Source organism: Scyliorhinus torazame, chromosome 12 (assembly GCF_047496885.1).
Source record: "Scyliorhinus torazame isolate Kashiwa2021f chromosome 12, sScyTor2.1, whole genome shotgun sequence".
Classification (NCBI taxonomy): domain Eukaryota; kingdom Metazoa; phylum Chordata; class Chondrichthyes; order Carcharhiniformes; family Scyliorhinidae; genus Scyliorhinus; species Scyliorhinus torazame.
Window position 1 is genome coordinate 60,286,129 of NC_092718.1, and position 144,179 is coordinate 60,430,307.

Sequence of the window (144,179 nt, forward strand, 5' to 3'; positions counted from 1 at the left end):
TGGCAGCGCCAGATGTCGGGGGCGCGTCGGATGGCCAGTCCGTTCGCATCCCCCACCCATGTAGAGGCCTGGGGGCCATCGGGCACCCCGAGGGAGGAGGAGGTGGTGTGGTCCGTCCCGGCTCCCTCTGTAGGGGAGGTCCCGGTACACCGCGACACCTCGGACTCCCCCCCTTCCGTCCCAGGTGCATCGGGTGGGCAACGGGCAGGACAGGCTGGCAGCTCGCCATCCCAGTCGCCCGGGCCGCAGCCTGGCCCATCTAGGCCAGGACGCCCCAGGAAACGGCCGCCAAAGGGATCCAGTGTCAGAGGGCAGGAATCACAGGAGTCCACCTCCAGTTCTGCTGTACCGTCTGGGGAACCACGTAGACGTAGTCAAAGGGCCCGTAAGGCCAAACAATTAGACACTGAGTAAGTTGGCACGGGTGCAGGGCACAGATGAGTTTTAGGCGCTAGGGCACGTGCATGAACTCCTTTGGTTATTAAAGTCATTGTTACACCTACCGAAGCTGCCTTTGTGCTCTGTCCAAAGTGTGCGGGGGTGTCATGTACGTTGAGCGCAAGTGTGTGTGTGAGGGGTGGTCTTACCTCAGCCCCAGGTGAGTCTGCCCCCTTCCCCCTGGGCCGCCATCAACATCCCCCGGGCAGAGGACGGGACCGTGCGCTGCAGTGTCACAGCCGCATGCAGGGATGGTCCGGGTGGATGGTGGTACTGTGGCCATGGGTCAGACATAGTCCAACGATGTAGAGCCAGGAGCTCATCGGAGGCGGGTTGTCATCATTCTCCATGGCCTGCGATAGACACGCGTCCACCCGCAACTGGGTGAGCCCGGCCCGTTGTGCCGCCGGTGGATCGGCAATTGGGAGTGGGGGGGTGGTGTGCATGCGGGTGGGGTGTGTGGGGTTGGGGAGGGGGGTGAGGGTGCTGGGTGGGTGGATGGGTGGGGGGTGTGGGTGGTCGGCTGTTGTCATGGTGTGCGGTCTGTGGCCATACTACCCGATTCCCACGCCCATCTAGTCAGTGAAGCGGGCGTCTATCAGTCTGTCCCGTGCCCGCTGGGCCAGCCGGTAACGGTGGTCAGCCACCCGTCTGTGTCTACCCCGTCTGCCCTGACCATTGCCCCCATCCCCCTCATCTGGGAGGACTGGGCCTCTTCCTGCTGCTCCTCCACTCCGCCCTCCTCTGCCTGCGGCACATCGCCCCTCTGCTGGGCTATGTTGTGCAGGACGCAGCACACCACAATGATGCGGCCGACCCTATCTGACCGATACTGGAGGGCGCCCCCAGAGAGGTCCAGGCACCTGAAACGCATCTTCAGCACGCCAAAGCACCTCTCGATCACTCCCCTTGTCGCTACATGGGCATCATTGTAGCGGTTCTCCGCCTCATTGCGTGGCCTCCGTATAGGCGTCATCAGCCACAATCGCAATGGGTATCCCCTGTCGCCCAGCAACCAGCCCCTCAGCCGGGGATGGCGTCCCTCGTACATGCCGGGGATGGATGACCGCGACAACACGAATGAGTCGTGTACACTGCCTGGGTGACGGGCGCAGACGTGCAGGATCATCATGCGGTGGTCGCAGACCACCTGTACGTTCATCGAATAGGTCCCCTTCCTATTAGTGAACACGGCCCTGTTATCTGCAGGTGGCCGCACGGCGACGTGCATCCCATCGATCGCGCCCTGGACCATGGGGAACCCGGCAACGGCAGAGAAGCCCACGGCCCGGGCATCTTGGCTGGCCCGGTCCACGGGGAAGCGGATGTAGCGGTGCGCCATGGCATAAAGGGCATCTGTCACTGCCCAGATGCACCGATGCACCGATGTCTGCGATATGCCGGACAGGTCCCCACTCGGTGCCTGGAATGACCCCGTTGCATAAAAGTTCAGGGCCACCGTAACCTTGACGGACACGGGGAGAGGGTGTCCCCCGCCAGTGCCACGCGGTGACAGGTGTGCCAGCAGGTGGCAGATGTGTGCCACGGTTTCCCGGCTCATCCGGAGTCTCCTCCTGCATTCCCGGTCCGTGAGGTCCTGGTATGACTGCCGGGGCCGGTACACACGGGGCGCCCTCGGGTGCCTCCGTTGCCGTGGGGCCGCGACGTCCTCCTCCCCCTCCTCGTCCTGTCGGTCAGGTGTCCCTGCAGCCTGGGCGGCTGCCGCCTGCCCCTCTGCGGCAGCCTGCGCCGCCTCTCTGGCACGCTCCTCCTCCTCCTCCTCCTCATCCAGGGCAACATAGACATGAGCGGCTGCCACCACGGCGGCCAACATCGCTGGATGGTCTGAAAACATGACGGCCTGGTGGGGGGGAGGGGAACGACGACATGTCATCATTGCCCATATCCCCTCCTCCCCCCAGCCAGGTGGCATGGACCGCATGGGTCCAACTGTTGGAGGCTGGCACCTGGCCAGGTGGACCAACTCATTTGCCCTCCCATCACCCACCCCGGCACGGACCCCCCCCCCCCCCAACCTCCACCCCGGCACGGACCCCCTCCCCAACCCCCAACCTCCACCCCAGCACGGACCCCCCCCCCAACCCCCAACCTCCACCCCGGCACGGACCCCCTCCCCAACCCCCAACCTCCACCCCAGCAGGGACCCCCCCCCAAACTCCACCCCAGCACGGACCCCCCCCCAACCTCCACCCCGGCACGGATCCCCTCCACAACCCCCAACCTCCACCCCGGCACGGACCCCCTCCCCAACCTCCACCCCGGCACGGACCCCCTCCACAACCCCCAACCTCCACCCCGGCACGGACCCCCTCCCCAACCTCCACCCCGGCACGGACCCCCTCCCCAACCTCCACCCCGGCACGGACCCCCTCCCCAACCTCCACCCCGGCACGGACCCCCTCCCCAACCTCCACCCCGGCACGGACCCCCTCCCCAACCCCCAACCTCCACCCCAGCACGGACCCCCCCCCAACCCCCAACCTCCACCCCGGCACGGACCCCCTCCCCAACCCCCAACCTCCACCCCAGCACGGACCCCCCCTCCAACCTCCACCCCGGCACGGATCCCCTCCACAACCCCCAACCTCCACCCCGGCACGGACCCCCTCCCCAACCCCCAACCTCCACCCCAGCAGGGACCTCCCCCCAAACTCCACCCCAGCACGGACCCCCCCCCCAACCTCCACCCCGGCACGGATCCCCTCCACAACCCCCAACCTCCACCCCGGCACGGACCCCCTCCCCAACCTCCACCCCGGCACGGACCCCCTCCACAACCCCCAACCTCCACCCCGGCACGGACCCCCTCCCCAACCTCCACCCCGGCACGGACCCCCTCCCCAACCTCCACCCCGGCACGGACCCCCTCCCCAACCTCCACCCCGGCACGGACCCCCTCCCCAACCTCCATCCCGGCACGGACCCCCTCCCCAACCCCCAACCTCCACCCCAGCACGGACCCCCCCCCCAACCCCCAACCTCCACCCCGGCACGGACCCCCTCCCCAACCCCCAACCTCCACCCCAGCACGGACCCCCCCCCAACCTCCACCCCGGCACGGATCCCCTCCACAACCCCCAACCTCCACCCCGGCACGGACCCCCTCCCCAACCTCCACCCCGGCACGGATCCCCTCCCCAACCCCCAACCTCCACCCCGGCACGGACCCCCTCCCCAACCTCCACCCCGGCACGGGCCCCCTCCCCAACCTCCACCCCGGCACGGACCCCCTCCCCAACCCCCAACCTCCACCTCAGCACGGACCCCCCCCCCAACCTCCACCCCGGCACGGACCCCCTCCACAACCCCCAACCTCCACCCCGGCACGGACCCCCTCCCGGCACTCCCCCGGAGCCCAGCCTACTCTAACCACCCCCCCCCCCCCCCCCCGCCGCACACACACACAAGCCGAGACACACCTCTCCTCAGGCAATCAGTCTGCGGCCACGCCATTTCCTGCCCAGAGCCAACCCCCCAGGCCGTCACTCACCTCCTCGCTGGTCGGCGTGAGCCTGGAGCACCGGGTCACGCCGATGAAAAGGAGGTTTGATTCACGTCGACGTGAACGGTCATCACGTCGACGGGACTTTGGCCCATCCGGAAGGGAGAATATCGGCAGGCCGAAAATCGGCTGCCTTGCGCAGACCCGTGACATTCTCCGCGGCAGCGGCGCCATTAACGCCCCGCCGACTTTTCTTCCTTCGGAGACTTCGGCGGGGGCGGGGGCGGGATTCACGGCGGCCAACGGCCATTCTCCGACCCGGCGGGGGGTCGGAGAATGACGCCCAAGGTTACAATGTCAGGTTCATCAGGAGCAGCCCTAATATTGTGACAGGCGTTACCTGAAACATTGACCTGACACTTGATCTCTTTTGACCTCCAGTATCCTTACCCCTGTGTAATTCATATTGCGGTCTTGTGGTCCAGTGACTGGTGTCCCTCTGGGTTCAAGTCCCACTGCAGGTCAAGGAAAATGTGGCCAAACAGATTGATTTTCAACCTGCAAATCCTTCCAAAACACACCGGCGGTGAGAGTGGGAGAGATTCTTGGTCAGCCATGCGGTGGAACAAAAGTTGGAGCCTCCACCATCACTATCCATTGCTCCAAGTTACAACATGCTTGGAAAAGTGCATGTCACAAACTATCGCACGGGACCACCATATTCAGTTTAACGACTATATTTCAGGTTGATTCTTTATCGAGTTTCAAGGTCAGTACATTGTGACTCCAACACATCTGACTAAATTATTTTCTGCTCTTCTAAGTGTAGTTGGTTATCAGATTTCGAAGCTAGAAAATATCTCTTGCTGATCTATATGGGCAAAGAGTTAATGCATTTTCATGTGACATTCCCAAGTTGACTGTGTTATCACAGGAATTAATCTAGTTTAACATCCCTACACTAACAGGAGACCGTCATTTGGTTCCATCAAGTGTTCTCTGCTGATATCTGCAACATTAATTTATAACCTGGATTAAAGAGTCAGAATCATTTCACAGCTCGTTACATCAATGTACTAGTGAACGGGGCTGGTGGAAGAGTATTAAGTGACCTTGGTGAACCTTCAGCCTTGCGCTCACCCGCCCCCCGCACATCCCCCTCCCGAACCTGCCTGCTTCAAATTAAACTTGCGAAGGTGAATATTATGGGCCAGAATGAATACAAAAATAGCGTTTATAATTGCAGATTTATTTCACATGAACAAGAATATTACGAAATTGATTATACATCCTCATTGTCCTTTCCACGGGATAGAGACGAGAGGAAATGCATTTATAGTGACATGATGTAATACTATGTGTTCTTGCAATTGCTATTAGATGATTTTACGCACAACTTGCACAATCAATAATCATTACAATGGAGTGGGTTAAATTAAGTTACATTATTCTATATTATTCACTGTTTCGTCGTTTTGGAATAGCCATGGAGATGTATAAATTTGTTAAACTGTCGCCTATACAGAATGAGGAATGTCATAATATGAGATTTTGGGAATGACTGCAATGTAAGTGCATGCAAATTTTTATGTATGCCAGTGCATGTGGACGTATATCAGGAGATTCAGACCTTTCATTCCCACTGTTGAAGCCTACTTGATTATTTATGGGAATTATTGAATAGTTCATTCCATTTCTTTCCCTTCCCACCCCAAATGTTGTGCTCTGGGTGACCGTCCAGTTTGCATAGTGGTCACACCAGCCCTGCCGGTGAAGCAAATGTACCCGGCATCTGTACCAATCACTACTTCATAGATTCATCAATTTGTTATTGTATCTAAGCCAGGAACAATACCCCATCTGGAATGCGCAGAAGTCAACAATTAGCCGATAACAATTCTCTGCAATGCTATAGACTTAATTTAGAGAGCCGTGGGCTTACAAGTTAATAGCCTCATTCCCTGTTTGAAAAAGAAGTGTTAGCTGTGACTGACTGAAAATTGAATGCAACCTTATTCGCCCCGGCATCAAGAGGTCACTTCAATTACAACACTCAGAAATAAATGTTGGCAAAGTTGTGGGGAAAGTGGTCCCACTGGCAGTTGTCAAACTGAGCTGATCATTAAAGGGATTTTAATATGTGTGGATTTTCGTCAGGTGCTGTACTAGATGCTAACCATGATGTGGAGATGCCGGCGTTGGACTGGGGTGAGCACAGTACGAAGTCTTATTGTAAGACTTCGTACTGTACTAGATGCTGAAAGGGGTAAATTGATCTATGCCACCGGTCTCTCTGGTTTGTTGGTTAATGGCTATATCCAAGTAAAGGTAAACCTGTGGCAGCTTTCTTTTTCTATAGGCTTATCTTTAATTCGGTCATTGCTGTATTTTATAATGGGGCTGGGGAATTGAAATTAAATCTCATGTCTTTAAATTACTCAATGTTTTATTTGTGGGTGAAACATTTCAACTGATCGATCATTTGAACGAAACAATAAAAATAACACAACAGATCTGATATTCTGTTAATGAAATGGAATGATCAGATCACTGAAGTTGACTGTCTTTTCCCACTAAGCCCTCATCCAGTGACAGATTCTATTTTACTCCTTGTACGGTTTAAAGAATTGGCTGCTCTTGTCCAATTTTAATCTGACTTCCAATCACTTCTACATTGTTCAAATAAGGTCTTGTGGTGCAGTGGGGTAGTGCCCCGAATTCTGAGTTGGAAGCTCTGGGCTCAAGTCCTACTTTAAGACTTGACGGCCCTGGAAGATGCATTCAAAACATGGCCGAATAAATTGTGTGTGAGCCTCCAGATTTGCCCAATCAGTCTAATGGGAGGTGACAAGAGCTGGAGAGTTTCCTGGTCAGCGATGCTGCAGAAAGAAAAGGTAGTATGGTAAAAGTCAATTGCTGGAATCTGAAACCAAAACAGAAAATACTGGACAATCTCGGCAGATCTGGCAGCATCTGTGGAGAGAGAAGGGAGCTAACTTTTTCAATCAGGATGACTCTTTGTCAAAACTAGAGAGGACTGGAAATAGGATGAGATTTATACTTTTGGGGAGGGGAGGGGTAGGGGAGGGGAAGGGAGGAGGAGTGGGGAAGTTTTGAACAGTGGGGCTGGATAAAGGGCCAGCAATAGGTGGAGAATAGGGAGAAATTGACAAAGATGTTAAAATCCCTGCAGTGCAGAATCCTTACAGTGCAGAAGGTGGCCATTCGGCCCAGCAAGTTTGCACCGCCCCTTCGAAAGAGCACCCTACCTAAGCCCCATCAGTTCTACTCAAATGCTTTCAAAGAAATAGTGAAGAAAAAAAGACATATAAAGAGAACCCGCTGGAATAACATGATTTAATTTATTAAGTTTATTTTTGATGTTTTTATTTTAGTTACAGTGGCCCTCCAGGGGTTGTGATCCCTGCCATTGCTGTTTAATTTCCTGAAGATTGTTTTCTTTTTTTTTTAAAGAGTACAATGAAGAGAAGGGGAAACAGAAAAGCGTGTTGTCAGACCCGAAAACGTTTCATTTTTCCAGTGTTTTGCACAGCGATGTCCTATATTGTGTGTGGGGGGTGTGGGAAGGAGGTTGAATGTGGGTTTCTGGCTTTAAGAGGCTGTCGCTGAGGTTTTTCCTCCCCTTTGCTGTTCCACCCTGGGGAGGGGAGTGAGGTGGGTGGGGGGTGAGGAACTTCTTGAAGCAGCGGGTGGGGTGGGTGGGATTACTGAGTGAGAGCGGCGCCCCCTGGACAGATGCTGAGAGCGTTCCCTGACTGGAGCTGGGGTAGTTAGTGTACACACACACCACACACACACCGCATCAATGACCGAGGCAGCCGCCAACAACAGCAAACGTTCAAAAACCTCGCAACGGAGGAAGAAGATCCGCAAGAACTCCATCAACCGCAGGATCTACTCGGCAGTTTACGAAGAGCATGAGAACAGGTGAGATTGAGCCGGGGAGAGTGTGCCTGGTGCGGGTTGAGGGCAGAGAATGTGGATTAATTCGAGTTTGAGTATCTAATTCCAATTTCAAGTGTTCAGGGCGCTTCTGAATGTTTATTTTAAAGATTGTTTCATTCCCAAAACGCTGTCAATTTGATGGACAGCTCACTCCAGTGGATATATTTTCACATGTAAGTGATTACATATAAATGTAAATAATTATTTAAATGTGTCGATGTGTATTTAACATCTGAGATTTCTGATGGGGAGTGATGTTCATTTGCTTTTTGCAAATTACGCCGAAGGGGTTTGAGAGACAAAACCCTCTGGGCTGAAAGTTAAAGTGGGATTCAATTCCTGGGACACAAACAGAAAATACTGGACAATCTCAGCAAGGTCTGACAGCATCTGTGGAGAGAGGAGGGAGCTAACGTATCCAGTCTGGATGACTCTTTGTCAAAGCTTTGAGACCGGCTGCGATTGTCCGGCACTTGCTGTTTTCTGTTTCCGATTCCAGCACCCGCAGTAATTTGCTTTCATTTTGCTGCCAGTTGTTGCCCTCGCCGTGCGGTTTGTCCAGTTTTGATGTTGTGTGCATTCGGGACTGAGTGCTTCTTGTCTGACACCCTCACAGTGATTCGGAGGATGGGCAGGAAGGCGAGAAGACCGGCTACCAAGACCCAGAGGAAATCTTTCAGAACATCCAGATTCAGAAGGAAATGATCTCCAGTATCCGCTGCAGGCCCTGGCCAATGTCCCAAAAGCTAAAGGTGCTCAGGTAAATGCCACAGCAAATGGTAAAAGGGGTACGAGAGGACTCTTGTTACTGTCCCCCTGCAAAGATCCTCAGAGCCATGCCACCCATAGCGGTGACTATCACTGCAGGGTTAGCTGGACCTCTTGTGTTTGAGCACCTATTTGGTTACAATTCAAGTCCTTTTTTTAGTTGTTAATTTCTGGTTAGTTTCACCTGTTCTGAAGATGCTCATTGCGAGTGCCTTCTATGCAGACACGCAGAATCTCTATAGTGCAGAAAGAGGCCATTCGGCCACCAAGTCTGCACTGACCCTCCCAAAGAGCACTCCACCTAGGTCCACTCCCCATCCAACCCGCCCCATCCTCGTAATCTAACCTGCACATCCCTGTTCACTTTAAGGGGCAATTTTTTAGCATGGCCAATCCACCTAACCTGCACACCTTTGGACTGTGGGAGGAAACCGGAGCACCCGAAAGAAACCCACGCACACACGGGGAGGACGTGCAGACTCCACGCAGACAGTCACCCGAGGTCAGAATTGAACCCGGGTCCCTGGTGCTGTGAGTCAGTAATGATAACCACTGTGCCACCCTGCCGCCTCACAAGGTGAGTGCGAGATATTTCTTGCATTTTACATTTCCCCTCACTCAGATACTGGTTAAGATTTTCCACTTTATTTTCAGTGTAATGTTTCTCCTAATCTGGATTAACCTCCCAACTCTGACTGCTGGCATCCAGACCGACTGAGATCCTGGTGATTTTAATCAATGCAGCAGCATAACTGTATACAGGGGGCAAAAAGATAAAGGGGTAAATAAACAAGAAGGAGGCCATTTGGCCCATCAAGTCTGCACCAAGCCTCAGAAAGAACACCCTAACTAGGCCCACTCCTGCACCCTATTCCCATAACCCCACCTACCCTGCACATATTTGCATTGTGGGAGGAAACCGAAGTACCCGGAGGAAACCCACAGAGACACAGGGAGGGAGAAAGTGCAAACTTCACACAGGCAGTCACCTAAGGCTGGAACTGAACCTGGGTCCCTGGCGCGGCGAGGCAACAGTGCTAACCACTGTGCCACCATGCCGTCTTGTTAAGTAATATCCCGAAACATAAATTTAGGAGTTTTACTGGTTTCAGATAACTTCCCAGTTACAGTATCAGTTCAGCTCCATCTGGAATCCTGCAGATCACACATCCAGATGTATACCTTTCCAATTTGATGTTTTCCTGTTGTTTGATTCTTTGTCTAAAATTGATATCGACGTATTTCTGCAATTGTGTGCCTGTCCCATGAGATTACATGACTGATGGTGGGAGGGTGGATGTGGGTATCTAGCTGCGATATTCAGTCGTCGGGAGTATACGGGGCAGTCTTGTGGGGCAGTTAGTCTCCTCTTGTCCTTCTACATGTTATGTTTTTCATTCCCTCTGTCACTTTTCTGCTGTAGATAGCACAGTGATGCTATTTGCCAACCAGTACATGTATCCAACCGTAGATCCATAGAAATCATTGCATCCAACTAGGTAAAATTAAATAAACTGTCATTAGTCAGTAAAGCAACAGGTTTCTTAATCAGTATGCTAAGATAGCAAGGATGCGTTCAGATCCCAATTTTGCCAAGAAAGAGAAAGAAGGGCATATGTTTACATAGTGCATATTAGACTTTAAATATCCCAAAACAAATTAGAGCCAATTAAGTACTTCTGAAGCATGATCATTCTTGTAATATGTGATGCATGTAGGAATTTCAGATATATTGTATTACAGGTAATTGGTGCAGTAAGGATTAACAGCCTGGGTTAGTGTCTGTATGAAGGCTACAGTAGTATTTTAAAAATCCTGGATTACAAGACAGCTAGGCTTTTTGGAAGCCAGAGGTGCAATTAAAGCATCGGAAAAGTTTGGGCTAATGGATTTTTGTTTATATTAGGAGGATTCCCTGCAGATAGTTAATTAGAAACATTGTGTTCAGTTTAGCAAGATGATGTAGTTAATGTGAGGAGCTGGAGTTGAAACAGTCGGGTGTTGCGGTTCAGTTTTAGTTTGCGATTGGAAGACAAGCTGAAAAGTTTCTGAAGAAATACAGCCAGAGATTCTGCATAGTTCTGACAGGACTCAGGTCTATCTTTTCAAATCGTCTCAAAAAACATCTCTGTACAGCAAGTATTCCTGAGTGCTAACTGTATTTAGAAGTGGTTTGGGAACTGAGATGGTTTTGTTGTTTGAGTGGAAATAAAGATAGCAGTTAAGAGTAATTCTGTACTGTATTGATCAGCATTGTTTAAAGGGTAAATGTAAACTATTTTCTAGAGTGATGTTAAAGATTTTTTGTTTGTTTGTTTTTTTATAAATTTAGAGTACCCAATTCATTTTTTCCAATTAAGAGGCAATTTAGCGTGGCCAATCCACCTACCCTGCACATGTTTGGGCTGTGGGGGCGAACCCCACGCAAACACGGGGAGAATGTGCAAACTCCACTCAGACAGTGACCCAGAGCCGGGGTTGAACCCAGGTCCTCGGCACCGCAAGGCAGCAGTGCTAACCACTGCGCCACCATGCTGCTCATCTGTTAAAGATATTTTCATACTGTGTTTGTAATAAAGTTTGTTTTAATATACCATGTCCTTATTTCGCATGAAATCCTTCCTGGAGCGAAGTATCCTTTCCTCAGTCTTACAAAATTAAAATAAAATATTGGAGTTTCTGTCCAGTATCTTAGCCACTGTTGGGGGTCTGGTCAGGGATCATAATAAATGTAAGAAACACAGCAGCCAATTAGTGCACCACAAGTACCCACGAACAGCAATTTGTGATGATGTGATAACGACCAAATAATCTGTTGTAGAGAAGTTGGCCGTGGATACAAATCGGTCAGGATGCTGGAAAGAAATCTCTGCTGTTCTATAAAACAGTGCCATGGCATCTTTTAAGTCCATTTAGAAAAGCACTTGGGGCCTTGGCTTAACCCCTCATCTGAAACAGTGAAGCTCTAACAGTGCAACACTCCCTCAACCCTGAACTGGAAGTATCAGCATGGATTTTGTGCTCAACTGTTTGGAGAGGGCCTTGAAGCCAAGGCATATAAACGGGATAATATTCGATGTTTGTCTGCACACATTTGAGTAAAGTTCCTGAGAAATAAAGAAAGATGACCCTCAGTTGTTCAGCCAGAAGGAAGAAGTGAGAAGACGGGTGTTGTTGAAAATAGGCAAGTAAGTTGCAACTTAAGTCTGAATATAAACAATGTTGGCAAAGCGCGATGAGCTTCCCGATTCATGAAATGAGAATAAAATACGAATAAAATATGACAAACGGTACTAACTTCAGAGGAGGGTGTCTCTATGCAAATGGCCCCCAAATATCAAAAGGTTTGCTTGACCTCCCACCTGAAAAAGGAAATTGAGTTTCAGAAAATGCCTGAAGCTGGCAAATGGAACATAATTAGGGAAAAGGTGAAGTTGTTCATTTTGGAAGGGAGAACAGAGTATTATTTAAATGGTGAAAAATTGCAGAAAGTTGCAACACAAAGGGACTTGTGGGTACCTGTGCACGAAACACAGAAAACAGGCACAGAGGTCAGCAGGTAATCGGGAAGGCTAATGGAATGTTGGCCCTTATTTCAAGGGGGTTGGAGTAAAAGAGTAGGAAAATCTTACTGCAACTGTACAAGGTACTGGTGAGACCACATCTGGAGCACTGTGAGCAGTTTTCATCTCCTTTCAGGAACGATATTATTTCATTGGAGGCGGTTCAGAGAAGGTTCACTAGGATGATCCCCAGTGTGGAGGGATTGTCTTATGAGCAATGGTTGGGTTGGGACTCCGCTCATTGGAATTTAGAAGAATGAGAGGTGATCTCATTGAAACATATCGGATTCTTAAAGTACTTGACAGAGTAAATGCTGAGAGGCTGTTTCCCCTCATGGGAGAGTCTAGGACCAGAGGGAATAGTCTCAGAATAAAGGGGTGACTATTGAAGATTGAGATAAGGAGGAATTTCTTCTCTCAAGGTGTTGTGACTCTTTGGAACGTGTTGCCACAGAGAGCTGTGGAGGCAGAGTCCGTGGGTATATTTAAGGCTGAGATGGATAGATTTTTGATCAGTAAGGGAATCAAGGGTTATGGGGAAAGAGTAGCAAAGTGGACTTGAGGAATGTCGGATCAGCTATGATTCAATTGAATGGTGGAGCAGGCTTGAGGGGCCAAACGGCCTACGCCTGTTTCCTATGGTCTTACTGAAGTAAATATTCCGTCCAGATGGCTTCAAGACGCTCAGGTGTGTGTTGGCATAAGCACGGGAGCGCCAGCATGTGCTGGCGTCATCCCAGCACATGCGCGGGGGGGTTCGTCTCTGCACCGGCCATGGCGGAGGTTCACAGCAGCCGGTGCGGAGGGAAAGAGTGCCCCCACGGTACAGGCCCGCCCGCGGATCAGTGGGCCCCAATCGCGGGCCAGGCCACCGTGGGGGCATGCCCCGGGACCAGATCCCCCCCGCGCGCCCCCCCCCCTCCCCCCGAGGACCCCGGAGGCCGCCCGCAGAGCCAGGTCCCGCCAGTAAGTACCTGGTCTAATTTACGCCAGAGGGACAGGCCTAAAACGGACGGCCGCTCGGCCCATCACGGGCCGGAGAATTGCCACGGGGGGGGGCCGCTGCCAGTAGCCGCCAACCGGCACGGCGGGATTCCCACCCCCACCAAAACCCCGGAGCCGGAGAATTCGGCAGCCGGCGGGGACAGGATTCACGCCGACCCCCGGCGACTATCCGGCCCGGCGGGGGGGTTCGGAGAATCCCGCCCCACAGTTCTTGGCTCTCTTGTCTATAAAGATCTGCCTAATTGCGTCTTGAATAAATTCAATGCCCCAGCCTCCATTGCTCTGTGGGAAGAGAATTTCACAGACTGTCGGCCCTCTGAGAGAAAGAAAAATCACCTCAACCCCATCTTGAAAGGAAGACCTCTTTATCTTAAACTGGGCCCCCTGGTTCTAGACTCCCCCAAAAGTGGAAACGTCTTCTCAGCCTCGACCCTGCCAAATCCCCTCAGAATCTTATATATTTCAATAAGAGCCCCTCTCATTCTTTTGAACACTGATGGGTCCAACGTTTCTTTCTAGATAGGCCTTTCATCCCAGGAATGAGTTGAGAGAACATTCTCTGGACTGTTTCTAATGCAATTATATCCTTTTTCAAACAGCTGTGCGCAGTACATAACAACTGGGAGCAGGAGTAGGCAATTCAGCCTCTCAAGCCTGCTCTGCCATTCATACGATCATGGCTGATCTCCTCTCGGCCTCAACCCCACTTTCCTGTCTGTCCTCCATAGCCATTCAACCCACTACTAATTAAAAGTCTGTCTATCGCCTCCTTAAATTTACTCAATGTCCCGGCATTCACTGCACTCTGGGGTCGTGAATTCCACAGAATCACCACCCTTTGAGAGAAGTAATTTCTCCTCATCTCAGTTTTCAACCTGCTATTCCTTATCCTAAACTATGACCTCTCATCACAGATTGCCCCACGAGAGGAAGCATCTGCTCCATAACTACTTTGTCAATATCTTTTTATCATCTTGTATACCTCAATTTTAGATCCCCCCCCTCATTCTTCTGAACTCAAGAGAGTATAGACCTAAGCTGCTCAATTTCTCTTCATAAAATAAACACCTCATCTCTGGTACTCCAGATGTGGCCTCACCAAGACCCTGTATAGCTGCAGTAAAACTTCCCTCCTTTTGTATTCCATTCCTCTTGCCATACACCAATATTTCATTTGCCTTCCTGATCGCTTACTGTAGCTGCATACTAACCTTTTTTTCCAGGACACCCAGATCCCTCTGGACCACAGACCTCTCCGACCTCCCTTCATTTAAAAATATACTACTTTTCTATCCTTCCTGCCAATGTGGCCAAGTTCACATTTTCCCACATGATACTCCATATGCCAATTTCTTGCCCACTCACTCATCCTATCCAAATCCCTTTGCAGACTCTACCTCTTCTTGGCAACTTACTTTCCTACCGATCTTAGTGTGATCAGCAAATTTAGCTACCTTACATTAGGTCCATTCACCCAAATCATTGATGTTGATTGTAAAAAATTGAGGACCCACTAGTGATCCCTCTGGCACTCCACTCCGTGGGCAGCACAGTAGCACAAGTGAATAGCACTGTGGCTTCACAGCGCCAGGGTCCCAGGTTCGATTCCATGCTGGGTCACTGTCTGTGAGGAGTCTGCACGTTCTCTCCGTGACTGCATGGATTTCCTCCAGGTGCTCCGGTTTCCTCCCACAGTCCAAAGATGTGCGGGTTAGGTGGATTGGCCATGATAAATTGCCCTTAGTGACCAAAAAGGTTAGGAGGGGTTATTGGGTTACGGGTTACGGGGATAGGGTGGAAGTGAGGGCTTAAGTGGGTCGGTGCAGACTCGATGGGCCGAATGGCCTCCTTCTGCACTGTATGTTCTATGTTTCTAACCCACTAGTTACAGCTTGCCAATCTGGAAATAAAAAACATTTATTCCTACTCTCTGCCTCTTGTTAGCTAACCAATTATTTATCCATGCTAATAAGTTAGCCCCTACAATATTTAATCATATTTTGTGTAGTAAACTTTGATATGGCACCAAATGCCTTTTGGAAATCCAAATACACCACATCTTCAGGTTCCCCTTGATCCACCTTGCTTGTTATTCCTCAAGAAACTCTAATAAATATGTTAATCATGATTTCCCTTTGGCAAAACCATATTAACGCTGCTTGATCGCATTTTGATTTTCTAAGTGCCTTGCTATAACCTCCTTAATGAATGATTCTAGCAAAGTCCCTTTGACACATGTTAGCCTGTAGTTTCTGATTTCTGTCTCCTTCCTTTCTTGAATTAAGGTTTTACATTTGAGATTTTCCAATTCACTGGCACCATTCCAATATCTAAAGAATTTTGGAAGATTACCTCCAATGCACCTACGATCTGTGCAGCCACTTCTACTAAGTCTCCAGGATGCAAGCCATCTGTTCCCAGGGACTTGCCAGGTTTTAGATAGAACAGTTTTCTCAAGACTTTTTCCCTAGTAGTTTTCCCACCCTTCAGCTCACCTCTTGATTTAAGTATATTTGGGAAGTTTTAAGTCTTCTTCCACGAAGAATGATAGAAAATACCTGTTCAATTGCCTCTGCTATTTCCTCGTTTTCCATTATCAATTCCCCTGACTCACTCTCTAGAGGATCAACAGTAGATTTAGTTGCTCTGTTCCTATATAAGTACATTCAAAAACCTTTGCTATGTTTTCATATTTTTAGCTAGTTTTCTTTCATATGTTATGGGCCAGGGTTTAGAGAACCCCAAAGTGTATCATGGAGTTCACCTGACCCACAACTTTTACTAGATTGTGGTATGGGGAGCACACGGCCCACTCTACAGGTGTGGTACAGCAGAAATGGAAAAGTATTTTTAAAATCAAAACAATGTTTATTCTATGAACTCAAGTTAACCTTTTTACAACATGCAGTGAACATCTTAGCAACCATCAATTCAAATACAACCCCCAAAGAATACAACACTAAGTAATTCTTACTTTCCTTTTAACATCCATAAGACTTAAAAGCACCTTTTAACAGAAAGACATCAGGCTTAACTTCACTACTGAGAACAGTTACCACGTTGAAATCAGCAAATGGACACTCATAAGCTTGCATAGATTCACACATATCCTGCTGTGATTGCAGCTTCTCCAAAACCAAAATGAAACCAAACCCACCCTGCAGCAAAAAACCTAAAGCAAAAGTAAAAAGCTGACAGACAGCCCTGCTCCACCCACTCTCTGACATCACTGCAGTAATAAACACCCATTTCTTAAAGGTACTCTCACTACAGATTTTTATACACACACCCATTTATAAGCACCCATTTCTTAAAGCTACTCTCACATGACACATACACTACTTTCTCCCTCTTTTATTTCGGTTATTCTTTCCTGATTCTTAAAATCTGACCAATCTTCTAACCTGCCATTAATCTTTGCAGATTTGTACAGTGTATTTGATACAGTCCTTAAATTCCTTATACAACCACGGATGATGCTGTATGATTGTTCTCAGAGAGTCTTTGTTTCCTGCTGGGATAAACCTTTCCTGGGAGTTATTAAACATTTCCTTAAAAGTCTGTCACTCCATCTTCACTGTCTTACGTTGTAACCTAATTTCCCAGTTAATGTTAGCTAGCTCGGCTTTCATGCGCTTATAATTGCCTTCATTCCACATTGATATCAGGATTGGTGTGGGCGGGGAAGGCCCCACGAGTAAAGAAGGCGCTGTTGGAGAGGGGTGAGGGGGTGGCAGGCTGGCCTTGCCATATTTAATGAATTACTACTGGGCGGCAAATATAGCCATGGTAAGGAAGTAGGTAGTGGGGGAGGGGTAGGTATGGGAGTATAAGGAGGCTGCCTCGTGTAGGGGTACTAGTTTCGAGGCACTGTTGACGGTGCCTCTGCCATTCTCACCGGCCAGGTACTCCACAAGTCTGGTAATGGTGGTGGCCCTGAGGGTGTGGGGACAGTGGCGACAGCTCTTGAGGCTTGAGGGAATCACAGGTTTCCTTCGGGCGGACTAGATTGGGGGGGGGGGCGGTTTCAGAGTTGGCAGCAGGCGGGGATCGAGCAGTTTGGGGATTTATTTATCGGGGCAGCTCCCTGAGCTTAGAGAGACTGGTAGAGGAGTATGAGTGGCCCAGCGGAAACTTACAGGTGCGGAATTATGTGAGAAAATAGGTGCCGCCCTTTCCTGATCTGCTGCTGCTGGGGTTGCAGGATAAGATGCTGTCGAAAACAAATGTTGGTGAGGGCAAGGTGTCAGAGATATATAACGATGGATCGGGAGGGCGCCTTGATAGGAGTAGTTAAGCGAAAGTGGAAGGAGGAGCTGGGGGGAGAGCTGGAGGCTGAGTTATGGGAGGCGGCTCTGAGGAGGGTGAATGAGTCCTCTTCATGCGCCAGGCTGAGTCTCATTCAATTTAAGGTAGTCCACAGGCCGCATATGACGATGGATAGAATTAGTAGGTTCTTGGAGGGGATGGAGGATAGGTGTGAGCAGTGTGCAGGGGGGCCCGCGAATCATGTTCACATGTTTTGGGCCTGCCTGAAGCTGGAGGGGGTTCACTGATGTGATGTCGGAGGTACTGAGGGTGAAGGTGGTTCTGAATCTGGAATTGGCAGTGTTTGGAGTGTCGGAAGACCCGGGAGTCCAGGGGGCGAGAGAGGCCGCTGTTCTGGCTTTGCCTCTCTGGTAGCCCGGAGACAGATCCTGTTGGGGTGGGAGGGACTCGGAGCCGCCAAAACCACGGGTGTGGGTGAGCGACCTCGCGGACTTCCTGAGGCTGGAGAAAATTAAGTTCACCTTGAGAAGGTCGGTGGAAGGGTTTATCCGTTGATGGAAACCGTTTAATGATTTCTTCCAGGACCGCTAAGTCAGCAGGAAGGGCGAGGTGGGAGAACGGGGGGGGAGGGAGGTGGGGGGTGGGGGTGAGGGGTGGGGGGTTGGTGAGTTTTGTGGGGATAATAAGAAAAGGTGGAGGCAGAGAGGGTGGGGAGGCATGGTAGGGAGGGTGAGTCGCGGATGTTGGTTACTTGTTTGGTTATGATGTGATCTCATGTTCATTATCTTTTTGATCTTGGTTATGGATGTGTTTGATGTTTATTTATAAATGCCTTGATAAAGATACAATTATTAAAAATAATTGTCTTCATTGAAGGAGCTGGAAGCGAAATATGGGCTGGGGCAGGGGGAAATATTTAGATACATGCAGGTTCGAGATTTTGCCAGGAAGGAGATACAGAGCTTCCCAGTAGAGCCGGCTTCCACATTGCTGGAGGAGGTGCTGATGACAGGGGGACTGGAGAAAGGGGTAGTATGGGCGGTTTACGGGGCAATTTTGGAAGAGGAGAAGGCACCGCTGGAAGGGATCAAGACAAAGTGGGAGGAAGAGTTGAGAGAGGGTCTGGAGGAGGGGTTCTGATGTGAGGTGCTCCGGAGGTTGAGGCTGATACAGCTGAAGGTGGTATACAGAGCACACCTCACAAGGGCGAGGATGAGCCGGCTCTTTGAGGGGGTAGAAGATGTGAGTGAACGTTGCGGGGTGGGGGTGGGGGGGGTGCAAACCACGTTCATATGTTTTGGTCCTGTCCAAAGCTGGAGGATTACTGTAAGGGGGAATCTCTGAAGTGGTGCACGTGAAATGGACCCGGGCCCTCGGGTGATCACATTTGGGGGTCGGACCAGCCGGGGTTGGAAACAGGTGCAGAGGCGGATGTTGTAGCCTTCACCTCGTTGATCGCCCAAAGGCGGATGGAGGTTAACCTCGCCATCCTGTTGGGATGGAGGTCAACCTCTCCACCCTGTGCCCTGGCGTGATGGGGGGGACCTGCTGGAATTCTTGACTCTTGAAAAGGTCAAATTTGAACTGAGGGGGAGGATGGAGGGGTTCTACAATTCATGGGCATTATTTATTATGCACTTTCGAAGATTGGATTACATTGAACATGGTGGGGGGGGGGCTGGGATAATTGGGTGGAAGGGGACTGTACGTGATAATGGTGACTATGGGTGATTCCTGATTCCTTTTTATTATTTGTTTGTTAACATGTGGGCTAATGTTTGGGGGTTTGGTGGCCGTTACTGATTATTGTTTATTGTTGGGTGTAAATTTGGGAGAAAATGTGAAAAAGGAGAATAAAAATATATATTTTTTAAATAATTGCCTTCGTTCAGATTTAAAGCACTGGTGCTTGACCTACACTCTCCCCTTCAAACTGAAGGTTAAATTCTATTATGTTCTGATCACTGTCACCTAAAGGTTCCTTTACCCTGAGGTTATTGATTAACCCTGTCTCATTGCTCATTACCAGTTCTAGGATAGTCTAAACGTTTTCTATGTCTTCCATAGTGGAGACAGGCACAAAATACCCGTTCAATGCTCTGTTGGCTATCGGATTTACTTGTCTAAGAAATTGTCTCACACACACTCTATGAACTCATTTGATTTATCCAATCTACATGTAAATTAAGGTCACCCATGACTATTGCGGTACCTTTCCTACAAATCACATTTTTTTTCTCCCTGTATGCTCTGTCCTGCAGTGTAACTACTGCCTTGGGGCTTATAAACTATTTCTACAAGTGACCTCTTACCTTTCCTATTTCTTATCTCCATCCAAACCGACTCTGCACCTTGCTCTTTCAAGCCAAGGTCATCTCTCACTACTGGACAAATTGCATCCTTAATTAACAGAGCTACTCCACCACATTTCCTTGCTTCTTACCATTTTAATATGTCAAATACCCTTCAATATTCAGGTCCCAGCCTTAGTCACCTTGCAACCATGTCTCTCTAATGGTGATCAGGTCATACATATTTATTTCTATCTGATCTAGCAATTCATTTTGTTGCGAATGTTGCATACATTCATATACAGAGCTTTTAACTTTAATTTTTTATCAATTTTTGTAATCTCTGGTCTTATCTGCTGGTGTCTTCTTAATTTGTACCCTCTGTCCCTTCCTGCCACACTCTGGTTATCGTTACCCAAATTGTTGCCCTGCTCTAATAGCTCATTGTTACCCTTTAATTACTACATTTCCTCTCACACGATCCCTTTCCCCCATTATTTCGTTTAAGTTTAACACACCCTCTACCACCCTAGTTCTATGCCTCACCAGAACACTGGTCCCAGCACAGTTCAGATGAAGAATGTCCCAGTGGTACTACTCCTACTTTCCCCAGTACGGGTGTCAGTCTCGATGAATTGAAACTCATTTCTCCCACACCAATCTTTGAGCCATGCAGTCATCTCTCTAATCTCATTTACCCTATGCCAATTTGCTTGTGGCTCAAGCAATAATCCAGAGAATAGTACCTTTGAGGTTCTGCTTTTTAATTTAACCCCTTAGCTCCTCATAATCCCGAAGCAGAAATTCCACTTGAATGGCTTCCTGTAGCATGGTGCCATGGTCAATTCACTCATCCACCTTGTCAACCCCACTCTCATCCATGTAAGCTGCAAGAACCTCAAACCTGTTGGACAATTGCAAGGAAAGAGGCTGCTCCATCGCTACCTTCTCAATCCCCTCACCTGTCTGATCTGCACTCACACTCTCTGGTCTGGGCCACTGACCAAATCAGAACACCCTATCCTGTGATGGGGGATCTCCATAACCTGAGTCAGAGTTCCTCAGGATGCAGACACTTACTGCAGACGTATTAGCCTTGGATTATACTGGTGTTCAGGAGGTTCCACATCCTGTAGGTGTAACACATCACCTGCCCTGCCACCTTTATTATGTGTTAATTTATTTCTTATTTTTAATTAATTTGTAATTAATAAACTTTCCTACTCCCGATAAGCTTACCACTATTTGTAAACCTTACTACTGCTGATACATTTTTTCAATTACTAATAAACTACTAGTTTGAAAGATAAACAAGCAAAGCCAATGGATATTCATCAATCACCTACCCTTCCCTTTGATATTGCACTTTAATTCTTCTTTTACCTCAACTGGAGTATTGTGTACAGTTCTGGGTTCTACACTATTGGGAGAATGTGAACGCATTGGAGAGAGTGCAGAAGAGGTTTACAAGAATGGTTCCAGGGATAGGGGTAGATTGGGACTATACTCCTTGGAGAGATGGAGACTGAGAGGATATTTGATAGAAATGTTCAAAATCATGAGCGGGCCAGGCAGAGTAGATAGGGAGAAACTGATCCCGCTCTTAAAAGTATCGAGAATGAGAAGGTGCAGGTTTAAAGTGATTTGCAAAAGAAGCAACTGTGATGTGAGAAAAAACTTTTTCATACAGCAAGTGGCTGGGGTCTGGAATGCGCTGCCTGGAAGGTTCAATCGAGACATTCAAGTGGGAGTTATATTACACTTTGTTGTAAAATTTTGTTATTCTTTGCCTTGTTCGAGCAGGTAACCAACAATCCTGGGATCAGGGGGTTGGATAGGGTGGACAGTGAGAGCCTTCTCCCGCGGATGGATATGGCTGGCACGAGGGGACAGAACTTTAAACTGAGGGGTAATAGATATAGGTCAGAGGTATGTTCTTTACGCAAAGAGTAGTGAGGCCGTGGAATGCCCTACCTGCTACAGTAGTGAACTCGCCAACATTGAGGGCATTTAAAAGTTTATTGGATAAACATATGGATGATAATGGCATAGTGTAGGTTAGATGGCTTTTGTTTCGGTGCAACATCGTGGGCCGAAGGGCCTGTACTGTGCTGTATTGTTCTATGTTCTATGTTCTATGTTGTGATCCAGAATGGTCAGATGAGTTGATGATAAAGAAACCACCAATCTTTAGATTGAAGTAAAACTAATTTATTGAATAACGATTAAATTAAATAGAGTTCACACACACTCCAGAGCTATAACTACTAATAAAGGAAGATTGAATCTGTTAAACAGTAATCTATAATCTAGTATTAACTAATGATGTCCTCGTGCTACTTCTCTCTAATCTAAACTACTCCTTGAGCTGTGATCAATACTTCTCTGCTAACACTTACTAAACAACTACCCAAGATTCCCTGAGGTCTGATATTTATACTGGGAACTGGTGGTGTCCTCTAGTGTTTGAATTATACTGAGATGTAATAATTAACCCTGCACTGGCATACCTATATACATATCATTACAGGATTTAGAAGATTACTCGAATAGAAACATGAAACAATGTGCAGGGGTACGGGGAAAAGGCAGGGGAATGTCACTAAGTCATGTTACTCATTTGGCGTGCCAGTGCAGCCGCAATGGGCTGATTGGCCTCCTTCTGCAATGTAACAGTTCTGTGACTCTGAGAATATGTCTTCTGATTGGAAACATGCCAGATCTTGGAGGGAGGACCCACTTCCGCTCTCTCTCTCTCTTCCACACTCTGCACTTTCTGTGTGTGTGTGTCTCTCTCTCTCTCTCTCTCTCTGTTTTATACCTCTCATTCTCTCTCTGCTCTTTAAGCCCCGCTGCTCTCATCAACTTCTGGAGGGAAATCTCTCTTGCTCCCCGACTCGCGCTTTCTCGCTGACTCAGAAGGAAGTCTGCTGAAGGTACTGTTTCCTGAATTGAGCTTCATTGGAACAAAGCAGGAAGCCAAAGGCAGAGATTAGGCTTGGAATGAGAGGAAGGACTTAAAATCATGAACCACCACACATTCAGAGTTACCCTTGGGCATAAAAAGGAACTGTTCAACAAAGCTTGGTCACCTTGGCTCCTCACCCAATCTTTAGTTTCCCTAAACAGAGGCACGTGCATATTGGAATACATAAGGCAGGTCATCAAGTGCTGATGCTATTTTTCCAGTTGCAGGAGAGCTGGCTTCCTTGTTAGTCTTTTCAGTGTTAAAACTGCTCCAGTGGGAATGTTTACAGAGTTTTCAACTTGGTTTTATACCTGTTCACTGAGGTCCCACGATACTAGAAAACAGCCAAGCTGAAGTCACTGCCATATCAGTGTTAGGGTTCATTGTCGTAGAATGATCATTTAAAAACCCTGCATAGCAAATAAGGTGTAACTACCTCACCAGTTAAGTACTATTAACTAAGGAACAACTCAAAGGGATGAAATGTTAACTAGCAGCATATATGAGGGTCTGATTAAATTCATATTAATTGGGAACCCCTCTGATATTTTTTAGCGCTTCCACTTTACAAAGTACATTCGAATTTTAAAAGAAGCACATTAACAAGTTAAGTGCCTCTTTGTGAATATTTGTACAGAATGAATCGGCTATTTATGGTCAAAGTTATTTATTGCTAACAGGAGTCACATTTAAAAATTCCAATTTGTAGCCATCTGCTTGGGATTTTCTGCTCAGCCGATTATATTGCGTCTCAGTAAGGGAGCATCAGCACAGTGCTTAGCACTGCTGCCTCACGGCGCCGAGGACCCGGATTCGATCCCGGCCCCGGGTCACTGTCCGTGTGGAGTTTGAACATTCTCCCCGTGTCTGCCTGGGTCTCACCCCCACAATCCAAAAAGATGTGCAGGGTAGGTGAAGTGTCCACGCTAAATTGCCCCTTAATTGGAAAAACAAAGAATTGGGTGTTCTAAATTTATAAAAAGAAATACTGGCCTGTCACAATGAGACATAAATAAGAGATTAGAAACTGCACCCCTCCCTCTCAGAAAATCCTTCCAAATGAGATTTAGGATGTTGAATAGTTGAAATTGTTATGTTTCTTTGTTATGTAGCCGCAAAAAGAAAAGGTATGGAGGTGCCCACACACTATTAGAGGTTTAATAATGGTGAACTGCCTAAAGCCCGCACAAACACTCACCTGACGTCACTGCACTTCACATGACGTTGAACCAGCAGGAATGTATTCCCAGATAGAAAACACCCTTCCCTCTTTACTTCATTAGTGCAATGAAAATAATTAACATTTATACAACAGATCCACTTATGTATTATTCCTAGACATACATATACAATTCACGAAGACCGTCTCGGTGATGAACGTCCATTCTTTTTTAATAGAATTCAGCGTTCTGGAGCTTGGCTACTTGAGACCTCAGAAGTGTCCTCATTCCTTTCTGCAGATGGTACTTCTTGAGTAGTTATTTCAGTGTCTCACTATTGGCATTGAAAGGTTCTCAGAAACAAAATCTGAATTTGGGCAACATTCTCCGTTTGGGAGACTAAGGGCATGGATTCTCCAATTTTGAGGCTATGTCCACAGAATGTGTCCAGTCTTACAATGAAAAAGTCAGCGGCGCACGCGCACCAATGCTCCACCCGGTGGGGGGGGGGGGGGGGGGGGTGCTAGCAGTCGCACCACGTAAAATCCCCAGCGTTCCCAACAGAAATAGTCGGAGACTTGCCGAGTCCGTGGCCGCGCATGCGCAGGGCGACGACCTGCAGCGATCACGTCGTACAACATGGCTCCGGCTGCGCACGGACCCAGCCTGCCAGAGAGTGCCCCCCACCAGTCCATTCAGGCCCCGCCGAAGCCCTCCTCGGCCATCGGAACAGCTCCCCCCCCACGACTGAGGCTGCGCTGGACACAGTCCACAGCTGCCATGCGAGGTTGATGAAAACTCGGACCACAAGTGATCCACACTGCCGGGAAGTTAATCCAATGGGGGCGGAACATCGAGGGAGGGCCTCCAAGTGATGTCCTGAGGCCGTCCCTACGGCATTCAGCGTAGTCATCGATGATGCCATTTTGAAGGGGGCGGAGCATCCAAAAATAGGCCCCCACCCCCCAATTTCAACGTCAAAAGAGATTCTCCCCCCGATCGCTGAATGCGATTTCAGCGTCGGCAAGTGGTGAATCCCGGCCCAAGTTTCCCACTGGACCTGAATTGCACGTGATTTGTGTTCCCACCGAGTCATTTAGTATCCCTTGCCATGCAAATTTATGCATGGCAAGGAATACGAGAAATTCCCTCGGGACTCCCGTTATCAGCCGCCATTTTAGGCAGGAATCTCGATAGTGAAGTCCTGAGGGCGGCCACCCTCACCACATGTAAATCAGCCCCCACCCCCTGCATGGCAAAGCAGCCCCCGATCCCAGATATACTGGGTGCCCCCGTTCCCCCAAGTACGGAGGTGACCTGACCCGCTTCCTCCAGGGACCCCTAAATAGGGATAACTCCTTCCCACAGGCATCCCCTAACGAGAGGGATCCCTAACTAGAGGGACCCCCCAGAGAGCTCCTAAGTAGGGAGACACCCCCACGGGACCCCATAAATAGGGATCCCCTAACTAAAGGAACTACCCACAGTGACCTCCTAACGAGAAGGAACCCCCCCGCAGGGCCCTTCTAAATAGGGAGACCCCCCCACAGGGAAACCCTAACTAAAGGAACCAACACACAGGGGCCCGTTAACTAGAATGACACCCACATGATCCGCTAAATAGGGACACCCCCCTACAGGGACCCCTTAACTAGAAGGACTCCCCACAGGGAGCCCCTAACTATAGGGACCCCCCACTGGGACCCTCTAACTAGAGGGACATCCAAAGACCCCCCCCCCCCCCAAGAAAAGAAAACCCTACCTGGAAGCTAGAGAGCAGTCCACACAGTGTCAGAGAAAAAAATGACAGTCGTAACACTTATGCTGGAAGCACCGCGTGTCCATTCCTGGAAAGAGAACAGCTGTGACCGGTATTTCAACCCCTCAGATCCATTAGCTGCAAGCCATTCATTAATTTCTGGTCGTGCGCTAAGGTTGACAGCTTCCACAAAACAACTGTTAGCTTTGCTTCATTCATCTCTTCACTCTCAGTGCTGTAACCACAATGTTTACAAATATCAACCACATCAAAGAGTTAAGTGGTGTCAATATCCAGCTCAGCCCTTCAGAATCACTCAAATGTGAAGAGGCGTGACTGAAATATACTTAACCCTCTTTGATCATCCATCTGCATGGTCTATGATTTTTTTTTTTTGCACTGTGTGCTGAATTTGGTGCATTTGAGTGCTGTAGTAAGAGTTTGGTGACCGAGGGAGTTAGATGAGGAGAGAGTAAGGTGCTCCTTTCATTTTGTTTCCAACATTTCCGCACAGAGTGAGAAGAGAGCCAGGAGTTTACAGAAAGTGTAGCTGACTAGGAGCAGAGTCGGAGGGCGGAGATCTAGTTAGTCCACAGGGCAGCTATATTCTGTCAGGTAAGAGGGGATGGAGGCTAGGCCAGTTGCATGCTCCTCCTGTAGAATGTGGGTGGGGAGGGATACCACCGGTGTCCCCGCTGACTATACCTGCGGGAAGTGCACCCAACTTCAGCTCCTCAAAGACCATGTTAGGGAACTGGAGCTGAAGCTGGATGAACTTCGGATCATCTGGAGGCGGAGGGGGTGATTGAGAAGAGTTACAGGGAGGTACCCACACCCAAGGTACAGGACAAGAATAGCTGGGTTACAGTCAAGGGGGAAAAAAACAAACAGGCAGACAGTGCAGGGATCCCTCGTGGCCGTTCCCCTTCAAAACAAGTATACCGTTTTGGATGCTGTTGGGGGGGATGACCGACCGGGGGGAAGGCCCTAGCGGCCAGGTCTCTGGCACTGAGTCTGGCTCTGGGGCTCAGAAGAGAAGGGGGGAGAATAAAAAAGCAATAGTTGTAGGAGATTCAATGGTTAGGGGAATAGATAGGTGATTCTGTGGTCGCGAGCGAGACTCCCGGAAGGTATGTTGCCTCCCGGGTGCCAGGGCCAGGGATGTCTCGGATAATTGCTTCAGGATCCTTAAGGGGGAGGGTGAGCAGCCAGAAGTCGTGGTGCACATTGGTACCAACGACATAGGTAGGAAAAGAGGTGTGGAGGTAATAAACAAGTTTAGGGAGTTAGGCTGGAAGTTAAAAGCCAGGACAGACAGAGTTGTCATCTCTGGTTTGTTGCCGGTGCCACGTGATAGCGAGGCTAGGAATAGGGAGAGAGTGCAGCTGAACACGTGGCTGCAGGAATGGTGTAGGAGGGAGGGCTTCAGGTATTTGGATAATTGGAGCGCATTCTGGGGAAGGTGGGACCTGTACAAGCAGGACGGGTTGCATCTGAACCAGAGGGGCACCAATATCCTGGGAGGGAGGTTTTCTAGTACTCTTCGGGAGGGTTTAAACTAATTTGGCTGGGGAATGGGAACCGGATTTGTAGTCCAGCAACTAAGGTAGCCGATATTCAGGACGCCAAAGCATGTAATGAGGCAGTGGGGAAGGGAACACTGACAAAGGAGAGTACCTGCAGGCACGGACGTTTGGTTGAAGTGTGTATACTTCAACGCAAGAAGCATCAGGAATAAGGTGGGTGAACTTAAGGCATGGATCGGTACTTGGGACTACGATGTGGTGGCCATCATGGAAACTTGGATAGAAGAGGGGCAGAAATGGTTGTTGGAGGTCCCTGGTTATAGATGTTTCAATAAGATTAGGGAGGGTGGTAAAAGAGGTGGGGGGGTGGCATTGTAAATTAGAGATAGTATAACAGCTGCAGAAAGGCAGTTCGAGGAGTATCATCCTACTGAGGTAGTATGGGTTGAAGTCAGAAATAAGAAAGGAGCAGTCACCTTGTTAGGAGTTTTCTATAGGCCCCCCAATAGTAGCAGAGATGTGGAGGAACAGATTGGGAAACAGATTTTGGAAAGGTGCAGAAGTCACAGGGTAGTAGTCATGGGTGACTTTAACTTCCCAAATATTGAGTGGAAACTCTTTAGATCAAATAGTTTGGATGGGGCGGTGTTTGTGCAGTGTGTCCAGGAAGCTTTTCTAACACAGTATGTAGATTGTCTGACCAGAGGAGAGGCAATATTGGATTTAGTACTTGGTAATGAACCAGGGCAAGTGATAGATTTGTTAGTGGGGGAGCATTTTGTGATAGTGACCACAATTCTGTGACTTTCACTTTAGTAATGGAGATGGATAAGTGCGTGAAACAGGGCAAGGTTTACAATTGGGGGAAGGGTAAATAGGATGTTGTCAGACAAGAATTGAAGTGCATAAGTTGGGAACATAGGCTGTCAGGGAAGGACACAAGTGAAATGTGGAACTTGTTCAAGGAACAGGTACTACGTGTCCTTGATATGTATGTCTCTGTCAGGCAGGGAAGAGATGGTCGAGTGAGGGAACCACGGTTGAGAGAGGTTGAATGTCTTGTTAAGAGGAAAAAGGAGACTTATGTAAGGCTGAGGAAACAAGGTTCAGACAGGGCATTGGAGGGATACAAGATAGCCAGGAGGGAACTGAAGAAAGGGATTAGGAGAGCCAAGAGAGGGCATGAACAATCTTTGGCGGGTAGGATCAAGGAAAACCCCAAGACCTTTTACACATATGTGAGAAATATGAGAATGACTTGAGCGAGGGTAGGTCCGATCAAGGACAGTAGCGGGAGATTGTGTATTGAGTCTGAAGAGATAGGAGAGGTCTTGAATGAGTACTTTTCTTCTGTATTTACAAATGAGAGTGGCGATATTGTTGGAGAAGACAGTGTGAAACAGATTGGTAAGCTCGAGGAAATACTTGTTAGGAAGGAAGATGTGTTGGGCATTTTGAAAAACTTGAGGATAGACAAGTCCCTCGGGCCTGACGGGATATATCCAAGGATTCTATGGGAAGCAAGAGATGAAATTGCAGAGCCGTTGGCAATGATCTTTTTGTCCTCACTGTCAACAGGGGTGGTACCAGGGGATTGGAGAGTGGCGAATGTTGTGCCCCTGTTCAAAAAAGGGACTAGGGATAACCCTGGGAATTACAGGGCAGTTAGTCTTACTTCGGTGGTAGGCAAAGTAATGGAAAGGATACTGAAGGATAGGATTTCTGAGCATCTGGAAAGACACTGCTTGATTAGGGATAGTCAGCACGGATTTGTGAGGGGTAGGTCTTGCCTTACAAGTCTTATTGAATTCTTTGAGGAGGTGACCAAACATGAGGATGAAGGTAAAGCAGTGGATGTAGTGTACATGGATTTTAGTAAGGCATTTGATAAGGTTCCCCATGGTAGGCTTCCGCAGAAAGTAAGGAGGCATGGGATAGTGGGAAATTTGGCCAGTTGGATAACAAACTGGCTAACCGATAGAAGTCAGAGAGCGGTGGTGGATGGCAAATATTCAGCCTGGATCCCAATTGCCAGTGGCGTACCGCAGGGATCAGTTCTGGGTCCTCTGCTGTTTGTGATTTTCATTAATGACTTGGATGAGGGAGTTGAAGGATGGGTCAGTAAATTTGCAGACGATTCGAAGATTGGTGGAGTTGTGGATAGTAAGGAGGGCTGTTATCGGCTGCAAAGAGACATAGATAGGATGCAGAGCTGGGCTGAGAAGTGGCAGATGGAGGTTAACCCTGAAATGTGTGAGGTTGTCCATTTTGGAAGGACAAATATGAATGCGGAATACAGGGTTAACGGTAGAGTTCTTGGCAATGTGGAGGAGCAGAGAGATCTTGGGATCTATGTTCATACATCTTTGAAAGTTGCCACTCAAGTGAATAGAGCTGTGAAGAAGGCCTATGGTGTGCTCGCGTTCATTAACAGAGGGATTGAATTTAAGAGCCATGAGGTGATGATGCAGCTGTACAAAACTTTGGTAAGGCCACATTTGGAGTACTGTGTACAGTTCTGGTCGCCTCATTTTAGGAAGGATGTGGAAGCTTTGGAAAAGGTGCAAAGGAGATTTACCAGGATGTTGCCTGGAATGGAGAGTAGGTCTTACGAGGAAAGGTTGAGGGTGCTAGGCCTTTTCTCATTAGAACGGAGAAGGATGAAGGGCGACTTGATAGAGGTTTATAAGATGATCAGGGGAATAGATAGAGTAGACAGTCAGCGACTTTTTCCCCGGGTGGAACAAACCATTACAAGGGGACATAAATTTAAGGTGAAAGGTGGAAGATATAGGAGGGATATCAGAGGTAGGTTCTTTACCCAGAGAGTAGTGGGGGCATGGAATGCACTGCCTGTGGAAGTAGTTGAGTCAGAAACATTAGGGACCTTCAAGCAGCTATTGGATAGGTACATGGATTACGGTAAAATGATATAGTGTAGATTTATTTGTTCTTAACGGCAGCACAGTAGCATTGTGGATAGCGCAATTGCTTCACAACTCCAGGGTCCCAGGTTCGATTCCGGCTTGGATCACTGTCTGTGCGGAGTCTGCACATCCTCCCCGTGTCTGTGTGGGTTTCCTCCGGGTGCTCCGGTTTCCTCCCACAGTCCAAAGATGTGCAGGTTAGATGGATTGGCCATGATAAATTGCCCTTAGTGTCCAAAATTGTCCTTGGTGTTGGGTGGAGGTGTTGAGTTTGGGTGGGGTGCTCTTTCCAAGAGCCGGTGCAGACTCAAATGGCCAAATGGCCTCCTTCTGCACTGTAAATTCAATGATAATCTAAGATTAATCTAGGACAAAGGTTCGGCACAACATCGTGGGCCGAAGGGCCTGTTCTGTGCTGTATTTTCTATGTTCTATGTTCTATGATATTGGAATTATCTATGCTTGGATCATAACTGGTACCCATTTCTGATTGATGGTGTAGCAAGCACTCTCTCTCCGTCGTTGAATATCCTCTTTTTAGAGTTTTGCTCCCTCTGAGCAATTTGTGCTTATTGTTGTCATTTGACAATCTCTGAAGTATCAGGTGGAGTTAACGAATCAAACTGTGTGGTTTTTGAACAACAGCATTGCCGGTGAACTTTGTGTGATAGCATGTACAGTGTTCCAGTAAGATATTAGAAATATGTTTACTCTTCTTGCCAATGTCCCCAGGTGCTTCGATGCTTTGCTAGAATGATTGAATGATTGCACAAAACGTTCGGCCAATCCATTCATTGCAGGATGATATGGAGTTGACTTGATATGATTTATACCGTTCCCCTTCAAATAGCCCTCAAACCCTTCGAAGTAAACTGAATACTATTATCACTGACAATCTGCTATGGTGTTTCAAATCTTGCGAATATTTTGTCTAGTTTCTCAATGGTCTACTCAGTTGTCATTGACTTCATTATTACGGCTTCTGACCATTTAGAGTGTGCGTCCACAATCACTGAGAACATGTGACCCTCCAGTGGACCAACATAATCGATGTGTATTCTCTGCCAGGGCTTTATTAGCCATTCACATAAATGTAATGGTGGAGTGCTCCTTTGTTTTGCACAGGGTTGACATTGCCCAACTTTCTCTTCAATTTGAGCATATAATCCTGACGGCCAAAAATAACTGTGTGCCAGTTCCTTCATTTTCACCACACTAGGATGTTCCTGTAATTAGTCAAGGACTTTAATATTTAAGCACGGAGGAATAATCACACGGATTTCCCCTGAATTAAACTCCACCTGTACTGTCAACTCAAGTCTTTGTGTGATGAAGGGTTTGAGATCTGGATTTATCCTACCAACGTCTGACAGCGTCCCTTTTTGGACCAAGTCCGTCACCATCCCCGTCACTGGATAAGTTCTTGTGTATCTTTGAATTTGAGATGAAGTAACAGGTACATTATCCACGAGCGAGACATTCAAGATGTTGACAAAATGTTCTTCAGGGTCATTCTTGGCTTGTAACGGCAAGCGTGGCGAAGCATCAGGATTTGCATGCTGCTCCGCTTTGCGATATTGGATATCGTTAGTGAGTGCCAACAATATCAATGACCATCTTTGCAATATACTAGCTCCCAAAGAAGGAATATCTTTGTACAGCCCAAAGATTGTCAGCAAGAGTCGATGATCCGTCAAAAGTGTGAAATGATGCCCATAAAGGTAATGGTGGAACATTCTTACACTAGAAATGATGCTCAGGGTCTCTTTTTCTGGATGAGCGTAATTTGTTTCTGCACTAATAAGAGTGCATGAAGCAAATGCTATTGGTTGTTCCTCTACTGAAGGTATAATGTGCAGGCAACTGCACCAACCCCATAGAGTGAGGCATCACCAGCTCGTCGCAACTTCATTCTTTGATTATAACGAACCAACAGCTCTGAGTTCAGTGAAGCTTCTTTCACTTCATTGTCTGCATTTCACATTCTTCTGATCTGTGCCATGTCTGTTTGATACATAGCAACGTGTGGAAAGGCTTCAATTGTGTTGCTAAATCCAGCACAAATTTACCATAATTATTGATCGATCCTAAAACCGACCTTAATTGTGTCACATTTTGAGGATGTGGTGCTTCTAAGATTGTTGACGTTTTCTTTGGCTCTGTGCGTAATCCATCTTTGTCAATAATATGAACAAGGTAATTTATGGATGACTTTAAAAAGTCGCCCTTTACCTTTTTATTTCCCAGATTGTGGCTCTGTAGTGGCTTCAGGGCAGCTTCCAAATTCTCCAAGTGTTCTTGTTCACTTTAATTGGTGATGAGTATGTCATCTAAATAACATTGCACTCCATTCAATCCACTTAGAATTTGATCTATGGATCCCTGAAAAAGAGCAGATGCAGATGTCATTCCAAAAGGAAGTTTACTGTAACAAAGCTGACCTTTGTGCATTACGATGGTGATTCGTGGCTGTGATTCAGCAGACACATTCATCTGCAGATGTGCCTGTGAAAGATCACTTTTACTGAACTTCTGCTCTCCAGAAAGTCCAGCAAACAAGTCTTCAATCAGTGGCAGTGGATAATGATCTTTGCATAATACTTTGTTAATAGTTGTTTTTAAATCTCCACAAATTCTCCCTGAACCATCATGTTTTAATACAGGAACTATTGCTGTTGCCCATTCACTTGTAGCAACAGATTAAATGACTCCTATTCGTACTAGCTTTTCTAGTTCTTCAACTTTTGACCTGATGGCTACGGCTCTAGCTTTGAGACATTTGGGTGTGCTTTATTTTTAGGTGTACCTCAATTCCAGTCATAGAGCCTGGTGAATCTTCAAACACCTCGTACCCCATCTGAAGTTGTTACAAGTTGCTCTTTGAATCCACTAGTTGATTTATTGTTTCCCAGTTAAGCCTAATCTTAGTCAACTCTGTCAAATAGATCAGGAACATTTCCACAGACAACATGAGGAGGCAACTTTGCCGTCTGTCCATTTAATAATCTCTATTGTCACAAGTTGGCTTACATTAACACTATAATGAAGTTACAGTGAAATCCCCTAGTCACCACCCTACAGTGCCAGTTCGGATACACTGAGGGAGAATTCAGAGTGTCCAATTCACCTAACAGCATGTTTTTTGGGACTTGTGGGAGGAGTACCCGAGGAAACGCATGCAGACACTGGGAGAACATGCAGACACCGCACAGACAGTGACCCAAGCTGGGAATCGAACCTGGGACCCTGGAGCTGTGAAGCAACAGTACTACCCACTTTTCTTCTACTTTCACCATAATGCATCCTTTTAACGCTGTGACCTCTTCACCTTCGGGTCACATTTGACGGTTTTAAAGACAGATGCTTCAACTTTTGATGATAAATTGTCTCCGGTATTAATGATACAGCTGCACCCACATCCACTTCCATTTTAATTTCATGGCCTTCGAGCTTTGGATATGCCTAAAAATGTTGTTGATCAGCCCACATTGACAAAACACCTAACTTCAGCTTCTGCAGTACCTCGGTCATGTTGTCTTTTGAGTGATCTTAAGATTCATCCACTAATTGATAGACATGACTGGTCTGTTTAGCTGTGTTTTGTTCTTGCAGTGTTGGTGTAGGAGAAGTTTTCTGGGCCCATCGTGCCTTGGCATTGTGGCCCTTCTTGCCATAGTTCTTGCATGTATTTGTTTTACTCCAGCGTTACCCCACTGAGTGTCCAACCATCAGTAACATGGTTGCACCCTTTCAGTCTTATTCTTTGTGGTATTCGTTTTGTGGATAATTTCTACAGCCCTTATATGTGAAGCTTCTCTTGGTGAATGGTGTAGCAACTTCCACACCAGATTTTAGAGTTAAATCACATACAGTGAATAGCTTCACTGTGGAGTTCCCAAACCAGCCTATCACAAAATGTATCATCAAGTGTTGCACCAAATGCACAATATTTTGCTAACTTTCTTACAGTCACTATGAACTGTAAAATGTTTTCACCTTCTTCCTGACTGCAACAGTGGAAACAAAACCTTTTCTGTAATCATAATGGTCTCGGAGAGAATTGCCCTTCCAACATCTTCATTAATTTAATGTTGGACATATTCCTGATTTTTCTGGGTGAACTAAATTTTGTAGCAGCATAAAAACTTTATACCCTACTGAGCTGAGGAATGTTGCGACCTTTAGGTCCTCCGGTGTCTGATTTGCTCTGATAAATAATTGGAATCTTTCCCCGTATGAGTCCTCACAATCTTCATCAAATGCATTCCAGGCACCCGTTTTGCCCATCCTTTCAGATCCCAACTATTAGGGCTTACACATCAACCAACTTTGCAAACAAGTAGAATTTTTTTCTGTTTTGCCTGGTCGTAGTCTGACTCTGGATTCTTGTAAAACATGACAAGAGTGTTATTAAGAGATGTTGTTCATACAATCCAAGGTGGTGAACTGCCTAAAGCCCGTGCAAACACTCTGCTGACAGCACTATACATCACGTGATGCTTTATCGGCCAGAATGTATTCCCAGATACATAACAGGAATATTAAAAATTATGGAAAGTGAGGAGAATAACATTAGACAAGTTGGCTCACACAGAGGGAAACACTGAGCTAACCTGATAGCCTAAATGGTCTGCCTGTATGTCATAATATTGTCTAATAAGGCAGCAGAGTTTTCATTAAAGTGAGTGGGTCAATAACAAGAGGTCATGGATTTTAACATAATTGGAAAAAGAAAATGGAAGAGAAATGATGGATATTTCCTCACATAAGACTGTTAAGATCTGGAATGCAGTTTCTGAAAGTGTGGTGATGATTTAATTGTAGCCTTAAAAATGGATTTGGATAAATACATTGAAGGAGAGTGGAGGGATAAAAATAAAAGATACCGATTGGTCAGGGTCATCACTCCAAGGTTGAAATATCTTCTTTCCTCACAGTTTTACAAATTGAAAATTGTTTGGGGTTTCTCGTTTGTTATCCTAACAAAAGTTGGAGTCTGGTCTGGCACCTTAACAATTAAAAAACCCCAGAAGCCTAACTCCCAACATTAAATTCTTCACTCATCTTATTACGATTGCCCTTCAAACAACCCTGAGTTATTAGCCTCACTTTAGCCTTATAAGCACTTTCTCGATACAAATCTACCTACATGACAAAGCAAGTTACCCCTTATCTGACACTGATGATTCGTAATGTTGATTAACATCAACAGAGAGATCCTGTAAAATGTGGACCATTTTCGATAAATTGGGAGCCTGCTCTCAACAAAGGAGACATAAACAATGAAAGTTATCGTCACGTCCAAAAGTTATCGTCACGTCCAATGTGCGGGCCCAGCCTTAGGCCAACTGAGGAAGAGTATTTGAGGACTAGGATCTGATACTCAAGGACAAAGCCAAGGTTTCCCAGGCAGCAGTGATCCCTATGCTCCTACGTGGTTCTGGGATTTGGCCAATCTGAAGCAGGTACATAAAAGGTCTGGAGAAGTATCACCAGCAGCACTTCACAAGATCCTCCAAAAAACAGTAGCAAGAAAGACAGTCAAACCGCAGCATCCTCTCCTAAGACAACAGGCCAATGGACAACTTTGTCATTCTTTGCCACCAAGAATATGATAAACACTGTTATGCTCAAATATCCATCTGGAAGATTAGCATGTGAAGCATAACTAAAAATGAATAATTTCATATCTTCTGGAACACCCAGGTTTGGAAACCTAAGTATGCATTTCTCTGAATCTACTTTCTTTAATTTTTTATTTGCTCCCAGAACCTCCTCAACTTGTCGCATATTTCATTATAGCACTCAGTTCCAATTCTCCATAACAAGTATCAAGTCGAATAGAAGTGTGCACAACCAGTTCAACTGTACAATCAAATTTCTCAATTGCTTTGTTTCTTCCTTGGATGCAGGATCCTCTTTGTGAAGACCTGGCCCGATTTACTGGAATGTGATTGACCGTTTCTATCTAAGGCAGTTAATAATAATAGTAATAATAGTAATTGCTTATTGTCACAAGTAGGCTTCAATAAAGTTACTGTGAAAAGTCCCTAGTTGCCACTCCCTGGCGCCTCTTCGGGTAGGTCAGTACGGGAATTGAACCTGCGTTCTGGCCTTGTTCTGCATTACAGGCCAACTGTTTAGCCCACTGTGCTAAACCAGCCCTTGTAGGTTAGTCCTGCTTAAAGTGTAACTCTATATAGTTAAAGGCCCCAGAAGCTTGACTTCCAATTTGAAACTCTTGTTTAGTGACTTTAACGTGTTATCGCCGCTGAACCTGAAGTTAGTAGAACTCTCATATTCATTAACCTTGCTTTGGTCTTAACTATTCAGAGAATCTATTTCAATCAATCCACTCCACACACTGTGGACATGTACTGTGATAAATGTATAAATTCTTACATATTATATTTTATAGTCTGTGGCAGAATGTTATTAAAAACCCTAGTTTAAAATATGTAGAGCCAGTGTGTCTGCTAAAGCTGCAATTAAAGAGTTGTAAAAGGTGAGATCATGATTCATTCTAACCACTTACTAGGTTACAGATAAGGGTCTAATGAGATAATATTATAGTTGCTGGAGATTCCCTGGAGAGTAGATAATTTATTAAGGGCTGTATTTGGTCCTAGCTAAGCAGGTCATATGACATCTTAGTGGGGCACAGATGATGTAATTAATGTGAGGAGCTAGGTCTGTCTGTAGTTTTTCAATTTCCCATAGGATTTGACTCTGACAAGACGGAAGGATTTTTAAGTTGTCAGGAGGTTTGCCAAATGCTGTTAGGTTGAGCATAAGTGTACTGAATCTGATCTCTCTCCACAAGTATCGATGCAGCTAAGCAAGTAAGCCTGTTTAGTTAACTTTCTTCATAATTGGCGTTTGAACTGTATTGGGTTGCTTAATTTGAGTTGGTAGCAGGTATGGATAGTAAGGTTAAGTTTTCCCTTGTGTTTAAGAACTGTTTAACTGATAATTGTAAAGCTATTCCCTTGATGTTAGTGTAGTTAATTTTGTGTTAAAATTAAAGTTTGTTTCAACATAAAAGATACCTATTTGTCAGAGTCATCACTCCTGGGGTGAAGTGTCCTTTCCCTCATAGATTGGAAAATAAGAAAAACAAATTTGGGGTTTTCATCCAGTATGTTAACAAATGTTGGGGTCTGTTCTGATATCCTTTTAAAAAAAAAAAATTTAGAGTACCCAATTCATTATTTCCAAATAAGGGGCAATTTCCCCTACCAGGCACATCTTTGGGTTGTGGGGGTGAAACCCACGCAAACACGGGGAGAATGTACAAACTCCACATGGACAGTGACCCAGAGCCGGGATCGAACCTGGGGCCTCAGCGCCGTGAGGCAGCAGTGCTAACTACTGGGCCACCGTGTTGCCCTCTGGTCCGATATCCTAATAGTACACACTGTCTAACACAATGAAATTGAATGAGTCCACAGCCAGAACATCTATTACAGGACTAAACCTTCTAGTGGCCACTGCCAATTCCTTCTGACAGATTGATGTTGCTATCTGAACCATCCATGTCATGTGTCATTTCAAAAACCATTATTCCGTTTCGGACAATTCATCACATAATGATATTTTGAGTCACGTCTGAAACACCTATGACCATTTCTCGGATATTCCTGGAATTCATTCTCCTACCATAGTTATCCAATTCCTGTCATCTGTTAGAGTTAGCAAAAGGATCTCTATCCTCATTTCTTTTGTTCGTGTTTACTTTCATATTGATGCTTTTGCCCCATATATCAGTGGTCTCGAAATGCTGCCAGCATCAAATCTTTCATCTTCTGTGTTACCACTGGAGGTCCCATGGGTGCCATTAAAGTGGATGGGAATTAATATTTCCCTCAATGTTTTGTCAATCTACAGACATCTGTTCCAAAAGCGCATCTCTTTCTGAGAATCTAACTCCAGTCAAGACCAGGAGCCTGTCGACAGCACACTATAGCACAATCCAATAATTTTAATGCAAGGACTGCATCAGAGATTTCAAAATAAAATCTATTTTGCAATCGTGTATAGAACCTGTTAAATCCCATGATATGTTCTTCTACGGAATAACCATCTATCCTTCTAAATTTTGTCATGTGAGAGTGCCTTTAAGACATGGATGTTTAAGCAATGTACCTTTAAGAAAACAATGATGTCATAGAATGGGTGGAGCTCAGCTCAGTTCAGCCATTTTGCAGTTTGGTTTTGCAGTTTGAAAAGTCCCTGGCTGGTTTTGCTGAGAGCAGCTAAAAAGTGCCTGGCTGGTTTTGCTGAGAGCAGTTTAAAAGTAGAAAGCCAGTTTGAGACAGCAGCTTGAGAAGTTCTGGTTTGCTTTGATCTGCTTGAAGGGAGAAAGCCAGGTTTGAGAAAGCAGCTTGGGTGTGTCTGTGTGTTTCCAGAGTGTTTGCAGGAAGAAAGCAAGGTGCTGGAGCTGAAGTCAACCAAGCTAATATATATCTCTGCCATTCTACAGGAAATATATATATCCTTTAACCTGATGTGATACTGTTTAAAGGTGTTAAGTCTCTTGGAAGTTTGAAGGAACATTTTAAGGAGTTATTTATTGTTGCAATATTTTCTGAGTTATCTTTGAAGTAAGGGGTGTTAAGAGATCCAATGTTTATTTAAGATGTTAAGTTGAGTTCATGGAATAAACAGTGTTTTATGTTTGAAAAACCCACGTGTCCATAATTGTAATCCCACACCGAGGGAAAAAGCCATGTGCTAGGAAAAGCAACAAATCCATTAAAGGGAGAGGTTGGTTGAACTCCATGATACATTTTGGGGTTCTGAAAACACCTCGCCCATAACAATTTATTAAAGTCTGACCTTGCCTAATACACATTTAACAGACCATCTTTTCTTGTAAAGTTTGTCCATAAATTTTATGAATTTATCCAAACCTGCCTTGAGCTCCTGATCCTGTTTCCCGTGGGAAGTGCATAGCCTTGTTTTTTTCTCAATTTCCAATCTCCACTTTAATCCCCCCACTCTCTGCTGCCAATGCTAACAGAAACCATGACATAGACCTTTTCGTTACTGAGAGAGTTTATTGAATCTGTTCGGTCTTGAAGCTCTCCTCACACTGCCAGTGTCCCAACTGTCCCGGATTTACACTCTTTTGAGTGGAAACAATAAACAGGCGGACAAATCAACAAGTCAAGTTGAAGCGATAGCCCTGAAAGGGGCACTGTAACAAAAGAGAAAAAGCTGAAAGGAAACTTATTAAATCAAATGAAAACCGGTCTGCTATTTACATGTGCTCAAAGTACTTAATTAAACAGTGCCCTTCACATGTGCTTCCTAACAACATGATTAATATTCTGGAGCACAATCCACAGAATCTAGCAATTAACTGAGTCAAATGCCAGCTCTCTGAAATTGCCACCAATGACGAGGAGATTTAACACTGGATCAGCTATACCAGATCAGCCTTCTACAAACAATGAAAAAGAGTCTTTCACGACAAAATCCTCCAAAAGTCAACAGAAGTCCTAGTGTAGAGAGCAGTTGTCATTACCACACACCTGTACTGCAGTGAGACCTGGACTTTCTTTAAATGGCCCATAAGAGTATTAGAGAAATTCTATCAGCAATGTCTCTATCCCATCTTCCACAAACATTCAAACCTTCCACCACTGACAAACAGTGGCAGCCATGTGTACCATCTACAAGATGCACTGCAGTAACTCACCAAAGGTTCCTTAGACAGCACCTACCAAACCCACGACCACTACCATCTAGAAGGACAAGAGCAGCAGATACCTGGGAACTCCACCATCTGGAAGTTCCCCTCCAAGTCACTCACCATCCTGACTTGGAAATATATCGCCGCTCCTTTACTGTCGCAGGGGCAACATCCTGGAACTCCCATCCAAGTGCACTCAGGTACGGCTTCTGAACAATCTACTCTGATGGAATAGGCACTGTGTCCAGATGGCCAAAAAGCCATCTCCCCCTGTTTCCTCAACTCTCAAGTGGCCAGTGGAGACGATGCAGGCAGGCAGCCCGGGGGGGGGGGGGGGGGGGGGGGGGGGTGGAGATGCGGTGCCCATGACCCTGGCCAGTCACTCCCCCAGTAGGTGAACCCGGAGGCGATCAGAGCGTCCCATGCGCATTGGACCTGACGCACACGTTATGCGGTCTCCCGTGCCTGCCCCGGGTCCTGTGTCCTGCCCATCTTTGCCCTCCCTCCCGCGTACCTCATTGGATGAGGACTGACGTTTATCCTCCTCCTCCAGCACGTCGCCCCCCCTGCTGCGTGGAGACGCTGCAGGCCACCACGGTGCGGGCGACCCTCTCAGCGCTATACTGGAAGACCCCTCCAAAGCCCACCGGCCTGTCCCCTGTCACCCCTCACCCCAGCCAGCCCGGCCAGTGTCAGGATCGGCAGCCATGTTCACACCTCTGCATGTTCTACCTCCTCTATCTCCCTCATCAGCACTGCTCCTCTTTCATAATTTTTAAAAGCAGAATTGAACTTCGCCACCGGGAATTCTCCCCGGTGGAGAGTCACGAAGGTCCCGGAGAATACCAGGCCAGGCCTGCTAATGATATGCAAATGGCATTTAGTGTATGTGCAGAGTGGAATGCATTGGTGCCACTGTCGAGGCACCAGAGAATTGCGATTTGGCATGAACCTGGCCTCCGCCACCATTTCACCATCAAAAACGATTCTCCGCCCAATTGCCTTTTCTGATTTTGGGGCCAGCCGACAGAGAATTCCGCCCAGTATCTCTTGCAGGCTGCAAATCATTAACTCTCTGGGGACTTCCCTGGGCAAACCACACTTACCCCAAGCTTTTAACCCTTAAATTGCCCGCTACATTTATAATCCAATTTCCTAAAGTCTTCCAATCGTCACGCAGTCCATGTACCTCGCTTCTCACCCATCATCCCGAATATTCAGTGACTATTTAAATATGCCAGTAGCTTTCCCTACGCACCCCACAGCTGTCACATCCCCTCATTCACTAAACACCTCTGGAATATAAGTCACCCAAGTACCCACTCTGGGTAACTGAATATGATAACTCGATCCCGTATGTCGAGAGCACTCACATTCTCACTACATAACCCATGATCTACCCCAGTCTGTACGTCAGGACCTTCATCAAGGAATGCATGAACACTTGAGGTACAATGTGCTCCGTTTACTTCCAAGATGTTTCAATTGGAATTAATTCATCCTGAGAATGAACCTTAACAGTATGTTTGCCATGTTTGGTAATCTTTTACAATGGCTTGGTGGCACAGTGGTTAGCACTGCTGCCTCACAGCACCAGGGACCCGGGTTAAATTATGGCTTTAGGTGACTGTCGGTGTGGAGCTTGCACTTTCTCCCCGTGTCTGCGTGGGTTTCATCCGGGTGCTCCGGTTTCAACCCACAGTCCAAAAATGTGCAGGTTAGGTGGATTGACCATGCTAAATTGCCCCTTGGTGTCCAAAAGGTTAGGTGGGGTTACGGGGATAGAGCGGAGGTGTGGGCCTAGGTAGGGTGCTCTTTCGGAGTGTCAGTGCAGACTCGATGGGCCGAATGACACTGTAGAGATTCTGTGAACCACTTACCAAGACCAAGGAGTCGGTTCAGGTGAAGAACGGTTTGAAAATCTAAAGAGAAAAATTGTGAGAATAGAAAGTTGCAGCGATTTGGTGATGACAGAGTGAGCGGGTAAGGACAGAGAGTTGGATGGTAATAGTGCTTGAGCAAATAAGGTCCATATAAATACCAATTGTAAAAAAATATAATAAAAGGCTTGTGTTCTAAATGTGCAAAGGACTTACAATAAGATACAAAAACACAAGAATTAGGAGCAGGGGTAGGCCACATGGCCTGCCAAGCCTGCTCCAACATTCAAGAGCATCATGGCTGATCTTGATGGGCTTCAATTCAATTTTCCCGTTAGTCCCCATTTCCCGCAAGAGCTGGATTAACAAACCATGGCTCAGTGGCACAAAACTTGAATATTGCTGAACAGGGGGACAAGTTGCTGAATCTTCAAGCGTTGCACTCATCAGGACAAACACAAGAGTACCAAATTTCCAAATGATCACAACCATTTGTACAACAGGAGAAAAGGGTGTTGATTGGTCAGCAAGTCGACATTGATTGCTAAGCCGCTGGCAGGAAGAAAGGAGCAGGAAGTGGGGAGAGTGAATTATGAAGATATTTTAACCAATCGGTCCCACATACAGTTGATGTACATGCACATCTAGTAATGCACAGTTGAAAGCATCTGTGACAAACAAAGTCATCTAAATCTCCGTGTATAATTTGTTTGGATTCACGAATATCTTCATTCTCTTTGTCATGTCTAATTTCAAAGTCCCTGCTGCTTCACTGTGGGCAGTTCATCACATGATAATACTTTTGAGTTATACCTGAAACACCCGTGAACAGTTCCTTTCACATGTTACAAGGCTATACCTCCATATTTTGAAAATATGGGCCGGGATTCTCCAAAACAGCGGCTAAGTGTTGGCACCAGCAATAACACCGGAGCATTTCACGCCGGCTTCAACGGGCCCCTTGGCCCAGCGATTCACTTACCTCAAGGGGGCTTGCAGGGCCCTGGAGTGCTCCATGCAGCTCCGGCTGCCGATACGGGGCCCTGCACTTCGGCTGTGAGTCCGCGCAACATGACGGACCCACACAGCGGGCCGACCCCCACAAAATAGGCCCCCCCCAGATCGCGTGCGCCCGCCGATCGGTGGCCCCCGATCGGAACCCTGGCCGTCCCGGAGGACCCCGCCCGGTGACGGATCCCCCCGACCCCACCAGGGCGGCCGCAGCAGCTGCCACTTCCAAGTGCCCGCCGGGTGGAACCATGTTAGAACCACGCCGGCGGGAACCCAGCCAGCTGCCGGCGGAGAATCGCCGGGGTGGTCTCTTTCAATGGCCCCCGACCGGCGCTGCGTCGACCACGGTCGCGCGACTGGCAGCGATTCTCCGGTCCGCGGAGAAACGCGGGAAGGCATCGGGCTCGATCGCAGTTCTGACGCCCCATTCTCTGCCCCCGCGCCAATGCCCAATTTTGTTGTGGAGGCTCGGAGAGTCCCGGCCATGGTATTTCAGCTTTCAACTGGCGAGAAATTGTGCAACTCGAACTGAGTCAAGATAAAGGGGCTGGTTTAGCACAGTGGGCTAAACAGATGGCTTGTAATGCAGAACATTGCCAGCAACGCGGGTTCAATTCCCGTACTGCCCTCTCCGAACAAGAGCCGGAATGTGGCGACTAGGGGCTTTTCACAGTAACTTCATTGAAGCCTACTTATGACAATAAGCGGTTATTATTATTATTAACTGCTTTTATGTGCAAGGCCATAAAAGGGCTTTTATGAGGTGAGAAACAAACAAATCATCCTCAGTGGAATGTGAAGAGAGAGACATTTTCTTTCATCCATTTACCAAAACTCATAGTTATCTAAAGAAGAGACATTAAAAATACAAAGTACTGGATAGTAAAAAAATGGCCACTATAGACAGGCACACCCAACACCTCATGGAATTACACAATGGGTGAAGTAGTTCAAGGAAAGGCTGCCAACCTCGAGAGAAAGATTTGAGGTGACTCAGGCAGTTCAGGAAACATGCTGAAGGTGTCACAAGTAGACTTACATTAACACTACAATGACATTACAGTGAAAAGACCCTAGTCACCACATTCAGGTGCCTGTTCGGGTACACAGAGGGAGAATTCAGAACTCTCAGCTGGCACGGGAATTGAACCCACGCTACTGGCCTTGTTCTGCATCACAAGCCAGCTGTCTAGCCCACTGAGCTAAACCAGCCCAAGGCAGCAGGCATCCAACATGGCCTTCCTCGCCACAACCTGGACATCAGTTCAAAACAGGATCCAGTCCTCATGAGATATCTTGGTACAATCCAGCAGTTTAAATTCTAATACTGATCCAGGGAACCCCAAATTAAATTATTCATCAGTCTTTTGTATGATGGGCCCTAACCTCCGAGCTTTGGGCCCTAGCCTCCCAGCCTTGGGGCAGTGTATCTTGGGTCTGTCAGGCGTGATGAATTGTTCCAGCATTTTCTGTTTTTATCAATGCCAAGATCATACCTTGGGCGGGATTCTCCCAGCCGCGTGTTTCTCAGCAGCGAGAGGCTGTGTGCCATTCGGTGGCTTCAGGATTCTCTGTTCCCACTGCTGTCAATGGGAATTCCCATTGAAGCCACCCCACGCCACCAGGAAACCCATGGATGGGGGTGCGCTGCCGGCAGGACCAGGGAATCCCGCTGCCAGCGAACTTCCAGAGAATTAAGGCCTTGTATCTTTTTTGGTTGGGACACACCTGTGACCGCATATCCCATTCATTCGGGCAGCACGGTAGCATAGTGGTTAGCACAATTGCTTCACTGCTCCAGGGTCTCAGGTTCGATGACCGGCTTGGGTCACTGTCTGTGCGGAGTCTGCATGTTCTCCCCGTGGCTGCGTGGGTTTCCTCCGGGTGCTCCGGTTTCCTCCCACAGTCCAAAGATGTGCAGGTTAGGTGGATTGCCCATGCTAAATTGCCCTTAGTGTCCAAAATTGCCCTTAGTGTTGGGTGGGGTTACTGGGTTATGGGGATAGGGTGGAGGTGTGGGCTTGGGTTGGGTGCTCTTTCCAAGAGCCGGTGCAGACTCGATGGGCTGAATGGCCTCCTTCTGCACTGTAAATTCTATGATTCTTCCACTGGACACATGTTGCAGAGTCGACGGCCATTCTTGCTCATTGCACTGACACTTGTTTTCTACCATTTTTCACAATGACGACCAAAGTTTTGTTTTTCACCTTGTCTGCGTTTTTTAAATTTTCCAACCTTCATCTTTGGGTCGCTGCCATGTTCTATTCCAGAAATGTGGCTCATGAAGGATATAACTGGAGCCCAACTTTGCACACCGTCATATCTATTCACAGAGTTACAGAAACAAGCATACATCTCCTAATGACAATAACCAGTTTTAGCATCTAAAGGGGCTCGATTGGATGTCCTTTAAATAGGGTAGATGGGAAGAACATTTTCCCCTCAGTAGAGGGTTTATAAACCAGGGGGCATAGATTTCAGATAAGGAGCAGGAGATTTGACGAAAAACATTTTCACCCAGAGGGTGGTGGGAATCTGGAACTCACTGTTTGGAAGGGTAGTAGAGGTGGATATCCTCACAACATTTAAGAAGCATTTAGTGTACAAGGCTACGGACCAAGTACTGGAAAATGGGATTGGAATAGATAGGTGCTTGATGACTGGCACAGACATATGGGCCAAAGGGCCTCTTTCTGTGCTGTAAAACTATGACTGGATGAATGTGAAATGATGTTGGAATATTAAACCGTGTGAAATGATGCTGACTGCCTGTTACCTTTGTTACAGACAAGCCAAAGAGATTGTGTTGAAGTATGAAGGCAGATTAACTAGGACAAGAGGCTATCAAGCTGCAGGGGCAGAAGTAAGTTTGTTTCAGCATTTGGAAACCCAGAGCTTAATGGGAAGGAATGTCCTGAGACCAACCTTTAAAACATGCCCATAGGAGTTTCTGCTTCTTGCGGTAATTAAGTTCCTCCCATCCTTTGAATATTTATAACAAGGCTTAATTAAGATGTTCAGAATGGTGAAATAAAGCCATCTCTTGTCAGAAATGTAAATTATCTTTATTGTCACTAACCTTAATTAAATAATTCTTTATTTTGAAGGTGAAGTGTGGAATCCTTTGTTCGAATTCTGTCATAATAAATATTTAGCTTCAGCTCCTTGCTAATATTCCGTGTGATTGGATGGACTTTGTGATCGCGCTGATTTGTTCAAATCCTCTCCGCTTTGAGCTCATTTGTCGTACAGTTTGCTTGAAAATTTGTTGCTGCATTGTAATGTACTGCCAATCTCTCTCAAATTTTAGATGTGGAAAAAATTTGGGAGGCTGGTGTACAATATCACCGTGCTTTTTATCCCCTGGGAAATGAGGATAAAGAAAATAGAGAGTAAGTGATTTGAGCAAAAGTTTAAAAATGTGGATTTTGTTAGATTGTTGCTTGATTTGTTCCCTCCTGTGTCAATGCCAGGCACCACACTGTAGCCCTCTCTTAATGTGACACTGACTGAAAAATGAGACTAAAGCCCAACTACAATGATGAACCCAATCTTCATAGCTTCATTCAAACCTCGTGTTTACATTGAAAAATGAGACTAAAGCCCAACTACAATGATGAACCCAATCTTCATAGCTTCATTCAAACCTCATGTTTACATAGAGAAAGGACAGGATAATGTATGAATCATATTTTATGTTTCATGAACTCACTCTAACTTGTGTGAGCACTGCTGGCAAAGAGAAGTGGGCTTCATGTGGACTCCAACATCTGTAATGGGGACCCAAGTGGTGCAGCAAATTACACTTCCCCAACCAGATTGAAGAAATGAAAGCCTTTGCCATCTGAACGATCTGAAGTATAATGAGTCTGCACAACTTAATCTCTTGTGAGCATAGTTTACATTATCTTGCTAAGAGCAGTCACCAGATGGCACAAGGATTGAAATGTCATGATACATTGGTGTAACTTGAGTATGGTTGTGTTGGGGGTTGAGGCACATTGTTGGTGCAGAATGGAGGAAGATTTTCCCTGTAGTTGTCTGATCTAGGAAGCTTGCTGCTGGCTCTGGGTAATTGAAGTGAGAAGCATTCCATTCCCCGCACCTCCCTCTTGCTTTGAGGATGACAGAAGAGTTAACAGACATCAGACTTTGAGATAGTCCAGAGCTTCTTATTAATTTGGAATTGAGGTCGCAAGTCAACCATGATCTTATTGAATGGTAAAGTTGGCTCAAAGGACCAATCTCATATTTTTTTATTGTTGCTGTCTCTGAAATTTGGTATTCGTACATCTGTCCTGATGAGTGCAAGATGAAAAGAATTTGACAGCATGTATCTTTTTTCTGTAATATTTCTTATCTTGTTACTGAGATATTGCACCACTGGGATTGTGCTACTGTTGTCTGTACGAGTGAAATATTTTGTCATTGTTAGGTCATTTTGGCTCTGGAGTCGCTTCATATTTTATCTTTTTGAGATGGATGTTTGGCATCAACATAGTGCTGACTGTAATGACTGGAGCGTTTGTCATATTGCCAGAGGTAGGTGGTGTTTTGTGCTTGAGGTAAATTTGTCCAAAATCTTCTGCTCATATGTACCACATTCAGCTCATCTTACCCTCAGTAATTCCTCGCCCTACCACTTTGCACGAGCTCGCTCCGATTGTACATATTGAACAGGTTTTCACTTTTGTTCAGAGTCTAATACCAATAGCAGCAGATCAGCCACCTGCTTCCATCCTGCGCCATTTCCTTCCTATCAAATTTAGATTTCCACTCTGGCGAGAGTGAAATTTAATTTGAATTGAACTTAAAAGCCTTCTTCTTTTCTGCAATGCCTCCTGTGGCCAGGGGTTGCCAACTCTGGCGCGACATAGTCCTGGAGATTTCCTCACATGACCTTGCACCTCCCCGCCCCAAAACTCCTGGCATTGGTCACCCGCCTGGTCCATCTTCAGAGTGTTGCCCTTCTATGATTCTATGATGAATACAACAAAATGAGATAGATTGTTTAATTCAAATAACTTTTTCATGTAACATTTTACCATGTTGCATTGTCTGTTATCAACGTGCAAAGATGAACATATTCAATTCCCTTTTCAATCAGTTTGATGTGAGCTGACATCAGTTCAGTAAAGTCAGTAATGGGATTGCATCTGTTTTGTGTTTTTTTACAAGCTTTTAGCAGGCGCTCCATTTGGAAGTGTTCCCAGCAAAACTATTCCTGCAGGATACGTCTCATCCGCACAAGATCTGGACACCATCTGGTCACTCGGGGCAAGCCTGTCAACATCCTTGATTACTTTACCAATATTACACCCCAGTGAATTGCTTAAATGTTTAATTAAGCCAGTGTCTTGTCCTGACTTTCATTCTGTCTGCCATGCAGGGCTACCTCCAATATTCTGTCATGTTTTACGGTTACTATGGCAATGAGAGGAAGATTGGGAGGGCAGGCTATCGTTTGCCACTGGCCTACTTTATGGTTGGAATGGCAGTGTTTGCCTACAGCTTCATCATCCTCCTGAGAAAGTAATTATCCCAAACCGCACTTCCACTTAGAATACTAACATGGATTTCCTGTTATTTGGAGCATCATCTGCTGATTTTGCAATATTTTCCTGACTTTCCGATTGCGATATTAATGGGGGTGTTGGGAGAGGCTGTGTTGGGGGGGGGGGGGGGAGGAAAGTCTGTCAGTTAATCACTGGGGTCATTTGGAGGCCTTTCCGAGCTTAACAGCAGAGCCTCACTTTAAAAAAAACACTCCTGCCCAAGGACTGGACAATGACTAGTCGCCTGATTGGCAGGTGGGACATAAAGTAATTGGCCATAAATTCAGCTGGGGACCTCAGCAGTCGATCCAGGATGAATGAAGGCACCAGGTAATCACCGGTCAGTGGGTGGAGGTGGTGGCAGTGTGGGAGCGATGACAACCAGGCCGTAATCTTTAACACTTACCTTGGCTGCTCAGATCCTCCTCCCTCAGATCTGCTGCTGGGAGTCACTCATCTCACGGTGACCCATCGTTACTGTTAAATTTGGGCCACGGTGCCGATGAAGTTAATTTTTGTAAAGTTAATTAGGCCCCTACCTGTCATGTGCAGAAGCCTCGCCAATAATTTGTTTTCTGTTTGTCAAATTTTAACCAGTCATATTGAGGTCACTTTGAGGAGCGGGGAAGGGGCTTAAAATTGAAGCCCAGGTGTCTGTTTAGGGGTTCTTGTATGTTGCTTTTTCTGCTTGGGTTTTTAAGTTCATCCCACCTATTTTATTTGCTGGGGGGGGGGGGGGGGGGGGGGGGGCGATTTCCAGCTATTCTAGTCAGCGGAATTTTCCAGTCCCTCTGACGGCGAACTCCTGCCGCAGTTTTCCCGGTCACAGTGGGTGGATTCGATGGGAAATTCCATTGACAGTGGTGGGGCCAGAAAATCCTGCCACCAGCCAACGGTGGTCCACCTCCCGCTGCCGAGAAACACGCCAGGGAGGCACGGAAAATCCACCCTCCCCCCTCCCCTCCCCCCACCACCACGTGTCTGTTTTCTTAACATGACGGAACAGATTATAATTGTCGATATTTGAAAGCGTGAGTTCTATCTACCCACGTCAGTGTAGATGTTCCTCTCCACTTTACAGCTATATTGCTGAGAATGGGCAGGATTTACCAACCAGCCGGCCCCGTGTTTATCGGCGGCGGAGATGGTCCGTCAGTGGGATTTACTGGTCCCACCGTTTTCCCAGGGATTTCCCGTTGACTGCACCCCTCATCGCTGGGACCAGAATATCCCACCGACGTGAACAGCAGGTAAATACCGCCCAATGAAGCAAATCCAAAAGGGGAAGAACCCTTTTATAAGAACGAAGGAGTCCACACCGGGTAGTTCCGAGTAACTTTGTTTATTTACAATAACTATTATATACAACACACGGTGGAGCCCAATTGGGTTTCTCCCTAGCCTGTGCCTAACCTGCCGGCTTTGTATATGGCACAACTATACATTGTTTAGAGGTCCCTCACCCTCTTAAACGGGAGAGCTGGTATTCTGCAGGGACCACAGGAAAGCTAATTGTTCCCACCCCGAAGGCTACGTACGGGTTGTAAAAGACCCAATTCTTATCATCGTGCTCTCAATGAACAGAACAGTGTTGTGCTTGTGGTTTATTTGTGAGACACCGTCCTAGAAAATTGGCTGCCCAGAGGTTATTCTTTGGACATCAATGACGCTTCCTAAGCCTCCAATAAGGCAAAAAGGAAAAGCATGCTCTCCATGAGCTGGGGAGTGCGCCGTCCATCATGTTAGGCCGGAAAATCATTGTCCAGTGTCGGGGCTTGAAGCAGGCATCTGGTTCTTCGCAAATATCAACAACGGGGCTAACATCAGCCCCAGACCCCCCAGTCTCAGGTTGGTTTGGCCTAAGCCACTTGGTCTTTGCTGCTCTTCAGAAACCAGGCCTTAAAGGGAGCAGCCGCATGCCATGTCCAACAAGGTGAGAGTTTATCGCATTCTTACTTCAATGTGGAGTCAGATGGAGCAGGAATCCACAGCCCGACCTCCACATTCAAACCACGCCACCGTTAACTCCATACCTCTTCCTCACTCACCTGTGAATGAATGGCCTAATGTCCCATTAGATGGCACCAATGAGCTGGCTGTTGCTCTCCCCAGCGCACCTGCTTTGCGGAAATGAAGCTCAAGTCCCAATATCAGCGACGTCTCAGACTTCAGTACTGAGGTGCGGTGTCACGTCCAAATTTCTTGTCTGTGTCTGTTACAATGCAGAGTAATTCTCTGGTTGCTTTGTTGGTTAGAATGGCGAAGAATTCCCGGTTGAGCATGGCCAGTGCTTCCGATGAGAACTACACCTTCTGTTGGAAGATCTTCTGTGCCTGGGATTATCTGATCGGCAACCCAGAGGCGGCAGAGAGTAAAACGGCCGCAGTGATCAACAGTATTCGGGTAAGAGGCTGCCAGTGACCCCTTCCCCAGATATATGTCATAGAATCATACAGCCCAGACAGAGACCATTCGGGCCATCATTCTGTGCTGGCTCTTTGACAGAGTTTTGCGATTAATCCCAATCTCCCTGCTCTTTCCACGTGGCGTTGCCAAAAATTTCTTTTCAAGTATTTGTCCAAGTTTCACTTTTGAAAGTTACTTCTGAATCTGTTTCGACCACTGAGATCACATCAACGCACCATGTAAAAAATTTCTCCTCATCTCACCTCTCTGGTTTTTTTTGCTATGACTGTAAATCTGTGTGTTCTGGTGATCAACCGTCCAACCACCATTTATCATAGTATCATTACCCTCTGAAAGAGCACCCTAGCTAGGCCCTATCCCTGTAGCCCCACCTAACCTGCACATCACTGGACACGAAGGGTAATTTAGCATGGCCAATCCACCCAACCTGCACATCTTTGGACTATGAGAGAAAACTGGAGCATCCAGAGGAAACCCATGCAGACACGGGGAGAACGTGCAAACTCCACACAGACAGTCACCCAAGGCCAAAATTGAACCCGGATTCCAGGCACCGTGAGGCAGCAGTGCTAACCACTGTGCCACCGTACCACCTCCTTTCCTACTCAGATCAAAAGCCCTTCATGTCATGCAATCTTTGTATATTAATCCAGTGATTGTTTCATGTGTTTCTCAAAGTTTTCATGTGAATGTCGGCTACTGATTGGCTCAGACAAAATGTCCTTTTTGTTTCTGAAGGAAGCAATTCTGGAGGAAGAAGTGAAGAAGAAAGACAGAAGCTTGTAGGTATTGGCCAGAGGGGAAAATACAACTTTAACATTTGTACCATTTGTAACTCAAATCGAAAATAATACATTTCATCTTGTTGTTTTTCCCAGGGCAGTGATAATAAGTTTAAGGATTCTCGCCAACATCCTGGTTCTCCTCTCACTCGCTGGCAGTATTTACATCATTTACTTTGTGGTCGATCGCTCACAAGAGTTAGAGCGCACCAAGCTTGAGTTAACACTGTGGGAAAAGAATGAGGTACACGCTTGTCCTCAAGACTGTTTGACAGCCAAATAAATGCCTGTTGTATTAATGTACTCACGCACTGACTGGTTTCTGTTTAGGTGAGTGTGGTTGTCTCACTCATCACCATGATTGCCCCCTCCGTGTTCGAACTCGTGGCTCAACTCGAGATGCTGCATCCCAGAACCACACTCCGCTTCCAGCTCGCCAGGTACAACCCAGTCTCTCGCCCAAAGCAAAATGTCAACTCTCATTCACCTAGTGCTGCTATCAGGTGAAGTTGAAACACTGTTAATTATTTAAGGTATAATCTATATTCTCAGAGCCAATCCCCAGAGCTTGGTGACAGCAGCAAATAACACCTCCTGTAAAACTGCACTGGCAGCAGAGATGGAGCTCAATTGTACTATGAAATATTGGAAATGCTTGCCCAGATCTTCCAGTATCCGTATGGTTGGAGACCGGACATACCCCAGAAGATGTGTTATGGGACCCTCTCAAAAGTCCCAATGTAAGTACTCCATGGGAATTGCCTGAGGAGTTTGAACTTCTGAGATACAATTTCGGATACTCGAGACGCCTCTAATTCTGAGCTAGATTTCAGACAGTTCCAACTTACTTATTGGGATATTTACCCAGAAAATGTTAGTCAGTGAAACTCTAGGGGAACTCCTGAGTAATTATACAGCTGTGAACCCCACCCCCAACACACCACCACGACACCCCCAACTCCCCTCCCAAACACCCCTACACACCACCTCGACACCATCCAACTCCCCTCCCAAACACCCCTACACCCCCCTCGACACCCCCAACTCCCCTCCCAAACACCCCTACACACCACCTCGACACCATCCAACTCCCCTCCCAAACACCCCTACACACCACCTCGACACCATCCAACTCCCCTCCCAAACACCCCTACACCCCCCTCAGCCCCCGACTCACCCCCTCGATTCCCCAACTCCCCTCCCAATCACCCCTACACCCCCCTCAACACCCCCAACTCCCCTCCCAACCACCCCTACACCCCCCTCGACACCCCCAACTCCCCTCCCAACCACCCCTACACCCCCCTCGACACCCCCAACTCTCGTCCCAACCACCCCTACACGCCACTATACACCCACAACTCCCCTCCCAACCACCCCGACACCCCCCTCAACCCCCCGACTCACCCCCTCGACTCTCCAACCCTCCTCCCAACCACTCCTACACCCCCCTCGACTCCCCAACTCCCCTCCCAACCACCCCTACATCCCCCTCAGCCCTCGACTCACCCCCTCGACTCCCCAACTCCCCTCCCAATCACCCCTACACCCCCCTCAACACCCCCAACTCCCCTCCCAATCACCCCTACACCCCCCTCAACACCCCCAACTCCCCTCCCAACCACCCCTACACCCCCCTCGACACCCCCAACTCCCCTCCCAACAACCCCTACACCCCCCTCGACACCCCCAACTCCCCTTCCAACCACCCCTACATCCCCCTCGACACCCCCAACTCCCGTCCCAACCACCCCTACACGCCACTATACACCCCCAACTCCCCTCCCAACCACCCCTACACCCCCCTCAACCCCCCGACTCACCCCCTCGACTCTCCAACCCTCCTCCCAACCACTCCTACACCCCCTCGACTCCCCAACTCCCCTCCCAACCACACCTACATCCCCCTCAGCCCTCGACTCACCCCCTCGACTCCCCAACTCCCCTCCCAATCACCCCTACACCCCCCTCAACACCCCCAACTCCCCTCCCAATCACCCCTACACCCCCCTCAACACCCCCAACTCCCCTCCCAACCACCCCTACACCCCCCTCGACACCCCCAACTCCCCTCCCAACCACCACTACACCCCCTCGACACCCCCAACGCCCCTCCCAACCACCCCTACACCCCCCTCGACACCCCCAACTCCCCTCCCAACAACCCCTACACCCCCCTCGACACCCCCAACGCCCCTCCCAACCACCCCTACACCCCCTCAACGCCCGTCTCAACCCTTCGACTCCCCAACTCCCCTCCCAACCACCCCTTCCCCCCCCCCCGTCGACTCCCCAACTCCCCTCCCAACCACCCCCACACCCCCCTCAACACTCCCAACTCCCCTCCCAACCATGCTTACACCCCCCTCGACACCCCCAACTCCCCTCCCAACCACCACTACACCCCCTCAACCCCCCGACTCACCCCCTCGGCTCCCCAACTCCCCTCCCAACCATCCCAATACCCCCCTCGACACCCCCAACTCCCATCCCAACCACCCCTACACTCTCCTCGACACCCCCAACTCAATTCCCAACCACCCGTACACCCTCCTCGACACCCCCAACTCAATTCCCAACCACCCGTACACCCTCCTCGACACCCCCAACTCCCCTCCCAACCACCCCTACACCCAGCTCGACACCCCGACTCACCCCCTCGACTCCCCGACTCACCCCCGCGACTCACCCCCTCGATTTCCCGACTCACCCCCTCGAAACACCAACTCCCCTCCCAAGCACCCCTACACCCCCTCAACACCCTCAACTCCCCTCCCAACCACGCCGACACGCCCCCTCGACTCCCCGACTCACCCCCTCGACTCACCGACTCCCCGACTCACAACCTCGACTCCCCGACTCACCCCCTCAAAACACCAACTCCTCTCCCATGCACCCCTACACCCCCTCAACACCCCCAACTCCCCTCCCAACCAGCCCAACACACCCCCTCGACTCCCCGACTCACCCCCTCGACTCAACGACACACCCCCTCGACTCCCCGACTCACCCCCTCGACTCCCCGACTCACCCCCTCGATTCCCCGACTCACCCCCTCGACTCACCCCCTCGACTCCCCGACCCACCCATTCGACTCCCCGACTCACCCCCTCGACTCCCCGACTCACCCCCTCGAGTCCCCGACTAACCCCCTCGACTCACCCCCTCGACTCACCCCCCCGACCCCCGACTCACCCGCTCGACTCCCCGACTCACACCGTCGACTCCCCGACTCACCCCCTCAAAACACCAACTCCTCTCCCATGCACCCCTACACCCCCTCAACACCCCCAACTCCCCTCCCAACCAGCCCAACACACCCCCTCGACTCCCCGACTCACCCCCTCGACTCCCCGACACACGTCCTCGACTCCCCGACTCACCCCCTCGACTCCCCGACTCACCCCCTCGACTCCCGACTCACCCCCTCAACTCCCCGACTCCCCGACTCACCCCCTCGACTCACCCCCTCAACTCCCCGACTCCCCGACTCACTCCCTCGACTCACCCCCTCGACTCCCCGACTCACCCCCTCGACTCCCCGACTCCCCGACTCACCCCCTCAACTCCCCGACTCCCCGACTCACCCCCTCGACTCACCCCCTCAACTCCCCGACTCCCCGACGCACTCCCTCGACTCACCCCCTCGACTCCCCGACTCACCCCCTCGACTCCCCGACTCCCCGACTAACCCCCTCGACTCCCCGACTCCCCGACTCACGCCCTCGACTCACCCCCTCGACTCCCGGACTCACCCCCTCGAGTCCCCGACTCACCCCCTCGACTCCCCGACTCACCCCCTCGACTCCCCGACTCACCCACTCGACTCCCCAACTCAGACCCCCGACCCCCGACTCACCCCCTCGACTCCCCGACTCAGACCCCCGACCCCCGACTCACCCCCTCGACTCCCCGACTCACCCACTCGACTCCCCGACTCAGACCCTCGACTCCCCGACTCACCCCCTCGACTCCCCGACTCAGGCCCTCGACTCCCCGACACACCCACTCGACTCCCGGACTCAACCCTCGACCCCCGACTCAGACCCTCGACCCCCGACTCACCCCCTCGACTCCCCGACTCAGGCCCTCGACTCCCCGACACACCCACTCGACTCCCGGACTCAACCCCCGACTCAGACCCTCGACTCCCCGACTCACCCCCTCGACTCCCCGACTCACCCCCTCGACTCCCCGACTCCCCGACTCACCCCCTCGACTCACCCCCTCAACTCCCCGACTCCCCGACTCACTCCCTCGACTCACCCCCTCGACTCCCCGACTCACCCCCTCGACTCCCCGACTCCCCGACTCACCCCCTCAACTCCCCGACTCCCCGACTCACCCCCTCGACTCACCCCCTCAACTCCCCGACTCCCCGACGCACTCCCTCGACTCACCCCCTCGACTCCCCGACTCACCCCCTCGACTCCCCGACTCCCCGACTAACCCCCTCGACTCCCCGACTCCCCGACTCACGCCCTCGACTCACCCCCTCGACTCCCGGACTCACCCCCTCGAGTCCCCGACTCACCCCCTCGACTCCCCGACTCACCCCCTCGACTCCCCGACTCACCCACTCGACTCCCCAACTCAGACCCCCGACCCCCGACTCACCCCCTCGACTCCCCGACTCAGACCCCCGACCCCCGACTCACCCCCTCGACTCCCCGACTCACCCACTCGACTCCCCGACTCAGACCCTCGACTCCCCGACTCACCCCCTCGACTCCCCGACTCAGGCCCTCGACTCCCCGACACACCCACTCGACTCCCGGACTCAACCCTCGACCCCCGACTCAGACCCTCGACCCCCGACTCACCCCCTCGACTCCCCGACTCAGGCCCTCGACTCCCCGACACACCCACTCGACTCCCGGACTCAACCCCCGACTCAGACCCTCGACTCCCCGACTCACCCCCTCGACTCCCCGACTCACCCCCTCGACTCCCCGACTCAGACCCCCGACCCCGACTCACCCCCTCGACTCCCCGACTCACCCCCTCGACTCCCCGACTCACCCCCTCGACTCCCCGACTCACCCCCTCGACTCCCCGACTCACCCCCTCGACTCCCCGACTCACCCCCTCGACTCCCCGACTCACCCCCTCGACTCCCCGACTCACCCCCTCGACTCCCCGACTCACCCCCTCGACTCCCCGACTCAGACCCTCGACTCCCCGACTCACACACTCGACACCCGGACTCACCCCCTCGACTCCCCGACTCATCCCCTCGACTCCCCGACTCACCCCCTCGACTCCCCGACTCAGACCCCTCGACTCCCCGACTCACCCACTCGACACCCGGACTCACCCCCTCGACTCCCCGACTCACCCCCTCGACTCCCCGACTCAGACCCCTCGACACCCGGATTCACCCCCTCGACACCCGGACTCACCCCCTCGACTCCCCGACTCACCCCCTCGACTCCCCGACTCACCCCCTCGACTCCCCGACTCACCCCCTCGACTCCCGGACTCACCCCCTCGACTCCCCGACTCAGACCCTCGACTCCCCGACTCACCCCCTCGACTCCCCGACTCACCCCCTCGACTCCCGGACTCACCCCCTTGACTCCCCGACTCACCCCCTCGACTCCACGACAGACCCCCGACCCCCGACTCAGACCCTCGACTCCCCGACTCACCCACTCGACTCCCCGACTCACCCCCTCGACTCCCGGACTCAGACCCTCGACTCCCCGACTCACCCCCTCGACTCCCCGACTCACCCCCTCGACTCCCCGACTCACCCCCTCGACTCCCCGACTCACCCCCTCGACTCCCCGACTCACCCCCTCGACTCCCGGACTCAGAACCTCGACTCCCCGAATCACCCCCTCGACTCCCCGACTCACCCCCTCGACTCCACGACTCACCCACTCGACTCCCCGACTCACCCCCTCGACTCCCGGACTCAGACCCTCGACTCCCCGACTCACCCCCTCGACTCCCCGACTCACCCCCTCGACTCCCCGACTCACCCCCTCGACTCCCCGACTCAACCCCTCGACTCCCCGACTCAGACACTCGACTCCCCGACTCACCCACTCGACTCCCCGACTCACCCCCTCGACTCCCGGACTCAGACCCTCGACTCCCCGACTCACCCCCTCGACTCCCCGACTCACCCCCTCGACTCCCCGACTCACCCCCTCGACTCCCCGACTCAACCCCTCGACTCCCCGACTCAGACCCTCGACTCCCCGACTCACCCCATCGACTCCCGGACTCACCCCCTCGACTCCCCGACTCACCCCCTCGATTCCCCGACTCACCCCCTCGACTCCCCGACTCACCCCCTCGACTCCCCGACTCAGACCCTCGACTCCCCGACTCACCCCCTCGACTCCCCGACTCACCCCCTCGACTCCCCGACTCACCCCCTCGACTCCCCGACTCACCCCCTCGACTCACCCCTTCGACTCCCCGACTCACCCCCTCGACTCCCCGACTCCCCGACTCAGACCCTCGACTCCCCGACTCACCCCCTCGACTCCCCGACTCACCCACTCGACTCCCCGACTCACCCCCCCGACTCCCCGACTGACACCCTCGACTCCAGACTCACCCCCTCGACTCCCCGACTCACCCCCTCGACTCCCAGACTCACCCCCTCGACTCCCCGACTCACCCCCTCGACTCCCGGACTCACCCCCTCGACTCCCCGACTCACCCCCTCGATTCCCCGACTCACCCCCTCGACTCCCCGACTCACCCCCTCAACTCCCCGACTCACCCCCTCGACTCCCCGACTCACCCCCTCGACTCCCCGACTCACCCCCTCGACTCCCCGACTCACCCCCTCGACTCCCCGACTCAGCCCCTCGACTCGCCGACTCAGCCCCTCGACTCCCCGACTCACCCACTCGACACCCGGACTCACCCCCTCGACTCCCCGACTCAGACCCTCGACTCCCCGACTCACCCCCTCGACTCCCCGACTCAGACCCTCGACTCCCCGACTCACCCCCTCGACTCCCCGACTCACCCCCTCGACTCCCCGACTCACCCACTCGACTCCCCGACTCACCCCCTCGACTCCCGGACTCACCCCCTCGACACCCGGACTCACCCCCTCGACTCCCCGACTCACCCCCTCGACTCCCCGACTCAGACCCTCGACTCCCCGACTCACCCCCTCGACTCCCCGACTCACCCCCTCGACTCCCCGACTCACCCACTCGACTCCCCGACTCACCCCCTCGACTCCCCGACTCACCCCCCCGACTCACGCCCTCGACTCCCCGACTCACCCCCTCGACTCCCCGACTCACCCCCTCGACTCCCAGACTCACCCCCTCGACTCCCCGACTCACCCCCTCGACTCCCCGACTCACCCCCTCGACTCCCCGACTCACCCCCTCGACTCCCCGATTCACCCCCTCGTCTCCCCGACTCACCCCCTCGACTCCCCGACTCACCCCCTCGACTCCCCGACTCACCCCCTCGACTCCCCGACTCACCCCCTCGACTATCCGACTCACCCCCTCGACTCCCCGACTCACCCCCTCAACTCCCCGATTCACCCCCTCGACTCCCCGACTCACCCCCTCGACTCCCCGACTCAGACCCTCGACTCCCCGACTCACCCCCTCGACCCCGACTCACCCCCTCGACTCCCCGACTCACCCCCTCGACTCCCCGACTCACCCCCTCGACTCCCCGACTCACCCCCTCGACTCCCCGACTCACCCCCTCGACCCCGACTCACCACCTCGACTCCCCGACTCACCCCCTCGACTCCCCGACTCACCCCCTCGACTCCCCGACTCACCCACTCGACTCCCCGACTCACCCCCTCGACTCCCCGACTCACCCACTCGACTCCCTGACTCACCCACTCGACTCCCCGACTCACCCCCTCGACTCCCGGACTCACCCCCTCGACTCCCCGACTCACCCCCTCGACTCCCCGACTCACCCCCTCGACTCCCCGACTCAGCCCCTTGACTCCCCGACTCACCCACTCGACTCCCGGACTCACCCCCTCGACTCCCCGACTCACCCACCCGACTCCCCGACTCACCCCCTCGACTCCCTGACTCACCCCCTCAACTCCCCGACTCACCCCCTCGACTCCCCGACTCAGACCCTCGACTCCCCGACTCACCCCCTCGACTCCCCGACTCACCCCCTCGACTCCCCGACTCAGACCCTCGACTCCCCGACTCACCCCCTCGACTCCCCGACTCACCCCCTCGACTCCCCGACTCAGACCCTCGACTCCCCGACTCACCCCCTCGACTCCCCGACTCACCCCCTCGACTCCCCGACTCACCCCCTCGACTCCCCGACTCACCCCCTCGACTCCCCGACTCACCCCCTCGACTCCCCGACTCACCCCCTCGACTCCCCGACTCAGACCCTCGACTCCCCGACTCACCCCCTCGACTCCCCGACTCACTCCCTCGACTCCCCGACTCAGACCCTCGACTCCCCGACTCACCCCCACGACTCCCCGACTCACCCCCTCGACTCCCCGACTCACCCCCTTGACTGCCGGACTCACCCCCTCGACTCCCCGACTCACCCCCTCGACTCCCCGACTCAGACCCTCGACTCCCCGACTCAGACCCTCGACTCCCCGACTCACCCCCTCGACTCCCCGACTCAGACCCTCGACTCCCCGACTCACCCCCTCAACTCCCCGACTCACCCCCTCGACTCCCGGACTCACCCCCTCGACTCACCCCCTCGACTCCCGGACTCACCCCCTCGCCTCCCCGACTCACCCCCTCGACTCCCCGACTCACCCCCTCGACTCCCCGACTCACCCCCTCGACTCCCGGACTCACCCCCTCGACTCCCCGACTCACCCCCTCGACTCCCGGACTCACCCCCTCGACTCCCCGACTCAGCACCTCGACTCCCGGACTCACCCCCTCGACTCCCCGACTCAGACCCTCGATTCCCCGACTCACCCACTCGACTCCCCCCCTCGATTCCCCGACTAACTCCCTGACTCACCCGCTCGACTCCCCCCTCGACTCCCAGACTCACACCCTCGACTCCCCGACTCACCCCCTCGAATCCCCTCCCAACCACCCCTCTCCGGATGCCCCGACGCCCCGCCCTCTCTCCGGATGCCCCGTCTCCCCGCCTTCTCCCCGGTTGCCCCGACCCATCTCCCGATGCCCCGACTCGCCGCCCTCTCTCCGGATGCCCCGACTCCCCGCGTTCTCACCGGAAGCCCCGACTCCCCGCCCTCTCTCCGGATGCCCCGACTCCCCGCCCTCTCTCCGGATGCCCCGACTCCTCGCCCCCTCTCCGGATGCCCCGACCCCTCTCCAGATGCCCCGACTCGCCGCCCTCTCTCCGGATGCCCCGACCCCTCTCCGGACGCCCCGACTCCCCGCCCTCTCTCCGGATGCCCCGAATCCACGCCCTCACTCTGGATGCCCCGACTCCTCGCCCTCTCTCCGGTTGGCCCGACCCCTCTCCGGATACCCCGACCCCTCTCCAGATGCCCCGACACCCCGCCCTCTCTCCGGATGCCCCGACCCCTCTCCAGTTGCCCCGACTCCCCGCCCTCTCTCCGGTTGCCCCACCCTCTCTCCGGATGCCCCGACCCCTCTCCGCATGCCCCGACACCCCGCCCTCTCTCCGGATACCCCGACTCCCCGCCCTCTCCCCAGTTGCCCCGACCCCTCTCCGGATGCCCCGACCCCTCTCCAGGTGCCCCGACTCCCCGCCCTCTCTCCGGATGCCCCGACCCCTCTCCAGATGCCCCGACTCGCCGCCCTCTCTCCGGATGCCCCGACACCTTTCCGGGTGCCCTGACTCCCCGCCCTCACTCCGGATGCCCCGACTCCCCGCCCTCTCTCCGGTTGCCCCGGCCACTCTCCGGTTGCCCCGACCCCTCTCCAGGTGCCCCGACTCCCCGCCCTCTCCCCGGATGCCCCGACTCCACGCCCTCTCTCCGGTTGCCCCACCCTCTCTCCGGATGCCCCGACCCCTCTCCGGATTCCCCGACACCCCGCCCTCTCTCCGGATGCCCCGACTCCCCGCCTTCTCCCCGGTTGCCCCGACCCCTCTCCGGATGCCCCGAACCCTCTCCAGATGCCACGACTCCCCGCCCTCTCCCCGGATGCCCTGACTCCCCGCCCTCTCTCCGGACGCCCCGACCCCTCTCCAGATGCCCCGACTCCCCGCCCTCTCTCCGGTTGCCCCGACCCCTCTCCGGTTGCCCCGACCCCTCTCCGGTTGCCCCGACCCCTCTCCAGATGCTCCGATTCCCCGCCCTCTCTCCGGATGCCCCGTCTCCCCGCCTTCTCCCCGGTTGCCCCGACCCCTCTCCCGATGCCCCGACTCCCCGACCCCTCTCCGGATTCCCCGACCCCTCTCCAGATGCCCCGACTCGCCGCCCACTCTCCGGATGCCCCGACCCCTCTCCGGATGCCCCGACTCCCCGCCCTCACTCCGGATGTCCTGACCCCTCTCCAGATGCCCCGAGTCCCCACCCTCTCTCCGGATGCCCCGACCCCTCTCCGGATGCCCCGACACCCCGCCCTCTCTCCGGATACCCCGACTCCCCGCCTTCTCCCCGGTTGCCCCGACCCCTCTCCGGATGCCCCGACCCCACTCCAGGTGCCCCGACTCCCCGCCCTCTCTCCGGATGCCCCGACCACTCTCCAGATGCCCCGACTCGCCACCCTCTCTCCGATGCCCCGACACCTTTCCGGGTGCCCTGACTCCCCGCCCTCACTCCGGATGCCCCGACTCCCCGCCCTCTCTCCGGTTGCCCCGACCCCTCTCCGGTTGCCCCGACCCCTCTCCAGGTGTCCCGACTCCCCGCCCTCTCCCCGGATGCCCCGACTCCCCGCCCTCTCTCCGGTTGCCCCACCCTCTCTCCGGATGCCCCGACCCCTCTCCGGATGCCCCGACAGCCCGCCCTCTCTCCGGATGCCCCGACTCCCCGCCTTCTCCCCGGTTTCCCCGACCCCTCTCCGGATGCCCCGACCCCTCTCCAGATGCCCCGACTCCCCGCCCTCTCTCCGGATGCCCCGACCCCTCTCCAGATGCCCCGACTCCCCGCCCTCTCTCCGGTTGCCCCGACCCCTCTCCGGTTGCCCCGACCCCTCTCCGGTTGCCCCGACCCCTCTCCAGATGCCCCGACTCCCCGCCCTCTCTCCGGATGCCCCGTCTCCCCGCCTTCTCCCCGGTTGCCCCGACCCCTCTCCCGATGCCCCGACTCCCCAACCCCTCTCCGGATGCCCCGACCCCTCTCCAGATGCCCCGACTCGCCGCCCTCTCTCCGGATGCCCCGACCCCTCTCCGGATGCCCCGACTCCCCGCCCTCACTCCGGATGCCCCGACTCCTCGCCCTCTCTCCGGTTGCCCCGACCCCTCTCCGGATGCCCCGACTCCCCGCCCTCACTCCGGATGCCCCGACTCCTCGCCCTCTCTCCGGTTGCCCCGACCTCTCTCCTGACGCCCCGACTCGCCGCCCTCTCTCCGGACGCCCCGACCCCTCTCCAGATGCCCCGACTCCCCGCCCTCTCTCCGGTTGCCCCGACCCCTCTCCGGTTGCCCCGACCCCTCTCCGGTTGCCCCGACCCCTCTCCAGATGCTCCGATTCCCCGCCCTCTCTCCGGATGCCCCGTCTCCCCGCCTTCTCCCCGGTTGCCCCGACCCCTCTCCCGATGCCCCGACTCCCCGACCCCTCTCCGGATTCCCCGACGCCTCTCCAGATGCCCCGACTCGCCGCCCACTCTCCGGATGCCCCGACCCCTCTCCGGATGCCCCGACTCCCCGCCCTCACTCCGGATGTCCTGACCCCTCTCCAGATGCCCCGAGTCCCCACCCTCTCTCCGGATGCCCCGACCCCTCTCCGGATGCCCCGACACCCCGCCCTCTCTCCGGATACCCCGACTCCCCGCCTTCTCCCCGGTTGCCCCGACCCCTCTCCGGATGCCCCGACCCCACTCCAGGTGCCCCGACTCCCCGCCCTCTCTCCGGATGCCCCGACCACTCTCCAGATGCCCCGACTCGCCACCCTCTCTCCGATGCCCCGACACCTTTCCGGGTGCCCTGACTCCCCGCCCTCACTCCGGATGCCCCGACTCCCCGCCCTCTCTCCGGTTGCCCCGACCCCTCTCCGGTTGCCCCGACCCCTCTCCAGGTGTCCCGACTCCCCGCCCTCTCCCCGGATGCCCCGACTCCCCGCCCTCTCTCCGGTTGCCCCACCCTCTCTCCGGATGCCCCGACCCCTCTCCGGATGCCCCGACAGCCCGCCCTCTCTCCGGATGCCCCGACTCCCCGCCTTCTCCCCGGTTTCCCCGACCCCTCTCCGGATGCCCCGACCCCTCTCCAGATGCCCCGACTCCCCGCCCTCTCTCCGGATGCCTCGACCCCTCTCCAGATGCCCCGACTCCCCGCCCTCTCTCCGGTTGCCCCGACCCCTCTCCGGTTGCCCCGACCCCTCTCCGGTTGCCCCGACCCCTCTCCAGATGCCCCGACTCCCCGCCCTCTCTCCGGATGCCCCGTCTCCCCGCCTTCTCCCCGGTTGCCCCGACCCCTCTCCCGATGCCCCGACTCCCCAACCCCTCTCCGGATGCCCCGACCCCTCTCCAGATGCCCCGACTCGCCGCCCTCTCTCCGGATGCCCCGACCCCTCTCCGGATGCCCCGACTCCCCGCCCTCACTCCGGATGCCCCGACTCCTCGCCCTCTCTCCGGTTGCCCCGACCCCTCTCCGGATGCCCCGACTCCCCGCCCTCACTCCGGATGCCCCGACTCCTCGCCCTCTCTCCGGTTGCCCCGACCTCTCTCCTGACGCCCCGACTCGCCGCCCTCTCTCCGGATGCCCTGACCCCTCTCCGGATGCCCCGACTCCCCGCCCTCTCTCCGGATGCCCCGACTCCCCGCCTTCTCTCCGATTGCCCCGACCCCTCTCCAGATGCCCCGAATCCCCGCCCTCTCTCCGGATGCCCCGACTCCCCGCCTTCTCTCCGGTTGCCCCGACCCCTCTCCGGATGCCCCGACTCCCCGCCCTCACTCCGGGTGCCCCGACTCCTCGCTCTCTCTCCGGTTGCCCCGGCCCCTCTCCAGATGCCCCGACTCGCCGCCCTCTCTCCGGATGCCCCGACCCCTCTCCGGATGCCCCGACTCCCCGCCCTCTCTCCGGATGCCCCGACTCCCCGCCCTCTCTCCGGATGCCCCGACCCCTCTCCGGATGCCCCGACTCCCCGCCCTCTCTCCGGATGCCCCGACTCCCCGCCTTCTCTCCAGTTGCCCCGACCCCTCTCCAGATGCCCCGACTCCCCGCCCTCTCTCCGGTTGCCCCGACCCCTCTCCGGATGCCCCGACCCCTCTCCAGATGCCCCGACTCCCCGCCCTCTTTCCGGATGCCCCGACCCCTCTCCAGATGCCCCGAGTCCCCGCCCTCTCTCCGGATGCCCCGACCCCTCTCCAGATGCCCCGACTCCCCGCCCTCTCTCCGGTTGCCCCACCCTCTCTCCGGATGCCCCGACCCCTCTCCAGATGCCCCGACTCCCCGCCCTCTCCCCGGATGCCCCGACTCCCCGCTCTCTCTCCGGTTGCCCCGACCCCTCTCCAGATGCACCGACTCCCTGCCCTCTCTCCGGTTGCCCCACCCTCTCTCCGGATGCCCCGACCCCTCTCCGGATGCCCCGACACCCCGCCTTCTCCCCGGTTGCCCCGACCCCTCTCCGGATGCCCCGACCCCTCTCCAGATGCCCCGACTCCCCGCCCTCTCTCCGGATGCCCCGACCCCTCTGCAGATGCCCCGACTCGCCGCCCTCTCTCCGGATGCCCCGACACCTCTCCGGGTGCCCCGACTCCCCGCCCTCACTCTGGATGCCCCGACTCCCCGCCCTCTCCCCGGATGCCCCGACTCCCCGCCCTCTCTCCGGATGCCCCGACCCCTCTCCAGATGCCCCGACTCCCCGCCCTCTCTCCGGTTGCCCGGACCCCTCTCCGGTTGCCCCGACCTCTCTCCAGATGCCCCGACTCGCCGCCCTCTCTCCGGATGCCCCGACACCTCTCCGGGTGCCCCGACTCCCCACCCTCACTCTGGATGCCCCGACTCCCCGCCCTCTCCCCGGATGCCCCGACTCCCCGCCATCTCTCCGGATCCCCCGACCCCTCTCCAGATGCCCCGACTCCCCGCCCTCTCTCCGGTTGCCCCGACCCCTCTCCGGTTGCCCCGACCCCTCTCCGGTTGCCCCGACCCCTCTCCAGATGCCCCGACTCCCCGCCCTCTCTCCGGATGCCCCGTCTCCCCGCCTTCTCCCCGGTTGCCCCGACCCCTCTCACGATGCCCCGACTCCCCGACCCCTCTCCGGATGCCCCGACCCCTCTCCAGATGCCCCGACTCGCCGCCCTCTCTCCGGATGCCCCGACCCCTCTCCAGATGCCCCGACTCGCCGCCCGCTCTCCGGATGCCCCGACACCTCTCCGGGTGCCGCGACTCCCCGCCCTCACTCTGGATGCCCCGACTCCCCGCCCTCTCCCCGGATGCCCCGACTCCCCGCCCTCTCTCCGGATGCCCCGACCCCTCTCCAGATGCCCCGACTCCCCGCCCTCTCTCCGGTTGCCCGGACCCCTCTCCGGTTGCCCCGACCTCTCTCCAGATGCTCCGACTCCCCGCCCTCTCTCCGGTTGCCCCGACCCCTCTCCAGATGCCCCGACTCCCCGCCCTCTCCCCGGATGCCCCGACTCCCCGCTCTCTCTCCGGTTGCCCCAACCCCTCTCCAGATGCCCCGACTCCTTGCCCTCTCTCCAGTTGCCCCGACCCCTCTCCGGATGCCCTGACTCCTCTCCAGTTGCCCCGACCCCTCTCCCCGGATGCCCCAACTCCCCGCCCTCTCCCCGGATGCCCCAACTACACCCCCCAGGCACCTTGACTCTCTCACGCCAGACGCCCCAAACCTTTTAAAAACTTGTTGATTGGATATGGATGTCGCTCGCTGGTCCAGCATTTATTTCCCTTCACTAAGGACATTTAAGAGTCAATCACATTGCTATGGTTCTGCAGTCACATGTAGGCTGACCAGGTAAGGATGACAGATTTCCTTCCCTCAAGGACATTAGTGAATCACATGGGTTTACAATCGGCAGTGATTTCATGGTCACATTTAGTCTTTGCATTCCAGATATTTCTTGTATTGAATTCTCTCCATCGTCCACGGCTGAATTGGACCCGGGTCACCAGAGCATGGCTCTGGGTCTCTGGATTATTGGTCCAGCGACAATACCATTATGTCACTGCACCCACCCCCGGGACATCCTGGCTCCCCACAGAAGCCCTGACAACCCCTCCTTGATGCCCTGACTCTCCCCCAGACGTCCTGACTCCCCCCTCGACACCCCAGCTCCCCTCCCCTTGATGTGCCAACCCAGCTTGACACCCCAACTCCCCCCCCCCAGCACGTACATCCTCCCTTAACCCTCCTCGACCTGACCTATTGACACTCCAGCTCCTCCCCGACTTGACTTAATGTCCCCCGACCTGACTCACCCCCTGACCCTCTGACTACCACGCAATCCGGCCTGACTATAATCCTATTATAGAAAGGATATTATTAAGCTGGAAAGAGTGCAGAAAAGATTTACTAGGATGTTGCCGGGACTTGATCGTTTGAGTTATAAGGAGAGTCTGGATAGACTGGGACTTTTTTCCCTGGAGCGTAAGAGGCTTAGGGGTGATCTTATAGAGGTCTATAAAATAATGAGGGGCATAGATAAGGTAGACAGTCAACATCTTTTCCCAAAGGTAGGGGAGTCTAAAACTAGAGGGCATAGGTTTGAGGTGAGAGGGGAGAGATTCAGAAGGGCCCAGAGGGGCAATTTCTTCACTCAGAGGGTAGTGAGTGTCTGGAATGGACTGCCAGAGGTAGTAGTAGAGGCGGGTACAATTGTGTCTTTTAAAAAGCATTTAGATAGTTACATGGGTAAGATGGGTATAGAGGGTTATGGGCCAAGTGCGGGCAACTGGGACTAGCTTAATGGTAAAAACTGGGCGGCGTGGACTGGTTGGGCCGAAGGGCCTGTTTCCATGCTGTAAACCTCTATGACTCTATGACTCTATGACTACCCCCGACACTCCTACCCACACACATGAGCATGCCCCCTTACCCAACTGCCAACTTACCCACTTCGTCCTCTTATCCACTTAACCTCTCTCTGTAACCTCTCAAAGAAGCTTTGGAACATTTCAACTTTTTACTTGTTAGAAGATCCAGGCTATCATTTTAATTAAAACAGGGCTGTAATTTCAGACACTTCAAATTATCTCTCATTTCCTATGTTGAGATTTGGCTGTTTTTCCTAAAGAATAACATTTTTTCAACTCCTGCAGATTTCACAGAATTCCAATTTATTTTTGCTGTCGGTGCTAGACATTAGAGCTGAAATTATTTTATTGGGACACATTGTGATCCTGTTATTTCCTCTTCATTGAATGTTTTCTCTCTCTTTCTAATGCAGGGTGTTAGTCCTGTACTTGGGCAATCTCTACAGTTTAATCATTGCTCTGCTTGATAAAGTGAACAGTATGAGCATGGCGGTAAGCATTTAAATTTTGTGTTTCCAATGGGTGAGGCTAACTAAGGGAGCAGTAAGTTAGCATTTTGGCGATCGCAGTGTCTTAGCAGAGTCAGAGTGAATGCTAACCTCTTGTTAGAGCGAATTCTCCCCCACCCCTTCCTCACCACAGCTTTGCACAGTGTGAGGATACATAGGAGCAATGTTTCAGAAACTTCTTCCAGACAACTAGAGCCTGTTCGCAATTTATTGTGGTACAATTTGCGAGTGACACAGGGGAGGGTATCTCAGCAGAGGAACTAGGAGAGGTGGTATCAGGGAGGAATACCAAGGTGCACATATTACTGGGTGAGACAAATAGCACTGGAAGTTATTAGATGGGTAGAGAATAAGGGGAAAAGTAGTAATGTCCAACTTATGAGGTTAGTCTGCATGTGGATATATTATAGTGATAACAGAGACCTAGCTCAAAGAAGTGCAGGATTGGGTAGGAGATATTCCTGGATCAAAGATATTCAGGAAAGATGGTAACACTCATTCTGGAAATCTGAATCATGGAACTCCCTCCTTAACAGCACATGGACTGCAGTGATTCAAGAAGGCATCACCTCCTCAAGAGCAATTAAGGATGGACAATTACCAGCCATCCTCAAAGCCCATGAACAAAGAAAATAAATTGTAATGTTAGTGGAATTAACCATATTAGATCTTCGATTTGTCTTTCAAAGTAGGACGGAGTTATGTGACGCCATCAACTGTTTCGTTCCTGCTGTCATTCTTCTCGAGCCAAAAGGCAGACGAATAATTGCATAAATTCTCCAGTTGTCACATCTCTCACCAATTAATTCCTAATCTACTTACAGTGCATTTTTCATAGAGAACTTCATTGACCAATCAGCAAAGTAATCATTGGCATGGTTCAATAACAGATGATAGGCGGGATTCTCCGAACCCCCGCCGGGCCGGAGAATCGCCGGGGGGCAGCGTGAATCCCACCCCGCCGCCGGCTGCTGAATTCTCCGGCGCCGTTTTTTTGGTGGGGGCGGGAATCGCCAGCAGCAGCCCCCCCTGGCGATTCTCCGCTCCGCGATGGGCCTAGGGGCCGCCCGTTTCCGGCCCATCTCGCTGCCGTAAATTATACAAGGTTCTTACCAGCGGGACCTGGCTCTGCGGGCGGCCTGTGGAGTCCTCGGATGGGTGCGGGGGGTCTCTTTCCCTCCGCCCCAGCCGCTGTAAAGCTCCGCCATGGTCGGCGCGGAGAAGAAACTCCCTGCGCATGCGCTGGGATCACGCTGGATCCTCCGGGCGCAGCACCAACCCCGCCGGTGCCGGCCTAGCCCCCGAAGGTGCGAAGGATTCCGCACCTTCCGGGCGGCCCGACGCAGGAGTGGTTCACGCCACTCCTCGGTGCCGATACGGCCCACCCACCGGATACCGGAGAATCCCAGCCGAATTGTTTCTAAATAATGTATTATTGGTCAATACTTACAAATGATCGTTTCCACCAATAAGAAACAAGGCCTTGCATCTTTCAGAAACTTGGGGTGCCTCAAGGGTGCTTTCCAGCAATTAAATGTAGGTAGCACTGTGGAATGTAGGAAACGCAGCAGCCAATTTGTGCATAGCAAGCTCCCACAAGCAACAATAAGATAATGACGAAATTACCATAAATTGCGCGTATAAGGCGAGTTGGGGTACAAGACGACCCAATTTTTCCAGGGATTTTTCTGGCCAGAAATGGTCTTCTGAATGCATTTGAAAAATTCAGTATCCTTTATATCTTTTGCTTTGATTTTACCCAGTTAATATTTGGGTTGTTGAAACCCCCCACAATTACTGACCTGTGTTTCCTCACTTTGTAACACTTTGTCTAAATCATTGTTGTTCTGTCTCCCTGGCTATTTGAAGGTCTATAGCTCACTGTCGGCGAGAGGTCTGTTGGCCCATAATTTCGAACTACAGTTTAACCCAGGTGGCCTCATTTGATGTTCTTCCTAGAATATCATTTCCACTTTGTGACTATGATTGTTTCTTTAACCACCTCTCTCCTTTTTAAACCCTGGGCGGGTTTCGCCGGTCCGCCAGCTGAGTTTTCTTGGGCGGCGCGCCCTCGGCGGCAGCGGGATTCTCCGTGAGAGCCACCTTCCAATGGGATTTCACATTGTGGTCACCCCACGCCATCGGGAACCCCACGGCGTGGGTGCGCTGCCAGCATAACAGATAATCCTGCCGGCAGAGAATCCCGCTGCCTGTCGCTATCCTGTCCAACAACCTTGTAAGCAGGAAAGTTGACTTCCAGTTCCTGCCCTTCCTTCATCCACATTTTAGCCAAGCGATCTCTCTTTTGCATGAAATGTTAAACTGAGGCTCAAATGTACCTCTGAGCTGAATGGAAGAGATCTCATGGGGTGGGTTTTGCACCTCTGCCAGTGGTGGGTTTCAAGACCGGTGTGTTTCATAGATCCAGCAGACAGCCTTCCTGTCATCGACCTGTCTGAAATTTTACATGGGTGAGGGAGACAGTGAGCACGCCTTTGGGTCTATTGAGGCCTTAAGTGGCCAATTAACGATTACTTAAAGCCCCGTCCTTTGCTTACCCATGGTCGGAGGAGGTCCACACCAATCGGGAAGGCCAGCAGCTTTAGTTCCACAGGCTGGTCTCAGGCAGGGGCAGGGGGGAGAATTTCCTTTGTCCTGAGCCCATCGGAGACACAATCCACTTCCTGCAAAATTCACCCCCCATCTCCCCACTTTAATGTCCCCCCCCCCCCGCCTCCAAGCCTCTTAAACCCAACCCGCTCGCCATTGCCACCTCACTGAGAACCCGGACCAACCTGTGCTCCTCAGCTTGGTGGAGTCTCTACAGTGGGCCTGCACCCCGGCTGGCATTGTTAGGGCTACAGGGCTGCTAGCCGTCTGATTGGCAGCCATCTCCATAAGACGGGACTTCTTCCCGAGGGATGGGCCGGAGCTTCACCTTGAATGACCAATTAATATTGCTCCTAGCATCAAATTGCTGCGGGGCAGCCATTGGGCACATGGACAACCTCACTTCCGGAGGGGGGGTGGGGGGGAGGGGGGGGGGGGAGCGAGGGAGGAGGAGAGGAGTATAACCAAATTGGGCCCACAGTACCCTGGAAAATCCAGCCAAAGATACAATACAGGGAAATGTAGAAGCTTCCTCCTTGGAATGTTGGCCAAAATCTCTGCTTTAGCCAACCCCACTGGAGCAGATTCTCCAGATTTGCTTTGTGTGGAAGCTTGCTGTCTGCAAGTTTGCTGCTGTGAATTCTACATTATAACCGTGACTGCACTTCAATAGTACAGCAGCTGTAAAGTTTTTGGAAATGATCTCAGGTCGTAAAAGACGGTCTACAAATGCAAGCCTCGTTTTTTTTTAAAGTTAGTTAAAATGGCTGAAATCTAAATTAAACTGAAGTCTGGATGTAGCACCATCGATCACACGCGAGGCGAGACGTAGAGAACTTCAATCGAGGCTTTATTGAGCAGACTTGTTCCCCAGCAGCTCAGTCACAGAATGCAGCTGCAGGGAGCAAACCGGGTTCTTATACCCCGCCTATCTGGGTGGAGCCCAGTAGGCGGCAGATCCAATCAGGACCCAGCATCTGTCCTCCAATAGCTCCTCGGCATTCATGGTGTACCGTATTACCCCTAATACATACCACCACACTGGATAGATTAAGTAGTTGCTGAATTATAACGCAGCCTGAATTATTAATAGAATTTGAACTCGCAGAAAAGAAATGGAGTATTGTTTATTTCAAGATTAGAAAGTTGTTGTGTTGTTTCTGAATCATTTTCTGCAGGATAATTCCAACGATACGGGCACTTTGTTTTTGGCAACCAGAGCTCTGCCTGAGGAGGAAAGTCTCTCGACCATCGTACCAGAGATTAGGCTAAGACGGAACAGCTCATACAGTTCAGAAGACATCAAAACAAAACCTTTAACCCAGTTCAATAGGACAGCTTTGTTTGATTATAACATCCTGTCTCAGCAAGATCAGTGTTGGGAAACCTATGTTGGACAGGTTTGTGAACGTACATTTGCATTAAGGCAGTTCTTTACAGCTTTATCTTTATTTGGATTCTGAGTTAGAATAGTAAGTCGCCTCAGCAAACAGCGAGCCCAGGGATCGCCTCTGGGACCGAAAATGACTAACTCTGGTCAGATATGTTCCTGCAGGTTTTGTCACATGACTGGTGTGTTTGGTCCTTTGTACTTCACAAAGAAACTCACCAAACACTTTGACTTGTCCAAACCAGGATCTTTTATTGAGTCTCGTGTAGTAAGATAACAATCTAATACAGAGCACATTATCATGCAGTCTGCTAACTACTCCTCTGGAACTTTCCCCATAGCACTGACCATTCACATGTATGTCGTTATTCAATCTTCTTCTGAAGATGACCGGATGTGTCTCCCCTTGTATCGGAGTTACAGGTCACATGACCTTGGTCTAGAGACCGCACGGGGTGGCTGTACTGCCACCTGCTGGTTGGAGGTCATACCCCTTCCAACTGTGATGTAACCCATAGGCATATCACCACAATGACTGCAAACTATCCCTCCTCCACACTAATCTCATTAGCCCACCCTCCAGGCGCACACCCTTCCGAGTTCAAGTGGAAAACAAACAAATTGGGCCGGATTTTCTGTTATCCCGCCCTCCCAAGTTTTGAGGCGACAGAGGCAACCTGCCATTGGCTGGCAGTGAGATCAGAAGCCTCCCCTCCATCCCTCCCCATCGCCGGAAACTACAAGGAGGCCATGCTCCAACTGCTTGTCCAATGGGGGGTCCAGAATCTGGGTGAATGGCTTCAGGATCCGAATATGATCCAACCACTATGTTGTCTCCTGCAAATTACATGAGATAATTGGTTTTCTTCGCACGCGCAGACAAGTGCATATGTACAGATGAGTATCGGTGGCCATCATGCATGGTCATCTTGCAGGTGATATGGGACAAGGCTGGACAGTGTCCTGGCATTGACTCCTGTCACCCTGACAGCACTATCAGGGTGCCTGGGAAGTGCCAGTTTGGCACTACCTACGGGCAGGGTCTAAAGGGGGAACTGGGGGGGCCTGAAGTGTGGAGCTTGAAGGGGACAGCATTTGGCAACCCCATAACGGTGTGTCGCTTAATGGAGGGATGGGGGGGAGGGGGCCTGTTGACAGCGATTGGAGTGGTGTGGCAGCCTTTACCGGCGGGAAGGGGAGGTCTTTGCTGAAAATAAGTGGGGGTGCTGTAGGGTTATTCTGAGATCAGGGCGCCCTTTACAAATGGCATTCCCAACTCTGAGGATTCGGCCTTGCTGGCATCTTCATGTCCCACACATCATATTTTTGGTGCGACTCATCCCTGGCTCCAAAAAAATGAATAAGGGTAAATCTAACCAAATTAATTCTAAGTGTGGTATCGAGCAGGAAATGCCGGGAGTTTCCCGACCCAGCGAGGCCATCACTGGTATCTAACGTTAATTGGTCCACTTAACGAGGCCGCACGGGTTCCATGCCACAAAAGACTGTCCCGCTGGCTGATTCTCCGGGATCGTGCCCGGCAGCTCCCTGCTAACGAGGAGGTGCAGCACTTAAACCAGCCCCACAGAGCAAACCCCACACAGCCCGCTACCATGTCAGCAAGGAGACCATCTCCAAGATTCAGAGATGCCGACCGAGCCAGACATTTGAACAGACGGGATACCCTGTTCCCCTGAGGGGCTCAGTGGGTCAGCCAAAGAGCAGCCAGTGCTGCCTGGGAGGAAGTGGCAGCGGCTGTCAGCATGGGAAGTGTGACCAGGAGCACCACCACCCAGTGCCGCAAGAGACTCAGCGACCTCCACCGGACCGCAAGGGTGAGTTGGCGTCAGCCCCCGGCACAGGTCCCACCCGTCACCACAGCCCTCCCGACGACCATGCGTCTGGCACCGCCCCCGCCTAGCACCACAACCGTGCTGCAGCCCACCCGTGCCCAGCAATGGTACCCATAGCTGTTCCTCCCCCCCCCCCTCTCCGGCATCCCCCTCCCCACCACCGTGATGCAAGAAGCGTGCGACCTACAATGCCCTCTCTGTATCCCCACAGGAGACACTGGCATAACAAACGGGACAGGGTCAGGCAGGCAGTGGGGTGCCGGACATTAGAGTACTCGCCCTGCCAGTGCACTGCGGAGCATATCCCAGTGACAGGTGGGCATTGCTAAGGGCTCCAGAGCATGTCCCAGACTCAGGTTGACGAAGCACTGCAGGGCATGGCCTGCTCACAGAGAGGCTTGGCCGAGGGCATCAACACCGTGGCGCAGACACTGGGGAGCGCCAGGGCTGGCAGAGCCAGATGATACAGAGGCATCCAGAGCTCAACCCAAGGTGACCCCCAGGGCCCTACGGGCCCCAACCAAGCGGGTGGATAGCTGGCTGCCAGCCTGGACCCTCCCTCCGGGCTGGCAACAGCAGCAATCAATACCCCCGATTTCCCCCCGGCCCCTGACAAATCACGTCTCGGAGTCAGCAGCCGTGACAGGGTGGCACGGCGGAACCTGTGCCGCTCACAGGTAGGCCACTCTGGCCCAGAACCCGCAGAGGATGCCCGCCAGGGGCATCAAAGGCCACAGGATGCGGTATGCAGCAGCCTGCCTCCACCGCTGATGTGCATTCTGGGTACACACCCAGACACAGCGGCAGAACACAGTGGGCCGAGCAGATCACTGAGGGCACTGGGTTGGAGAAGGGACCGGGGGGAAATAGGGGAGTGGAGAAGGAGAGGGAGTGTTGGGTAAGGGGGTCGGCACCAGGGGGCTTGCGACAGTTGGGGTCACTATTGTACAACAATAAAACACATTGAGCCGGAGACGTCTGAAGCCTCTGCACGTTATTTTGCAATACAGGCCCGCTGCGACCCTCTGCCCCCGCCCCCCCCAAGGCATTGTGGTCTCTGGGAGGGTGGAACAGGGCGGTTAGTGGTGGGGGTGTGGAGAATGTAAATACTGTTAATTCACCAATGCACTGTGATATCATGTTACTGCTACATCGTGTTACGTTATGTGTTTAACCCTGTGGGCTCCACCTATGGGCCATTGTACGGCTTCACCCACAGGGGGATATGTCGGGGCATGTACGGGCTCGCCCATGGCTCCACCCCTTACAGGAAGTATAAAGGCAGCTGACCTGCGGGGCCGCAATCATTGTTGTATCGGTCACAGGCAGGCTCAGTTGTAAGCTGATTAAAACCACGGTTTACTTCTCAACGTGTCTCTCAGTGAATTGATGGTCGCATCAATTTAATCAGCTTAAAATACTACTATGGAATCAGCCCTCAAACCTGACAGACTGGAACTCGGTCCACAGGTCGCGGAGGCGAGAGAAATTTTTTCGCACTGGCTTCGATGCTTCAGGGCCTATCTCGCCGCGTCGTCTACGCCATCCATCACGGACGAACAGAAACTGAGTCTTCTCCACGCACGGGTGAGCCATCGTATTTCTGTCCAGCTCGACGGCGCCGCGTCCTATACAGAGGCCCTCGCACTACTCGAATGCATATATGTACGGCCCGTGAACGAGGTCTACGCGCGACACATCTTCACTACTCGCCTCCAGCGCCCCGGGGAGTTGCTAGATGACTACCTACGCGACCTCAAAGCCCTCGCGCGCAACTGTAACTACCAGGCCGTTACGGCCCCTCAGCATATGGAGCTCGCTATCCGAGACGTTTACTTGGCGGGGGTCTGATCGAACTATGTAAGACTGTGACTGCTCGAAAAAGGGGCCCAGGACCTGGAGGACACGGTAACACTAGCTACCTCTCTGGAGGTCGCGTTTAAGAGCATTACTGCATTCCCCGACGACCACGCGGCCCCCTCGTGGGCCCCCGACCAGAGACTACCCCAGGCTTGTGCCGCGCGGCCGCCCGCCCATCATGGGGGGCTGCCCTGCTATTTTTGCGGCCAGTCCCAACACCCCCGACAGCACTGCCCGGCCCGCAGCGCGAACTGTAGTAAGTTCGCCAAGGTCTGCCTGGCCAGGTCTAAAAACTCGCCATCTTAGACACCATCGTCCTCACCGCCCGCCACGCTTGACCAACGGGGGCTGCCATCTTGGCCGCCATCTGCTACACCGCCCGAGATGTACGAACGACATGGACAGCAGCCATCGCGGGGCTGCCCCAGCACCTCCGATCATGCCGCCGGCTACCCCCAGCTCAGCGCGGTCACCCTGGACCAGTCGCGACCGAAGCACCTCCGGAGCTCCATGATGGCCGTCTGGATAAACGGTATGAGACACCTTGCCTTTTCGACTCCGGGAGCATAGAGAGCTTCATTCACCCGGATATGGTAAGGCGTTGTTCGCTCCCAATATTCCCGACGTGACAAACTATCTCCCTCACCTCTGGGTCGCACTCGGTGCAAATCCAAGGGTGCACTACTGCAACCCTAGCGATCCAGGGCGCTGAGTACGCTAATTTTAAACTATATGTCCCCGACCTGTGCGCTCCTCTCCTCTTAGGACTTGATTTTCAGTGCAACCTCAGGAGCCTAACTCTTAAATTCATGGGGCCCCTGCCCCCGCTCACCATATGCAGCCTCGCGACCCTAAAAATCGACCCTCCGCCCCTCTTTGCAAACCTCACCGCCAATTGTAAGCCAATAGCCACCAGAAGCAGGCCGTATAGTATGCAGGACAGGACATTCATTCGGTCTGAGGTCCAGCGTCTCTTGTGGGAAGAGGTCATAGAAGCCAGCAATAGGCCCTGGGGAGCTCAGGTGGTGGTCGTCAATACCGGCGAAAAGTTCCGGATGGTGGTTGATTACAGCCAGACCATTAACCGCTTTATGCAACTCGATGCGTACCCCCTTCCCCGGATTTCAGACATGGTAAATCAGATCGCGCACTACCGCGTGTTCTCTACGGTAGATCTGAAGTCTGCATACCACCAGCTCCCAATCCGCCCGGAGGACCGCCACTAGACGGCGTTTGAAGCAGATGGCCGCCTTTTCCATTTCCTCCGGTTCCCCTTTGGCATCACAAATGGGGTTTCGGTGTCCCAACGAGCAATGGACCGAATGGTGGACCAGTATGGGCTGTGGGCCACGTTTCCGTACTTGGCCAATGTAACCATCTGTGGCCATGATCAGCAGGACCACGACGCCAACCTACACCGATTTCTCCAAACCGCCCAAAAACTCAACCTCACCTACAACAAGGAGAAATGCGTTTTCCGCACAACCAGGCTAGCCATCCTCGGCTACGTCATGGAAAAGGGGTCCTAGGGCCCGACCCTGACCGTATGCAATTCCCTGGTTACTGTGATTCGTTCATTACCATCTAACCTGTGGACCGAGCCCTAACACTATCTTGGAGAAGCACTCAGCACATGGTGAATGTCTGAGTGGCTTGCTGTGAGCTCTGTGCCCTGAGCTGTCTCCTGCTGGAATGAGCGGGAAGTGTCGTCTTCCCCATTTTATAGTGTGTCTGCTCTTGCCTGTGATTGGCTGTGATGTTGTGTGTGTATTGATTGGTCCGTTGATCTGTTCATCAGTGTGTATGTATGTTTGCACCGTGATGTTTATCTGAATATCATGACACAGTCCTCCTCCGAAAACATGTTCGGAGCCATAAGTCCGACCCCCTGGTAAAGAGGGTTCAGCTCCTGCACTCCAATCCACACTATGCGTATGTCGAACACCCCGATGACCGGCAGGATACCATCTCCCTCCGGGACCTGGCGCCCGCAGGCTCCGACACCACGACCACTACTGCATCCCCCACACTAGGTCCCGTCCAACCTCCCATGTTCAGTGCCCCTACTCCTATCCAACCTCCCATGTTCAGCGCCCCTACCCCGATATGGTTCCCGCGCTCCCTCCCACCTGCCGCACCGGTCCACAGGAATGAAGCTCCGGAAGAGCCGCTCCAGGAGTCCATGCCTGTACCTGCTCCGGGCCCAGCTCCACAGCCACCCGAAATCAGTGCTTCGGCAGTCGCAACGTGCGATCTAGGCACCAGACCGACTGAATCTGTAAACCCATCACCCCCGCCGGACTTCATTTTTTAAACAGGGGGTGAATGTGGTGAATGGAACTACTGTTAATTCACCAGTGCACTGTGATATCATGTTACTGCTGTATTGTGTTACGTTATGTGTTTAATCCTGTGGGCTCCACCTATGGGCCATTGTACGGCTTCACCCACAGGGGGATATGTCGGGGCATGTATGGGCTCGCCCATGGTTCCACCCTTTACAGGAAGTATAAAGGCAGCTGACCTGTGGGGCCGCATTCATTGTTGTACTGGTCACAGGTAGGCTCAGTTGTAAGCTGATTAAAACCACGGTTTACTTCTCAACGTGTCTCTCAGTGAATTGATGGTTGCATCAGGGGGAGGGGGGGGCGGGAGAGAAGGGGGAGTTTCATGGGGGGTGAATAGGTTGGACGGCAAGGGGGAAGGTGAGGCTGGCTGGGTGGGGACGAGGGCACGGGTGTGGTGAGACGGTGGGTGAGAAAGGCGGAGGGGGGAGATGATGGACGTAACCTACATGAAGCAAGTGAGGATGAGGGCCACCCTGGTCATCCAGGCATGCCTGACGCTCTCCATGGCCACCTGCCCGCCATCCTCCAGCTGATCCTGCAGGTCCTCCCGGGGCTCATCCTCCAAACCTTCCTGGTCCGGCTCCTCCTCGTCCTCCACCTTGGATGTGGGTGCATGTTCCTCCGGCTCCAGCACAAAGCCCCACTACTGTGCCAGGTTGTGGAAGGCAGAGCAGACCACCACAAAGCAGGCAATCCTCTGAGGGGTGTACTACAGAGCACCACCAGAGCAGTAAAGGCATCGGAACCGCATTTTAAGCAGTCCGATGCACTGCTCAATGACTGTCAAGGTGGCCACTTAGGCCTCGTTTTATTGGGTCTCCGCATTGGTCAGCGGCCTCCCACTGATGTCATTTGCCAGGTCCTTAGTGGGTACTTCTTATCCCTCAAGGGGCTACCAGTTGCCCTGGAGTGTCCCTTGAAGATGCCGGGGATTTCTGACTGCCCCAAGATGTAGCTATCACGCACACTTCCTGGGAAGCGTGCACACACACGCATGATCTCCATGTGGTGGTCGCACACAAGTTGAGCATTCAGGGAGTGGAGCCCCTTCCTGTTGATGGCAGGCATTCCCTGATTCCCCTCCCCCCGCACCCCCACCCAACCCCCAGTGCATGCAAGGCAATATGTGTGCTGTCTATTACCCCCTGGACCTGTGGTATCCCGGCGATGGCCCTGACTTCATAGATGCACTTGTGGGCTGTTGGCTGCGATGTTCAGAGACCCCCAAATAATAAGGAACACCCCCCAAGGAACCCCTCATATCAGAAACCCCCATAACATCCCCTCATCAGTTACCCCTGTCTGGAAGGTAAAGAGCAGTCCAGACACAAACAGTCAAAAAAAATTACTGCTTTAAAACTCTCTTACAACTGCTGCCTTAGGCAGAAAAAGCAGCAGCTGTAACTTCATAGCAAGCGAAAAAACCCTCAGATCCTTTGTTGTGCAAGGCTTCGAAGAGAAAAGCTTTTACTAGGTTTTAAGTGACAGCTTTCCGACAGCCAGATGTCTGGATTGTTTAATTTCATGGTTGGGCAGCACGGTGGCGCAGTGGGTTAGCCCTGCTGCCTCATGGCGCCGAGGTCCCAGGTTCGATCCCGGCTCTGGTTCACTGTCCATGTGAAGTTTGCACATTCTCCCAGTGTTTGCGTGGGTTTCGCCCCCACAACCCAAAGATGTGCAGGGTAGGTGGATTTAGCACAGGGCTAAATCGCTGACTTTTAAAGCAGACTAAGGCAGGCCAGCAGCACGGTTCAATTCCCGTACCAGCCTCCCCGAACAGGTGCCGGAATGTGGCGACTAGGGGCTTTTCACAGTAACTTCATTTGAAGCCTACTTGTGACAACAAGCGATTTTCATTTCATTCATTTCAATTGGAATAAATGAATTAGGTACTCTAAATTTTTTTTTTTAATTTCACTCTTAAATGGATCTCAAATACCCTGCTGTGAAACTAACCACAATGTTTATAATCATCTCGTGCTTTCACTTCTAGTGAAGTGCTTTCACTTCTTTTTTTGTTCTCAGCAGAAAGAACTTAACTGCATTTGATGTGGTCATGAGCTGTCAATCATAGCTAGATATTTATAAACATTGTGGCTAGTTTCATTTTGAGCAAGTGGCCCGATAGGGGGATTAACCAAGGAATCTCTTGCTATCCCTGCCATGCATAGGTTTGGAGAATCCCGCCCATAGTATTTGTTTAATTTCTCTGCCTATTTGTTTAATTTCTCTGCCATTTCCTTATTACTCATTATAAATTCTCCCATCTCTGCCTCTAATGGGCCCACATTTTTGCTAATCTTTTTCTTTTTGCATACCGACAGAAGCTTTTACAGCCTGTTTTTATGTTTCACTCTGGCTTCCTCCGTATTCTGTTTTACTTTTCTGAATATTTTTCTTGGTCCTCCTTTGTAGAATTCTAAAATGTTCCTAATCCTCAGACTTACCATTATTTTGGCCACGTTATACACATCTTCCTTTGATCTAATACAACCATTGATTTCTTCCATTAGCCAAGGTTAGAACACTTTCCTTGCTGTGTTTTTGTGCATAAGAGGAATATATTTTTTAATGTAAACTATGTATTAGTGCTTCAAATGTTAACCATTTCCTGTCTCCCATCGTATCTCTTAATGTAGTTTCCGAATCCACTAAATCCAATTTGTTCCCCATTCCCTCATAGTTTCCTTTGTTAAGATTTAATATCCTAGTCTCTGATTTAACAACATCACTTTCAAGCTTAATGTAAAATTCTATCACATGGTGGTCACTCAGGACTACTCGTCGAATGACAATATCACTACACTACCATCTTCCTCCAGTCCTACGGGCTCCCACTGCCCATGCATTGAGTTGGTGAGGGCAGCACAGTGGCACAGTGGTTATCACTTCTGCCTCACAGCATTGGAGATCCAGGTTCAATTCCGGCCTTGGGTGACTCTCTGTGTGGAGTTTGCACATTCCCCCCATGTCTGCGTGGGTTTCCTCCGAGTGCTACAGTTTCCTCCCACAGTCCAAAGATGTGCAGGTTAGGTGGAATGGCCATGCAAAATTGCCCCTTAGTGTAAAAAGGTTCGGTGGGTTTACGGGGATGAGATGTGGGCCTAGGTAGGGTGCCCTTTCCGAGGGTTGGTGCAGAATGGCCTCCTTCTGCACTGTAAGGATTTCTAGAGTTCACTCACAGCCACTTGGCCATGAGTTTCCCACCGCAGGTAACTCCCAAATTCAGAGCTGGAGCTCTGGTTGCCACTCACTGGGACTACCTGGAGCGGGGCTCGAACTCTGAACCTTCTGGATTCCGGGATGGGCAGAACTACCACAAAGAGAAAGGCTCACTCCATCATCCATTGAGGTGAATAGAAAAGCCACAGTAAAGTGTCACACGCTGAGCATTCTGAAAGACAGTCTGTAATAAAGCAGCAAAGAAGATCACCACACAGCTTATTGATTTGATCCTTGTGGCAAGCTATTAGTGTAAACTGTTGCTCTTGTGTCCCGCATAAGTTAAATAAAGAGTTATTTCTTTCTTCAGGAGATGCTGAAGCTGTCAATTATTGACATGCTTTTCACTGTGGGTAGTATCCTGCTCATCGATTTCATCCGAGGACTATTTGTGCGATTCTTGAGTGATTGTTGGTGCTGGGACCTGGAGAGCAAATTTGTGAGTATTTCTCAAATTGAAATGTTGCACTATTTTCACTGTTTATTTACAGCATGTTCTCATTTTTTATTTTGAATCTCTTGCAGCCCGAGTATGGAGAATTCAAGATTGCTGAGAATGTCTTGCATCTGATATATAATCAGGGAATGATATGGTACGCAGCAAAACTCATACAAGAGTTTGATCTTTCTCATGGGTGATTAGAATCAAGGTGCATTAAAACTGAAACATCGGTAGAGCAGTGGGCCATTCAGCCCTTCGAGCCTGTTCCACTATTCAACCTGTGTGCAAAATGCTGGGTGGCGTGCATCAACGAATCAATGTAATTGCAGTCAAAAAGTTATAATTCATTTTAAATATTTTGAGTATTAAATCTAGTGTAGTTATCAGTGTTATCATGGAACGGTTGCAAAACAGAACGAAGCCATTCAGCCCATCATATTTGTGCTGGTTTTCTGAAGGAGCAGTTCACCTAGTTTCACTGCCCTGCCTAGTCCTTGTACCTTCGTTATTTTTTTCCTTTTCAGACAATGGTGTTTTGAAAGCTTCATTTGACCCTTCCTCCGCTGCACTCTCACGTCATGTATTTTAGGGCCGCCATTTAGGGGCCTCGTCATGCCCGGATTGGTGTCGGGATGAGGCCGTTGAATCTCGCGAGATTTGAGACGCTCAAAACGTCTCGCGAGATTCAACGGAGTTTTGTGAGATGTCGCAATCTGGGTCTCTCCTCACTGGGCGCCAGCTCATTTAAATATACGTCCGCCAGATTCTCCCGGCTCCTGGCCTTGCCTGAGAAATCTCCAGGTGCCGTTTAGTACTGATCCACACAAATATGGTCCAGGTGTAATGGCACCTGGGAGCGTCACCCTGGCACTCTCCCTGACACCTGGATACCTTGGCACTGCCAGCCTGGTACTCTGGCTGAGTCACCCAGAACCCTAGCAGTGCCAGTGCCTGGGTGACACTTCCTGGCAGGCTGGGGCACTGCCAGGGTGCCAGGATGGCAGTGCCAGTGATCGGGTCATGGAGCATTACCATGTAGAAGGGTTGAGGAAGATTCCCGGGGGTCTCTTCAAGGTTGGGGACGGGGGAGAGGGACCAAAATTATGGGGGGGGGCCTCAAAGGGGTGGGGGAGAGGAAAGATCGGGGCAGCCTTCCAAAATAGCACCCCGATCTGCAAGGAGCCTATCCTGCTGGCAAACTTCAGCTCTAAGTTCACTTTTAAGTGCGGCCTCAGCGGAGAGAATCTCCCTGAGGTAAAAAAAATGGCAAAGTGCCGTTGAAGAGTGAGATGTTTCTCGGCATTGCAGCCACACTGCGTGAAAAAGTTCTTCCTCATGTCACCATTGCTTATTTTACCAATCACTTTATACCTGTGTTGGTGGAACAGTTCCTCTTTCTATCTATTCGGTCCAAATTTTGAACACCTCTATTAAGTCTCCCCTCAACCTTCTCTTCTCTGAAGAGAACAGTCCCGACCTCTCTCATCTTTTATGTAACAGACGTCCTCATCCCTGGAACTTGGTGAAGAAGGCATTCGGCATGCTTGGTTTGATTGGTCAGAACATTGAACACAGGAGTTGGGATGTCCTGTTGAAGTTGTGCAAGACATTAGTAAGGGCACATTTGGAATACTGTGTACAGTTAGAACATAGAACATACAGTGCAGAAGGAGGCCATTCAGCCCATTGAGTCTGCACCAACCCATTTAAGCCCTCACTTCCACCTTATCCCCGTAGCCCAATAACCCCTCCTCACCTTTTTTTTGGACACTAAGGGCAATTTAGCATGGCCAATCCACATAACCTGCACGTCTTGGGACTGTGGGAGGAAACCGGAGAAAACACGGGAGAATGTGCAGACTCCGCACAGACAGTGACCCAAACAGGAATCGAACCCAGGACCCTGGTGCTAAGAAGCAACAGTGCTAACCACTGTGCTACCGTGCCGCCCATCATAATATGTGTTGCTTCCTCCCTGGTGGGGAATTAAAACCCGATCTCCCGCGTGACAGGTGGAGATACTGACCACTATGCTACCGAGAAACTGACCTGGTTTCATGCTGTAAACCTCTGTGACTCTTATGACAATCACGTGAATCTTTTCTGCACCCTCTCCCTAAAGTGTACTTCCTAGTACAGGATGCAGTACTCCATTTGAGGCCGAATCAGTGTTTTATACTGATTTAACATCCTGCTTTTTGGGCTCAATTAGGTGAATATGCATTTAGTGCCTTTACATTTGAGTGCTGTGACAATTCAGCACAGACGGATTTGGGGGTCCTCATGCATAGACCAAAAAATGCTAGCATGCAGGTCGTAGGAAGGGTAAATGGAATGTGATCTTTATTTCAAAGGGAATGGAGCATAAAAAAAGTGGAAGTCTTGCTAGAACTACACAAGAGTTGGTCAGGGTGGCAGAGCGGTCTGAGGCGCTGTGTTCAGGTTGCAATCTCCGTCGGTAGCCGTGGGTTCAAGTCCCATTCCTGACATTAAGCTTTTGGTTAGCACTGTTGCCTCACAGCTCCAGGGACCCGGGTTCAATTCCTGGACTGACATCTACAGACGTTGAAAGACGCCCTCGTACGAACGGGATATGGCACTCGACTCATCGATCGACAGTTCCAACGCGCCACAGCGAAAAACCGGACCGACCTCGTCAGAAGACAAACATGGGACACAACCGACAGAATACCCTTCGTCGTCCAGTACTTCCCCGGAGCGGAGAAACTACGTCATCTTCTTCACAGCCTTCAACACGTCATTGATGACGATGAACATCTTGCCAAGGTCAACCCCACACCCCCACTACTTGCCTTCAAACAACCGCGCAACCTCAAACGAACCATTGTGTGCAGCAAACTACCCATTCTTCAGAACAGTGACCACGACACCACACATCCCTGTCATGGCAATCTCTGCAAGACGTGCCAGATCATCGACATGGATACCACTATTACACGTGAGAACACCACCCACCAGGTACGCGGTACATACTCGTGCGACTCGGCCAACGTTGTCTACCTCATACGCTGCAGGAAAGGATGTCCCGAAGCGTGGTACATTGGCGAGACCATGCAGACGCTGCGACAACGAATGAACGGACATCGCGCAACAACCAGGCAGGAATGTTCCCTTCCAGTCGGGGAACACTTCAGCAGTCAAGGGCATTCAGCCTCTGATCTCCGGGTAAGCGTTCTCCAAGGCGGCCTTCAGGACCCGCGACAACGCAGAATCGCCGAGCAGAAACTTATAGCCAAGTTCCGCACACATGAGTGCGGCCTCAACCGGGACCTGGGATTCATGTCACATTACATTCATCCCCCACCATCTGGCCTGCGAAATCCTACCAACTGTCCTGGCTTGAGACAATTCACACCTCTTTAACCTGGGGTTCCCCATCTCTGGATCTGTAAAGATTTAATCACCTGCTAATGCTCGCATTCCTAGCATTGTTTGGCATCTTTGAATTTGTCTATATATGTGTTTCTGGAACAGACCTCTTCATTCACCTGAGGAAGGAGCAGCGCTCCGAAAGCTAGTGACATCGAAACAAACCTGTTGGACTTTAACCTGGTGTTGTAAGACATCAGTCATGATATCATTGAATGAGTGCAGCAGACTCGATGGGCCAAAGGGCCTTCTTCTGCTCCTACATCTTCTGGTAAGGTCTTATTTAGTGCACGGCCCCTGTTTAGATAAGATGTGGAGATGCTGGCATTGGACTGGGGTGAGCACAGTAAGAAGTCTTACAACACCAGGTTAAAGTCCAACAGGTTTGTTTTGAATCACTAGCTTTCGGAGAACAGCTCCTTCCTCAGGTGAGGAAGGAGCAGCGCTCCGAAAGCTAGTAAATCGAAACAAACCTATTGGACTTTAACCTGGTGTTGTGAGACTTCCTACTCTGTTAGATAGGAATGCACGCCCTAGATTTGGCCCTCTCTGCCTTTATCTGTGACATTCGTTGCCATCTAACAATGCTTCCTTCCTGGAGCAGGAGCAACTAACATAATCACTGCAATATTCGACCCGCACAGAAGTTATAAATGCACCAGATTTACTGAGGTGTTTAACAGATCTTATCATGACACACTGTTTAAAAATAAACAATGATGTGAAATTGTCTGAGGGGTCATGTTTCTGTTTTACCGATACATTCAAGTCTGGAACCACATAGGTAGAATCAGACTGTTTGTGTAGCTGAGGGGTCACAGATCCACAATTAAGTGCCAGAGATTTGGAGCAAAGAGAAGGAGCAACATCTTTAAAACAGAGAGGTGCGAGTCTGTGCGCTTTATTGGTTGGGGCAGAAACGAAGAGCGTGATTTTCTGGCCATACCCGCCGACAAGATCGTCCAGTCACGCCAATGGTGACCCCCCCCCCACCCGGTATTCCCTGGCAGCAGCGGGAAAAGCGGGGAAACTCTTTTTCAGGGGCAGGACCAGAAGATCCTCCTGCTAACCAATGGCGGGCCACTTCCACCACCGCAAAACACACCACAAGGGTGGGGGGGGGGGGGGGGGGGGGGGGTAAATCCCATCAATATTCCAGATTAGATTCCACAGATACATGGAGGAAAAGGGATTGAGGAGATCTGGGAACTGGACAAGTAAACGCCGTTGAGATTGATAAGAGTAGCCAGTTTTTGTAATAGATGTTATAGTCGCCATGCTAAAAATATATGAATAAAAAGAAAAACTATTGGAAATATACAGCAACTATTGGGTGTAGGCCCTTCCTTATGATGGAGGGTCTAACCGAACAACATAACCAGTCTTTCTTCAACAAAGACGTTGACTGAGCTGCTTTCTTCAACAAACACGTTTCCAGCACATTTTTACTTCAGATTCCCAGCTTTTCCCATTTCTCTTTTTTTGGTCTTCAACCTTTAGGATGGGGGCTTTCTTCTCGCCGTGTCTTCCAGCGTTCAACGTTCTCAAACTGATTGGCCTCATGTATTTAAGGAGCTGGGCAGTCTTGACTTGCAATGTTCCACACCAGCAGGTGTTCCGAGCTTCAAGGTCAGTGCACCGTCTAAATAGTTCACAGCGATTGAATTGTCCTGGACATGTTCACTTAGTGCAATATTGAACCTAATTAGAAGATGTCAAGAAATAATTGGCTTAATCAGTACAATGAAATGCTTATGACAATCTGTGATCAATCATGCTCTGACTGATGGATGTTTATTAAATTAAACACACTTGTTAAAGTAACGATCTAATTACATGTCTCCCTCATCTCCATGTAATGAGTGTAAATGTTTCTCAACTGTGAATCCCATTTCTCTCATCAGCAGATTATATGCTCCCTTGAATCACCAGGATTTTGGAGATTTCAGTTTTGGAATGGATGTTCTTTGCTATTCCGTGTTGTTCCATGCTGTTTTTGCTTGTAGTGTTTTGCGGGCAGCACGGTGGCACAGTGGTTAGCACTGCTGCCTCACAGCTCCAGGGACGCGGGTTTCCTCCCGGTGCTCCGGTTTCCTCCCACAGTCCAAGATATGCAGGTTAGGTGGATTGACCATGATAAGTTGCCTTTCGTGTCCAAAAGGTTAGGTGAGGTTACAGGGATAAGGCGGGGGAGTGGGCCTAGATTGAAGTACTCTTTCGAAGGGTGGGTGCAGACTCAATGGGCCAAATGGACTCCTGCATTGCAGGAATTTTCGATGATTCCCTGGTCCCCATTTCCTAGCAGAGCGAGACAGTGCTTGTAAGGAGCTGAGATCCAACGTGGCATTTCAATCCCATGGTCCAATTCCCCTAGAGCACGACTCACTTTGATGGAACTCCCGAACATGGATTCACTTCTGAAGATTATCCCACTTTCAAGTCTTGCCAGTACCAAGACTTGAAAGTGGGATAATAGTTAGGAATTTCCTCGGAATGACTCATTAATAAATGGACACAAATATTAGAGTAGAATTAGAGTACAATACTGCAGGCTGAGGGGAGTGAAATTATTTCTGTCTCACATGAATTAAAATTGAATGCTTTTATCCTTTGTTAGCTCTTAGTCCACTGCAGCAGAGCAGAGGACCCTGGACATCTGGGTGGAAATCGACCTCTGGCGAGGAAGTGAGACCCCGATGAGCTGCAGTTCCCCATGGCACATCTGTTTCCGCCGCCAGATGGGTTTCGGGCTTCTGAAACGGATGATCCCATCGATCATAGCGATGCAGTCCCAAAGCCAGGGATTACATGAGAGGCTGTCGGTGAAAGTCCAGCACCTGCAGATGCAGTTGGAGGAGTCCAGCCGTGTACAGGAGCAGGAGGTGGTGCCAGCCATGCATACCACCCAGGCCAACACTGGACGGATGGAGGCCTTGGGGGCGAGGGTTTTGGCCATGGATCAACATGGCCAAGGCCTGGGGCATTCTGTGCAAGCGAGGCACATGACAGGGCTGCCACTTCACAGGCCAGGGCCACCTGGACATTGCAGCAGTGCTCCTGAGCGTGACCCAGTCACCGAGGGCCATGGCTGAGAGTGTCAGTGGCATTGTCCAGGGGCTGGCAAACGTGGCGCAGACACAGAGCGAGGTGGTCCAGTCCCAGAGGGAGATGGAACAGTCCCTGGCTGATATGACACAGACCGAGAAGATGGTGGCACAGTCACTGGGTGACGCGGCGCAGTCCACCACAGAGGTGGTCCACATCCTGTGCTCCATGGCTGCGAGCATGCAAACCCTGGCTGAGACCAGAGCAGGCTTCCAGGACTGGCAGTGCCAGGTGCGTGGAGAGCCTCAGGGGTTAGCTCCGCTCGCACCCCCACCCATGGAGTAGCTCGACGACCAACGGGCACCCTGAGTGAGGAGGAGGTGATGGGGCCAGCGCCGGTGACTCCTGCAAGGAATGCCGCAGCACCTTGAACTCCCCCTCCCCTCCAGTCCCTGGTGTACCACCTGGGCAGCGGGCATAAAAGAGCGGCACCACGTCACCTGGGACACCTGGGCACCAATCCAGGCCTGGTCGCCCCTGAAGATGGTTAACATGGGACCCTTGTCGCGGGGGGGGGGGTGGAATCACAGAAGGCCGCCTCCACTCCTGCTGTACCGTCTGGAGATTCACCTAGATGTAGTGTTAGGGCCCATAAGGTCAGAAAATTAGACACCAATTAGGTTGGCACAGGTGCAGGGCACAGTTTAGTGATAGATGCTGAGGCACAAATCTGTATATATGTTTTCACATTAAACACCTGTGCACCATGTTGCAACCTGCTTCGGTGCTCTGTCAGACGGGTGTGAGGGGTGGGCTGGTCTGGCCTGGCCGCAGAGGGGGCAGGGGGAGAATGGGTGGATGTTGGGAGTGGGCTTGGCCCAGGGGCTGCGATTCAGCTGCCCCCCCCCCCCCCCCCCCCCGCCAATTGCCCCCACCTGCACCACCCCAGGGAATTAATGGAACCGTGTGGTGGAATGGGCAGCTCGCTTGCAGGGATCACCATTGGCAGGTGTCCAAGTTCGAGGGTATTAGCTGGGAACTTTCAAAAAGTTGAATGGGGGTGCCTGTTTGCAGGCAAGGGCACAGCTGGTTAGTGGGAATCTTTCAAAAAGGTGTTAACTAGAGTTCAAGGTGAGCACATTCCTCTTAGAGTGAAGGGGCTGGTGGAAGGAGGGAACCCTGGATGACTCGGGATATTGAAGCCATGGTCAAAAGGAAGAAGGAGGCATATGAAATGCATAGGCAGCTGGGATCAAATGGATGCCTTGAAGAGTCTCGGGCTTGTCGGAGTAGAGTTAAAAGAGAAATCAGGAGGGCAAAAAGGGGATATGAGATTGTCTTGTCAGATAAGACAAAGTAAAATCCAAAGACTTTTTACAGATGCATAAAAGGTAAAAGGTGGCTACGGAGAGTGTAGGGCCTCTTAAGGATAAACAAGGTTATCTATGTGCAGATCCACAAGGGATGGGAGAGGTCCTAAATGAATATTTCTCATCAGTATTTATTGTTGAGAAAGGCACAAATGTTAGGGAAATTGGGGAAATAAAAAGTGATGTCTTGAGGAGTGTACATATTACAGAGAAGGAGGTGCTGGAGGTATTAAAGAGCATCAAGATAGATAAATCCCCGGGACCTGATGAAATGTATCCCAGGACATTGTGGGAGGCTAGGGAGGAAATTGCCGGCCCCCTAGCTGAGATATTTGAATCATCGAAAGCCACAGGAGAGGTGCCTGAAGATTGGAGAGAAGCAAATGTTGTGCCCTTGTTTGAGAAGGGCTGTAGGGGTAAGCCTGGGGACTACAGACCAGTTAGCCTTACTTCTGTAGTAGGTAAATTGTTAGAAGGTATTCTGAGGGACAGGATCTACAGGCATTTAGACAGGCAAGGGCTAATTAGGGAAAGTCAGCATGGCTTTGTGAGGGGAAAGTCATGTTTCACCAATTTGATTGAGTTTTTTGAAGGGGTAACCAAGAAGGTAGATGAGGGCAGTGCAGTCGATGTTGCCTACATGGACTGCAAGGCCTTTGACAAGGGCCGCATAGTAGGTTGTTGCAAAAGGTTAAATCTCACGGAATCCAAGGTGAGGTAGCCAATTGGATACAAAATTGGCTTGGCGACCGAAGCCAAAGGGTGGTTGTGGAGGGTTGTTTTTCAAACTGGAGGCCTGTGACCAGCGGTGTGCCTCAGGGATCGGTGCTGGGACCACTGTTATCTGTTAAATATATATTAATGATTTGGATGAGAATGTAGGAGTTATGGTTAGTAAGTTTGCAGATGACACCAAGATTGGTGGCCTAGTGGATGGTGAAGAAGGTTATATAAGATTGCAACAGGATCTTGACCAATTGGGCCAGTGGGCCGATGAATGACATGGAGTTTAATTTGGATAAATGTGAGGTGATGCATTTTGGTAGATCAAATCAGGGCAGGACCTACTCAGTTAATGGCCGGGAGTTGGGGAGAGTTATAGAACAAAGTGATCTAGGGATCAGGTTCATAGCCCCTTGAAGGTGGAGTTGCAGGTAGACAGGGTGGTGAAGAAGGCATTCAGCATGCTAGGTTTTATTGGTCAGAGTATTGAATACAGGAGTTGGGTGTCTTGTTGAAGTTGTACCAGACATTAGTAAGACCACAGATGGATCTGGTCAGATCTGGTCACCCTATTATAGGAAGGATATTGTGAAACTAGAAAGAATGCAGAAGCGTAGGAGGCTTAGGGGTGAATTTATCAAGGTCTATAATATAATGAGGGGCATAGATTAGGTAGATAGTCAACATCTTTTCCCAAAGGTAGAGGATTCTAGAATTAGAGGGCATAGGTTTAAGGTGAGAGGGGAGAGTTACAAAAGAGAACAGGGGGCAATGTTTTCACACAGAGGGTGGTGAGCATCTGGAACGAGCTGCCAGAGGCAGCGGTAGAGGCGGGTACAATTTTTTCCTTTAGAAAACTGTTAGACAGTTACATGGGCAAGGTGGGTATAGAGGGATAAGGGCCAAATGCGGGAAAGTGGGACTAGCTTAGTGATAGAAACTGGGCGGCATGGACAAGCTGGGCCGAAGGGCCTGTTTCCATGCTGTACACATCTATGACTCTGTGAGTCAGACGTTCTGAAATGATGCGGAGCACCGGGCCTCATCCCGGAGCGGGTTGTCATCCTCCTCCATCCCATGGACCGTACCCGCTGTAACTGTCAGCCCGCACTTTGTAGTGAGGCACGCAAGCACCACATATCACTGGGGGGAGGGAGGGGGGGCCCAGTCCAGGCAGGGGAGTGACGGGGTGGAGGGGCCATGGAGGTGGGATGCAGTGTCCGAGCCCCTGGCCAGTTCCCCCCACTAGTCGGAGAACCTGGAGGCGATCAGTGCGCATTGGCCCTGGCGCACACATTCTGCATCCTCCCGTGCCTGCCCAGGCCCCATGTCCTGCCAATCCTCATCCTCGGCCTCCCCCCCCCCCCCCCTCCCCCCCCCCTCATCCTCGGCCTCCTCCCCCCCCCCCACATCCATCTCGTCAGATGAGGCCTGCTGTTCATCTTCCTCCTCCAGCAAGTTGCCCTTTGTTGCGCGATGTTGTGTAGGGCGCAGCAGGCCACCACGATATGGGCAACATTCCCTGCCCTATACTGGAGGGCCCCTTCAGTGTCTCCACACACCTGAACTGCAGCTTCATGATGCCCAAGTACCACTTGATCGCGCCCCTGGTTGCTGCATGGTCATTGTTGTTGAGGGTCTCTCTGTCAGTCTGTGCTGCTATGCCTGGTAAATAAGTGTGATTGACAGGACAGTTCCATTGTTCCCGGGATCGCCTGGAGATGGTCTTTTGCCTATGTTGTTTGCATCCACTTGCAAAATCTTTTGAAGTCTGCAACTTTGTTTGATCTGTCCTGCAGTCCATAAAACCTGACCACTTTTCCCAGCATCCCTTGCTGGACACCATTTTAGGTGGCCATAGCATCATCAGCCACGACTGCAGTGGATAATCCCTGTCGCCCAGGAGCCAAGCCCCCAGCAAGGGGGGAGCCTCGAAGAGGTCAGGAACCGTCAAGTGTGCCAGGATGAAGGTGTTATGCACACTGCCCGGGTATCGGGCGCAGACATGCATGATGCACAGCTGATGGTCACACATCAGCTGCATGTTCATTGAGTGGAACCCCTTTTGGTCTGTCATCTGAAGGTTTTCGTAGGACAACATGCATCCTGTCGATCACACCCTGGACCAGGGGCATCTTAGCGAAGGCGGCGAACCCAGCTGCCCGGGCATCCTGGTGGGTTCGGTCCACATTGAAATGAATGCATTTTGATGACTGGGCATATAGGACCTCCATGATAGCGCTGGTGCACCTCTGCATCGGGTTCTGTGAGACCTCAGATAGGTCCCTACTCAGCGCTGAAAGGATCCCGTGGCATAGAAGTTCGGGGTGACTGTGGTAGTCGGTATTGGAGGTATTACGGTACCCTGAATAATGCTGTAAGACCATTGGTGTGGGAGGTACCTGAGACTGCTATTTCATTGGTGAAGCCTGCCTGCTGGTTCCGCCCAGTAAGGTGGAGTATAAGAGCCTGAGTCTCCCCAGCAGCTGCATTCTGTACCTGCGCTGCTGGGGGAAACATCTAGTGTAATAAAGCCTTCATTGTCTCCAATCTCGCTTCTGGACTTATTGATCGAGCATCAATTTAGTGTACTAGATTTTAAAGAACAGAGCTCCGAATCAAGTTGGAGTGTCTGCAACTCAGCTCCCACGTGGCAAACTCAGCGGCAACCTTCAAGCACTGACTGGCGTGCTTCGACGGGTACCTCAGGACGGCCACAGCTACACCCATGGAGGACCAGAAGATGCAAGTTCTTCACTCGAGGGTGAGCCCAGAGATCTACACCCTCATCGAGGATGCGGACAATATCGAGGCCGCAATGACCCTGCTGAAAGGACACTATATTCGCCCTGTAAACCAGGTCTACGCCCGACATCTGCGAGCGACGAGGCAACAAATCCGCGGGGAATTCCTGGAGGAGTTCTACTGTGTGCTCCTGGTGTTAGGGAGGAACTGTGACTGCCCGCAAGTTTCGGCCAGCGACCACACAGAACTTTTGATCCGGGTCGCATTCGTTGCAGGTATGCTGTCCTCCCAAATCCGCCAGCGATTGCTGGAGAAAGAGACACTAGGCCTCAAGGAGGCATGGGCCCTTGATAGCTCGCTGGATGTGGCCTCCCAAAACGTCCGCGCTTACGTCCCTGATCGCGCGGCAGCCCCTTGGGCAGCGTGGAACCCCCCCGCGGCCGACTCCGATGTATCCCCCATCCCCCCACAAGCTTGTGCTGCGAGACTGCCGGGCAACTCCGGGGGGCCCCGCTGCTATTTTTGCGGGCATGCCAAGCACCCCCGGCAGCGCTGCCCGGCCCGCTCATCCATCTGCAAAGGGTGCGGCAAAAAGTGCCATTTTGTGGCATTATGCCAGGCCCAGGTGGTCGCCGCGGTCTCCCGGGGCGAACCGGGACCACCACCACAACTCTCTCCACGAGCCACGTGCGGCCAGCGGATGCCGCCATCTTCCTTCTCCAGACCCACGTGCGGCCTCCGGGTGCCGCCATCTTGTTCCCCGGGGACCACGTGCGACGGAAGGGCGCCGCCATCTTGTACACCTCCAGCCATGTGCGACCAGTGGGCGCCGCCATCTTGGCTGGACTCTCAGGACCCCGACTCGGATGACCACACACCACCCGAGGAAAACATCCAACTTTTGCCACGACTTGCCTGGGTGACCCTAGACCAGTCTCAGCCCCAAACACTCTCAACTGCTACGACGACCGTGCTCATCTATGGGCATAAAACATCCTGCCTGATCGGCTCCGGGAGCACAGAGAGCTTCATACACCCCAATACGGTAAGGCGCTGTTCTCTTCCCATCCACCCAGTTAACCAAAAAATTTCCCTGGCCTCCGGGTCTCACTCGGTAGAGATCAAAGGGTTCTGCATCGCGAACCTCACAGTCCAGGGAAGGGAGTTTAAAAATTACCGGCTCTACGTCCTTCCTCACCTCTGCGCTGCCACGCTCCTAGGGTTAGACTTCCAATGTAACCTCCAGAGCTTAACTTTTAAATTCGGCGGCCCTATACCCCCCCCTCAATGTCTCCAGCCTCGCGACCCTCAAAGTCGATCCGCCTTCCCTGTTTGCGAACCTCACCCCGGATTGTAAACCCGTCACCACCAGGAGCAGACGGTACAGTGCCCAGGACCGGACCTCCATTAGGTCGGAAGTCCAGCGGTTACTGAAGGAAGGTATTATTGAGGCTAGCAACAGTCCCTGGAGAGGACAAGTAGTGGTCGTAAAGACCGGGGAGAAGCATAGGATGGTCATTGTTTATAGTCAGACCATCAACAGGTATATGCAGCTCAACGAGTACTCTCTCCCCCGCATATCAGATTTGGTCAACCAGATTGCACAATACAAGGTCTTTTCCACGGTGGATCTCAAGTCCGCCTACCACCAGCTCCCCATCCGCCCTAGCGACAGAAATACACTGCATTCGAAGCAGATGGGCGGCTCTACCACTTCCTAAGGGTTCCCTTCGGTGTCACAAATGGAGTCTTGGTCTTCCAATGAGAGATGGACCGAATGGTTGACTGGTACGGTATGCGGGCCATGTTTCCGTACCTCGATAACATCACCATCTGTGGCCACGACCAACAGAACCACGACACCAACTTCCGAAAATTCCTCCATACCATAAAAATCCTTAATCTAACATATATCAAGGACAAATGCGTGTTCAGCACCGACCGTCTAGTCATCCTCGGCTACGTAGTGCATGATGGAATTATAGGCCCAGACCCTGAACACATGTTTCCCCTCCCCCACTGCGCCAAGGCCCTGAAACGCTGCCTGGGATTTTTTTTGTATTATACCCAGTGGGTCCCCAACTACGCGGACAAGGCCCGCCCACTAATTCAATCCACAGTTTTTCCCCCGTCGGCAGAGGCTCGCCAGGCCTTCAGCCGCATCAAAGCGGACATCGTAAAGGCCACGATGCACGCCATCGACGAATCCCTCCCCTTCCAAGTCGAGAGCGACGCGTCCGACGTAGCTCTGGCGGCCACCCTCAACCAAGCGGGCAGACACGTGGCCTTCTTCTCACGCACCCTTCATGCTTCAGAAATCCGCCATTCCTCAGTTGAAAAGGAGGCCCAGGCCATAGTGGAAGCTGTGCGGCACTGGAGGCATTACCTGGCCGACAGGAGATTCACTCTACTCACTGACCAACGGTCGGTGGCCTTCATGTTCGATAATGCACAGCGGGGCAAGATAAAGAACGATAAGATCTTACGGTGGAGGATCAAACTCTCCACCTACAACTATGAGATCTTATATCGTCCCGGGAAGCTAAACGAGTCCCCTGATGCCCTATCCTGCGGCACATGTGCCAACACACAAGTGGACCGACTCTGGGCCCTCCACGAGGACCTCTGCCACCCGGGGGTCACTCGATTCTTCCATTTCATCAAGACCCGCAACCTTCCCTACTCCATCGAGGAGGTCAGGACCGCCACCAGGAATTGCCAAATCTGCGCGGAGTGCAAACCGCCCTTCTACAGGCCAGAGAAAGCACACCTGATAAACGCTTCCTGTCCCTTTGAACTCCTCAGCATGGACTTCAAACGGCCCCTCCCCTCTACCGACCGCAACACGCACTTCCTGAACGTGATTGACGAGTACTCCCGGTTCCCATTCGCCATCCCCTGCCCCGACATGACCACAGCCACCGTCATAAAAGCCCTCCACAGTATCAGTTTCCCCGCCTACATGCACAGCGATAAGGGGTCCTCCTTCATGAGCAACGAACTGCGTCAATTCCTGCTCAGCAAGGGCATTGCCTCGAGCAGGACGACCAGTTACAACCCCTGGGGAAACGGACAGGTTGAGAGGGAGAACGGAACGGTCTGGAAGACCGTCCTACTGGCCCTACGGTCCAGAAATCTCCCAGTCCCCCGCTGGCAGGAGGTCCTCCCGGATGCTCTGCACTCCATCCGGTCACTGCTGTGTACCAGGACCAACCAAACACCTCACGAACATCTCCTCGTCTTCTCTAGGAAGTCCTCCTCCGGGACCTCGCTCCCAACCTGGCTGACAGCCCCTGGACCCATCCTGCTCCGCAACACGTGCGGGCGAACAAGTCGGACCCATTGGTCGAGAGGGTCCATCTCCTTCCCGCTGACCCTCAATACGCCTATGTGGCGTACCCCGACAGCTGACAGGATACAGTCTCCCTACGGGACCTGGCGCCTGCTGGATCCCCACCCACACCTCCACCACCGACCCCACCCTCCCTCCCACCAGCGCACCCCACAGCCACCCCCTTCCCAGGGGGATTGGTCCTCCCAACGGTCCCATCTAGGGTTGATGAAGCTGCCGAAGAAGCCGAAGGCACGCTTCCGGAGCCACGGATGCCCGAGCTGGCACCTGCATCACCGCCGAAGCTACGACGATCGCAGAGGACGACCAGGGCCCCCGATCGACTAATTGTTTCATTCTGACTGTAAATAAATACTGTAAGTAGTTGCGACATGTAACGAGGCAAAACACTGTGCTAACGTATACCGCGTACCACCATAACCTCAACCTCTACTACTGTGTAACGCGAGACCACCACCCCCGCCGGACTCTTTTTTTTAACAGGGGGTGAATGTGGTAGTCGGTATTAGAGGTATTATGGTACCCTGAATAATGCTGTAAGACCATTGGTGTGGGAGGTACCTGAGACTGCTATTTCATTGGTGAAGCCTGCCTGCTGGTTCCACCCAGTAAGGCGGAGTATAAGAGCCTGTGTCTCCCCAGCAGCTGCATTCTGTACCTGCGTTTCTGGGGGAAACATCTAGTACAATAAAGCCTTCAATTGTCTCCAATCTCGCTTCTGGTGTTATTGATTGAGCATCAGTGACCAACACCTCGACGACGACCGGGAGGAAGTGTCCTCCTCATTCCCCCGTGGAGCCAGATGCGCCATGATCTGGCAGTTCCCCTGCTCAGCCGGAGTCTTCGGCATGCCTGGTCCTCGAATCACAGGCACTGTTGGTACACATGAGGACTCATGCGGTGCCTCCTTTGCACCTCCTTTTCCTCCTCGTCCTGTTGGGCGGGCGGCTCTCCATCATCGCCGGCTGTCTCCTGTTCCTCTGCGGCAGGTTCCGCTGCTGCAGCTTCCTCCTCCTTGAGCAGCTCCAGTTCGTACAGCCGCAGTGCATCCCCCAGAGCTATGGCAACTAGGATGAAGGCCACCATTGCTGGTTGTATATCCATTGTCTGCAGGGGGTGAAAGGCCAAAGCAGGTACACCGGGCCATACAGTGGCCCTGGAGGGGACTACAGACTATGCCCCCGCATGTCCCCCTCCCCCACCCCCCACCCCCCCCCCCCACCCCCCCCCCGCTCTGCCATCCCAGCACCATGGGGGCCTCTGGTTCCCATCCCTGCTGCCGGGGTTGCCATCAGTTCATGCTGCCCTTGCCAGCGGAACGCTCTATGGCCCCTGTCCAGCACCCCCCCGTGGGTGCTACTGTGGCCGTTGCCCTTCGGTAGACCGCGTGATGTCGATGGCGGAGGGTGGGGTGCAGGGATGGGGGCTGGGGTGCCGGGGAGGTGGGTTGGAAGGGGGGAATGGTATGGCAGGGGGTGGGGGCTGGAATGGTGGGGTGGAGGGGGTGGTCTGGGGTGTGGGGGGTGGTGTGGTGGGGCCACCCATATGGCCGGTGGCACTCTGCAGAACCAGGGGCCAAGTTGGGTGGTGAGTGGGGTGCGCAGCAAGATGGCTGACTTGCAGGCTGCGGCAATGGCGGTCCGTGCCTGGACAACGCCCCAGTCCAGTGGGGGTGTCACCCCTGCCCCATGACCCGTCACCCCATCATCAAACCCCCCGGCCCTAGCAGGGAATCCCATCCCTCTGCCAACCTGGCCAGTGTCAGGACTGGCAGCCCACGGTCATACCTCTGCGTATCCTACCTCCTCTCTTACCTCCTCTCTCTCCCTCATCAGCCATGGTGTCAGTTTCCTGATTTTTAAAGGCACAAGTGAACCTCGCCATCCCAAATTCCCCCCAGTGGACGCGGAGAATTCCGGAGACCCCAGAGAATAGCCCGCTAATGGCATGTAAATGGCGTAGAACTCAGAGAATTGCGATTTAGCGTGAACCTGGTGCCCACCATGATTTTGGCGTCAAAACACAGTCTCCATCCAATTGCCTTTCTCGATTTTGGCGTCGGCCAACAGAGAACCCTGCCCTATGTGTTTTCAAGAAGGAGTTAGGTATAGCTCTTGGGGCTAAAGAGATCAAAGGATTTAGGTGGAAAGCGGGAACAGGTTACTGAGTTGGATGATCACCCATGACCATAGTAAATGGTGGAATAGGCTTGAAGGACCGAATGGCTTCCTCCTGTTTATATTTTTTTGTTTTTATGTTTCTAAAGCAAGTTAGAGATATTAGGTAAGCATCTTAGAGTACTTTCCCCAAATTTATTCAGTGACTGCAACCTGTACTTCGATATCATCGTTAAAGTAATAAATGTCCAAGGCCTTTCACAGGAGGACTGAGTTACGTGAGGAGATTTTAGAGTAGAAGACCAAATGCTTGGTCTAAGTTGCCCTTTTTAAGGAGCGTCTTAAAGGAGGAATGGGAGGTTTGGGAGGGAGTTTCAGAGCTGGGGCCTACGGAGCTAAAGGCACAAAGAACAATGTGGGAGCAATTAAAATCCGGAATGATCAAGAGGTCAAATTAGAGGAGTGCGGATATCCCGGAGGGTTGTGGGGCTGAAGGAGCGGGTCAAGGCCATGGAGGGATTTTTTTTTAAAAGGACGATAATTCAAAAATTGAGGTGTTGTCAAATTGAGAGCCAATGGAAGTCAGTGAGCACAGGGGTTGAAGGGATCTGGTGCGAGCCAGGTATGGGCAGTAGAGTTCTGGGTGAGCTTAAGTTTAGAGATGGTTGAAAGTGGTCAGGAGTGGTTTAGAATAGTAAAATCTCAAGGGAAGAAAGTCACAAGTGAGGTTTTCAGCAACATCCTTGGGTTTAAGGGGTAGGTCGTGCTTGTGCCATCCCCATCCAGGTGTAAACCAATTATTGATTCAGGCCTTCTGAGAGAGTTAATCAGTGGAATATCAGCTGCTCATGGTAAGGATGCATTCAGCTTGTCTCATGGAGGGTTGGCAACCAGAGGAAACAGATTTGAGAAAATTGGGGAAATTATTTTATCCAGCGAGTTGCTAAGATCTGGAATGCACCACCTGAATGGATGGTGGAAGCAGATTCAAAGATAACATTAAAAAGGAAATTGAATATATATTGGAAAAGAACAGAATGCAGAATGATAAAAAAACAATAGGGGTGTGGGACTATTCAGATAGCTCCTTCAAAGAGCTGGCTCAGCCCCAGTGGGCCGAATGGCCTCCTTCTGTGCCAGTAATATTGTATTCTGTGCAGAATGAGGTGGCATTTCTTGGAATCTCTAACCTCACCTGAAGATTTTTAAACCTGAGTCTCTTTTCTACACCCATGTGTGCAAGATCTAAATCAACAAGGCCTCACTCAACTCACTGAGAATGATTCAAGAGGATGAATTCATCAAGATTGCACTTTGAGCGGCACGGTGGCACTGCTGCCTTCGATGCTGAGGACTCGGATTCGATCCCGGCCCTAGGTCACTGACTGTGTGGAGTTTGCACATTCTCCCCGTGCCTGTGTGGGATTCACCCCCACAACCCAAAGATGTGCAGGTTAGGTGGATTTGCCATGCTAAATTGCCCCTTAATTGGAAAAGAATAATTGGGTACACTAAATTTATTTCTTTTAAAAACTACACTTTGAGCATACAACCTCCCTGTCCAGTGGAGAATTGAATCTTAGAATCCCTATAGTGCAGAAGGACGCCATTCGGCCCATCAAGTCTGCACCGATCCTCTGAAAGAGCACCCTATCCAGGCCCACTACCCTGCTCTATCCCTGTAATCCCACCTAACCATTGGACACTAAGGGGCAATTTAGTGTGGCCAATCCACCAAACCTGCATGTCTTTGGACTGTGGGAGGAAACCGGAGCACCCGGAGGAAACCCATGCAGAAACGGGGCGAATGTGCAAACGCCACACAGTCACCAAAGCCTAATTGAACCTGGGTTCCTGGTGCTGTGAGGCAGCAGTGTTAACTACTGTGCCACCGTGCCTCCCCTTGAGTGTGGAGGTGGAAGATTTTTATTCTGGTAAGAGACCATTAAGGCTCAACTTTAACTCTCTCTCTCCTTAGAGAATATTACCAGCAATATCTTTTTCCGATTTCCAGCAATTGTAACACGTTGCTTTCATATTTAAGATTTTAGTTGTCTAAAAATTAGCAGTGACATGATGCAAAGGCACTGACTTTCCACCCCATCCTTCAACTCATACTCTTCATTGAGTTACAATCCATGGAAGCAGAGTCTCCACAATATTATTCCATTTTTGCAAGGCAGTGGTGATAAACAGCAGATGTTTTGATCATATTGTGTTTTATTTCCCTCCCAGGTCGAACAATTTCTATCTAGCCATGACCCTGTTCATGCTCTTCTTGTGTATGCTACCAACCGTCTTCGCTATTGCAAGATATAGACCATCGCCGACCTGTGGGCCATTTAGGTAATGTTTTTCTTTTCTTTTTTTAAATAAATTTCGAGTACCCAATTATTTTATTCCAATTAAGGGGCAATTTAGCGTGTTCAATCTTTGGGTTGTGGGGGCGAAACCCACGCAAACACGGGGAGAATGTGCAAACTCCACACGGACAGTGACCCAGAGCCGGAGTCGAACCTGGGACCTCGGCGCCGTGAGGCAGCAGGGCTAACCCACTATGCCACCGTGCTGCCCTGGTAATGGGTTTTTAATACCAAGTCTTTATTAAAAGATTCTTGCTTGTCCATGACAGAACAGAAGCCCTGTGCTGGATTCTCCAGTCCCCCAGCTGCATGTTTCTCGGCGGCGGCCGTTCGCTGTTGACAGGATTCTCTCTTCCCGCCGCTTGTCAATGGAATTTCCCATTGAAGCCACCCCACGCCATTGGGAAACCCATGGGCGGGGGTTTGTGCCGGCTGGAAAAAGGGTCCCGACAACCGGAGATTCCCAGTCCTCGTGTATGGAAGTAGCATTACAGCAATTTAAGACAGTGATGAGGAGGAATTTCTTCTCTTGGTGAATCTGTGGAATTAATTACCGCAGAGAGCTGTAGAGTCTGGGTCATTCAGTATGTTCAAGGCTGAGGTAGACTGATTTTTAATCAGTAAGGGAATCAAGGGTTATGGGGATAAGGCGGGAAAGTGGAGTTGAGGATTAACTTATCAGATCAGTCATGATCTCATTGAATGGGGCAGACTTGACAGGCCGAATGACCTACTAATGCTCCTACGTCTTATGGTCTTCTAGCAATGGTAATGCAGATTTTTGTTCTTTTTAAACAGCGGTCAAGATAAAATTTATGACATTGTGTCTGAGACGATAGTCAATGACTTCCCTGTCTGGTTCAACACTGTGATGGGCTATGTGACGAGCCCTGTAGTGGCACTTCCTGCCCTGCTGCTACTTTTGTAAGTACGAATATAGCCAAGTGTGGCTTTATTTATGGCTTTAGAAGTCATAAACTTCACTGTATTCATTGACTTTTGTGCACGCTTGCAACAGGAGCGAATTTAAATTTTAAAAACCGCAGGGAAGGGTTTGCGGAATCAACCGAGGTTTGGAGCATCGTTTGGAACTTATCACTCTTTATTTCTACTGTTTAATAGTTCATTGTTAGTCAGCGAGAGCCAACAGCAGAGTTACATTTCTATTACAATTCACACGTCCTCGGAACACCTTTGCGGCCATGAGTTCGTTCGCACGTGTAGTCATAGTTATAATACGTGAAATGCAGCTTCCGATTTGCACACACAGAGCTCCACAAAGCAATGAAACACATTACCCAATCATTTGTTTTAATGATCATTGAGGGACGAATATTGGTCAGAACATCAGGGTAAACCAAGCAAAGAGCTAATCCTTACATATTACACTAATGTATTCAATCCAGAGAGAAAGAAATGTATATATTATGCATAGTGTACATTGAATGTATACGTATGTATATTTTGCAGATTATTATTAAGATGCTTTATATGTATTCCTGTTAATTGATTGGCTCCCTCTCTCCCTCTAGCATGCTGATTTATTATCTCCAGTCAATTGCACGCTCGCTGAAATTTACCAATAATCAGCTGAGGATGCAACTGCAAGTTGTACGTATTATATTTGACCTTTTGAAATCTTTGGGATGCTCTCACACATTGTAATCCCATTAGAGCAGAGAAGTAATGTGAACATTTGTGTTCATTCTACCTGCAGGAAAGAACGGAGGATAAAAAGAAAGTATTCCAGATGGCAGTCGGTAGGAGAGTTCCTTGCTCCGTATCTCACAAATGTCTCAACTCATGCACCACATTTGACCGAGGCGAAATTACATTGCATGGGAACTTCTGTTTATATTTTCTGTCACCATGGTGGCACAGTGGCTAGCACTTGGTCAGACCAAGGGATATTTAGGAGAATGAAGCTCCTGGTTAATGTGACACACAGGAAAATTAGGGGAGAGACCGAGATCACTGTTAATGTGAATGATTACGGCACACACTCCACAAACCTGTGTTCCCTCTTCTAGGAAGGATAGTTCAGAGAATCAGAGTAATATTGTAAAGATCCTGGATGGAATTCTCCGGCCATCGGGATTCACTTTTCCCACTGGCAGCCCATCCCCGCCCATGGGGTTCCCAGTGGCATAGGGTGGTTTTTATGTGAAATCCTATTGACTAAGCAGCGGGAAGAGAGACTCCCATCAGCAGCTAATGCCGAGAAACACGGGGCTGGGGGGTCGGAGACTCCCACCTCCTTATCTCAGAGCCATTCATATTACTGGCAATCTGGATGTGTCCAGGATGTGTCCAATCAGAAATAGGAATAAAATTCCTTGGGAATGTGCTGACACATGTTGGAGTATCAGCACCTCGCCAACACGTTGGGCCGGATCTTGGTGGGGGAGGAGGGAAGGTTAATTTGAGTAACTTTTTGGTCTGGTGATCCTGTCTCTTTTTAACAAGACCCCACCCATCACATTTCCATTCCGGAGAGGCGAATGTAAGATGGAATCAGGCCCAGCGTTTCTGAGGGAAGCTTGAGTCAGCAGCAGAGGTGGGAAGATGGCAAGGCTGGCAGGCTATAATGCCCACTTCCAAACTTCTGGGCCATTGACCCAGTTTTATTAATTAATGCCTTCTAACCCTCACCCCTCCATTCCCCCTCATTTTCCCTATGCTACCTCCATGCTCCCATTCCTCCTCATTCCAACACCACCTCCATGTCCCATCATGATCCCATGCAGCCTCCATGCCCTCTCATATTAGCCATGCCACTTCCACTTCCCCGTGTATCCTCCATGCGCCCATTATATCTTTTCGACACTCACCCAGCATCTGCTAATGCACAGATCTCAGTAGCTATGCCCTTGGAATGGAGAAAATAACTTCTAACAATCAAATAGAGCTGCCATTTAAATACACTTCAAACTGAAAAAAAACATGCATAAAAGCCATTCAGAAATTCGATCCCCTCAAGTGCTCAGTCTGTTATAAAATCAAACATCTATTTCACCAACCACATCAAAAACAGATAACCTTCAATAACCTCTTAAAACGATCAAACTATAAATGCAGCCCCCTGCTGAGATAAGTGGTTTTGGATCTTAGGAATTCAGCCACGCATCCAAAATGACCTCTGATATCAAAATGTGTGGAGAATTTGAGGGTGGTTTGAGGTCATCAGAAAGGCAAATTATCTTAAACATTTGAACAAAAGGTTAAGGAAGCAGTTCCACTTGAATTTCAGTGCCGGCATGATGCCAGATGCATGGGCTGTATGACCCACTGGTTGGCTGATTGAACTGAATGGCTAGAATTAAAATGAATACTAAAACTATAGGACACAACCTACATTTCAAAGAGGGTAAATTCCAGACTAATCTTTGGAAACAATTCAGTGAGTGAGTGATGGGTCTATGGAAGAGGTTCTATCCAGGGAGACATTGGACACAGCTCACATTGACTCATGGAAATGCAAACTAGACAAATTTCATTAAAAAATAGTACTTTGGGTTACAGCATTTGAGTATTTTGAGACATGGCGCATGGTGGGTGTGGTGTTTTTGAGAGGAATTTTGGACCTCTGTTCCCACAGAAATTTTGCCCTGGTCTATTCTACACCAGTTGATAAAGATTGATTGCCACGTGAAGTCAACAACTCCATTATTGTCCGATCATGCAACTCTCTGGATGGTCAATGATGAACGAGATGAACCTTGGCCTTATCTTGTCCAGCAGTTGCCGTAGAAAAATATCTTAATTGGGTAGATGGCAAGAGAAGCAGAAGTTGGAACGAGATGGGATTACACCAAGCCTCCTTTCATTATTATACCTATTACATTTTCTAAAGTTTAATTATTAATTGTACATGGGCAGAAAATTATGTGGAGCCAATTTATGGATTTTAGATACAACCTTCTGGGGGCCGGGAGAGTTGCTCACCATCAAACCAATGCATTGGATAAGCCCACAGTACTGCCCCTGTTTTACCCAGGGCAATTGTTTTGGAATAAATGAACAACATGCGGAGATTATAATCTCTGGAGGTTTTTCTCCCTTTTCAGCACGATTCCAACATCTGGAGGATGGCGACAAGAAGACTGAACATGAAAGTGATGCCACCAGCCACGAATCCTCCCTACAGTCCTCACCTCGGAGGAACGGAAGCGTCACCAACTTTGACTCCCCGCTCAGTGCCGGGAGTGACATCCAGACCATCTCACAACAGGTGGCTCATGCAGTGGATGTCACCCAGGTTCCCAGTCTACCTCCAAATCCAGCCGGACAAAAACACAGGCGTGAACACATCTTCCAGAGGTCAGCACTCTTTCTTGGATTCCTCCACCCATGAATGATTGATTACTCTAAATTACTACGCTGTGAGAAAAAGTTTAGGTTACTAAATGCCTTCTATGAAGATTCACTATGAAATGGACACAGTTTAGACCATAAGACCATAAGATATAGGAGCGGACGTAAGGCCATTCGGCCCATCGAGTCCACTCCACCATTCAATCATGGTTGATTTCAACTCCATTTACCCGCTCTCTCTCCATAGCCCTTAATTCCTCGAGAAATCAAGAATTTATCAACTTCTGTCTTAAAGACACTCAACGTCCCGGCCTCCACCGCCCTCTGTGGCAATGAATTCCACAGACCCACCACTCTCTGGCTGAAGAAATTTCTCCTCATCTCTGTTCTAAAGTGACTCCCTTTTATTCTAAGGCTGTGCCCCCGGGTCCTAGTCTCCCCTGCTAATGGAAACAACTTCCCTACATCGACCCTATCTAAGCCATTCATTATCTTGTAAGTTTCTATTAGATCTCCCCTCAACCTCCTAAACCCCAATGAATATAATCCCAGGATCCTCAGACGTTCATCGTATGTTAGGCCTACCATTCCTGGGATCATCCGTGTGAATCTCCGCTGGACCCGCTCCAGCGCCAGTATGTCCTTCCTGAGGTGTGGGGCCCAAAATTGCTCACAGTATTCTAAATGGGGCCTAACTAATGCTTTATAAAGCTTCAGAAGTACATCCCTGCTTTTATAATCCAAGCCTCTTGAGATGAATGACAACACTGCATTTGCTTTCTTAATTACGGACTCAACCTGCAAGTTTACCTTTAGAGAATCCTGGACTAGGACTCCCAAGTCCCTTTGCACTTCAGCATTATGAATTTTGTCACCGTTTAGAAAATAGTCCATGCCTCTATTCTTTTTTCCAAAGTGCAAGACCTCGCACTTGCCCACGTTGAATTTCATCAGCCATTTCTTGGACCACTCTCCTAAACTGTCTAAATCTTTCTGCAGCCTCCCCACCTCCTCCATACTACCTGCCCCTCCACCTATCTTTGTATCATCGGCAAACTTAGCCAGAATGCCCCCAGTCCCGTCATCTAGATCGTTAATATATAAAGAGAACAGCTGTGGCCCCAACACTGAACCCTGCGGGACACCACTCGTCACCGGTTGCCATTCCGAAAAAGAACCTTTTATCCCAACTCTCTGTCTTCTGCCTGACAGCCAATCGTCAATCCATGTTAGTACCTTGCCTTGAATACCATGGGCCCTTATTTTACTCAGCAGTCTCCCGTGAGGCACCTTATCAAAGGCCTTTTGGAAGTCAAGATCGATAACATCCATTGGCTCTCCTTGGTCTAACCTATTTGTTATCTCTTCAAAGAACTCTAACAGGTTTGTCAGGCACGACCTCCCCTTACTAAATCCATGCTGACTTGTCCTAATCCGACCCTGCACTTCCAAGAATTTAGAAATCTCATCCTTAACAATGGATTCTAGAATCTTGCCAACAACCGAGGTTAGGCTAATTGGCCTATAATTTTCCATCTTTTTCCTTGTTCCCTTCTTGAACAGGGGGGTTACAACAGCGATTTTCCAATCCTCTGGGACTTTCCCTGACTCCAGTGACTTTTGAAAGATCATAACTAACGCCTCCACTATTTCTTCAGCTATCTCCTTTAGAACTCTAGGATGTAGCCCATCTGGGCCCGGGGATTTATCAATTTTTAGACCTCTTAGTTTTTCTAGCACTTTCTCCTTTGTGACGGCTACCGTATTCAACTCTGCCCCTTGACTCTCCGGAATTGTTGGGATATTACTCATGTCTTCTACTGTGAAGACTGATGCAAAGTACTTATTCGGTTCCTCAGCTATTTCCTTGTCTCCCATCACAAAATTACCAGCGTCATTTTGGAGCGGCCCAATGTCAACTTTTGCCTCCCGTTTGTTTTTAATGTATTTAAAGAAACTTTTACTATCGTTCCTAATGTTACTGGCTAGCCTACCTTAAAAATTTGATCCTCTCTTTCCTTATTTCTCTTTTTGTTATCCTCTGTTTGTTTTTGTAGTCTTCCCAATCTTCTGACTTCCCACTACTCTTTGCCACATTATAGGCTTTCTCTTTTGCTTTAATGCATTCCCTAACTTCCTTTGTCAGCCATGGCTGCCTAATCCCCCCTCTGATAACCTTTCTTTTCTTTGGGATGAACCTCTGTACTGTGTCCTCAATTACTCCCAGAACCTCCGCCATTGCTGTTCTACTGTCTTTCCCACTAGGCTTTGCTCCCAGTTGATTTTCGTCAGTTCCTCCCTCATGCCCCTGTAGTTACCTTTATTTAACTGTAACACCTTTACATCTGATTCTACCTTCTTTCTTTCAAATTGGAGATTGAATTCGACCATATTATGATCACTGCCTCCTAAGTGCTCCCTTACTTTAAGATCTTTAATCAAGTCTGGCTCATTACATAACACTAAGTCCAGATGGCCTGTTCCCTCGTGGGCTCCATCACAAGCTGTTCCAAAAAGCCCTCCTGTAAACATTCAATGAATTCCCTTTCCTTGGGTCCACTGGCAGCATTATTTACCCAATCCACCTGCATATTGAAGTCCCCCATGATCACTGTGACCTTGCCTTTCTGACATGCACTTTCTATTTCGTGGTGCATTTTGTGCCCCCGGTCCTGACCACTGTTAGGAGGCCTGTACATAACTCCCATTATGGTTTTTTTGCCTTTGTGGTTCCTCAACTATACCCACACAGACTCCACATCATCTGACCCTATGTCGTTTAGTGCTATTGATTTAATTTCATTCCTAATTAACAAGGCAACCCCGCCCCCTCTGCCCACCTCTCTGTCTTTTCGATAGGTTGTGAATCCCTGGATGTTTAAATGCCAGTCCTGAATCTCCTGCAACCATGTCTCTGTGATGCCTACCACATCATACCTGCCAGTCACAATCTGGGCCACAAGCTCATCTACCTTGCTCCGTACACTGCGCGCATTTAAATATAGCACCTCTAATTCTCTATTGACCGTCCCTTTTTGTTTTCTTAGTGTAGTGGACCTTGGTTTACTGAGCCTTTCCATACACTGTGTCATATTTTGTGGGATGGGAACAATCGTAACCACTCTTGAGTTTTGTCTGTTCGTGTTTTTTTGTATTCCTAAGCAGCTACGCTCCCCGCTGATTACTTCACCTCTTGGTTCCCTGACTTTCCCTTCCCCCCCGATCTCTAGTTTAAAGTCCTATTGACCACCCTATTTACTCTTTTCGCCAGAACACTGGTCCCAGCTCGGTTCAGGCGGAGACCATCCCAACGGTATAGGTCCCCCCTGTCCCAAAACTGATGCCAGTGTCCCATGAAAAGGAACCCCTCATTCCCACACCACTCTTTCAGCCACGTGTTAACTTCCCTTATTCTTGCCTCCCTATGCCAATTTGCACGTGGCTCGGGCAGTAATCCGGAGATTATGACCCTTGAGGACCTGTTTTTTAATTTGAATCCTAGCTCTTTATAATCTCTAAACAGGTCCTCTTTCCTAGACTTGCCTATGTTGTTGGTACCGACATGGACCACAACAACTGGCGCAACACCTTGAAAAATTAGCAAAGAGTGATTTTCACAATCCGTGTTCCCCCCGAGCAGCGGTAGCGGGGCAGACTCGCAACAGAGAATACCGGCCCTAATCACATAGCGGGGACCTACATTCACTAAGGGTGGGATTTTCCGGCCCTGCCCACTGGTGGGATCTTCTGGTCCCACCGAAGGAGACTCCCCCGTTGCGGCAGGTTCCCTGGTGCGCGCCCAATAGGCAATGCAAATGGGCATTGACTTCAACGGGACTGGAAGATCCTGCCAGCGGCCAATGGCGAGCCCCTTCCGCCAGCAGAAAACCTGCCGGGGGGGAAACTGGATAATCCCAGTCTAAAGAGTCAGGGGTGGAGAATCAGTGCTGTTACATTGTCATCTTTCTCTGATTCTTGTTCCTTTTTCCATGGTTTCCCCACTGAAAATGTAGGATTATAGAATATTCTTTATTGTCACAAGTAGGCTTACATTAACACCGCAATGAAGTTACGGTGGAAAGCCCTAGTCGCCACATTCCAGCACCTGTTTGGGTACACAGAGGGAGAATTCAGAATGTCCAAATTACCTAACAGCCCGTCTTTCGGGACTTGTGGGAGGAAACCGGATCACCCGGAGGAAACCCACACAGACACGGGGAGAACGTGCAGACCCCACACAGATAGTGACCCAAGCCAGGAATCGAACCTGGGACCCTGGAGCTGTGAAGCAACAGTGCTACCCCACTGTGCTACCATGCTGTCCCTGTTCATTACATCGGGGTTCTGCCTCGATCTCAGGCCTCCGCACTGGCATCATCAGCCATGACCTCAACAGGTATCCTTTGTCCCCCACGAGCCAACACGTTATCCTGACGTGGTCCTCAAAGACACCGAGGCCTCCGGGTGCCCTACAATGTAGCTGTCATGCATGCTCCCTGGTAGCAGACACACACATGAATGATGTGGATGTGGTGGTCACATGCGATCTGAACATACAGGGAGTGCAACCCCTTTCTGTTAATATAGGGCACTCTCTGATGCCCCGGTGTTTGCAGGGAGCCATGCATGCATTGATCGCCCCCTGGACCTGGGGCATTCCGGTGATTGAGGCAAAACCGCAGCCCGGAATGTTGGTGGGCCTGGTACAGGTCAAAGATGATATAGTTGGATGCCCGGGCATGTAGAGCACATGTGGGCTGAAGATTGCGAAATGCCACACAGGTCCCCACTCAAGCCCTGGAATTTCCTGATGGTGTCAAAATTTAGTGCTGCAATGACCTTCTTGGCCACCAGAAGCAGGTGTCCTCCTCCTCCATGCTGTGCCATGTTCGCGAGGATGTGGCACAGGTGCCTCAATGTCTCTCTATTGAGAGGCAGAGTCCTGCGGCATGTGCTGTCGGTCAGCTCAGGAAAAGACCAATGGCTCATGTACACGTTGGTCCAGTGCTGGTCTCCCCTTCTGGGTCCCTCCTTAGCCTGATGGATGGCCCAGTCTTCAGGGCAGCCCCCAGCACATGGGGTGTCACATCCAACCTGTAAAGGCCTTGCTGCCTTCTTCGGCGTCTGCCCGCCTTGTCTGCGACCAGCACAACGGGGACAGACTCCGCTGGACCGACCTTTGCAGATATTTTTGTATCTGGAAGGAATTGGAGAAGGAGAGAGACTGACAATAAATTAGGGCTTCCTCCCAGGAGTCTTGTCTCTCCCACCTTGACTATGATTGTCCTGTCTTCACTGAGTGCCATCCACTGTGCTGGCAAACCTCCCAAACACATTCACCCCTGGCCAGATCAGGAGCCCATATCTCTGTCAGGAACATTAGGGAGGCCTTGCTCAGCTGCCCTCTGCTCATTCAGACACTTACCCTTTGGCAGCAAGAAGGTCCTCTGTGGTGAAGCCCTACTCTTTAGTGTTTGATTGTTGGCAACTGCCTCTATGGTGTTGATGCTCCTAGAGTACAGGTAAAAGTATCAAAGGTTGCAGAATATCCAGTTCACTAATGGACCTCAGATAAGGCACCTGTTCCTTCAAGGAGGCACTTGAGAGTTCAGGAGCGTGAAGTGCTATCACACTAACAAGACTAATCCCTCCTTTGGTGTAGCCTTCAGCTGTGAAGCTAGAGGCTGCTCACGGTCACAGGGGGTGAAGTTGACTTTCATAAGAGAAGCCGCAGCAGAGCTTTGTCCTGGGAGAGTTTGGTAGGACAGACCAGGCGGCAGCTGTGGTTGCCCCTGTAATGAGTCGCCACAGTATTTAAAGATGGCTTAAAGGCCTCACAGACACAAAGCCCCCCACCCTCCGAGGACTGGGGCAGCAGTTCCGATGCCCTTGAGCTGCATGCTGGTAAATGAAAGGGCTGCTCACCTCCTCATTTCTCCTCATTAGTCATTGAATCAGGTTCCTGTTTTTGTAGAGGAGTACTAAACAATGACGTCTCGCTGGGGAGTCGGATGACTCTCAGGAGGCTACTGTATTCAACTTCAATCTTGCTAATGAGATTGAAATTATTGTAAATTAGGCTGATTGATCTTCTTGTCATTTTTGAGCGAGATCCAGATCTCGGCATCGGGAGTGGGCGGGTGAATTACAAAATGGTTCACACCCAGCATGAATCGCGATTTGGGCCTCACCCGCGATTCACCCGTTGTGCCCGGATCGGCATCAGACGCAACACAGTGGGAGAATCCTGCCCATAATTTATACTACGTAACTACCCTGCTCTCATTGCGATTTGCTGGAGAAATGGTCCTGCCTTTATTAGGAGATTTTGCTGTACCTTCTGCTGTGGTTTTGGTCTGGATTTGTTTTATACTGTTACCAAATAACTATTGCAAATAGACTCTGTTTACTGTTTGGTGTAAAATAGACTATATGTATCTGTTTGGAGTAAAATAGACTCTGTTTACAGTTTGGTGTAAAATAGACTCTGTTTACTGTTTGGGGTAATATAGACTCTGTTTACCGTAGACTATGTTTCGTGTAAATCCTGCCCTGCCTCTAATTCATTGGCTGACACTGTGCTACCAATACTCACTCTATAATTTGTACTTTAAAAATGGCAGCCTCTTCCCCTGTTGGATACAGGAATTTTATTCAGGGGTCATGCCAGGAAGAACAACCCTGAAAAATAGGATTTAATAACATGCTTTAAAAAAAAGCCGCAGCTGTGGAAAATATTTATTTTCATGATCTCTAGTTGGCTGTGAGTTTATTAATTACTGAATCTTTATGTTTAATCTCTCACTAGGAATCCAGGTGTCTTGCAGGGAGCCACAAGTGGGCATTATCGAGGAAAGCTGTCCTCCAGCCGGGCAACCAAATTACCTGAAGATATTCGTCCCGATGCCCCATTTAGGAACTGCGCCAGACCACTGCACTATTCACCCTCAGAGGGGGCTCCACAGATGATTTTGGGCCGCCGAGTGCACACGGCACGTTATATACTCGTCAATGAGCGTGAGCCAAGGAAGAGATTCATCCGCCCAGCAACTCGAGTCCCAAAGCATTATAAGGTGGATGAGTCCAGGGGGGTGGTGGAAATGTTGCCAAGAAATCTGAAAAGGTACGTAGTCCATGGAGCACATAGAACAAACCCTCAACTACACTTCAGCGAAGAGGAGGAGGAGGACGAGGAGGAGGTAGAGCAAGGTACATTTAGCAGGTCACCTCGCCCGCACTCACTGTCTGATCTCCACCAACCAACTCGCTTCTACATCGGGGATAGCAAAGACAGTCGAATATTGATCGGGAAGGACCTGGCCCAGATACGGTATGAGTATGAAGACGCTGAACCACTACAGGATCATGGGGGGCCTGGGTCATCACATGCTCAGCGGAATAGCAAAGGTCCATTACCTACCAAGCAAAGCGGAGGGGCTCACGTCAAATGGAAAACAAAGCACAAAGCAGACCAGTCATTGACCGAATCGGACTCCGTATCGATAGCATCAAGCAGCGATCAACAGAACAGCAGCACCGACCAGTACATCCAAGTCATCCACAGCAAGGACAAGTACTTGAAATCTTCCAATGAAAAACCAAGTAGAACCAAGTCAAGAGGAAACATTGAACTAAATGTGGCAGAGGCAAATGATTTGATATGTTCAAATGTCTAGACCAGTCCCTTCGCACACACATCAGGACAAACATTACCAAGTGAGCTATGGCATAAGTAGCTTAGGTGAAGAATACTTAAGGAGAAGTTAGATATGTGCATGAGGAATAATGGAATTGAAGGATATGTCAAATGGTTTGGGCTGGGAGGAGGCTTGTATGGAGCACAAGCACTGACGTAGAGCTGATGGACTGAATGGCCCATTGCTTGTAAATTCTAGGTAAATGTATGTAGTATAGAAGCTCGGTGATCAGATTCAGAGTTAATATTCCTGTCAATCTAAACTGAGATTGTTTTTTTGTTGGGTTAGGGTATGAAGGAATGTAGATCAAAGGGAGGCTAAAGGACTTCAAACATAGATCAGCCAGGATCTAATTAAATAGTGGAACAGACTTGAGGGGCTGAATAGCCTTCTCCTACCCCAGTGTTAAATTTGCTGTAACCTTCTCAAAATGAACAAAACAGGAGATGCTGATCATTGTTTTACAAACTAGATCAATCAAAACCAGGAAAGAACTTCACTGTCAGATACATATATCACAGGTAAAGGGTATGGAACCGTGAGCCACAGGTGAGCTCTTCTGAGGTAATATAGATTTACCCCTGTGAACCTGCAAGTGTCCATGACATTTAAAGGAACTATCGTTCCTGAGCTAAAAAGGATCAAAAATGATCCTCTCATTAATCACTTTTTTTTTAAGAGAACAAGGAGCCTGCACTTAGTGGCCAGTTGCAAGATTCTGGGTGGGGTGCACTCACTCAGAAAATTGGCCCAAATATTCCCTTAACGGCACCAACATACATATACACAGATACACAGAAGATAGGAGCAGGAGGAGGCCTTTTGGCCCTTCGAGCTTGCTCCGCCATTTATCACGATCGTGGCTGATCATCCAACTCAATAGCTTAATCCTGTTTTCTCCCAATAGCCTTTGATCCCATTCTCCCCAAGTGCTATATCTAGCCGCCTCTTGAATATATTCAATGTTTTAGCATCAACTATTTCCTGTTGTAATGAATTCCACAGGCTCACCACTCTTTGAGTGAAGAAATGGCTCCTCATCTCTGTCTGAAATGGTTTACCCTGAATCCTCAGACTGTGACCCCTGGTTCTGGACACACCCATCATTGGGAACATCTTCCCTGCATCTCCCCTGTCTAGTCCTGTTAGAATTTTATAAGTGTCTTTAATGCATTTATAAAACACCTTTAACTTAGTAAACCATCCCAGGGTGCCTCACTGGAGCATTTTATGAAACAGAACTTGACAGAGCCACAAAGTTATCAGCCATGGTCTAGTGGAGCAGGCTCGAGGGGCCAAATGTCCTACGCCCGCTCCTCATAGAATCCCTACAATGCAGAAAGAGGCTATCGAGTCTACACCAACCCTCCAAAAGAGCACTCTACTGAGGCCCACTCCACCGCCCTAGCCCTGTAACCCCATTCCCCACCTAACTTTTGGACACTATGGGGCAATTTAGCATGGCCAAACCACCAACTGGCACATCTTTGGACGGGAAGGAGAGGTGGAGAATTTTGCAGAGGGAATTCAGATCTAGACCTCTTAGCGGTAATAGGAGGTTTGTGTATATAATTTTTATTCTGTGCAATATAAATTTGAATGTGAACTTAGCGACAAAAGAACTGATTTTACAGCATGTCAGTTGCAACTTGAATGAAAATGTACCATAAAACTACTCAATCTTTCGACCTTCAAATCAACTGTTTCTGTAACTCATACAGTATGTATTCATAGATTATCTGTTGCATGTTTGTAGCCTTCAGTCTGAATTTAAGACTGATATTTGTGTTGCTCAGGTCTTGAAATACTAAATATTAATTAAAAGGAATTCCTTAAAAATGACCATGTCATCTCTTGTTGCTTGATCAGTACCAGAATGGTACAACGGTGTGTCTGACTCTGCCCCGGCACGGTGGCATAGTGGTTAGCACTGCTGCTTCACAGTGCCAGGCACCCAGGTTCGATTCTGACCTTGGGTGACTGTCTGTATGGAGTTTGCACATTCTCCCCATGTCTGCGTGGGTTTCCTCCGGGTGCTCTAGTTTCCTCCCACACTTCAAAGATGTGCAGGTTAGATGGATTGGCCATGCAAAATTTTCCAAAGGTTAGGTGGGGTTGCGAGGAAGTGGGCCAAGGTAGGGTGCTCTTTCAGAGGGTTGGTGCTGACTCGATGGGCTGAATGGCCTCCTTCTGCATTGTCGTGATTCTATGATTCCAAGTGAGATAAACTAATTCACATAATTTGATACATATATATATATTAGATATTTACATAGTGCATGATGCATTGGGAGTGCGCAGGGAGCTGGCTTACAGGGAATTAGCTGCTATCACTCAGGTAGGAAAGAACAGGCAGCACGGTAGCCTTGTGGATAGCACAATTGCTTCACAGCTCCAGGGTCCCAGGTTCGATTCCGGCTTGGGTCACCGTCTATGCGGAGTCTGCACATCCTCCCCGTGTGTGCGTGGGGTTCCTCCGGGTGCTCCGGTTTCCTCCCACAGTCCAAAGATGTGCGGGTTAGGTGGATTGGCCATGATAAATTGCCCTTAGTGTCCAAAATTGCCCTTAGTGTTGGGTGGGGTTACTGGGTTATGGGGATAGGGCGGAGGTGTTGACCTTGGGTAGGGTGCTCTTTCCAAGAGCCAGTGCAGACTCGATGGGCCGAATGGCCTCCTTCTGCACTGTAAATTATATGATAATGGGCAGCTCGACAGAGCATCGGAGACCAGCCAGGAGGAGGAGTTATGACAAAGAACCGCCTTGTTTTTAGCATGTCTGCCTTGAAGCCAGATGGTTGTGGGCTCAAGTTCCAGATTACAAACTTGGGCAGAAAGGCTAGGCTGACACTACAACCAGGATGGGGCTCCCCCCCACCCCCAAAGTGGGTTCCCCGGTGGGGCGGGGTGACTTCATCGGAATATCCCATTGACAAGCGGCAGAATTTGAGAATCCCGCTGCCAGCAAATTGTTGGGGGACCGTAGAAACCAGCCCATTGATTTTAAAAACAACAGGTCCAAAACTTAAAGCTTGTCCCTGTCATGTGATTTCCAGTAAACCCTTTACCAGTTTTTTTCCCCATCAATTAAAGTGATTGCAGTTCTAAACAAACAAACTGCTCTGCCCCCCTGGGCAGCTGGTCAGCTGATTTCTTGAAAAAAGGTGGACTTTCTCCCAGTCCAAAGATCAACATCTGACCCTTCATTTAAAAAATTCCAGATCAGCGTCCAGGTGTCCAGATCTGTGTGGCGACTAAAGGATTTTCACAGTAACTTCATCGCAGTGTTAATGTAAGCCAATTTAAGACAATAAAAATGATTATTATTATGGTTATTTTAAAAATATATAGTACTGAAATATTTCCCAACTCTGCAGTTCTGAGGGATTAGTTTGGAGATTATCTTCTGAGCGTGGAGATGTTGATGTCACCTGCATACTGAAGTTCCACGAGCGCCATCGGTGCCGTTTTCTTCTTGGATTTCAACCGGTTGAGATTGAAAGGTTTTCCGTCCATCCTGGAGACGATGTCCACTCCGCTGGGAAGTTTGCTCTCGACAAGGCGAAGAATGGTGGAGATGAAATTGGAGAAAAGGGTGGGGTGATGACACATTCCTGCTTAACCCCATTCTTGACCTCAAAGGCTTCTTTCTGTCTTATTTCCGTCGGTGAGGATTGTCGCCGACATCTTGTCGTGTAGGAGTCAGAGGATGTTGATGAATTTCTCTGGACAGCCGGTCTTTGACAGCGGGTGGGATTCGCCGGTCTCCGACGCCGAAATCGCGTTCGGCAATCGGGTGGAGAATCCATGTTGGCACCGAAATCAGGGGTGTCGCTGTTTTTGCGATGCCCCGCCCCCTTCAAAACGGCAAACTCTAGGAGTACACCGCATGCCGTCGAGACGGCCTCAGGATGTTACCAGAGGCCCTCCTCCCGATGCTCCGTCCCCGATGGGCAGAGTTACCGTCGGCGTCGGTCACTCAGGTATTTATATTCGGAAACTCGGCGTGGCAGCTGCGGACTATGTCCAGCGCTGCCACAGTCGGGGGGGAGGGGGGGGGGGGGGAGGGGAGAGCCGATCTGCAGGCAGCGGGGGTCTTTGGTGGGGGCTGGGGGCACTGGTGGGGGTGTTCCGGGGGTGGCAAGCCTGGCCAAAGGGGCCACTATTATGATAATCTTTATTATTGACCCAAGTAGGCTTACATTAACACTGCAATGAAATTACCATGAAAATCCCCTCATCGCCACACTACGGCGCCTGTACAGGTACACTGAGGGAGAATTCAGAATGTCCAATTCTCCTAACAAGCATGTCTTTCAGGACTTGTGGGAGGAAACCGGAGCACCCGGAGGAAACCCACTTAGACACAGGGAGAACGGGTAGAACTCAAGCAGGAATCGAACCGCGGACCCTGGAGCTGTGAAGCAACAGTGTTAACCCCTGTGCTACCGTGCCGCCTTTAAATGCCAAAACACTGGCTTTGTGGCAGGACTTCTTCAGAGACTGGGAGAAAGCGGCTAGCAAGAATTTGGGCAATGCAGAGTAGGGACATTCCTCAGTTTTTCCCACAGTCCACTTTATCTCCTTTCGAAAATGAAATGAAATGAAATGAAAATCACTTATTGTCACAAGTAGGCTTCAAATGAAGTTACTGTGAAAAGCCCCTAGTCGCCACATTCTGGCGCCTGTTCGGGGAGGCTGTTACGGGAATTGAACCGTGCTGCTGGCCTGCACTTTCCTGTAGAAAGTGGCGATGACAGCTTCCCTGAGGTCGGCAGGAATTTCTGTTTGTCCCAGACTTTCAGGAACAGCCTTTGGAGATGACGGATGATCATTTCTCCCCCAAGTTTGAAAATCTCCACTGGACTTCCGTCCACTCCTGCAGCGTTTCCATTCTTCATATGTTTAATGACGGCTTTGACTTCATCCACTCTTTGTGGTAGTCCAAACTCATCTTTGATGGGGAGTTGGGCAATTTCCTCAAACACAACCTCATCTATGATTATATCATGGTTTAGGTGTTCTTTGAAATGTTCTCTCCATCAGAGGCTGATGTTTTCTCTTTTTCTCAAGAGAGTTCCATCCCTTTGAGGCCTCATGTGGTGGGTCAATGTATTGCCTTGGTGGCACTGAAGAAGCCCCCCATTTTGTGCTGGTCAGCGAGGAGTTGCAGCTCCTTAGCTTTCTCAGTCCACCTTGTGCAGCACGATGGCACAGTGGTTAGCACTGCTGTCTCACAGCGCCAGGGAGCCAGGTTCGGTTCCAGCTTTGGGTGACTGTCTGTGTGGATTAACATAGATTAACATAGAATTTACAGTGCAGAAGGAGGCCATTCGGCCCATCGAGTCTGCACTGGCTCTTGGAAAGAGCACCCTACCCAAGGTCAATACCTCCACCCTATCCCCATAACCCAGTAACCCCACCCAACACGAAGGGCTATTTTGGACACTAAGGGCAATTTATCATTGCCAATCCACCTAACCTGCACATCTTTGGACTGTGGGAGGAAACCGGAGCACCCGGAGGAAACCCACGCACACACGGGGCGGATGTGCAGGCTCCACACAGACAGTGACCCAAGCCGGAATCGATCTTGAGACCCTGGAACTGTGAAGCAATTGTGCTATCCACGATGCTACCGTGCTGCCCAAGTTTGCACGTTCTCCCCCTGACTACGTGGGTCTCCTCCGGGTGCTCCGATTTCCTCCCACAATCCAAAGATGTGAAGGTTAGGCGATTGATCATGATACATTGCTCCTTAGTGTCCAGGTTAGGAGGAGCTACAGGGATAGGGCAGCGTACTGTCCCTTAGGTAGGGTGCTCTTTCAGAGGGTCAGTGCAGACTCGCTGGGCCAACAGGCCTCCTTCTGCACTTATAGGGATTCTATGATTCCACAGAAGCATACTGAAGAATCAGTCTCAGCCTCAATTTCAAGAAGACTCAAGTCGTTTATTAACTTGCCCCAGGGCAGAGATCCAACATTGTATCCAAACCACCCCCTCTGGATGCCAAAAGATGTGTGTCTTTGATGACCGCAACATTCGTGCTGACACCAAGATCCTTATGTACAAGGCAGTCAACCTCCCAACTCTTCTAAACTGCTCAGAAACTACATACAGACACTACCTCAAGGCCCTAGCAAGGTAACATCAACGCTGTCTGAGACATTCTCTGCAGCAGCTGGGAGGACAGGGATACTAACATCAGCATCCTTGAAGAAGCCAAGAGCACCAGCATCGAGGTCATGACCATCCGAAACCAACTCCACTGGGGCTGACATGTGTTTAGGATGTCAGAATCCCGATTGCCAAAGCAAATCTTCCCAAACAAGAGGACAAAGGAAGCGTTTCAAAGGCACCCTGAAGGTTTACCTCAAGAAATGCAACATGGACACCAATGCCTGGGAGACCCTTTCTCAGAAAAGACCTGCTTCGAGGAACCTCCTGATTGAAGGGACACAATTCTTCTAGGACACCTGAAGGCAAGAGGAGGTCTGGAAAAGGAGTCTGAAAGGAATACCAGCGATCTGCAGTCCAAGGGCCAATCCCACCTCCCAAAAACACCTGCCAAGTGTGCAATTGAAGGTGAGGCTCTCGGATTGGGCTCAACAGCCATGCAAGAATCCAAGGAACCCATGACCAGTAACATGGAGTTTCTTAGGTGGACAATTATACTCATTAGCAAGTGATCACCAGAGAAGACTGAGGGAATGCCGGACTGCTGGAGATGTGTGTCACAGTCCTGTGGGGAAAACATAAACCAAAATAATCAAATTTACCGCATGAACTCGCCTTTAAAAAAATTTTTGTGTTATTATTAAATCGTTTAAATTTTGTTAAACATTAATCGTGCATCAGCCACTTAATCGCAAACTTTCCCTTGTTGCCAATATAATATATCCCTTGCCCAGTTTGTTCAAATGGAACAAGTTTCATTGGGAAGATAATGATCTGATAATGAGCTGTCTCACCCAGGAGATTGCAAAATTGGGAAGCAATGGGACACATGGGGCTCAGGTGTAACATGACTGTGTTAGAGGAATTTATAATTAGATGTTCTATCTATTTCTCAAGTCGGTAAAGTCTTGTCGTTGGCATTTGTAGATTTATCAAATGTAGATTTTGTGAAATTAACGCACCATTGTAGAGAGTGCTTGCACCACATGGGGCCTTGGCAAAGTTGGAAGCTCATTCTGAGCTCAGTAATTTTAAGCCTTTATGAATCCAAATATTCATTAAAGTCTGCCACCTTGTCTACATTTCTCTTCACCTGATTATGTGACAAATTACAATTTCTACATTACACAAACATTCAAAAAGTTAAGATACAACTCCAAACAAGAGTTTAATTGAGCTTTTGGGCGAAATTCTCCCTCAACGGCACGATGTCTGCCGACTGGCGCCAAAAACGGCGCCAATCAGACAGGCATCGCGCCGGCCCAAAGGTGCGGAATGCCCAACATTGAGGGGCTAGGCCGGCGCCGGAGGGATTTCCGTCCCGCCAGCTGGCGGAAATGGCGTTTGTTGCCCCGCCAGCTGGCGGAAATGGCGTTTGGTGCCCCGCCAGCTGGCGCGGAAATGCGGCGCATGCGCAGGAGCGTCAGCGGCCGCCGACAGTTTCCCGCGCATGCGCAGTGGGGAGAGTCTCTTCCGCCTCCGCCATGGTGGAGGCCGTGGCGGAGGCGGAAGGGAAAGAGTGCCCCCACGGCACAGGCCCGCCCGCGGATCGGTGGGCCCCGATCGCGGGCCAGGCCACTGTGGGGGCACCCCCCGGGGTCAGATCGGCCCGCGCCCCCCCAGGACCCCGGAGCCCGCCCACGCCGCCTGGTCCCGCCGGTAAATACTAGCTTTGATTTACGCCGGCGGGACAGGCAATTTCTGGACGGGACTTCGGCCCATCCGAGCGGGGGGGTCCCGCCAACCGGCGCGGCCCGATTCCCGCCCCCCGCCCAATCTCCGGTACCAGAGACTTCGGCGGGGGCGGGATTCACGGCGGCCAACGGCCATTCTCCGACCCGGCGGGGGGTCGGAGAATGACGTCCTTTTATCTTATCCAATAATTTAATACACAAGCTTCCTCTTTTAAGCTCTTTGTCCATTGGTCTAATCAGATCAATACAACTCCATTACTTTGTTATTTTAGCAATAATTTTGTTCTTATCTCCTATAACTGCTATTCCACCATTAAACATTTAATTATAAACATGACTTTGCTACTATTGTTCATCCCCTGCTTAATGTCCTTTTCTACAGCAACATATCAGTTAAGCTGAGTTTGTAGCATCCTGGCCTCAGGTTCAGAAGGTTGGGGCTGGTTTAGCACAGTGGGCTAAACAGTTGGCTTGTAATACAGAACAAGGCCAGCAGTGTGGGTTCAATTCCCGTACTGGCCTCCCCGAACAGGTGCAGGAATGTGGCGACTAGGGGCTTTTCACAGTAACTTCATTGAAGCCTACTTGTGACAATAAGTGATTTTCTTTTTAATTATTGTGGGGTTGGGTCCAATTTGAGGAGTTAAATGGAGCTGATGGGATTCGCCCAGCGGCTGGAGAGGCAGCTAGAGCCTCACATCACCTCCTTTCCAGGAGGCCTGCCGGATTACATGCCAGACATACATCAAGGACGTCAATGGAGGAAATCTCACAGTCCGAGAGCAACTGGCAAATCAGAGACCATCAGATGTAGATTGCTCAACAGTGCCTCTACGGGAGCGGTGGTAGCTGCCAGCAATGCACCCATCCAAAACCCAGGATAGCCAAGGCCAGAGATGACTGATGGCACGTGGGAGGTGTGTGGATTGGCTGTCGCAGCAGGGGAGGAACTGACGGCAAGGGCAGGGTGTGGTCTCAATGGGCCCCCGCTTCCTGATACCAGGTCCCTCAATCAGCCACTGAGTGGCTTTGAATGAGAGACCCCACCCCACACACCCCTCCCCGCCCCCGGAAGCCCGGAAGCAGCCATGACAGATTTTGCTTTTCTGGCTTCCCGCATGGGGTACCCCTTAAGTCGCCATTAGGTGAATACCAGCAGTGGCAGGATAAGACCCTTAAATGGGCAGTAATTGTCCACTGAAATTGGCAATAAGGTGAGAAGGCCTTTCACAAGCCTTCCTAACCTTGAGTTAATTGGGGCAGATGTAGGAATAGTGTGGAGTCCCCACCCGCTATACTCCAGCCTAATTAAATGCTCCCTGTCACCAAACTACTCTTGGGGGGGGGGGGGGGGGCACTAAATTCTTCCCCATAGACATGAACACAGGAATATAGGTGATAATACTCCAGTGCAGCATTGAAGGAGCACTGCACTGTTGGAGTGTTACCTCATGGATAATGCGTTAATCTGTGGCCCCATCTGTCCTCTCAGGTAGATGTAAAGGACACCATGGCACCATTTCAAGGATTCTTCCAGTGTCTTTGTAATGTTTTCTGTATGCATGGATGGCGAGGTCTTTGTAGTTGAGGAGATCAGAGAACATACGGCTTTGTAAATGAACAAAACTGTTTATTAATTAACTAAAACACTAAAGGGTTTCTATGAGGTAAGATAACAGTTGGATATTACAGCTAATACAAACAACTATGGTTAACTCTTATTAATGATTGTTGACTCAGGAGCTGCTCGATATGCGACTGTGCTTGTTGCCCAGATTTTGTGTCTCTGTGCTGTCCAGAAGATTACCTCTTATCTCCATGAGGCCTGTCTTCCAGTGACCTACTCCTGTCACCACGCCACCTGTGGTCGGGTGCTAGAATCTCAATTTATGCTTATGGCACCTATCTTTACTTACAGCTCGGTTATTAAATTATAAACAAATAATATTCTACATATTTTAACAGTCTTGGCCAACATTTATCCCTCAATCAACACGATGGAGAAATGGACAGTGTGCTGATTCTATCTTGGTTGTTTGTGAGAGCTTTCAGTGTGCAAATTGGCTGCACCAGAGCAGTGATGTGTCATGTCTTGAGGTTCTGAAATGGAAGCCTTTTATGGCTTTTGAACCCTAATTTTAAATAAGGGACTCGTAGTTTGAATGTTGATGGAAGATGAAAAACAGAATGCAGGACCCACACTGAAAGTAAGCAGTATACCCTTTGTATTATCATGGTCGAGATGTGATGTATATATAGACATTCATCAGCTGGACTACTTTTTCAAATCAATTATTTTTGTGCATTTCAAAATGGGCAATTGCTGAGCTGAGACAAGGACCAAGCCCGCCGAGTCTCCAGCTGGTCACATGATGTTTTCCAGCAGTGTCAAAGTAACAATGGCCACACGGACATTGAGTTTTCTCCATCCAACTCCGTACAAAGATAAACCTTTTCAGGTCTTAATCTCCCATCATGGTGCTAACGGCCTGAGCATTAACTGTTCTAACACAATAGTTTTGACAAGATGGCTTCATTTAGTGAACCCCAAACCAATGGGCTGGATTCTCCTAAAATGGGGCTATGTCCCCACACCGGCGTAAAAACGCTAGGATTGCACTCCTGAGTTTCCTCAAAATAATACAAGCCGATTCACTTACCTTCAGGGGGCTAGCAGGGACCCGGAGTGCTTCACGCAGCTTTGGCTGCGGATACAGACCCCCACACTTCCAGTTTCGAGTCCGCGCATGTTCTCGGCGGGGGCCTCCAGCGGCCAAGTCGAGCGCCATGGCGGACTCGGACCATGGAGGCATCCGGAAGTAGTAGGCCACCCCCGATCGGCCACGCACCCAAAGATCCGTCCAGCCCGATCTCTCCCCCTGCCGCCCATAAGGCCCCCACCCCCCCCCCCCCCCCACCAGGGCGGCCGCGGACTGTGTTCGCAGCCGCCACGCGAGAGTCCTGACCGGCCATAGCATGTTAGTTCCAGGCCGTCGGGAACTTGGCCGGTTGGGAGCAGAGGAATGCTGGGCGGGCCTCTGGCAATGGACCCCCAGAAGCACGGAATACTACGCGCACGCGCAGATTTTCCAGACCCAGAGAATCGCCGGGCCCGATTCCGGCGCCAAATTGGATTCTCCGCCCCGCCGCCAAATGCGATTTTGGCGTGGGGCCGCGGAGAATCCAGTCCAATGTTTCCAAGAGCAAAAGGGAATTAAACACCACAAGAGTTTAGCTAGACTTTGTCCGACATCGAGGAGATATGTCACATGACCTCCCCCAAGCTGCAATATTGTCCGGTGGAAGTGAAGTTACTGTTTGACCTCCAACGTGAACAGAACTCCAGACAACGACCTGTGCTGTCGACCATCAAGCCGGTGGCAGCAGAAAGAACGATGACCCTCATCAAACCTGACAACTGCTGCAACCTTGGAACTGGTGCCTCCCGACTAACTCACTTCACGAGTCTTCTCCCATCACGGAAGTTTCGCTGTGGAAAGATGGAGCACTCCACAATCGATCAACCCCCCCTCGGTAGGAGCGTTCCAGTTGACATCTGATTCTGGACTCTGGACACATGTAAAACACTAACTTGTATTATTATTGTGGTCGTGCCCTGAGCTCTCTTCCTTTTTCCTTATCCCCTATTTATCATGTGAATGCAAAAGGACATTGTGAAACCCCTCGTGTGTGTAAAAATAAACCAACCCTTTTTGTGTTATCATACCTCAAGTTTTCCGTGCAATTTTTTTAACAGAGGATTGGAACATTCCAAAATTAAGGGTTGGGGAAATTAAACCACCATTTATAAAGGGGGACATCAGAATAAAAAAACACCTTTCTGTTTACGGATAGATAGAGAGTGGGGAAATCAAGGCCGTTTAAATTGAGCCCCTTCTCTTCATGACAGTATAATTGAATGAAATGTGTGGTGAATGGAGGAATTTCAGATGTGCTGCATTATAGGTATTTGCTGCAGTAAGGGTTAAAAGCCTTGATTAGTGTGTGTATGACTGCTGCAGTCATGTTTTAAAAGAAGTCCTAGTTTGAAATGCAAGTATATTTTAGTAGCCAGGTGTGTAATTAAAGCATCGTAAAAAGGTTGGGCTAATGGAATACTGTTTCGATTAAGGAGATTTCCTGTGGAGTTAATTTAATTTCAGCTTGGTATGAATGTGCCATTACTGGGTGGAGCTAAGGTGTCAGGCATTTTGCAGAAAGCAGTTCAGTTGTGAGCTGAGAGAAACAGTGACCAGAAGTGAAGCAGTTTTTTCTCACTGCAGTTCAGTTAAAAGATCTTGACAGTCTTTAAAAAAGTGTTTAAAGAAGTGCAGTCTGAGTACAAGACGAGTTGAAACAGCTTCTGAAGATATACAGCAGAGTTTCTGCATGGCTCTGACAGGAGTCAGATCTTGTTTTTAAAGCAGTGTCAAAAGATCTTTCTTTCTCAAACAACATCTCTATAAGATAAGTATTCCTCAGTGCCAATGGTTTAATAGTGAATCGAAAACTGGGATGTTGTTTCCTTGTTATTTAAGTGGGATTAAAGATAGCAGTTAAGGGTACTGTATTCACTGTATTGAGTAGAAAGGTTTAGAACTGAGATGAGGAGGAACTACTTCTCACAGAGGGTGGTGAATTGGTGGGTCGCTACCCATAGTGCAGTGGAATCTGAGTCATTGAATGATTTAAGAAGGAGATATTTCTGATTTTAAAAATGGGTTAAAAGGATATGGGCAGCAGGTGGCTATGTGAATTTGAGACCAGGAAGACATCAGCCATGATCTGATTGAATGGCAGAGAAGGCTCACAGGGCTGAATTGCCTACTTCTGCTCCTAATTCCTATGTCCCTATGTTAATGGATAATTGTCAATTATTTTCTGGCGTGATGTTAAAGATATTTTAATACTGTGTTAGTAATAAAGTTTGTTTGAATATATCCTATCCCCATTTCTTTGTGTAATTACACCTGGATCGAGGCATCCTTTCCTCACAGTCTTACAACATTAAAGAAACATTTTGGGGTTTCTGTCCAGTATCCTAATCATTGTTGGGGTCTGCTCTGGGATTGTAATAAATGCTTCTGTGCATCCGCCAACCCACACCCTAACTATCCCTGAAATATTGTCAGCTTCTGCTCTCTGATCTCAAGAGATACCAGTAACTCTTAAAACAAAATTGAACTCCCAGTTATTATTGAAGAGCATAACGCCACAAAGTCTCATGTTCAAAGAAAAACTTTTACACTTGACAGTTAAACAAAGTATGAACTGCAATATTTCAAAAACAACTGTATTTAAAGCCCCAAAATCAATACTCTACTTCCCGTTCTATTTTGTTTCATAACAAGAACTCTCCTATACATTACATGACCTTTTGCATTCCTTCAATTCGTCTGGAGCTGAATCAAGGTGTGCCACAACTCTCAGGAATTCATTTTGATTTTCCTCAACGTTTTTGTTATTCTCCAAGGTATTGAATTTATTGGGGTCCTTCCACTAACAACCAGCTAGGTACTGAGTTGCCTCACAATTATGGACAGCCCAACTCAAGCAGTACATCTGAAATTAGAGAACGCCCATGGTGTTTGATAGTCATGGTGCAGTCAAACCAAACTGTATAATGAGAAATTTGGTCAAGTATTACAATAAAAAGTACTCAATGATAGAAACCACAGGTGCCCAGACACAAGATCTATTGTGTTAAACCACAAGAAAGGTCATAAGCGGAAGAGAGGAACCAGACAGCCGCAGACATTTTCAGACCCCGAGCAAGAGAGTCACCTGACCTTGTGGTTGCAAAGAACCATTAAGATGAAGAATTACTTATTGAATAATGAAACAGATGGGTACCAGACCTTTTGGAAGAATGACCTCAGCCACAGAAGGGTCTTACACATATGTCACCGAACATTCTAGAAGGGGAAGAATTAGCATAAAGGTATGGAAGATCGAAGCCGCAGGGAAAAAAACTCTGAGAACAACCATCACAGAAGAGGATCCTGAGTCAGATACTTGGATGCCAGAACCCCATTGTTCCATCTCAGGGGCAGAGACCAGTGTGGAAAAATGAACGAGGACAGAGAGGTCCACAATTCACGTGCTCACCACCACCATATCAGGAAAGGATTGGACAAGGTCAGGGAAGGGATCAACCAATGAGTAGAGGGTACGTTGCACCTCAGGGGCAGAGCTTAATGCCCAATAATAGATGTTACAATTGCGCTCTGCTTGGCCATTTTGTCCGAGAGTGTCGCGAGTCCACATGAAGTATTCAATGGCCCAACGGACACCCTAGCCTTAGGAGGTGTCCTGATGTAACCCAGATGGCACTGGTAACCACAAATGAACAGTGGTCAGAATTTGACGGTGCGCAAATGGTATCTCTGAATCGATATACCACCCCCACGACTCCTGGGAGGTAATCAATGATGGTGTCCGGAGTGGATCTGCAGCGCAAATGAGATGATGTAGGGTGGGTACGCGGCCACCCAGCCGAATTCCTGTGAGATAACGAAGGGTCCCGCACCATCCTTAACAACAGAAGACCACACCACATTGAATGGTGCACTCAGCAAAAAATCATTTTGAGTAGCTTCACAGGCCACTCTCAACAAGGTAAAGAAATGGATTCTTTGGAATCAGATTAGGAGAATTGGTTTGTTATCACCCCACTGTCCTGGTGGACTTATCACTCGGAGCGGAACGTATTTTAGGATCAGACCTAATGAGAAAGTGCAATTTATCCTTTGACCTGGATAACTGTTGTGTTTGGTGATGGAGGAATAGAGACACCCACTGAGGTACCAGTGGGAGAATGCAGACAGGGTATGTACCATTGAGAAACTCTTGTTCCAGCCCAATAAAATGTCAGAGGGCCCAGAGGCACGAGAGTTAATCTGAAACTGGGAACCGGTGTTCACCCAACACAAACATTATGGAAGAATGTCAGGAGAGATTGTTGTAGAGGGACCGGAACCCAAGCCCCAGAAACTGTATGGGTTTCCCAAACAAACAGAAGGAGAGGTATCTAAAGTTTTTTTAAAATTCATTTTTATGGATGTGGGCTTTGCTGGCTAGGCCAGCATTTGTTGCCCATCCCTAATTGCCCTTTAGAAGGAGGTGGTGAGCTACTGTCTTGAACCGCTGCAGTCCCTGAGGTGTGCGGCTCGGGAGGGAGTTCAGGATTTTGTCCCAGCGACAGTAAAGAAACAGTGGTCTATTTCCAAGTCAGGATTGTGAGTGATTTGGAGGGGAACTTCCAAGTGGTGGCATTCCCAGGTATCTGCAACCCTTGTCCTTCTAGATGGTAGAGGTCGTGCATTTGGAAGGTGCTACCTAAGAAGCGTTGGTGAATTCCTGCAGTGCATCTTGTAGATGGTACAGGCTGCTGGTACTGTGCCTTGGTCGTGAAGGAAGTGAATGTTGAAGGGGTGCCAATTAAGCACGTTGCTTTGTCCTGGATGGTGTTGAGCTTCTTGAGTGTTTTTGAGTTGCACTCACCCAGGCAAGTGGGGAGTATTCCATCACACTCCTGACTTGTGCCTTGTAGGTGGTGAACAGGCTTTGGGTAAGTGGATGAGTTACTCATTGCAGGTTTCCTAACCTCTGACTTGCTCTTAAAATCACAGTATTCATTTGGCTAGTCCAGTTCAGTTTGTGGTCAGTGGAACCCCCAGGATGTTGATTGTAGGGGATTCAGTGGTGGTGCCATTGAATGTCATGGGGCGATGGTTTGATTCTCTCATATTGGAGATGGCAATTGCCTGGTACTTGTGTGGCATGAATGTTACTTGCCACTTGTCAGCCCAAATTTGGATATTGTCAGGGTCTTTCTGCATTTGCACATGGACTGCTTCATTATCTGAGCAGTCGCATATGGTGGTGAACATTGTGCAATCATCAAAGAACATTCCCACACCTGACCAAATGTTGGAAGGAAGGTCATTGATGAAACAGCTGAAAGTGGTTGGTCCTAAGACACTACCTTGAGGAACTTCTGCAGTGATGGCCAGGGACTGAGATGACTGACCGCCAACAACCATAACCATCTTCCTTTGTGCTAGGTATGTCTCCAACCATTGGAGAGTTTCCCCCCTGATTCCATTGACTCCAGTTTAGCTAGGGCTCCTTGATATACTCAATCAATCAAATGCTACCTTGATGTCAAGGGCAGTCACTCTCATCTCACCTCTGGAGTTCAGTTCTTTTGTCCATGTTTGAACCAAGGCTTTAATGAAGTCAGAAGCTGAGTGACCCTGGCGGAACTCAAACTGAGCACCCGTGAGCAGGTTATTGCTGACTAAATGCAGCTTGATAGCACTGTTGATGACCCATCACTTTACTGATGGTTGAGAGTAAACTGATAATTGGCTGGGTTGGATACGTCCTGCTTTTTGTGTATTGCACTTACCTGGGCAATTTTCCACATTACCGGGTAGATACAAGTGTTGCAGCTGTACTGGAACAGCTTGGCCATGGGGGCGGCAGGTTCTGGAGCCCAAGTCTTCAGCACTACTTTTTAAAAATAAATTTATGTACCCAATTATTTTTTTCCAGTTAAGGATCAATTTAGCGTGGCCAATCCACCCAACCAGCACATCTTTGGGTTGTGGGGGTGTAACCCACGCAGACACGGGGAGAATGTGCAAACTCCACACAGACAGTGACCCAGGGCCAGGATTCGAACCCGGGTCTTCAGCGCCGTAGGCAGCAGTGCTAATCACTGTGCCACGTGCCGCCCTCTAGTCTTCAGTACTTTTGCCGGAAGATTGTCAGGGCCCATAATCTTTGCAGTATCCAGTACCTTCAGCTGTTTTTTGATATTGCGTGGGATGAATTGAATTGGCAGAAGACTGACTTCTGTGATGCTGGGGACCGCGCGAGAAGACTGAGATGGATCATTCACTCAGCACTCCAGGCTGAAGATTATTGAGAATGTTTCAACCTTGTCTTTTGCACAGATATACTGGGCTCCTCCATCATTGAGGATGGGAAAATTTGTGGAACCTCCTCCTCCAGTGAGTTGTTTAGTTGTCCACCACCATTCATGACTGGATGTGACAGGACTGCAGAGCTTAAATTTGATCCGTTGGTTGTAGGATTGCTTAACTCTGCCTACCACTTGCTGAATATGTTGTTTGGCATGCAAGTAATCCTGTGTTGTAGCCTCAACTGGTTGACGCCTCATTATTTGGTATGCCCGATGTTGCTCCTGGCATGCCCTCCTGCACTCTTCACTGAACCAGAGTTGACCCCCTGGCCTGGTGGTAACGGTAGAGTGGGGGATATGCCTGGCCATGAGGTTACAGATTGTGGTGGAGTAAAATTCTACTGCTACTGATTGCCCACCGTTCCTCTTGGATACCCAGTCTTGACTTGCTAGATCTTTTCTGAATCTATCCCATTTAAATCATCATCATAGAATTTAGTGCAGAAGGAGGCCATTTGGCCCATCGAGTCTGCACCGGTTCTTGGAAAGAGCACCCTACCCAAGGTCAACACCTCCACCCTATCCCCATTACCCAGTAACCCCACCCAACACTAAGGGCAATTTTGGACACTAAGGGCAATTTATCATGGCCAATCCACCTAACCTGCACATCTTTGGACTGTGGGAGGAAACCGGAGCACCCGGAGGAAACCCACGCACACACAGGGAGGATGTGCAGACTCCGCACAGACAGTGACCCAAGCCGGAATCGAACCTGGGACCCTGGAGCTGTGAAGCAATTGTGCTATCCACAATGCTACCGTGCTGCCCCAATGGTAGCGCCACACAACGATGAATGGTATCCTCAATATGAAGACAGGACTTTGTCTCCACAGGGACTGTGCAGTGGTCACTCCTACCAATACTGTCATGGACAGATGCATTTGAGGCAGGCAGGTTGGTGAGAATTAGACCTTTTTCCCTCTTGATGGTTCCTTCACCACATGTTGCAGACCCAGTCTAGCAGTCATGTCCTTTAGCACTCAGCCAGCTCGGTCAGTCGTGGTGCTACCGAGCCACTCTTGGTGATGAACACTGAAGTCCCCCACCCTGAGTACATTCTGGGCCCTTGCCACCCTCATTGCTTCTTCCAAATGGTGTTCAGCATGGAGGAATACTGGTTCATCAGCTGACAGTGGATGATACATGGCAATCAGCAGGAGGTTTACTTGCCCATGTTTGACCTGAGGCCATGAGACTCATGGGGTCCAGAGCCAATGTTGAGGACTCTCAGGGCACTTCCCTCCCGACTGTGCCGCTGCCGCCAACTCTGCTAGCTGTCGGTGGGACAGGACGTACTCAGGAATGATGATAGTGGTGTCTGGAACATTGTCTATAAGACATGATTTTGTGAGTATGACTATGTCAGGCTGTTACTTGACTAGTCTGTGAGACACCGCTCCAAATTTTAGCATAAGCCCCCAGATTTTAGTAAGGAGGACTTTGCAGGGTTGACAGGGCTGGGTTGGCAGTTGTCGTTTCCAGTGTCTGGGTTGATGCCGGGTGGTCCGTCCGGTTTCTTCCCATTTTCTTGACTTTGTGGCAGCTTGATACAGCTGAGTGGCATGCTCGGCCATTTCAGAGGGCATTAAGAGTCACCCATATTTCTGTGGGTCTGGAGTCACATGTAGGCTCGACCGTGTAAAGACGGCAGATTTTCTTCACCCTAAAAATAATAGTCAATCCTTCCTCTTCAGTCTGGGAATAGCACCTTTCTGCATCTGTCAAGGTTCTCGATGCATATGCTGTCGGTCTCCCCATGCCATCGTCCCATCAATGGGAAAGGACAGCCCCTACTTTATATGGAGAGGCATCACATTATAATACCAGTTCTCTCCCTTGGGGTCGTTATGAGTTTGGATGTTTGATGCTAAAACTGCCACTTCACCCTCGCGAAGGCTTCCTCTTGTGGCGCCTGCCAAGACCACGTCTGGTGTTTTTTTAACAGTCTTTATGGTAGATTTCTTTCCCTGAAGGATATTAGTAAACCAAAAGGGTTTTTACAACAGTCGACAATGGTTTCATAGTCATCATTAGACTTTTAATTCCAGATTTGTATTGAATTCAAATTTCACCATCTGCCATGGTGGGATTCGAACCCCACAGCATTACCCTGGGACTCAGGATTACTAGTCCAGTGACAATACCACTATGCCACTGCCTCTTTTAAGTCTAGTACGAAGTCTTACAACACCAGGTTAAAGTCCAACAGGTTTGTTTCGATGTCACTAGCTTTCGGAGCGCTGCTCCTTCCTCAGGTGAATGAAGAGGTCTGTTCCAGAAACACATATATAGACAAATTCAAAGATGCCAAACAATGCTAGGAATGCGACCATTAGCAGGCGATTAAATCCTTACAGATCCAGAGATGGGGTAACCCCAGGTTAAAGAGGTGTGAATTGTATCAAGCCAGGACAGTTGGTAGGATTTCGCAGGCCAGATGGTGGGGGATGAATGTAATGCGACATGAATCCCAGGTCCCGGTTGAGGCCGCACTCATGTGTGCGGAACTTGGCTATAAGTTTCTGCTCGGCGATTCTGCGTTGTCGCGAGTCCTGAAGGCCGCCTTGGAGAACGCTTACCCGGAGATCAGAGGCTGAATGCCCTTGACTGCTGAAGTGTTCCCCGACTGGAAGGGAACATTCCTGCCTGGTGATTGTTGCGCGATGTCCGTTCATTCGTTGTCGCAGCGTCTGCATGGTCTCGCCAATGTACCACGCTTCGGGACATCCTTTCCTGCAGCGTATGAGGTAGACAACGTTGGCCGAGTCGCACGAGTATGTACCGCGTACCTGGTGTATGGTGTTCTCACGTGTAATAGTGGTATCCATGTCGATGATCTGGCACGTCTTGCAGAGATTGCCATGACAGGGTTGTGTGGTGTCGTGGTCACTGTTCTGAAGACTGGGTAGTTTGCTGCAAACAATGGTTCGTTTGAGGTTGCGCGGTTGTTTGAAGGCAAGTAGTGGGGGTGTGGGGATGACCTTGGCAAGATGTTCATCATCATCAATGACGTGTTGAAGGCTGTGAAGAAGATGACGTAGTTTCTCCGCTCCGGGGAAGTACTGGACGACGAAGGGTATTCTGTCAGTTGTGTCCCATGTTTGTCTTCTGAGGAGGTCGGTGCGGTTTTTCGCTGTGGCGCGTTGGAACTGTCGCTCGATGAGTCGAGTGCCATATCCTGTTCGTACGAGGGCATCTTTCAACGTCTGTAGATGTCTGTTACGCTCCTCCTCGTCTGAGCAGATCCTGTGTATACAGAGCGCTTGTCCATAGGGGATGGCTTCTTTAATGTGTTTAGGGTGGAAGCTGGAGAAGTGGAGCATCATGAGGTTATCTGTGGGTTTGCGGTAAAGCGAAGTGCTGAGGTAACCGTCCTTGATGGAGACGAGTGTGTCCAAGAATGCGACCGATTTGGGAGAGTAGTCCATGGTGAGTCTGATGGTTGGATGGAACTTATTAATGTCATCGTGTAGTTGTTTCAGTGATTCTTCGCCGTGGGTCCAAAGGAAAAAAATGTCATCGATGTATCTGGTGTATAACGTCGGTTGAAGGTCCTGTGCGGTGAGTAGGTCCTGTTCAAACTTGTGCACGAAGATGTTGGCGTATTGGGGTGCGAATTTGGTCCCCATGGCTGTTCCGTGCGTCTGGATGAAGAACTTGTTGTCGAAGGTGAAGACGTTGTGATCCAGAATGAAGCGGATGAGTTGCAGAATTGCGTCTGGAGATTGGCAGTTGTCGGTGTTGAGTACTGAGGCTGTTGCAGCAATGCCGTCGTCATGGGGGATGCTGGTGTAGAGTGCCGAGACGTCCATTGTGACAAGGAATGTTCCTGGTTCAACTTGTCCACGGGTGCTGAGTTTCTGTAGGAAGTCCGTCGTGTCGCGACAGAAGCTGGGTGTACCTTGTACGATGGGTTTCAAGACATCTTTTAAGTCTGGTAGAATAGGCATTCTTGGCGTGTGAACGCCACCTACTGGCAATTTTCTGGGTAGTACAAAATCTCACAGACATGGTTGGACTGAGTTGGTAGCATAATGGTTAGCACTATTGCTTCACAGCGCCAGGGACCCGTGTTTGATTCCCGGCTTGAGTCACTGTCTATGCCGAGTCTCCACGTTCTCCCTGTGTCTGCGTGGCTTTCCTCCGGGTGCGCCAGTTTCCCCCCACAAGTCCCGAAAGAACCGCTGGTTAGGTGAATTGGACATTCTGAATTCTGCCCCCTCTGTACCTGAACAGGCACCGGAATGTGGGGACTAGGGGCTTTTCACAGTAATTTCATTGCGGTGTTAATGTAAGCTTACTTGTGATAATAAAGATGTTTATATTATAATCCAATAATAATTTGAACAAAAGACACACCATAATAATAATCTTTATTAGTGTGCAACTCCCATTGTCGTGTGCAGCCTGATTCTATAATCAAAGAGGAACCAAGCACATTTTGTGTCCAGGGAACCAGCAGGCTGGTTCTTCAATCCAGTTTTGAATGTTTGAACTCCCCATTCGGCCAGGCCATTAGACGGTGGATAGTACGGCGCCATTTGGATGTGTTTAATGCTGTTCGACTTCATGAATGTCTGAAATTCTCCATTGGTAAAGGCACCATTACTGGATACGAGGATCTCTGCTACGCCGTAGAAAAGAAACTTTTCCGGAGTTTTCCCATTGTTGCATGAGCAATCATTCAGGACATACATCTAACCATTTTGAGTAGGTGTCAACCACAATAAGGAACATTGATCCCAGGAACGGGCCAGTGAAGTCCACGTGCATCCGTACCCATTGTCTTCATGGTCATCCCCATGGGTGCTAAGAGGCCAAAGGTGGGAGCTTCTGGATACCCCTGGCACAAGGAGCAATATTTCACCAGATTCTCAATGTCTGTATCGAGTCCGGCCATCAGAGCTCCTTGTGAGCATTTTCATCTTGTGAGTTTTGTGTAATTCTGTCAGGCCTGAGCAGGGGACAACCACTCTGGCCCCCCACAGGATGATGCCATCTTCTACATTCAGCTCTTGTTGTTTAGTGAGGAAGGACTTCATATCACCCATGGAGTGTCCTTGGATTCTGTCACTGTGGATCGTATGGCGCAATTTTGCCAATGTGGGGTCCTTATGGGTCCACGCTTGAATCTGCTTCATGAATACAGGCTCGGTATCCAGGAAGTTCAAGGTCATGATACTTCTTACAATACTGCCAGAGGGGCCAAGCTTGTGAGCAGCAGGGGGCGTGTCAGGGCATCCGCGTTGGCAATGTGTGTTCCTGGGCGGTGCTCAAGAGAGTATTCGTAGGTCGCTAACAATAGTGCCCAACATTGGATCCGAGCCAAGGCAATGGGGGGAATCACTTTACCTTCTTTGAAAAGGCCCAGAAGGGGTTTATGGTCTGTAACAATAGTGAAATGTCGGCCATACACGTACGGGTAGAATTTCTTTACCCTAAAAATAATAGCCAATCCTTCCTCTTCAGTCTGAGAATAGCACCTTTCTGCATCCGTCAAGGTTCTCGATGCATATGCTGTCGGTCTCCCCATGCCATCGTCCCATCGATGGGAAAGGACTGCCCCTACTCCATGTGGTGAGGCATCACATGACAATACCAGTTCTCTCTCTTGGGGTTGTAATGGGTTTGGATGTTTGATGATAAAACTGCTGCTTCACCTCGCGAAGGCTTCCTCTTGTGGCGCCTGCCAAGACCACTTCTGGTGTTTTTTTAACAGTGTGCAGGAATGACAAGGAAGTGGCGAGATTTGGGATAAATGTCCCACAATAGTTTACAAGGCCGAGGAAAGATTTTAATTATGTTATATTTTGCAAGGTCTTTGATCACCTTGGCCGGGATTCTCCGTTCAGTTTAAGTGCTCGGGCCAGCGGAGAATCGGGACTGGTCGCTGGCGCTAGGAGCACCCCGACGTGCCATTCCATGGCACAGGAATTCATTTTTTTCCAAATCAGGTTTTCCGTGCCATGGATCCATGCTGCAACTGAGAGGGGAGGGACTCGAAGAAAGATTAGCTGTGGGGGCTGCCCCTTCACTTTCTAGGAAGCACTCAAGAACAAAGAGGCAGACTCGATAGAAATTGCGGCTAGAGAATCAGCTGCTACCCTGACTTAATGGATCCCTGCACAACAATAAAACTAAACAATCTGATTTGTCACTTTGAAATTCCAGCGAGCTGTCAATCATGATGCTTTCAGCAGGCAATAGGGTGTGAATTCTAAAGAACAAAGAACAATACAGAACAGGAACAGGCCCTTTGGCCCTCCAAGCCTGTACCAGTCATGGTACCAACCTTTGCCAAAAACCTCAGCATTTCCTTGTGCCGTATCCCTCTTTACCCACCCTATCCATGTGTTTTGAACGCCGTTAATATATCTGCTTCCACAACCTCCCCTGGCAACGCGTTCCAGGCACTCACCACCCTCCGTGTAAAAAACCTGCCTCGCACATCTCCTCTAAACTTTGCCCCACAGTCCTTAAACCTATGCCCCATGGTGACTGACCCCTCCATCCTGGGAGAGAGTGCTTACCCATCCACTCTATCCATGCCCCTCATAATCTTGTAGACCTCTATCAGGTCGCCCTTCAATCCCCGTTGTTTCTAATGAAAACAGTCAGAGTCTATTCAGCCTCTCCACATAGCTAACACCCTCCAGACCAGGCAACATCCTGGTAAACCTTCTCTGCACCCGCTCTAAAGCCTCCATATCCTTCTGGTAGTGTGGCGACCAGAATTGTGCGCAATATTCCAAGTGCGAGAGCAGCACAGTGGCGCAGTGGTTAGCACTGCTGTCTCACGGGGCTGTGGTCCCAGGTTCGATCCCGGCTCTGGGTCACTGTCCGTGTGGAGTTTGCACATTCTCCCCGTGTTTGCGTGGGTTTCGCCCCCACAACCCAAAAATGTGCAAGGTAGGTGGATAGGTCACGCTAAATTGCCCCTTAATTGGAAAAAATGAATTGGGTACTCTAATTTTTTTTTTTAAATAAAAAATAAAAACGTTTTTAAAAAATATTCCAAGTGCAGCCTTACCAACGTTCTATACAACTGTAGCATGACTTGCCAGTTTTTATACTCGATGCCCCATCCAATGAAGGCAAGCAGTCCATATGCCTTCTTGACTACCTTGTCCATTTGTGTTGCCGCCTTCAAAAATCTGTGGACCTGCACGCCCAGATCTCTCTGACTTTCTATATTCCTAAGAGTTTTGCCATTTACTGTATGTTCCCCTCCATGTTAGACCTACCAAAATGCATTACCTCACAGTTGTCCGGATTAAACTCCATTTGCCATTCCTCTACCCAAGTCTCCAACCTATCTATGTCCTGTTGTATCCTCTGATAACCCTCAACACCATCTGCCACTCCACCAACCTTGGTGTCAGCAGTTCTGTGTGCATTATTGCAATGGCAAGGTCACAGAACACCACACCAACGAGACTCCAAAGAGCAGGGTGGTTATTCATAAAAACCCTCCTGGCTGTCACATACTTCCTAGGTGACTTGTCTAGTTCTAGCTGGAGGTAGGCATGGCTTATACTTAGTTTGGTGAAGATTTGACCCCCTGCTAGTTTAGCATATAGACCTTCTATGCTTGGCATGGGGTACATCTATATGTGAGGCTTTATTAACTGTTAGATTATAGCCCCCGCAAAGGCATGCTAGACATTTAGCTGCTGTTGTATAAAGAGTCAAAGGCTCTGCTCCTTTTCATAAACATCTTTATTTTACTTTAACAGACTCTGCACAAAACTCTATCATCACATCACCTGACACAAAGGCCACCTGAAGCCTCTTTACACATAAGTGTCAATTATTGGACACTTAACATAAATGAGACAACTAATTGGAATGTCTCTTAACCCATTACTTAACAGTCTCCCCTTCCTTGGAGAAAAAAAATAATTAAGTGAAAACAAAATTACAAGAAACTCAAAAACACACATGCAATTTTCCCCCTTTTATTTTCATTTTTGGAAGAAAAGAAATCAGTCACAGAAACAGGCCCCTTCATTAACAATATCCAAAAGTTTCTGTGAACTAGCCCCTCTTTTTGTAAAAAAGTCTGACAATTGATAGCTACTGTCGACCCATTTAATTTTTGCTATTTCCCCTATGTCCAACATCTGCTTCAAACTTGCAATTTCTATCCTTAACCTTTTTTCATTGACACTTTTTGTAGAGTGCACATTTTCCCACAGGAATTCATTGTCAATATGACATTCAATAGGTATATTACCCAAATCCCCTAATCCCAAAATTTCTGTCCAATATCTCAGATATATAAAAGGCCATATCCACCGCCTAGACAAGGCTTAATGTCTCAGCAGCCGAAGTGCTTTTGACCACTCTCCTTATTTTCTTTGTTTCCCCACACAAGAGGGCAACATTTACCATTGTTCCCCAAAAGGAAAATTATAAAAACTCCTGCGCTTGAAACCCCATCACATAAATTTGCATAGGACACATCACTATAAACTATGAGTTTCAAGTGCCTAAGGTCACCTGAAACCGGAACCTCAAAACACACTCCTGCATTTTTAGTTTGATCAACGCTTTATTTGCTCTTATTATGTCTTCCACTTTGGGATCATTCATTTTTGTACTCAACTCTAAGACATCAAAACTCACATCCGGTCTAGTCTGTCTACCTAACCAGTTCAGTTGCCCAATTAAACTTCGAGTTGCTCTTTTTCCATCTTTGAAACTATTGCATCTTTTTGTGAAACCCAGCCACGACTAATTGCTATTGGGCTGATGCTTTCCAAATAAGTTTGCTGACGTAAAGTTGCCCCTAACTTAGTCTGTCCGATTTCCAATCCAATATATTTAAATGCACCGGAAGCCTGACTTCCAACCCTGAATTCTTTCCGCAAACCAGAGATTATAATAGCTTTGAAATCACTAGTCCCACCCCACAAAAAATCATCGACATGCATCATAAAGATGCCAGAAAGATTTCCTTTATAGTGCCAGTAAAACATTGCCGGATCTGCTTTCAACTGGCAACAACCTAACTTTAACAAAACTGACCTTACTGAAAAATACAAGACTCTAGACGCATCATTTAATCCACATAAACATTTGTTCAACTTCCAGAGTACGCCTTCTGTGTTAGCTGCCTCTTTAGGAGGACGGAGAAAAATGTGTCTCTGGAGCTGATGCCCCTGCAAAAAGACAGCTTTTATATCTATAGATTTGCATTCCCATGCATTTGTGGCTAATAGAGCCAAGAAGATCTTTAAAATAACCTTTCCTGCCGTAGGTGAATGTACCCTTCAATCCTGATCTTCTACGTTTTCTTCAAATCCTATTGTCACAAGTCTGGCCTTTGCCTTATAAGTTCCATCCGGCAGAACCTTTTCCGTGCAAATCCATCTGTGGGATAGAGCTCTTTGTCCCCTATCCGGTACTTCCGTGTATACCCCAAATTCACTCCAACTATGCAGTTCTTGCTGTTTGGCACCTTTGATAACTTTTTCGTCTAATTTATTGGAAGCCACCAAAATCTCACGTGCATGTGGGCTTCTACTCCTATTCGTATTCGTAGTCTTACTCTTGTTCCGAGACCTTGATAAACTACGTCCCTTCTCCCATCTGGTATCTCATTCTGTACTGCTACTGCTTGATCTTTCCCTTCTGCTGTGGGATGTCCTTTCAATAGTTCTCGACCTTTTCCTGCAGACCTGTTCACTATCCGATGCACTATCTGAACTGGCACTGCGTTTCTGTGCCCTCATTTCTGAACTTTGTGTTCCCAATCCATTGTCTTGATTCCCTCCCCTGAATGCTGTACATTCACCAATGTTTCTAGTTTCCAGTGGCCTTCCCTGCTCTACTAATAACAGTTGCATCCTTCCATTGACTAGACCCTACAGGCAAGTATCTCACTTTTGTACCAACTTTTGGAAGTTGTCCTTTTGGAAAAATGGCCTGTTCTAATTCATCAGAAATGTTGTGTTCCTCTACAGAAACCCTGTCTGTATCAGTTAACTGGTCCTCATAGTTCTGTAACACGTGTGTACCAGATGACCCTGGTTCCTCGTCATGTCTGTCTGTTCTGTCTAAATTTGAAAATTTGTAATCTGTACCCATTATCCTTGATGAATGTACCCTAACAGTTTGATTGCCATGTTGCAAAATAGTTGTTTTGCCATCTATGCCTATGATCTTCCCTGGGCCTTTCCAATCATTAAAACTGTCTCTCTTATAGTATACTATGTCTCCTTGCTGAAAAACGGTATTTGATGGCTGTACATTATGCCTTAAAGCTCTGCGAATTCTTTCAGAGACTTCTGCTTCCAAAAAATCTTTCCTACTGCTATGTAATGCATTTAAATGCTCAGCAAAAGTAGACCTAATTGTAGTCCCTTCCCAAGCTGGAGGCTGGTCATCCAAAATGGACGGAATTTTAGGATTTCTATCAAACACTAATTGATAGGGATTATAGCCCCCAACCATTTGCAATGAATTCTTTGCATGTACCGCCCATGCTAAAGCTGAATTTAGCTTGCAGTTTGGTCTATCTGCCAAAATTTACCAGAGCATGTCAACTATTATCGCATGGTTTCTTTCACACACACCATTACTAAATGGGGCTTTCTGCAGCTGTATTCATAACTGTGATATTCACGTTTTCACACATATCCCTAAATTCAACATTAATAAATTCTCCCCCCCCCCACCCCCGTTGCCTGTAAGGAATTTTGCCGGAGGTCCCATTCCTGTCTCTATCCATTTTTCCATGATTTGATCCAGAATTACTCTCTTTTTACTTCGTACAATCGTTGATTGACTAAATCTGGTTGCTAAATCTACAAAATACAAAATAAATATATTATTGACTTTATCCCAGATCTTAAGGTCCATGGCCACAATGTCATTAAAATCCCTTTTTGTTTTTGTTTTCTTCTCATTGGTTTGGTCTGGAAAAGTTGTATCTTTCAACACTTCACATTTGCACAGCAACCATGCTTTGCTACCACATGCTAAACGTTTAGCTGCTGTTGTATAAAGAGTCAAAGGTTCTGCTCCTTTTCACAAACACCTTTATTTTACTTTAACAGACTCTGCACAAAACTCTTTCATCACATAACCTGACACAAAGGCCACCTGAAGCCTCTTTACATATCAGTGTCAATTATTGGACACTTAACATAAATGAGACAACTAATTGGAATGTCTCTTAACCCATTACTTAACAAGGCGGACCAACTTGTCGGTCTTGATGACAGGGGCTACTGGTGCAGCCCACTCTGTGAACTGCACTGGTTGTATTATCCCAAGTCACTCTAACCGCTCGAGTTCAGTCTCTACTTTGTTAAGGGCTATGCCATGCCCTGCAATATTTGGGTAGGGCATTGGAGTCCACATAAATCTTTGCCCTTGCTCCTTTTATTCTACCAAGTCCTTCATGGAATACCTCAGGGGATTTGCCATTAACCTTATACAGTCAACTGGTTCCTAATTTAAAAATTTGTAGCCAATCCAGATGGATCCTCTGGAGCCACTCTTTGTCTAAGATGCTTGTCCCTGATCCTCTTACAACTATGAGCGGGAGTCAGGCTGTCTGCTACCCAGAGGTAACCGGGGTCATAGTGGTCCCCATAATCTTCACCAGTTCCCGTGTATATGTTACCAATCTGGCCCTGGTATCTCACAGGTCAAGGGGCAAGATGCCCATCTGGACGCGCTGGAAGGTCTGTTCCCTGACGATTGAGGCAGCAGCTCCCGTATCAACCTCCATTACCAAGGCTGGCCATCGATGGAGATTGTTATCTTTATTGGGGCAGCCTATGGGGTGATAGTACAGTTTAGTTTCATTGTTTCGTGCTCTATGGGATGGTAGACTTGCAAGCCCCGCGTTTGAGGTGGATTTTGCTTCTGGCCTGGGGGCACGCATACTGCTGATTCTGGCAGCCTCGCCTGGGTCGTGTCCTTTGGCCACACTTAAAGTGGATTTGCAGCTGACACTAGTAGTCCTCCAAGGAGGCTTCCCTGATGCTTCCAAGGTTATCCAGCTGCCTTTTGCAATGCCAGAATGTCCTGGCTGAATGTTAGGTTGGTGGTGGGTGAGGCAGGTAGGAGAATCATTGAATCCCGGCAGTGCAGAAGGAGGACCTTCAGCCCATGGAGTCTCCACCTACCCTCTGAAACAGCACCCTACTTCGGCCCAATCCCCCCACCCTGTCCACAGAACCCGAACTAACCTTTGGACATTAAGTGGCAATTTAACATGGCCAATCCACCTAACCTACTCATCTTTGGACTGAGAGTAAATTGTAGGAAACCCATGCATACACGGGGAGAATGTGTAAACTCCACTCAGACAGTCACCCAAGGTTGGAATCGAACCCAGGTCCCTGGCGCTGTGAGGCAGCAGTGCTAACCATTGTGCCACCATGCCACCCATGAATGCTGGCTTTTCTGTATGAGGACCCTCCCCTCCACCAGCCTCAGAATGCGACTGTCAATCATTCCTTGCAGTTCTTCAGCTCCTTTCTCGGCGTTCTCCCAGGATAGTGTTAATTCTGTAGCCCTTTTCAGGTCTAAGGTGGGTTCTGCTCACAATTATTTTTCTATCGCAACATTATTGATCTCACACGCTAGCCGCTCACGTAGCATTTCGATCAGGGATGGACCAAACTCATAGTATTCGGTCAGCTTACTGAATCTAGACAGGAATTCTGTCACGGGTTCCCTCGGGTCCTCCCAGCCATGTTGAATCGGTAACGCTGCGGGATTGCGGTGTGTTTTGGGTTATGATATTTCTTTACTATATCCACAAGCTCGCCTAATGTTTTAGTGTCAGGGGCTGCAGGATAGGTTAAACTCTTGATAATGCTGAACGTCAGGTCTCCACATGCCGCCAAAAGGATTCAGAGTACTGTTTTGGGCATGTATAGCGGGGTGTTCCTCTTCACCACCAACTCCACTGGCACTGACCGTGCTTTCTACTGGGAAAGCAATGAACCAACTCCACCAGACATGGGGGACCTTTTATGAGCATGGAGACACGGGCAGTCGCCTACTGGCACACCAGCTGAGAAAGCAGGCTGCCAGAAGGGAGATAGCGCTGGTGAGGGATGGGAACGGCAGGCTAATCACAGCACCAAATAAGATCAACAAAGCCTTTGCAACCTTCTACCGGGACCTGTAGGCCTCTGAGCCCCCAGAGGGGAACTCAAAGATGAAATGGTTTCTCGATGGACTGCACATGCCAGTTGTGGGAGAGGAAAAGAAACAGGGATTGGAAGTACTGCTAGGACTGGGGAAGGTCATGGGAGAGCATCAACTCCATGCAGTCAACTGGGCCCTCAGGAGCGGAGCGATCCGGCGCCCCCCACGCACGGTAGCAGAGCGTAGGGCAGGACAAGCGGCGGCCAGGACCGAAGCGGAGGCCGAACCTGCAGGGAGGAAGGAACGGAGGAGCGACCGACGACCCCCCTCCCCTCCCACAAGCAGGAGAGCGCAGGGTGCGACGAGCGGCGGCCCGGACCAAGCAGCAGGGAACGAAGCAGGGACCGACCGACCATCCGATCCCCCCCCTCCCGACCCCCCCACCAGCGGCGACCACCACGAGGCATGAACAAAGAGGGACTCCCGACCAGAAGCCACTCTCTCTCTCTCTCTCAACCTGGGTGAGTGAGGGAGAAGGAAGGAGAAAATAACTTTTGCAAAACTTTTGCAAAAAGAAAACCCTGAAAAGAAAACTTTTAAACTTTTAAAAATTATTTTGGCCCTTTTTTTCCTCTCTTTTTCTCACCCAAAACAAGTTCACCTGAGAAGAATTTTATAAAAGAGGAAAAATAAAGTGGCAAGGGAGAGAAGGGAGGGGAGAAGAAAAAGGGAAGAAACAGTGAAAAAAAAGGGGGGGGGGAAAGAGGGGGAAAAAAGGGGGGGGGGAAAAAGGGGACAAAAAAAAAAAAATGTCAGAAGGGAGCCAAAGCAGAGGGAGGAGAGGCACAAAGGCAGACGGGGCAATCGGTGAGCTAGTTCAGACGAGCTAATCAGTACACGAAGCGGCAGAACGGAAGTATCGCCGCATCAAAAAGAGCTGGGCAGAGAGGTGCATTCTCCCCCGGGGCCAGGGGGGAGCTGGAACTGGAAGGCAGCTTTTGCCGATGCGCTGAGGGAACATCAGCAGGTAAACAAGGCAGAGGCTAGGGCAGACATAGAGGCCGCAGTGCAGGCAGCAATAGCCAAGTCCCTGATGGAGGTGCAGCAGGCCCTGGGCAGAGCAGAGGAGAAAATGGACACCCAAGGGGAGAAACTGGAAGCCCAAGAGGCGACCATTAAGGAGTTGGAGAAAGCAGCGACTGACATGAGCGACCAGATCACGGCTCTGGAGAGGGAGATGGCGAGACTGGGCACAACACAGGGGAGCCTGAAGGGCAGGGTGGACGACCAGGAAAACTGCTCGAGGAGGCAAAATGTCAGGATAGTGGGCTTACCAGAGGGGATCGAGGGTAGA

General features: G+C 50.2%; 1 protein-coding gene across 1 annotated transcript; it reads left to right on the forward strand.

Moving 5' to 3' along the window:
- The first annotated feature begins 7,650 nt into the window (after positions 1 to 7,650).
- Positions 7,651 to 114,688, forward strand: LOC140386421 (transmembrane channel-like protein 3). Its single transcript, XM_072468751.1, has 22 exons — positions 7,651 to 7,849; positions 8,484 to 8,627; positions 45,479 to 45,554; positions 46,002 to 46,083; positions 47,127 to 47,233; positions 47,870 to 47,968; positions 48,081 to 48,223; positions 50,502 to 50,649; positions 51,412 to 51,455; positions 51,552 to 51,699; positions 51,786 to 51,895; positions 67,910 to 67,988; positions 71,794 to 72,015; positions 81,599 to 81,727; positions 81,814 to 81,881; positions 86,621 to 86,749; positions 100,708 to 100,818; positions 101,634 to 101,759; positions 102,368 to 102,446; positions 102,553 to 102,595; positions 104,903 to 105,155; positions 111,958 to 114,688. Exons 1-22 carry the CDS (start codon positions 7,728 to 7,730, stop codon positions 112,823 to 112,825), a joined length of 3,330 nt encoding a protein of 1,109 aa, XP_072324852.1. The 5' UTR covers positions 7,651 to 7,727; the 3' UTR covers positions 112,826 to 114,688.
- The last annotated feature ends 29,491 nt before the right edge of the window (positions 114,689 to 144,179 follow it).

Bases quoted from the DNA above. Each gene is read 5' to 3' on its own strand.
- LOC140386421 (XM_072468751.1), top strand. From the start codon at position 7,728: ATGACCGAGGCAGCCGCCAACAACAGCAAACGTTCAAAAACCTCGCAA. The intron at 100,819-101,633 runs GTAATGTTTTTC...CTTTTTAAACAG, and splicing joins CCGACCTGTGGGCCATTTAG to CGGTCAAGATAAAATTTATG. The intron at 105,156-111,957 runs GTCAGCACTCTT...ATCTCTCACTAG, and splicing joins CGTGAACACATCTTCCAGAG to GAATCCAGGTGTCTTGCAGG.